We start from the raw sequence: 128,232 nt of genomic DNA, 5'->3' as shown, positions 1-128,232 counted from the left end.
TCATTGGCTGCATCTAGTGACTCAGATTCTTTGTCTGCATCTAGAGCCTCAGATTCCTTGGAAACACATGCATCTGCTAACCCACCTTTCAATCATTCATCACCAAGTCCTAGTTCCAATCACTCATTTCTTCCTGAGATACCAGAAAACACGCCTACACAGCATCCAGTCCATGTGGATCCTGATTTCCAACATGAACAACTTCATGTGGTTTTTCCTATACCCATGAATGTGCATCCTATGATAACAAGATCCAAGAATGGTATTATCAAAATGAGAGCTTTATATGCCAATGTTAGTTCCCAGTCAGTTATCTCAGAGCCTAAAACATTCAAAGTTGCTTCTAAAGCACCAGAGTGGCAAAATGCAATGGAACAAGAGATAGATGCACTGCATTCTCAAAATACATGGGCTATTGTTCCACTTTCAAGTGGTAAAAATCTGGTTGAGTGTAAATGGGTGTAGAAAATTAAAAAGAATGCAGATGGTACTGTGGCAAGGTATAAGGCAAGGCGTGTAGCAAAGGGCTATAGTCAGGAGGAATGTGTAGACTATGGAGAAACATTTAGTCCTATCATTAAGCCTACAACTATTAGACTCATTTTTGCTTTAGCAGCTCAGTTCAAATGGCAACTAAGGCAATTAGATGTGAAAAATGCCTTCTTACATGGCTTTTTATAAGAAGAAGTGTATATGGAGCAACCTCCAGGATTTCAAAGCTCATAACATCCATCAAATTATGTTTGCAAGCTTCAAAAATCGCTCTATGGGCTTAAACAAGCTCCAAGAGCTTGGAATAATAGATTCACTAGTTTTCTACCTGCACTGGGATTCAAGCCTTCACAGGTTGATCCATCTTTATTTGTTCAACATTCTAACCAAGGCATTATAGTATTAATGCTCTATGTTGATGATGTTATCTTAACTGGAAGCTCATCTCAGTTGATTTCTCAAGTCATTAAAGAACTTACTACAGAGTTTGAGATGAAGGATTTAGGTAATCTGCATTATTTTCTGGGACTGCAGATTAGTCACACAGATGAAGGCTTATTTGTTTCCCAGTCTAAATATATCAGTGAATTGGTTGACAAAGTAGATTTGCAGGATTGCAAACCCTGTGCTACTCCATGTATGCCATATCACAGACTTCTAAAAAACGATTGAAAGTCATATCATAGCCCTAATCAATACAGAAGTGTGGTTGAAGCCCTTCAATATCTCACATTTACAAGGCCGAATATAGCATTCTCTGTTAATCAAGCATGCCAGTTCATGCATAATCCTATGGAGTCCCATGTAATTGCAGTCAAAAGAATTCTCATGTATCTTAAGGGTACATCAAATTATGGAATTCGCTTTACACCAGGGCCAATACATGTTCAATCTTATAGTGATGCAGACTGGGTTGGGGATCCAAATGATAGAAGATCTACCTTAGGGTTTATGATCTTTCTAGTGTCCAATCCTATATCTTGGGCATCAAAGAAGCAGCACATTATGTCGAGGTCATCAACAAAAGCTGAGTATCGGGCTCTAGTTATCACAGCAGCTGAACTAGCTTGGATAAGACAATTATTTTGTGACTTACACATTCCTCTTTATCAAGCACCAATGATTTATTGTGACAACATCTCAGCTATATCTCTATCAACCAATCCTATGTTTCATGCAAAGTCTAAACATATTGAGATTGACTATCACCTTGTTTGTGAAAGAGTAACGAGAGTAGATCTTCAAGTGCAACATGTTTCATATGCAGAACAATTTGTTGATATACTTACAATAGGTTTATCTGCACCCTTATTCCAACAGCATTGTAGCAATCTCATGCTTAGTTCACTCAAGCATGAGATTGAGGAGGGATGTAAGAGTGTAAACAAACACAAAGATGAGAATCCAAGTGAAGGGAATTTAAGGGTCTAGATGATGACAAGTGTCACAAGATCCAAGGGAAGTTATAAGGTTATTAGAATCTGTTGTTAGAATACTAGCTTATGCATTAAGCAATGTAATCATATAAATACATATAGCAAAGGTGTAAGGAATGTAACTTGACACTCAAGAAATACAAGAAAGCTTTTCTTTCTCTCTCGCTCTCTCTCTTCTTCTCTGTATCTACAAGTCTGCTTTTCTTAATTGTCTCCATTAAGGCTACTGCTTCAATCTTTACAAAAGACAGGTAGTGCTTGCCTTGGGAAGGAAATACTATTTTCTAAGTCTGTTAGGTTTTGCTTCAATGTTACATATCATCCAATGATACGTAAAATGAATGGTTATAATTGAAAATAAATAGAATTAGGAGCCAATTTATGCAATGCATTGGTCATCTGTTAGGAGTCAATTTAAGAGGATTTTTAACGGATATATGATATTAAAATAAAATACTACGTAAATGTAAGAGATTTAAATGTTTCAAAGATGTTATATGAGATTGCAATTGAACACAATTCTGAAAGAGTAACATATAATTTACACTTCCCTTTTTATTGGCTTAGTCCAAATCGCTTTTTATCTGCTTTGTTTGCGGAGCTATTGTCTTGTCTTGTACCTCAAGCAGAAATACGAGGAGGCCGCCTTTGACAAGAAAAGGAATAAAAAAAAAGAGAAGAAAGAGAAAGCTACCGATCTTCAGCAATCATGTTGGAGGAGTATGCTCGGATAGTTCCATGTCTTGTCCTCAAGCAGAAATACGAGGAGGCCGCCTTTGACAAGAAAAGGAAAAACAAAGGAAAGAGGAGGCCACCGATCTTCAGCAATCGTATTGGAAGAGTATGCGCGGAAAGTTCCATGTGAATGTCTGAATGGAACACTGAACAGGGACTTGAAGCTCAAATATTCAAGTTCGGATGCCTTTACTTATTATGCTACAGACAAATGATGGGAAATATAGTCCAACTTCATTCTCTACTTAGGTTATGTCATTTCCTAGAAACTTAGTTTGATTAATTAAAGCTTGTGTGAAACTGATGGGAATGGGTCTGATTCATTGATTTGCTCCTGCCGGATGAGTCAAGCTTGTTCAACAAGTTTGTTTTACTTTTTTCTTTTTTTCTAATGCTTTTGGACGCTCCGCTTGAAAGAAAATGAAAAGTCTCTAGGTCTACAAATAAAAGATACAAATAACTTTCTCTAAAGGGGAATATAATATATAGAAGATTTCATTACTAAAGCAAAATGCTCATAAAGTACAAATAGGCATGTCGGTATGGGGCGGCTCTGAGAAAACGTTGCCCGAGTAAAACCTCGTACGAACGCTGTGTCTCAAATGAAATTACATTTGGACAAGACAAAAGACAATGGTACTTAAAGTTGGGATAATATCAATGACCAAAAAACAAAAAATGTTGGGATAATATATAGTATTTGATGTCCTATTTTCCCCCAACAACTTGAGATTTCAAAATTAATATTATGCTAGTTGTAATGAAAAATAAATTTAAAATAAATATCCAGAAGGTTAGTACGCCAGCATATAGCAACTAGGAATCCAATCAATCGATGACGAAACAAAGACCTCAGGCGGTGACGTGAAATAAATTATGATGAACCAAAACTAAAAGTAAACAAAAAATAAGATAGCCTGATGAAAAATGTTAAAGAGATTCTCTCAAAGTATGATTTTCTATAGAATTGACTTTTCGATACTTTACACTTTAAATAAATTTATGTGCTAACACTATAGAACATTGTATCAAAACATGAGGTGGCAGATAGTCTCACTTTTGAGAGAGTCTCCTTATTATTTTTCTGGATCATATAATAAATCTTGATAATAACATGTCACTTACTATTAACGATGGTGATCATGATTTTGGATCAGGTTATCATGATTTAGGGTCTCTTGAATTGAATAAGCAAGACATAGCATATGAAATGTACTACCTCACGACATTACAAGAAAAGTTAACAATAGCCACTACAATGGTTTATACAAAATGAGGTGGTTAAACCCTTAACAGTGACTAAGAGCAGTTTCAGTGTATAAAGGCTTCCCATGGCAATGGGCAATTGAATCCCCTCAAGTGAATAGTAACCATTTTTAATGAACAGTAATTGTCTTTTGTATCTTCACCCCTAAACTGAATAGTTATGGCAATAGGCAATAAAATATTAGTATTTTTATAAAATAAAATAAAAATTTGTAAATTTCAAATACGATTTTAACCAATCTCGTCACACCACATGTAATTATCCGAAAGTACAATTTTTATAGATATATTACAATAAGATTTTTAACCAATTTCATAGCGCGACTTGTCCTTAACTGTTTAGAATCGCTGAAAATAATGAAATGTGGTGTAAAGTGGGAGAAAATGATAAGGTATTTATAGAAAAAAAAATTATAAAATTTTAATTTTTCGGATCAATAATATGTTTTTCAAAAAAATTATTAACTTAATTAATTTGGACCGTTAGATTACAAAAAAATTTGAAATCCAACAGTCGAGAATGTGACAAGTGACCCACTGTAACATTTCTAGTTTTTTCCTTTTTTTTCTTTTTTTTTTTTAATTTTTAAAGCATAAAAAGCTGGACTGTTGATCTGGAAATCAACGATCCAGATTCAAATGTGACTGAGTGGGGCTGACATGCGAGTCCCAGAGTCTGAAAATGTGTTGGAGGCGCGCCCCCACGCTCACTTGTTAACCACACACATGAAGCAAAATATTTTACATTGTGGCTGACGTCAGCCTTGCATCACTCTCCCATAAGACGCTTAGGCCTTGGGTTTATGCATGAGCTCTCCCTCAAACTCCCCCTCAGCCCAATAGCCCGAATGGGTTGGAACCACTTTGGCAGGCAATTGGGTTGCTAGAGCAACCTGTCCACAAGGCTAAAAGGCACGCTGAAGCTGCTCTAAGGAGGTGGGTAAAGGCTTATCCACCCCCGTAAGGCTTTAGCTATCTCATTATGTACAATTAATGTTGGTGAGTATTGTCAACTTGGTCATCAACAATAAAAAAAAATTATTGAAACCTTACAAAAAAACTTCATTGAAACCTTAAAAAAACTAGTGTTCCTTGCCAATTACAAAGCACCACACCATTTACTTTAACAATTACTGCTAATTAACAAATATGATTACTGTTGAAACAAATTCTGTACAGGTTGTCAGATGGGATCTGCAAGTACAAAAACAAGAGAATGTCGTGAAACCAAGTGTCCATAAAGATGGTTTCCAGCGTAGGTGCTCCGACGATCAAATCAAAAATATGAGGAGTCAAAAGGCTTATTTATAGGCGTTTTGAAGTCAGCTTCTGAGTACTCTGTCGATTGTCTTGGTCGTCAGAGCAATTAAGTAAGAGATAAGGCTCAGTGTGGTCTACTACGAATCTGGATCCATTTTGTGAGGATTCCAAAGATTCGTCAATCTTATCCGTTCATCGTACATCAAGCGGTCAGAAATTATTTTAAATATTTTTATTTAAAATTAAACACAAACAGTACTTGACAAAAAATAAATGCATGATGTACGATAAACGAACATAATTCACGAATTTCTAGAATCTTCACTAAAAAGATCAGGAAAGGATACTGTTGGGTCTGCTGCATCAACAATATATGTTGTATCAACTTGTTGCAAGTTTGCAGGCGCAGCATGGGTCAGGTACCATCAACCTGTCCAGTCAAATCAGTCGTTGGAATTTGGCAGTTGAGATTTGACTGGGGAATGATGGAATTTGAGTGGAGGAATTGTTGGACGATGCACGAGGGGCCTAAGCACATGCATTCCGGTCGGGGAGTCTATGAGGTGGCTGATCACATAGGCCTCGTTTGGCAGCTCGGATTGTACTGACTATTTATGTCGGATAGGATAAATAGCCACCGGATAGTACTGATTAAATTAGTCGGGCGTTTGGTGCAGTATCGGACTAATGATCGTATTATTTATATTGTGGTTTGGTATAGAAGGAATTTAAAGTATTATTATTTTAAGATAAACTGTAGAGATCAGTTTTAACCATAAAGTATTATCATGTCTCCCTGGGTGGTCCATTCTTAGCGGCCATAACAGATGCTTTCTCTGCTTCTATGTCACCAACAATGGCATTAATTTCAGCTTCTTCAAGTTGTTTCAGACCATGATCCTTTGTCATCACAGCAACTTCTATGTGTTTTCCTTCACTCTCGACAACCTCAAGCAAAGCCCGGATTGCAAGCTTTACAGTTTCTTGCCCATATCTCTCTGCCGCACCCCCCAAACTCCCTCCCTCTCTCTCCTTTCTTCTTCTTCCCCGACTGTTTGCAAGATCCAGTTGTAAAAGAAGCCCAGAGCCTTCGACGCGCGACGGCCAGACCTCGGGGATCTTATAGCAAAGGAAGACATGGAGGCCGTAGGCGTTGACAGTGCCGGTAAGAATGACGACGGGGAGAACGACGTTGGCGAGAGGGACGACGGCGAGAGGAGATGTCGTGGAAACGAAGTGCGAGAGAGAGGGAAGTGAGCCGGACTAATAATCCACTCATTTTGGAAGGGTTTATTAAGCAGGTGTATACCCGACTAAATAGGCAGACTGATTAAACTAATTCGGCGACTATTTTATACGGGAAGGCACCAAACAACCGGCTTCGTATAATTAGTCCTATCCGATGCTCTATACGGTGTGCCAAACAAGGCCATAATGCCATAAAACTCTGCCTGCAGAGTTGACTCAGGATTCCCCTCTGTAACCAACCACCCCGTGTTGTTATTTTGCTATAGTATTATCCGGAATGCCTCTTTCATTCCGAAACAGGTCGACAAAATGAACAGGACCCTATTGGCAGTGGGATTCCGACCCTTGCGTTGTTCACTATTCCGGAGATGTGCAAAATATGGTCTCACAATAACCATATCCATTAATCTACCAATGTTTTATAATGAAACCCATTGGTTGCAATTTAGTTCCAACAAAAGCCAAAAACTAATATAATCCCTAAACCATTCAAGAACATGGCATCCTACATTCGACGCTTAAAATTCGAAAACCACCGCATTTCATGATTCATGATATTATCTGCATATCAGATTCAACCCATTATTCTTTCCACATCAAAATTTGCTACCATTTCTAGCTACAAATTCCCACAAAAATCCAAACATGTATGTGTTGACCTTAAAAACTACCAAGCCTATGTGGCACACAGGCCAAGTAATCAATAAGCTAATTACGTCTTGCGGTTGTGTGTGGGGCATGCCAACTCGTCGGCCGAGCTCGGTCAGGGAGTAAAATGTGTTGATGTCGCGTTAGGCGCACTGCTGACTTCTTGATCTTGCGACTGCAGCTGAGGAATGAACACATCTCGGCCTTCGAGTTCTAGAGCCTGAAGATAAGGCTACTAGTTCTGCGAAGTTCAAATATCAAATTTGGCTTTCAATGTGCGGAATGTAGTAACATGGTAACACATTACTTCGCCGAGAAGGCTGATGAGATGACCTCTACCAACAAGGACTCGAAAACCCTTGTCGACCAAGACTTGGATAGGTAATCAGTTGGCCGAGAAGCAGTGTTGTTTATGCAAACTAAAAGTGCTCATTGATCGACTGATTCTACGGCTCCAGTGTTATTTATCCAAACTGAGGATGTCGCCAGTTGTCTTCACAGTGCTGTTTATCTAAACTGAAGATGTGTCGGCGAGAAAATAAAATAAAAATCTCAAGGTTGTTGAGAGGCTTCGCGTAGAGCGAGAGTTTGCGCAGGGCAATTTGTGTGTTAAATTAGATATGCCTTTAATGTTGCATGCGACTCTGTATTTATAGTGGCTGTAAACCCATTGGATGACGTGTTTTTTCCAACCAAAACTCCGTCTCCAGAGTTGTATGCACAGACGCATCCATGCAATTTCATAAAGAATTGCAATCCAATTACAATTCCTCCTTCAACCCATCATCTGGTTGTTCATCTCCTTCAACGCACGCATAATATTTCATGATGAGGCCACGTGCTTGCTTGATGAGATGTATTCTATCTCAAATGGAACTCTATGTTGATAACAAGAAGCCACGTGGGTTTGTCTCTGCCTTAGATGTTGCATGGATGCCTATCTCCATGTAATCTTCATTAATTCAAATGGAAAATCACAAACCAACTCAATTTGATTGTGAATCAATCCAATCATCATGTGCTGCATGCTTCTCAAATCAGATATGATTAGTTCAATCCCTTATCCAAGCAAAAAAGGCATGACTTTGTAGACTTTCACAACTCACGCACCATGTTAATCCCATTTAATCCATCTGGATCTCCTCAAACTCAAAAGATCTCTCTCAAGATAATTACCATGATTAAAATTAATAGTAATATCAAGAAAAATCTGTTTAGTTTTGGAGTCATATAATGGTTTCAATGCAATGGGACGATAGTGTAAAATCAGATTCAAACAGTATGCCTGAATTGTTTGTACAAAATTATGTTGTACCATATATTGGGCCTCGATATTTGGGCGTATATTTGGGCTTCATCACTAAGCCCACGATTTATGTAAGAGGGGAGGGAACCCTTACTCTATAAAAGGGATCCTCCTCACCTTCACTTGGGGGGGAGAAGAAGAGAGGAAACAAATAGAGAGGCAGAAAATAATACAGAGAGCAAATACTAAGCCTCTATAGCCTCCATGCATATTGTAACCTTCATCAACATTTAACGACATCAGTGTGGACGTAGCCCAACTTGAGGTGAACCAAGATATATCTTTGTGTTCTTGTGCGTTTGTGTGATTCACGGTTGAATTTACGTTAGTCCAAGATCCGTCGGATTTTATGCATCAACATTTGGCGCCATCTGTGGGAATCGACACGAAAAGCTATGTCGGTTCTATTTCATTTTTTTCATTTCACCACCGTGAATCTGCAATCCTTTCTCTCGAATCTTCTCATCGTCACCAGGATGGGAAGCAACCAAGCTGCCATGTCCTTCCTCACCAACCTCGTGAGCGCGGCCTTCGACCTCGGCGCAGGGGCCACAATCCTCAACTCTTCACTCTACACCGTTGACGGCGGCCAGCGCGCCGTCCTCTTCGATCTTTTCTGCGAAGTCATCAACGACCCTATCGGCGGAGGCACCCACTTCCTAATCTCATGGCTCCAGAAGCCCTACATCTTCGACATCTACACCCGGCCCCACACCTTCTCCTCCGTCTCCGGCACCAAGGATCTCTAGATGGTGAATCTCACCCTCCGTGTACTCTCGCGCCCCGAGTTCACTCAACTCCCTTAGATCTTGAAAACCTTAGGGCTCGAATAGGACGAGAAGGTATTTCCCTCCATCGGCAATGAGGTCCTGAATGCCGTTTTTGCGCAATTCAACACCGATTAGCTTCTCACCGAGCGCCCTCACGTGTTAGCGCTCGTGCGCGAGAGCTTGATTCGCCACGCCATGGATTTCAACATTGTTCTGGATGACATGGCCATCATGCACTTGTCGTACGGGCTGAAGTTCTCGCGCGCCGTGGAGGCGAAATAGGTGGCTCAGCAAGAGGCGGAGCGGTCCAAGTTTGTGGTGGCCAAGACTGAGCAGGAAAGGCCGGCTGCAATTATCCGGGCACAGGGTGAGAGCGAGGCTGGGAAGCTCATCTCTGATGAGACTGCATGGGCGGGTATAAGACTGATCGAGCTGAGGAGGATCGAGGCATCCAGAGAGGTTGCTAACACGCTTGCCAGGTTCTTGTTTCTACATGAACTGGTCGGAACACCCGGACGAGTTCGAAAGAAGTCTGTTGGTAACCAATGAAAATGATCAGTTTCTAGAACTGAAGGATGTCGTTGCCAGAAAACAGACGTTGGCTTTTCAGTTGAAGCCCAAGGTCATACAGGGAATCGCACTATTGGCAACAGGTACGGCCCGCAAGGTCAGCTACGACAGCCGGTCTCTGATTATCGACGGCCAGCGGAAACTCCTCATTTCTGCTGTCATTCACTACCCTCGTAGTGCTCTTGTATCTCTCTCTCGCTCATGAAGACAAGCGGTATTGCCATGACCTCCAAATCGCAATAGCTCAAGCAACTGGCATCCCTGACCTCCAAGCCACTACTCACCCATGTTGTAACCTGCAACTGTCAACCATGCCCAACCCACGGGAGAACATGCAAAAGATAAGAACTTTATCTTTTTTATTTAATATGTTATTGATACATGTTATGATCATCCACAATCCCATTGAAAAACCCACGGGAGAACATGCAAAAGATGATAACTTTATTTTTTTAATATGTTATTGATGTTGGTTATGATAATTGTTACAAGTGTCGACCACTTTCTTTTAAAATAAACATAACTTTAATCATTTCTGAATACTTTATTCATTATTTAAATGTTAGGATGAAACTTTAATCATACGTGAGTATAATATGTACCCATTATCTCACTGTTTGAAAAAAAAAACACACGAGGAAGATAAGAGCATATTTATATCCCTTTACAACTCATTGTTTATTATTTTAATATTATGTTAACAAAAAACATATCACATCACACATATTTTATTATTTTAATCCATTAGACACATGGGAAGGCTGATCACATTCACCTAAAAACCCTCTTTAATTCGTACACCCACTTACATCATTTTGAGTATTATTGTATTATTGCAATGATAATTTACTAGATGTACACCCACTACATCGCTTATTATGCCGGGTCACGACGCATACACATCATTACTACTATCATTATTTTACTGTTATATAAATGGCATTACTGCCTAAACGAACGGGGTGACATGTTATAATAATATGTTTTACATTATTATTAATGGTTTATCATACGACTATTTTCCATAACATGTGGCAAGTCTGACCAAATTACACCTTTTATTATTTAAATTTTAGGGTGACATAACTTTGGTGGTTCATGGCGCGGACTTAGTTGATCAACATTGTTACGAATGAAGTTATGGATCACTGAGCCACATGCTCATGGTGACAAAGATTTAGTCTGAACGGTGATCTCTTGTCTGACCAGACACCCACTTGCTCGGACACTCGCTTATTTGGACACCTATGTGCCTGGACTCCCTTGAGCTCGAACCTCGACTCACAGACCCAACTCAAAGACCCTACAGATGGCCCCGACTCGATGACCCCATGCATGGCCCCGACTCAAAGACCTGACTTGTGGACCCGATCCGCGGATCCGACACATAGACCCAATATGCGAACCCGACAAGCAGACCCGAGTCATGTCAAGAATCAACTCATAATGAGCGCACGCTGACGTCAAGTGCATACTCATAATAAAGAACGCCACAAGTCGAGCCGCCTCGCAACGAACACCGCCTCCAGCCTCGCAACCACCTTGCCGAGAGCATTACCTCTAGCCGAGCAACCTCGCAACGTGTGCTACCTTTAGCTAAGTATTGCTTGACGTTAAGCACTGTCTCATGTCGAGTACTAGTTCTGGACGGCATCTAGTCATTTCGACCCACACATGGATTGAATTTGAAGTCTCCAGCCAAAAGACTCTCTTGACTGAAAACTTGGGGGACTCCTGTTGTACCATATATTGGGCCTCGATATTTGGGCGTATATTTAGGCTTCATCACTAAGCCCACGATTTATGTAAGAGGGGAGGGAACCCTTACTCTATAAAAGGGATCCTTCTCACCTTCACTTGGGGGGAGAAGAAGAAAGGAAACAGATAGAGAGGCAGAGAATAATACAGAGAGCAAATACTAAGCCTCTATAGCCTCCATGCATATTGTAGCCTTCATCAACATTTAACGACATCAGTGTGGACGTAGCCCAACTTGAGGTGAACCACGATATATCTTTGTGTTCTTGTGCGTTTGTGTTATCACGGTCAGATTTACGTTGGTCCAAGATCCGCCGGATTTTGTGCATCAACAAATTCGAATGCTTGATTCAAATATTATGGAAATCAGTTATACTCGGAAATAGAAAATGGGTAAAGCTTAATCTAGTATAATTTTGCACGAATTTATTGAAATTGGACCTCGCTAGAAGGGATTAGGGTTTCATAGTAGTGGGAAAATAAACGAGAAATTACCTCTTAATATGGCTTCCCTCCTCTTTGGTATCTCCTATGAACTTTGAACAAGGGCCAACAACTTTCTCCTTTAGTTTGGAATCCTACCTTTGAGGTTTGGATGTCATAGATCCACCGCGACGACTGTGTTGATGTGCTTGTGGTGGTTATGGAATGAAGGGTCTTAAGCCATCTCTAATGGATAAGGCCATGTTTTATCCCCAATTAAGACAAAACCCAACTCCAATGCAAGGCTGGCAAAAAAACTGGACCCACCAGACCTTTTCTCATCCCTTTGGTCATTGGGCTAGGCATCCTTAGCCAGTTAACCAACCCGTTTGAGGGGCCCAGTTTATCAATAGCAACGGTCACATGACGCCAGCCTGACGTCATGTAGCCGTTGGATTTTGAATTTTTCTTTTTTTAAGACAAAATTTAAATTAAAAAAAAATTAAGTTCTTTTTTTTTTCTATAACTTAAAAGTGTAAGTCGTCTTTTCTACTCTATTTTGATGATTTTGTCATTTGGGTTTCTTACAAAGCTCACATCTCGGTTAAAATTTTTACTAGAGTTTTGATTTTTTTTATTTGTATTTTTGGAAAATTGCATACATATCGCATTCAGATTTGGCTCTTTAAGCAGGACTTAAGATTGAATGCTAAATTATTGTAAGTTTGTTTTCTTTTTCTTTTGTTTTCGCAAAACAAAATTTGAATTACAATCCATTATGATTTTCACTGTTCTAAAAATTACCGCCTAATGCCGCCTAGGCCCCGCCTAATGCTGCCTAGGCCCCGCCTAGGTGCTAGCCAGCTGGTTACCATCCCGATTAATGCCTAGGCATTTGAAAATTAAGAAATGAGCTCGCCAAGACCCGCCTAGGTTGCGACTCACTTAGACAGAAAATGGATAACTTTCATTTTGCATTCTATTCTTTTCAATAAATTGTAAGAGATTTGTTGAATACTTAAATGAACACATATTATATGCTTGTTTCCTATGTTTTCATTATGTTCCAATAGCTCATAATATATATGTTATTCTATTTTGTAGATTATGAAATTATATATATTTTAAGTATAAATAGACACTTATTTACACAAAATATAATAGATTTAATTAAATCCACCTAGTTCGCCTATACGCCCGCCTAGACCCTGCCTAACCGCCTAAGCGCTAGGCCCCAACCCGTCGCCCAACTAACACTTAACGTCTTTTAGAACCTTAATGATTTTATAGTTATTTTGATGATGCTGCTGTTGGAAATGTGCCCTAAAGCCAATCATGTGATGATACTTTACGGACATTTCACATGTTAAACTAATCTAGTTTTACATATAAAGGGCATACATTATTGTTTGAGCCGTCTCATATAAATGTTATATGCTTAAACGATAAAGTCCAAGGAATATGTGATTGGGAGAATGTAATCTAATGAAGTTAGATTCATGAGACCATTCTTTCGTAGACACATCCTAAACGTTCCTGATCATAGGATTGTCAATTGGGCGTTGACAGTCCGTTAAGATCAGTACGTACTATGTCTTCTCTCAGTGAGAGTGATTAGTCTCGAGTCATTGGTGTGTGTGACATCAAGACAAGTACGTAGGTGCTCAATAGAGAATGAGTTCACTGAACGTGATCAACGAAGAGTTCTTATATTCCATGTCACATGAGAACTCATGGTTGGGATAATGCAAAGTAGTCCTTTGACCTGAGGCATCACAGTTGTCTTGTGGTTAAGTCCTTGATCTTTGATTATGTCAAAGTCACCCCCTCGGGGTGTCCACGGCATCGTTGGGGTTAAGCCACTTAGCTATGGAGACAAGTGAATGCGCAACAAGGGATCTCTAACCTTCAAACAGTTGAGGGAGAATACTCTATGATATGATTTGGAATCTCTGGCCAGAGTATGAATGAGATTAGGGAATGCGTTCCAAATCACATTCAAGGAAATCATATAAGCACACGAATCACATTGGATAGTAGACATGAATAAATAAACTATCATACCAAACAATGTGGTCAAGAGTATTAGATTAGAGAAGGACCGTATTGCATTTGTAATCCCAAACTGAATAGGTTCTCTATCCTCTTCTGATTAGCTTGGGTAACCATGATATGCTGCTAGGTGTCACTCATGGTTTGTGGAAGCCCTAAACGTGTGTAATCACTAAAGGGAGAATTGAAAATAGTTTCAATTCACAATCGATGTAAAATGGTTTTAATCGCCCACTACCTCGCTAAAAGGAACCTAATGGATCGCACACCATAAAAGGTGGAGATTGAAGATTAAACGGAAATGAGTAAGAATGATTAAATGGTTTAATCATTTATTTATGGCAAGGATTAATTAATATGTTAATTAATCAAACGAATAAGTTCGTTAAAGACTTCGGGATAGTTTTGGACCTTAAGGCCCAATGGGCTTCGAACGTCAAGCCCATTAACTTAAGTTGTATGACAATTTAATGAATGAAGATTCATTAAAGCCCAAAAGCCCAAAATCCCCTAAATGGCCGGCCATAGTGTGATGAATTAGGGTTTTGGTTATTTAGGTCACTTAAAGAAGTGACTATATAAATGACTTTATAACTAAATATTCATTAAGTGATAAAAGGGTTTATTTTTGGGGAAAATTGGTGAGAATTGTCTCTCCATTTTCTCTCTAAAAAGGCCAACACCTTGGAGGGTACATCTAGCAATCCTACTACTCCAAGGTCACTCATTTCTTCTACAATCTAACCTTGGTGAAGAGACTTAGAGGTTCTCAATTTTGGGAACTTGGAGAACCTATTCTTCCATCCAAATCCATGGATCTAAGAAGCAAGGAATGAAGGCCCTATCTCTTTGGGTGATTAGCCTTTGCTTATGCAAAGAGGAATCTACAAAGGTATTAATTTCAACTCACTTTGTTTTGAGTTGATTATTGGTTCACCAATCTACTAGGCTTTGAATTTCATGGTAATGTTTTGTTTTTGAGTGCATACAAGCATGATTCCGCCTTTAATTGTTAATTGCATGCTATATAATGTTGCTCAAATGAACATGTTTTACAAAATAATTCCTTCAAGTGGTATCAGAGCCTAGGTCTAGTAGTTGGTGAATCCTTTTGGGTTTTGTAGTTCATAAGTTTATGATTTAAAAGTTGTAATTGTTACAAGCTTTATTCTTGCTTCTTTGAATGTAAATTTTGTTTGAAAATTTGCCATCTCAAATGTTGTAGATGTAGTTCATATGAGCATGAATATTGGAGCTAAAATTTGGTGCCATGATTTTGGGGATTTTCGGCCAAATCCAAAGGGTGATTTTTTGGGTTCATGTTTGTCTTGTTAAAATGGTTTTAAGGTGACTTTTGGAACCCCTAAGTACCCTAGGATGTTAGCCTCATTTTGAATGATAAAAATTTGAGTTTTATTGCATGAAAACATTCATGGAGCTCTTATGGGTTTTCATGGATGTTCTTCATATGTTCTTGATGTTCTTGCCAAGAACACAAAGGTTTGTGTTTTGATTCAAAGTTTTGATTTATTTCATAAAGTTTATGATATATGTTTTTCAAATGATTTATCATGTATTTAAAGTGTTAAATATTTGTATAAATGATGATAGAAACATCAATCATCAAAACATATATTATTTTTATGAAAGTATTTAAAGTGTTAAATATTTGTATAAATGATGAAAGAAATATCAATCATCAAAACATATATTATTTTTATGAAAGGTGAAAGCACTACTTGATTGTTTTTGACAAAACTAATAAATCAAAACACCCACCACTCCTTTTTATCCCTAAAAACCGGCCACCCTAATAAAATAGGGTATTTTTGGGGCTTTTATGCAATTACATAAAGTTTTGATACTTTTGTGTATTTGTATTTTGACCCGAAAGTTTACGTTTTGACATTAAGGCCTAAAAACGCTAAAGGACAAATTGTTTTGCTCCTTTAATGAAGTTTTTGAATTTATTTAAATTTTGGGTTCTAGTTGTATTTACATGAAGTAGTGACTTTTGTGTTTTTACAAAGTGACCCCAAAAGTTTATGTTTTCGCAATATGGCCCAAAAAGTTGTGGTTATTGCATGATGGCCCAAATAGGATGAGAACAAAATTGTTTTGTCTCTTTAAATGAGAATTGGATTTTCATTTTGTTTAGCTCCACTTAAATCAATTTTATGGATACAAAAACCAAATGAAAATGTTGCATTCAATTAATTAGTTAAAGCGTTAATTAATTAAAGGATGATTATGAACCTAAGCCTAATATAATTGAGCTATGTGAAAGGCGTTTCAAATTTGTTTGAACCATGGGAATGTGTAGATTAGATTTTGGTTGTAATTTGATTTGATCAAATGTTGTAAAAGGGCATAAGTCCTTCTTTACTTTAAGGTAATTTGTTTTATGCAAATGTTGTAATGAGCATAAGCTCATCCTTTACTTTGAAGTATTTCTTTCTTGCTTTATATGATATGCATGAAAATGAAGTAATTGGGTCCAACGCCCCTAAGACAACACGCCTTAATGTGATTAAACGCGTAACTAAAATCAATCTCCATCCCTAGACCGAGATTCAACACAAGGCTCGTGTTGAATCTAAACAAAGGTTCATAGTCATCCTAAGGCCCTAAGGCAACTATATAGTCCATCAAATGAATGCAAACCTTATGTTAGTAGTAACATATACTCTTGCTTTAAAAACCGTTTTAAAAGCATAGTGGGAGTATTATGTACAACTAAAACAATCATATGGACCAATAGTTGTAATAGGACCAAAATTATTTTAATAGAGATTAAAATGTATATTGATATGTGATGAGATCTAAAACCCTCAACCAAACCAATATTAAGTTGATAAGCGGAGAGTGCTTAGAACACTCTTTCGTGGCCTTCCACCGTGGTAGGCTCCGATCGTTTGTGACTCGTACACCGGCTTCACCCTATAATGGGGGAGTACAAAGTGCGTGCTTACACTCAGGAGGAGTTCTATATACATACATGATGAAGTGAGGTAGGCAACGAGTTTAGCCAACATGATATAATTCTGAGGCTATGCTTGAACACCTACACGAACTAGGCATGGTGGAAATGACTTAACTAAGTACAATGACGCCAACATGATATAATTCTGAGGCATCATTTTCTAGAGGCCAAACTAGATGGGTACTTGCAAGAGGTTGTTGCAAATGAGTAAGCGTACTCTCTCATTATTATTAACGCTAGCCAACATGATATAATTCTGAGGTGGGCTTGGTAGTAGTGAGTCTCCCATAACCTACTAAGAGTTTCATCCAAAACTCTCGAATTCCAATGAGGGATATGGAATTTGCCAAAAATAGTGGGTGGTGCTATTTTGATTTAAAGACCCGAATCAAATGGCTTAAAATCAATCAATCTATATTCGTTATGTATTTGTTTACCAATATATTTGCAAACGCTATCCAACACTTGACAAATAAAAGCCGAACGTTTAGTTTACGGACTTGGTACTACAAAACCATAGATTGTCTTTAATGGCTTGTAAATGTACCTAAGTAGTCTCATCCTCACAATCTTCCTATTGATAATGTATCATTAGAAGAATATGTTAGAAAAGGTCTATCATAGAGAGGACAACACTTTTAATGTCATAATTCTTCAATTACAAATTGTTGTATGAAGAAATAAGAGTTGCTTTGAACAACCCTTAGTCAATACAAACACTTAGTGCTTATTTCTTTGTTAATTGAACAAAGAACTTGAGAAGTAAGCACAAGGGCATGGACACTTTATGTGCCATGATTCTTCACTTACAAATTGTTGTATGAAGAAATGAGAGTTGCCTTGTACAACTCTTGAAAGTTTGTAATTATGTTTAGAACATAATGGTTGGTTGACAAAAATAGTCCATTAACATGGACTTATGATGATTTTGAATCATTAAGTGTTGAAGTGTTAAACCACTTAACGAGACGGAAACTAGGCAAGGACTTCACCTTTGTTTCCCTATCCTAATGGTTCACTAAGTTTATGGTAAACTATGTAATGAACAATAACCACATACTCTCCAAATTGTTTGATGTGTATAACACAATTGAAAAAAGGTTTCAAGAGAGATAGTGGGAGTTTAGGGACCATGACTAATGTAGTCAAAGGTGAAAGTCAAATAAAGAAGATAAATAACTCCAAGGGAACAAACTTTCTTTATGAAAGGATGGACATTGGAAGGGGTATTTGCAAGAAATGTCTTGCAAGTGTCAAGAACACACCTTTCGAAGGTGTTGTAAAATGTTCTTGAATAGTTCAAAACAGTTGGTTCTTCTACTTGAATGTATGATTCCGTATTAGTAACTATATTTTACAAATCGTTGTAAAAGTGTGACTAATAAGAAGTAGAAGATATATGAGAGAAGAAAAGGTGCTTCACATACGGAACGTGAATAAGATATAGATCTCTGCGAAAGCAGATAGTACTTACTTCCTCATATGAACTACCAAAGAAATTGGATTATAGTAATCTAATTGATTGTCTCTATAGTAGAGATGATATGGTAGTGTTAACTGTTTAGAATATAATGATGCTTAAAACCCAAAAGGTTGCAAGGTAGTGACTAATCCCAACTAAATTGTGATACCTCTAAAACATAAGTTACGAGTTGGTGAAACAAGGATGTTTTGGATCGTTAGATCCGGATCCAATACCTTCTTGTTAAAATTGTATAGAGGCGAAATGTTCGAATCTTTATTCTTTTGGAAAGAAGAAAGAATCACAAAGTTGTTGAGGTTAATTCACTTACATGTTAGTGGCACTTGTCCACAACATAATACTACTCATGTTATATGACATTCACCGAAGATCACTCTCGGTTGGACTATAGTTTATTTTGAATAAACACAAGTCCGAATACTTTGCAAAAGGTTTCAAAGAATTCAAGAAATGTAAATAGATGAGTAAGATATCTAAAGTATTTACCTCCTTAGATTTGATCCAAGGAAAGGTAACACTTTAGATGAGTTTCCTTGAAAGATATCAAGGAAAATAGCATCATAAGATAATGTATTTCTCCATTAGGAGAAGAACGAACTTGAATAAGATTTAGTTCGTTAAATGTTATCTATTACCCATATATAGGATATATACTTCTAAAACAATATGATTGTCGATGAGAAGATCTTCCAATATTTTCATGACTCCATAAGATGTAGTTGGAAAAGAAAGACAAATCTTAAGCATGTTAAAGATTTGGGGTTGTGTGCTAATAAGCAATATTTGTTTGATAACAATCTTGTAGGATATCCTTAAAATAACTTTTGGATATCGCTTCTATAAACCAACTAACAAATGTTGTTTTGTTGGGTAGTTCATTGTAATTCTACAATGTGATTTGCCTAAAAGCAAATGAACGAGAGATAGAACTCAAAGAATGGGTTCTTTGAGAGACAAGATAGTAATCAAACAAATATAACAACCTAGTTCCTATACCACAAGCTCCAAGGTAGTCGATAAGAATGAAAATCTTTATGACTACATTGAGTGCATATACGATATATACTCAAGGAAATGGTAAAGTACCATTTGACTCGAAATAATGAAACCTTCATAGCTAATTGGGAGCTTAAGGTAACTACAATCAAAGAGAATGGTTGACTTTGAAGAAACCATCTTTGAGATAGGCTTGGTTTCAATTAATTCGAAGATTGCTAGCTACAACTAAAATGGTGATTCAATGTTTTGACATAATATGGGTTTCCGAAACCATTATTAAGATAGTCTTGATAATATATGTCCAAAACTATAAATCACAAGACATGTAAGTTGTAGAGATCCATCCATCATGGATCTTAGCAAGTTAGTGGGAGCTATTTGCATTTTATGAGGAAAAAGGATCAAATCGTTTGATTTCTCATCAAGATGTAAATGAATCTTTTGTTTACGAGTTTTACAAAAGATTAGTGGGAGTTAATCATGTTCCTAAAATTTAAGTATATATGATATATTAATTTTGGAAATGAAAAGAATACTTCTTCGTTAAAGTTATGACTTTAATACATTATATGAAGATAGAATGTATATGGGAGATATAGTCTATATACATGGGATGGAAATCTATAATGATATATTTCATGATATAATTGGATTATATCAATCCCTAATAATAGACAATGGATGCTAGGAAGTTTCTCATATGATGATAAACTTCAATAAGAAGGACGATTCTAGTGAGACTAGCAAGTTGCCCTTCTCAAAGGGAACGTACCCTTTGACTCCCATAGAAAAAATGCGTAAATTGAATCCTTTATGCATAAGCAGAAAGGTGATTTATGTATTTCATATTGTATGAAAAACATTGATATGAGTTGTACCTAGAACGGTACAAGACGATATCAGGGCAAGCCCAGGATCAGAACCGTGGCAACTGTCAAGTGAGTCCTTAAGTATTTAAGAAATACTTAAGGATAGATTCCTCAAAGAATGAGGAAGAATTAGAGTAACGTAATGGAAGCGTAAATGTATTAGATTATGAATCTGATCCATCATTGGATGTTTCTTCATTATGAATGAAGAGATAAACAAATATCTCTTTATTATGACTAAAGAGATATTTGGATGGAAACATTAAAGTAATGACTTTAGTGTGTTCCATTATGAATGCAAGATATATTGCCATATAGAAGTTTACAACAATGTTGTTTGGATGGGAAAGTTCATTTATGAACTCTCTATTCGATTCCAACCAGAAAGTGTATGACACTAATGGGGCGATAGCTCAAGCCTGGGAATCAAGGTCTCATCAAGATCCGAACACAAATGAGAGACTGAACCACATGATTGAGAATCATGTATAATGGTGACGTCGTTATTCTCAAGGTTGCTTCTGTGGATAACACATATAGATATCCACTGTCTAGGCCTACTATTCAGCCATTTATGAAATGACTACAGAAGAGGTATCATCAAGATGACCTAGCTGATTGGCTCTAGTGCAAGTGGGAGATTGTTGGAAATGTGCCCTAAAGCCAATCATGTGATGATACTTTACGGACATTTCACATGTTAAACTAATCTAGTTTTACATATAAAGGGCATACATTATTGTTTGAGCCGTCTCATATAAATGTTATATGCTTAAACGATAAAGTCCAAGGAATATGTGATTGGGAGAATGTAATCTAATGAAGTTAGATTCATGAGACCATTCTTTCGTAGACACATCCTAAACGTTCCTGATCATAGGATTGTCAATTGGGCGTTGACAGTCCGTTAAGATCAGTACGTACTATGTCTTCTCTCAGTGAGAGTGATTAGTCTCGAGTCATTGGTGTGTGTGACATCAAGACAAGTACGTAGGTGCTCAATAGAGAATGAGTTCACTGAACGTGATCAACGAAGAGTTCTTATATTCCATGTCACATGAGAACTCATGGTTGGGATAATGCAAAGTAGTCCTTTGACCTGAGGCATCACAGTTGTCTTGTGGTTAAGTCCTTGATCTTTGATTATGTCAAAGTCACCCCCTCGGGGTGTCCACGGCATCGTTGGGGTTAAGCCACTTAGCTATGGAGACAAGTGAATGCGCAACAAGGGATCTCTAACCTTCAAACAGTTGAGGGAGAATACTCTATGATATGATTTGGAATCTCTGGCCAGAGTATGAATGAGATTAGGGAATGCGTTCCAAATCACATTCAAGGAAATCATATAAGCACACGAATCACATTGGATAGTAGACATGAATAAATAAACTATCATACCAAACAATGTGGTCAAGAGTATTAGATTAGAGAAGGACCGTATTGCATTTGTAATCCCAAACTGAATAGGTTCTCTATCCTCTTCTGATTAGCTTGGGTAACCATGATATGCTGCTAGGTGTCACTCATGGTTTGTGGAAGCCCTAAACGTGTGTAATCACTAAAGGGAGAATTGAAAATAGTTTCAATTCACAATCGATGTAAAATGGTTTTAATCGCCCACTACCTCGCTAAAAGGAACCTAATGGATCGCACACCATAAAAGGTGGAGATTGAAGATTAAACGGAAATGAGTAAGAATGATTAAATGGTTTAATCATTTATTTATGGCAAGGATTAATTAATATGTTAATTAATCAAACGAATAAGTTCGTTAAAGACTTCGGGATAGTTTTGGACCTTAAGGCCCAATGGGCTTCGAACGTCAAGCCCATTAACTTAAGTTGTATGACAATTTAATGAATGAAGATTCATTAAAGCCCAAAAGCCCAAAATCCCCTAAATGGCCGGCCATAGTGTGATGAATTAGGGTTTTGGTTATTTAGGTCACTTAAAGAAGTGACTATATAAATGACTTTATAACTAAATATTCATTAAGTGATAAAAGGGTTTATTTTTGGGGAAAATTGGTGAGAATTGTCTCTCCATTTTCTCTCTAAAAAGGCCAACACCTTGGAGGGTACATCTAGCAATCCTACTACTCCAAGGTCACTCATTTCTTCTACAATCTAACCTTGGTGAAGAGACTTAGAGGTTCTCAATTTTGGGAACTTGGAGAACCTATTCTTCCATCCAAATCCATGGATCTAAGAAGCAAGGAATGAAGGCCCTATCTCTTTGGGTGATTAGCCTTTGCTTATGCAAAGAGGAATCTACAAAGGTATTAATTTCAACTCACTTTGTTTTGAGTTGATTATTGGTTCACCAATCTACTAGGCTTTGAATTTCATGGTAATGTTTTGTTTTTGAGTGCATACAAGCATGATTCCGCCTTTAATTGTTAATTGCATGCTATATAATGTTGCTCAAATGAACATGTTTTACAAAATAATTCCTTCAGCTGCTACACTCATATTACCGTAAAATGAGCTTTTATCTTGGTTTGTTTGGTAAATGGATAATTTCGTGTAAGAAAGAGAAATAAGTATATGGACACGTTCAGGCCATCTCCAACCAAGGGTTGGCCAAAGGGCTAGTTTTAGCCCTCTGGCCCTCCAAGATATTAATATTTTAATGAACAATACAAGGCCATATTTGCCTCCATCTCCAATCGAGAGCCAAAGGGCCATATGGCTCGTTTTAGCCCTGTCACAAAAAAATCGTCTCCAACCGAGGGCTAAACATAATTTATTATTTAAATCTAAAAACTACAACAACTTAAATTTAAAAACAACAACTTAAATTTAAAAACTACAACTTATATTTAAAAACTACAACTTAAATTTAAAAACGACAAATTAAATTTAAAAACTACAACAACTTAAATTTAAAATCCATAATCAACATCATTTTCATCATCCGCCATTGTAGGAGTATAGTCAGAGGTAAACAACTGCCGCCGAGACATAATTTCCTTTTTTTTTCCTATCAAAATAGGCCTTACTCATTGGAGTGTAATTCAAAGTGTTCCTTTCCATATTCTTATCATCCATCTCTTCTTGTATTTGTTTGGCCCGTTCTTCATGCCTACACTTCCTTTCTTCCGCCTCAAGGACATTTTACTCCGCCATTAATCGCAATGAGGCCGCCACTTCATGTTGAGCGGCGTAATCAACATTTGCCTTGCCTTTTTCCTTCAACCTTCGCGCCTTGTTTCATCCCATAGCCCTAGGTATGGAACCTTCACCCGAAGACGGATTTTCTACCCTTGTTTGTTGAATGGTAGAAGATCCATCTTCATCCATATCTGCAGCTGAGGATGCAGTTCTGAACACCGGTGTAGGAGCTCTATGTTGAGGTGGATCTTCAAATAACACCCACCCTTTACAAATTTCCCAACAACCGTGAAACTGAAAGGGTTTTGAGCTGCCCTCCATATACAATTCCACCGCTTGGCGTACCTAGAAAATATAATTACAAAAATTAAAGGAAATTAATTCATGAAATTAAATGTAATATAATTAAATATAATTACAAAAATTAAAGGAAATTAATTTATGAAATTAAATGTAATATAATTAAACATTTAAAATAAACTGTGAAAACACTAACTTCATCGTAGTAATTCGCGCCGATTTCATGTCTACTTGCGGCTGCTAATAGTGCTTGATGCCATTTATTTAAACTTGGATGAAGATGTTTCTTCCACCTTGAAGAACAACTCTCGTGGTTTCGGGTATTCGGTGGAATGGTGCCTTCATAGAACTCTAAGTATTTTTTGGACACACGACTCCAAACACCTTCACTTGTTTGAGAAATCCCCCTCACACTATCTTCCGAGACCTATCTGTAAGCCATGCAAAGAGCTTCATCTTATTTTCGGGTCCAAGCCCTACCTTTCATTGCAGATGAGACCATTTTTACTAAAAAAATTGAAGGAAATATTGAAGGAAATTATTGAAAAAATATTGAAGGAAATTATTGAAAAATTGAAATAAAATATTGTAGATGAAGGAAATATTGAAAAATTGAAGGAAATTATTGAAAATTTGAAAGAAATATTGCAGATGAAGTGAAGAATTGAAAGAGCTTCACCATATTTATAGAAGAAAAAAAAGGTTTAAATTCAAAAAAAAAAAAATTGAATAAAACGGCTAGCTGCAGTTAGCTAGCTGTTGTATTCAAATTTTTTCATACTATTCGTGTCGGTTATAACCAACACTATTGCAATTTAAATTACTATTCGTGTAGGTTATAACCGACACAAATAGTAATTAATCAAAAATATTCCTGTCTAGTCGTAATATTTAAATCATTATTCGTGTCGGTTATAATTGACACTATTGAAATAATCTAAATTATTCATGTCGGTTATAACCGACAGGAAATCCGACACATTTAAAAAAATTCTGGCCAGCCCGGGGCTGGCTGGCTGGAAGGGGCCAGCCCTCTAGCCCTTTGGCACTTTCAGATTCCGTGGGGCCCACGAGGCCTCTGGCCTAGCTCTCGATTGGAGACAGTTTTCGGGCTATTTTTGGCCCTCTGGCCCTCTGGAGCCTTCGGTTGGAGATGGCTTCAGATAAAAACTAACTCCAGTCGTCATCATTTCTTCGAACCTTCATTTTTTTCTTCTGCCACATTCAGTTACAAATCATACGGGCAGAGGTTTCCTGGGTTGGTAAAATGATTTTACTAAGTCTTCATCCTTACAGGTAATAGGTCATCTATTATTTTTATTTGATCTGATTTCAATGAGTTGCACGAATATAATTTGGATTGGTTTTCCCTGCTTCAAAGACAACTTTTGAAATTGTTTTTCTATTTCGCTCCTAATTAAGTCGAGTACCCGACTGAGAAGGCTAAGGAATGAGATTTGGCTCCGAATAATGGCTGCTCTTTTGCTTGAAATGGTCAGTGCTTTAAATTCTTCTTCATTTTCTTTTCTTTTTGGGAAGCTGGGTGTTGACTTAAAAAGTTGAAGTTTAAGAAGCCCTTCACATCACCAGATATGAGATGTAGAACTAATTTAAGAGAGATTAACCTATTATATGTACATGCCTTAGATTTATAAGTTGTTTCTGCCAAATCAGACTTTTGATTTTCAATGTTACTAATTTAAAAACATAAATGATTTCTCATTTGATAACTCAATTATTTGTTATTCTGATCATAACTCAGTTATTTGTTAGCTTCAAATAATCTAAATTTTCAGTCTTAAAATTTAGGCTAAAGATTATGAGTACTTAATTTACGCAATCAATAATAGAAATAATGATGGTATATATTCATTTTACACAATGCATTTCATGGGCTAAGCAAATCATCTTAATTACACAATTGAACCAAAAGTTTGCTTGCTTTTATTTTTAAAAGTAATGGCTTACTCAGACTAGTGAAGGAAGAATTTCCTAAATAGGCCAGGACGAATTACAATAGTAATCTGCCTAATAGTCTAAATTCTTCAGAATTTTTTTATGAATGCCAATCGAAGTCCCCCAACTCCGATCATATAGTCTGATATAGAGGAAATCAAACACAATATGTAGCATGCTACATATTTTGTAAAGGAACAAAGGTAGATCATATAGCTAATTAAGGAATATTGTATTTATTTTCATGCTATATATTTCGTTCAAATTTAAATGCTTATGTGAAAAGGATTTGTCCATTTCTGCCACAAGATTGAAACGATATTTGTTGTAATTTGCATGCTTAAGTGATTGATAAAATTAACTGAAGAATTATGTTGTTCATTTCATTTAGCTACTCTATATCACGATTTTGAATTGTTTGAGTCCATAATATTCTAGGATGCGTGGGAAAATGTATCTCAATCTGAAATTATACATTTGTGTTGAAATTAAGCTTATGTTTGATATTGGTAAATTTACTACTTAATGTTAGGTAAATTCTGATTACATACACCTTATGTGTCTTTGACTATTTGTTTCAAGCATATAATATTTGGTTAGGTACCAATATCATTTTATTAACTAACTACTCTTTTTTACATGTTTGTAGATCTGGAACCATGACTACTTAAGGTCTATCAGTGAACTTCTAGAACCATGACTGCTTAAGTCGTCAATCGACGAACCAGGTGGTGGGGGAAAGCCATTCAGGGAACTTCTAGACCTAATTAATAGAGACTCTGGTTGTTTTGAGAGATCGATTGACGACTGAAAGTCAGTTTCAATTACACAATTTGGTTCTGACAGGGCGAAATAGGTCGATTGTTTGCAGATTTCGTAAGGTTTCCAATAGGACTATCTACAAAAACTTTTGTATGTAAATAGTATGTACATACACATCAAGTATTATATATCCTTTGTCTGTAAATAGTACTATATACAAAAAAAAAAAAAAAACTTGTACAATTTTCAATCGCGGGGCATTCCTTGCTAGTAACAACTAAAGCCTAAATGTGAGTTTGTATAAATTTCTAAACAAATTAGCAGACATGTATTGGAATGATCTCTTGCATTGATCAACTTCTGTCATTATATAACACACACCATTTCTTCCAATATTAATAGGTCAAGTGGCATTCAACAACTCGTCTCTTCGCATTCACATGATTAAGTTATTATAACTTGATTCCATTTTCGTGTGATTTTTATCGATCTCCTGTTAACTTTTATGACTTTTGGGTTACGTCTTGGCGCTGAACGCATTCCTCCAATTCCAATAAAATATATCCAATGATAATGTATCTTTACTACAACTAGGCAATAAACTAGATTCATTAGCTTCCCTTTTCCTTCTATCCCCGAGTAATATTGCAATAAACTAAGTTTAATTTTTATAAAGTGAAGGAAGAAAACTTTAGTGACATGGATGTAATGCGCCCCCGGCTCCCTCTATACTAATGGATGTGGGTACTAATCGATATTTGGAATTACTTTTAAAACAATTAAAAATATTTATAGAGAAAAGTGTTTTTCCAGAATTTGTTACTTGTTTTTTGTTGTGCCTTGGCCCGTTCATCAGTGCGGAAACGAGATTCAGATTACAACCTCACCAAAATCACACTCAGTTGAACATAATAAAATACAAGAAATAAAGACACCGAGAAATTTACGAGGTTCGGCAAAAACCTGCCTACGTCCCCGGAAAGATATTGCTCTTCACTATGAGAATAACAGTACAAGTACACATGAGTTAAATCAACATAACCCAATCCCGAATCCCTTGCACACCCACTCATAGAATTTTCCCAAGAGCCTCACTCTACCCCAAGAGTTCTTTCACTAGAATATTTTTCACTCTAGTTCTCTTGATTTTCTCTCAACCTTGCCCATGCTTTCCCATGGGAGAGCCGAATGCTCTCCCCCTTTGGATGCTCTCTGATGCTTTCCTCATGGAGAGAGCCAAATGCTCACTCTATTTTGTGTATGAAAAATGCCTTCACTTATAGACATGCACCATCAATTATGCTTCCACAAAACATGCTTCCACAAAACATGCTTCCAAAGTCCACAAAGTTGAGAGGAAATGGTTGCCAACTCATAATTATATGAGCCAAACACAACATTTTTTTACTAAGAATTAGTTCCTAAAACATTTTAACCAAAAGTATTTTCAGTCATTTTAAAGTAATTTTAGATGAGTCTTTTATATATATAATTAATACACCATACTGTCATATGTATACTACTATAGATTAGTGACATGACTATATGCATGTTACCAATCTCTTCCTGAATAAGTTGCCAAAAGAAGAAAACTTAAAATTACGTGAGAACACGTAAGTTGTTTTGCCCCAGCTCTGGTACTATACAAATGACATGCATACAGTAGAGGCTAGCTGGTACTGTAGCTATTATTATTATTATTATTATTATTATTCTTTTTATAAAAAAAATACTAGGGCGTGTTTATTTTGGCTTCATTAAATTTTATTGGACTGGACTGGCTTACTAGTCTGTATTTGGTGTGAAGAGAGACTGACTTTAATGGGACTAAGTTGGACTTGTATTCACAAAACAAAATCCTTCGCTAGGTGGTCTTAGCGAGAACCACCCCCCCACGCGGAAAGGAGCGGATTGCTAATCTCGTCTCCAATCCCTGCTTTGCTTCGCCTCAGACTCATCCAGGCTGCTTCGCATCGTCCTTGTAGTCGATGGTCGCCGTCAAAACCTAAATCCCCGCTGATGGTCTTCGTCTCCAAACCTGAGTCGTTTTCAAGCCTACATAGCGTCGTCTACAACAACTCCCAACTAGAGCGGGCAACGACCAACGAAGCCTCTACAAATTGAAAAAATAAAAAAAAACAATTTGGGATTTTCTAAGTTTTATTTTAAGATAAATTATGGGTTTATTTGAAGAGAAAGCAAATGAAAATAAGAGAAATTATTGGTCGGATTTTTTCTGGGTTTGATTTTTACTACGATCAATTGTGGACGGTGCGAAGAAGAGACATCAAATGAAAAGAAGAGAAGAAATGAAAGGTAGAGAGAGGGAAGAGAGAGTGAGTCAAATATAAAAAAATAAAATAATAAAATAATAAAAAAAAGATTAATAATAATAAAAATTAATGAAATGAATTAGAAAATAACAAAAAAATATTTGAATTCCAAAAATAAGTTAGTTCGTAGTCCTTCAAATTAGTCAAGCTCGAGATAATCTAGTAAAATAAACGCACTCTTAAATTCTTTGTTACTCCAATGAAGCAAATGGGACACAAGATATACTTCTTTTTTGACTTGTTTAGATCGATGCCTTACCTCCCCAAATCTAGAAGAGATTTTTCAGTGTGATCGTCACACAGAGTGTTACATCACGTGTCGCTATATAAATGGTGGGATATGAGTGTTAAAAAGTTAATAACTTAAAAAATAAAATTTCCCACCACTTACATAAAAACACGTAGTGTACCACCCGTGTTCCCGTTACAACTAAAAGTTTCTCCAAACCTAGGGATATATAATACAATAATAGCACTCGAGTTTGATACAATAACCTCTCTCTACACCCAATTTAAACTTTAAATGTGAATTATCTTTTTTACCCTATTGCATAATTATCATTAAGTAAAGATAAAACTAACAATAAAATTAAAATTTATCAATAAACCCACTTAATAATCAAACCCTCTCATCACATCAAACTCTACCATCACACAATCTTTATTCCACATTCATTCTAACTAACATACTAAGACACTCTCATACAATAAAACAAGCTCTTTTTTACCAATGGTGGTGATTTTAAAGTTTTGAATCCTCCAACCAAAGGATGAATTGATATAATCTCAACAAAATCCTCTACGAAGGAGTTGGGCAATTTATACCTAGCTCTAATTAAAATTATGCTTGAACTTGACAAATGCAGGAGCAAGGATCGAATATGAGCAACATAATTATTTAAACTCGACTCAATTGTACATCAGAGTGACGAGTACTACATCATATCCAGTATCCACCAGGTCCTTGACTTTGTATATCAGAGTGACAAATGTCATAGATTGGATTCTGGTGGGAAAGACCGAATAACATGAGAAAATTCATGCTTCCTTTTGATTCAAGCATCTGATTCTGAGGTTAATTATCGATTCAACAAATTTGGGATTAAGGTTAGAACTAATTTTGTATAAACAATGTGTCATAGGTTCACTTTGATTATTGGGTTTTAATTCTTATTTGGGTTTCTTTTGCAGGTGGTGATTTCTAGGTGTGGCTATGAGGTAATTGCAGTGTACTCTTTCTGTAATTAAGATTGTTTTTGCAACAGGATACGATGAGTTTGATTAAGTTATTAAGTTACTCCCTTTGCAATTAAGATTGTTTTTGCAAGTAGAAGATAACAGAAGACTTAACAATGTTAAGTTGGGTTAAGAAATTAGAAAAGCCACAGAGGGGTTGCAATCCTTATGAGTGCAAAAGATTTGAACTCCACTGAGCACAAGACAAATATGTGAGAGATGTTGCTCTATGTACGCCTTGAATAAGTTGTAGAACATTAATTTTGAGTTTTTATTTTTGAATGGGTGTAAAGAGAGATCTATATATTGAATTGGGTCTCCAAGGGTAATTTAAGTAGTAAATTTAGGTTTAAAGAGATATTGATAGTTTAATTAAAAATAATATGGGTGTAGAGAGTAAGTTGGGTATAAAAAGAGGTTATATGAGTTCAAAGAAAATTCATCTTTGAAGTATATGAATCGCGACAGTAGTTTAGAAGAAGCCAATGATGTGTCTCCACGCGTTGAGACTGGAATGGACGGACTCGATACCCTAGAACAAGGACGTTGGAGTTGTAAACTACCATCTTAGTGTCGTCTTATTAACAACCCCAATGCCACTCTCTTTGCCATTTATAACTAAAATCTCAACTCAAAGGCTCCACGAGCACAATTCTAAAGGATGCAATCGTAATTTGCCCAACTGGGAAGAGAGTAATATTCAGAATTAGGATAAGATAATACCATAATATAGATGGCCAAACAACTAGTGATTTTTTTATAAGAAAACTAATAAAAATAGGTTGAAAATTTTGAATTTTAACGATAATGACAAAATAAAGGGTAAAGTGAATAGTACCATAATTGACATTTTAGTGTAAAATGTGATTTTTCATTAAAATGAACCGTACCAGTAGCTTTTCGTTAAAGTTCATTTTTTTTATTGTTGGTTTGCTAATATTATAAAAATTAAAAATTAAAAACAAAGTAAATAAGTAAATGTTGACAAAGCCAAGTAGGAACCAGTGGCTGACGACACTAGAGTTACCCTCATGCAATGACGTCGTAAAAGATGCCGTACGATAACAACAAGTGTAGAACAAGCGCGTGTGGAGCAATCAACCAAATATAGCATTATGTGGAGTCTCATCCAGCCCTTGGTTGTAAAAAATAGACCTGAATCGCGTGGTGGTATCGTATTGAGAATCTTGGACTTTCGTTTCTCCTTCTTCCTTCAACCTGAGGAGAAATTTCTCAGGTAATTATGGTAGGAAGACTAAATTTGTAAACAAAATTTTAAAAATTAAAAAACATAAAAGTTGATGATTAGTTTATTACTTAAACATTGATAAACGTATTATTGGTGACACATCATTTAGTTTACAAATTTTGTATCCAAATTTAATCTCTCTAGCATTACTCTTTCTAATTTTGTCCGAAATACGGATGGTGCAACATGTCTCATTAAAAGAGGAGATGAAAGTTTTATTTAACACAAGTATCTGATCACTTATATAGTAGTACGTGATGTATCATAGCATATCCCAAGCGCATGAAAATTCATTCCAACCTGAAGAGCTTTTTAGACGGCTATAAAATACCTCCCATCCATCACTTTGGCCACAGCTATGCAAACCACAAACCCTCACAGAAACACAGAGAGATTAATTAATTTTTAATTGTCATATTAGTTAGTTGTTAATCAGGAGATTAGGATTTATGGAGTCGTCGTGGCCGGAGAGTCTGCTCTCAAATAGGGAGAGGGTGATGGAGGAGTTGATCCAAGGGCGTGAGCTGGCAAATCAACTTAGTAGGGCTTTTGATACTAGGTTACTTGTCGCTAATGGTCATGATGGGAGATCGGCTGAAGGTATTGTTAATAAGATTTTGGGGTCATTTGTGAATACCCTTTTGATTTTAAATGGGAAGGAGTCTGATCAAGAGTTTGTTTGCAATCAGATTCAAGGAAATAGTAGAGGTGTTGGTGGTGGTGGTAGTGGTGTTAGTGACGGTGGTAGTAGTGGTGGTGGTGGTGGTGCATATTCGTCATCTTGGGGTGCTAATCATGGTCATGCAGCTGCTATTAAGCCTGAAGACTATACTGAGGAGAACAGTTGTAGAAGCACTTCAACCTTCAAGGATCGAAGAGGTTCTTACAAGAGAAGGTAATTAGTTATATTTCTCTAATTAATTAATACGTAGGTAATATTCATTAACATCTGCATTAACATACTGTTCACAATGATTTTTCTTCCAGTTAAAGACTCTTTCCATGTGTGATTGATTGTTCAATCTCAAACATTTGTGTATGAAACGAATACTAAAGAGTCTTTTACTTAGACAATTACACTGTGTATGAATGAAAAAAATTTAAGATTACTAAAAAATTTCAAGATGACAGAGATACAAATGACATAATTTTATTTTCTAGAATTTGTAAATTTTCTTATTTGGTTCAACTAAAAATACAATGGAATTTGAACACATAATTTTTTTATTTTCAAACTCTCACTCATAGAAATTTGGAAATAACATCTTTACATAAAATTTAAACTCGGGAACCGGAGGTCCCAAATTTCAAGTTTTTCTTCACGTCATGAAAATCCTAAATTTCTATGCTTATGAATCCAAATGAGAGAATTGTTGTATGTCTATTTATAAAATTTGGCTTTTGTCAAAATGTCATGTTCCCTACATAATGTTAATCATCCACATGTGCGTGATAAGAAAAGGAGTAATTAATTTAATCATAGTAGTTGTTAGATTTATATGGATGTGTGAACAACTGTAACTATAATTAATTTACTCACAACAGCTATAGATTCAATGAATGAAAAATATTATTATATTTAATAATGCATAGAATTTCTAATAAGACAAAAGAGTAAGGACTGCCCCTTGCTCTCATATGTTCATGTCATGCCATATATTTACAAAATTTGGATGCTTCTCTTTTTCCTTCTCACTCCTATCCTTCTTAGAGTGGTAGCATTATCACTTAAATTGTTGGATTTATATATAATTTAAAAGTTCTAACAAAGAGTTGCAACTTGTTGATTCCTTGCAGAAAGACTTCACACTCTGGGACTAGAGACACTCCTGCTTTGATTGATGACGGTCATGCATGGAGAAAGTATGGACAAAAAAATATCCACAATGCCAAGCATCCAAGGTACATACATATGCAATTTACCTTGTAAAATTGTAACAAATTTTAATAATTAAACTAGTAACAATTCAAGAAATGAAGATTCCCATAGTTATGTTGTGTATATATATATGTTCAGGAACTACTTTAGGTGCACTCACAAACACGATCAATCGTGCAAAGCAACCAAGCACGTTCAACAAGTTCAAGATCATCCACCAGTGGTTCGAACCACATATTATGGCACCCACACGTGCAGAGACTACCTCAAAACTTCTGAACTGGTCTTGGATTGCACAAGTCCTAGAGATTCTTCAAAGTTCATTAGTTTTGAGAACGCCAACTGGTTGACAAACAAACAAGAGCATCCCTTTTTCGCAACCTTCGCTTCATCATCAGTTAAAGAAGAAGTGTTCGTTAAAGAAGATATTGCAACAACTGATCACATAGTGACAAGCGACCACAACCATTCCGTACGGCGTGATCATCTTGTGTCGCATGATCTGACGGCGTTCGAGTCCTCTGGGCCCATGGGTGGGTTTTCATCAAACATCGATCAGTATGAAGATGACGACATGTTTTGGAAGACTATCGAGTCTTTACTTTGATGAATGAAGTTTTGAAATACGGATATTTGAATTTTGAGTTTTGATGAGTACTACATACTTAGTAGCTGCTAGCTAGCGTACGATCCTTGTGGTAAATTGAACTTTAGGAAAATCGAATGTGTGTTCAGTTTCTTTGAAAAAAATTGTTGCTTTCTTGGTTTATAAAATATGTAAACACAGTTAATTATCCCAAAACAAAATATACAAGAAGCAATGTTTACTATTTCTTCTCGTTAAGTGATTAATGGAAGCTTAATTATGCTTAACAGCCTTTTCATATACAATGCATGACAATTCTTAATTAATAAAATCAATTCTTTTCTCCAATATGTGGAGATCTGATAAAATTCGATTTACTATCTATTAAAAGAAACGAAAGAATTATGAAGATCTTACTACATACAAGGAAAATTCCTGGCTATTTTAGTTGTTTTAATTTGAATTTATTTAATAAGTTGGATAGAATTTAAAATATGGCAATCGGATAGAATTTGTTAAATTGGTTGGATAGAAACAAATGACTATGGTGGATATAAGAATTATATCACGTTGTTCTCATTAAAAAATTGAAGGAAATTTGAAACCAATTAATTGCTCACTTTAAATTTAAGCGGAACTTTAAACAAAAACAATGCAAGTAATTAGTTCATGAAAATTTCTAAATATCCAGTGTTGTTGGTGTCAAAATTGGAAGGAGCCTGCATGTTGGGTTCAACACGTGTTCAAAGTGTTGTTTTTGGTCTCAGTGCCACGGGATGACTCGAGAGAAAGAGAGAATAAGCATGTCACTGTTAGAGGCTGCCAACATGAATGTTTGTGTTCGAATGTGTGTGAAAGTTGCTCGTAGATCTGACTTGTTAACCAAATGATTATGCACCTAGTGGAACGCTGATTCGATTAACTTCTTATATGTGCCTCAAGTGAACAAGGACGTAAATAAGCGAGAAATGAAAACTAAAGAAAAAAACATAATGTAATCATTTTCAAGATGAAGTCAAGACTACAAACATTTATAAAAGTAAAATCTAGGGCGATAGGCTGAGCTACATGACTTGAAATATAATTAACTGGAAAGGCAAAGAAAAGTAGTAAAAGTCTAGCCAAATTCAGGCCATGGATGCCGATATAATACTAAAGGAGTCCACCGATATCGCTTGTATATGATTGGACTTAGTACAAAACAAATGCCTTTGATAGGAAATCAGAGTGGTTGGAATTGCACGTCAACTGAATCATACCATGGGGTGGCAGAATTGTAAAAGTTTTAGATCTCAGGATCGTAGGTAGTATTTGCCTCGAAGGACGACTTTGAGCTTGTGGTTGAAGAGTTAAGGGGTTTTACTGAAGGGCAAATGGGTTTGTGATGAAAATCAGTTGGAAGTCACTTTAGGTTTTGTTTAATTGTAGAAATTCCTTTGAGCTTGTGGTTGAAGAGTTAAGGGGTTTTACTGAAGGGCAAATGGGTTTGTGATGAAAATCAGTTGGAAGTCACTTTAGGTTTTGTTTAATTGTAGAAATTGAATTTGATGAAGGTTCTGAACTTGAAGTCTTCTGACTCTATTTATAAGTAGTGGAGAAAGAACAACCTCAATTAGATCTTATCTAGTGCTGTCAATGACTGTAATTTCTGCTAGGTGGCCTTCAGATGTATCTTAATGCGGTTCGCACGATCTAGAGGTGGCGTGGGCATGTAGGATAATGGGCACATCTACATTAAAGGAGGTGAGTACTTCTAGCGACTTAAGAGGCCTTATTTTTATTTAATTTTGGCCTAAACAAATATGTATGCAATAGTACTTCTCGCAGAAATCTCTTTTGGTATTAGAATTTAGACATATATATATATATATATATATATATATGAAAAGATTGTCTGTGTAAAAGGACATGGGACACTAGGCATATAGTAGCTGGGACTGCACATGAGCAATTTGAAATTTCATATCGTTGCGCGATTCAAAAAGACAGGTACAAAGTGCTTGGGAAGGAAAGATTGTGATTAAAAATAAAAGATTTAACAATTTCTGAAATCAAATCTAATGGTTAAAACATGTGTCATTGAAATCAAACCCAGGTTTGTTTATAAGAATTGTTTATCCTTGGCATCAAATCCTTAAACAAATAATTCTTAGAAATTCTAGTCTAAGGGAAATAAAATTGTTTTCACATTGATAATGTGTCCATTAGAAATTAGGACTCAAGTCTCAAGAAGGCTTTGTTAAGAGTATGAATCACACATCAAGGAGTGAAGGAACCCTATTCTTTTTTATTCGCTTAGTTCAAATCTATTTTTATCTGCTTTGTTTGCTTAGCTATTGTCTTGTGCCTCAAGTTGAAGAAAATTTTCAGAGTACCAAAAACACAGAACAGTATACCAAGTGTCATAATATAATTTATTGGATTTTTTTTTTTTAATTTGCAACCATGTGTAAGAGGAAAGAGAAGAAATCGGAAACATACTTGGTGTACCAAGCCGTGTTTCCGATCCATTGAATCGCACAATGATAGCTAAGAAGAGACTAAAATGCATATGTGAGTCTTCTCGATCCCGAAAAGGTAGACTGTCGAGCCACCAACTTGTCCCATTTTCAAAAAGAAAAAAAAAGAGGAGAAGAAAAAGGAAAGAGAAGCCCACCAATCTCCAGCAATCATATTGGAAGCATGTGAATGTATGAATAGAACACTGACAGGGACTAGATGATCAAGTAATCAAGTTGGGAAGTTTAGGTGGACTCCTTCATTTATCATGCTACAGACAAAATGATGGGAGAGATAGTCCAAGTTCATTTTCTACATAATTACAAAGGTTATGTATTTTCCAAGTTTTGGGCTTAGAAAATTTGATTAATTAAGCTTCTGTGAAACTGATGGGAATTGGTTTTATTCATTGATTTGCTCCTGCCAGATGAGTCAAGCTTGTTGAACAAGTTTGTTCAACTTTTTTCTTTGAGAACTTTAACGAAAAACTCTCGTACTGTTCATTTTAACGAAAAATCACATTTTTACACTAAAAAGTCAAACATAGTATTATTCACTTTACCCTTTATTTTGTCCTTATCGTTAAAACTCAAAGTTTTCAAGTCATTTTTATTAGTTTTCCTTTTTTCTTTTTCTAATGCTTTATGGACTCTCCGCTATAAAGAAAATGAAAAGTTTTTAGGTTACCAACTAACAAGATACAAATAACTTTATGCAAAGGGTTTAGTGAGAGATGTTGCTTAGCCGGTTGATTAGAATAATGTTCATGTCAATAAATATTATTTTTCCAAAAAAAAGAGAAAAGATTATAATGTTTGAGAAGTTTTATCCTAACCCTAATGTTTTCTGATTTCTTCATTCCAAAATCACTTCTATCAAAAATAACAAAAATGAAAAACTGTAATGGCTTATCATATTTTTAAAAGTGTGAGCCAGTAATTGTTCTAACCATTAGTAGTTTTGCGATAATTTTGATGATTAACTATGTTGGATTTTTCCAGAAAGATAAAAGAGGGCTAAAAGCCTGATAAAGAGCTGTCTTAGTAAAAATTGGAAAGAGTTTTGCACTCTCTCATTCCCCAAAATTAGCAAGAACAGATTATACTAATTAATTACCCCATAGAAAAATACTTGCTAAGCGTTTAGCCACCTCATTGTGTACAACGAATGTTAGTGATTATTGTCAACTTTTCTTGTAATGCAAAATGCAGCAATGAGCAAACTTGATACCTGCTGCAGAAGATTACACCATCAAATTGCAACTTATTCTAATCAATATCTAATCTAATTCTGGATGTGATTGAGCAAAGGAAATTACACCACCAAACTGCAACCTATTCACTTCCTTTCTTCTTCAAGTTTATTGGTGCTATGGCGTCTTAGGGTTCGTTGATCAAATTGTCTGGCTCTCTTAGCTAATTATTAGGGTTCAACATGATCAACCCCATAATTAGCTAAGAAATCAGTAACATGATTGCCCTCTCGATAAGTAAGTTGGGCTACTTTCATAATGTCAATTAATTTTATGGTGAAACCTCAATTTTCTTCAACAACATATATATTTAAAATAAAAGAATTAAAATGAGGAAGTGAGAAGTGGTTGAGAGGGATGGAGGCAGGAAGATTTGAAGCAATTTGTAACAACATATATATAAATTGTTGATAATAGAGAACTTGTTGACGGGCACGGAAGCAGGAATTGTTGACAAACGGAGCATGTTATTCAAGCTTTTTTTTTTTTTTTCCTTTTTGATAATTCAAGCTACTTCTAATTTAGGGTTTTTGACTCTTTTACTTCTATCTTGCTTCATATATGTTCATCATGCTTGATGTATTGCAGCAGAGAAGAGAAACAGATGATGAAGGAAAGGGAGGTGCCCCTCTCGCAATTTGAGCTTTATATGAATGAATTTCCATGAAACTAGCAGGAAATTTTTTTTTTTTTTTTTATTTGTAGAGGGTCGATGACGATTGACGACACATGAGAGAGAACTATGAGAATGTGAAAGTAAAAGACTTCTATGTTGGTGAAAGAAAAACCTTGCAAGGCTTATAAGAGATTCAGCTACTTCCCATATGGCCAATTAGTTTTATGGTAGAACTCCAACTTTCTTCATGGTATCAGAACAGCTTGGCCCACGTGTGAAGCCCAAAGGCCATACGTGCTCCACGTCACCCAATTCGTGTTGTCCACGTGTTTAGCTTGAAAAAATCATCAAACGTGAATGAACGTGCACATTACGACTGTGTTCTATTTTTGTAAATCATTTGAATATTTCTTTGGTCTAAATCAAAACAAATTGGTCATTATGGTTTTGTATCAATCAGTTTGGTCAGATTGGTGCGCACCGAGGAACCAGCGTTCCACTCGTTGACAGCTAGCAGTGGTACGCTCTCCACACACCCCTTTCTCTCAAGCCTTCTAATGGGGTTGAGAGGAAATAAGTACTTGGGAAAAACAAGTTATCAAGGTGGCGTAAACAAAACTATTCTGGACGCAGTTGCCCCTAACCTACATCTGTATAGAATTGTTGTTCAAATGTTAGCAACTCCAAGTCCAAAAACAGGGAAGATGATCCTCTCCGGATTCACTTGGTGGGGATCCTAGGAATCTCCACATCCTAGCCGTTCATCGTATATCGTACGGTCAATTTTTGTCAAGTACTATTTGTGTTTAATTTTAAATATAAAAAATTAAATAATTTTTTACTGCACAATGCACGATGAATGGCTAAGATGTGAGGATCCCTAAGATCCCCACAATTTGGATCCGGATGGGATTCAAATCCCAAAAACAGCACATCTAGAGGGCGTTTGTTTGCCCTCATTAAAGTTCACTGAATTGGACAAAATTAAGGGTTAGTCCAGTCCCATGCTTGTTCCCAGCAAGGATTAGCTTTAGTGAGACTAGCTCTCACTCGCCTCGACTAAAGGCAGGACTATCCGGTCTTAGCGTGTACCCCCAAGAACCAAGGGACTAGCTAAGACCATCATCTCTCTCATCCTTGTCTTGCTCGACCACTCTTTGTGACCTTCGACCACACACTGCCGTTAACTTTCCGATTTGACTATCTCTTTCAAATACGTTTCACAACCAATTTTCACATAAAAAATATACCAAACTGAAGCTGGGAGTGAAGGGATTCCGTTTGAGGTCAAAAGGTGGTCGGTGGTGGCCGGAAATAGGCTCGGAAGTCTCAGCATGTTTGGGTTTCTTCGAATCCATGACAGATTCAACATGCAAAGTTTTGATTTGTGTCCAGGGATGGAGAGCAGTTTGTTGGTGGTGCTAACCTCATCCAATTCGACGAGGTTTGGCCGGAAAAGATGATGGAAAACCTGCAACTCGTCGGAAAAAATGGAGATGTGAGGTTTCATCGAATAACACAGAGCTGGAGCGAGGGAGAGAGGAGAGAGAAAGATTATAATCGAGAGGGTGTTGGACATAAAAAAGAGAGAGATAGAGACTGGAATTAAGATGTCTAATCTGGGAGAAGGAAGGGTGGGACGGAGAAATGAGAAAAAAAAGGAGAGAAAGAGGGAGACAGGCAACTATGGAGGTTTTCATGGTGGCCATGGTTTTGGGGAGAGAAACGAGGATGGGGAAGCTATCTTGGATTTTGCAATGGAATATGATCTCTTCTTAGCCAACACCTTCTTTAAGAAGAGAGAAGAACATGTGATCACCTACAAGAGTGGGTCGTCAAAAACACAAATAGATTTTCTTCTAATGAGGAAAGGGGATCGTATAACTTGTAAGGATTGCAAAGTTATACCAGGAGAGAGCGTGGCTAATCAACATCGCATGTTGGTGATGGATGTACATATCAAAAGAGTGAGAAAAAAGAACAAGACTTGGAAGTGCCCAAGGACTAGATGGTGGAATCTAAAAGAAGAAAAACAAGCCATTTTCAAAGAGAAAGTAATCACCCAGTGTGTGTGGGATAGAGAGGGGGAAGCTAACCAAATGTGGGATTCCATAGCTAGTTGTATCCGAAAAGTAGCAAAAGAGGTATTAGGAAAGTCCAAGGGCTTTGCCCCACACCAAAAGGAATCTTGGTGGTGGAATGAGGAGGTACAAGCAAAGGTGAAGGCTAAGAAGGAATGTTGTAAAGCCTTATACAAGGATAGGACCGATGAAAATGGTGAAAGGTATAGAAAAGTGAAGCAAGAGGCGAAGAAAGCTGTGAGAGAATCTAAGTTAGCGGCTTATGACGATATGTATAAGCGACTAGATACCAAAGAAGGAGAGTTGGATATCTATAAACTAGCTAGAGCAAGGGAAAAGAAGACAAGAGACCTAAACCAAGTGAGGTGCATCAAGGATGAGGATGGAAAGGTTTTTGCTACAGAGAACGCGGTTAAAGACAGATGGAAAGGTTATTTTCATAATCTTTTCAATGAAGGACATGAAATGAGTGCTTCTTTAGGGGAGTTGAGTAACTCAGAAGAGTGTAGAAACTACTCTTTTTATCGTAGAATCCGGAAGGAATAAGTGGTTGTAGCTTTGAAGAAGATGAAGCATAGAAAAGCAGTAGGCCCAGACGATATACCAATCGAAGTGTGGAAAGTTTTGGGAGAGACAGGTATAACATGGCTCACTGACCTTTTCAATAGGATTTTGAAAACGAAGAAGATGCCGAATGAGTGGCGAATGAGCACTTTGGTGCCTATCTACAAGAATAAGGGCGATGTACAAAATTGCATAAACTATAGGGGTATTAAGCTAATGAGTCATACAATGAAGCTCTGGGAGAGAGTCATTGAGCATAGATTGAGGCAAGAGACACGGGTTTCGGACAACCAATTCAGGTTCATGCCAGGGCGCTCAACCATGAAGGCAATCTATCTCTTACGAAGATGGATGGAAAGATATAGAGATGGGAAAAATGATTTACACATGGTCTTTATAGATTTGGAAAAAGCGTATGATAGGGTCCCAAGAGACATTCTTTGGAGGATTTTAGAGAAGAAAGGAGTACGAGTAGCATATATCCAAGCTATACAGGATATGTATGAAGGAGCAAAGACTGCCGTAAGAACTCATGAAGGACAAACCGAAAGCTTTCCCATAACTGTAGGATTACATCAAGGCTCATCCTTAAGTCCTTACCTTTTTGCGTTGGTAATGGATGAGTTAACAGGACATATTCAAGGTGATATTCCTTGGTGTATGCTTTTCGCAGACGATATAGTGTTGATAGATGAAACTTAGGAATGGGTAAATGCAAAACTTAACCTTTGGAGAGAAGTGTTGGAATCTAAATGTCTTTGCCTAAGCCGATCAAAGACAGAATATATAGAGTGCAAGTTCAGTGCAAATGGAGGCCAAAACGAGTTAGGGGTGAGGATCGGAGATCAAGAAATACCAAAGAGCGACCGTTTTCGTTACGTAGGATCTATCTTGCAAAAGAACGGAGAATTAGATGGAGATCTCAACCATAGAATACAAGCTGGATGGATGAAGTGGAAGAGTGCATCCGGCGTGTTGTGTGACCGCCGTATGCCACTGAAGCTCAAGGGAAAATTTTATAGGACGGCAATAAGGCCGGCGATGCTGTATGGCACAGAATGTTGGGCGGTGAAGCATCAACACGTACACAAAATGGGTGTAGCGGAGATGAGGATGCTTCGTTGGATGTGTGGGCACACGAGAAAGGATAAGATTAGGAATGAGGATATCCGGGGTAAAGTATGAGTAGCCGAAATTGAAGGAAAGATGAGAGAAAATCGGTTACGGTGGTTTGGACATGTGCAAAGAAGGCCTACTGACGCTCTGATTAGAAGATGCGACTATGGGACAGAGGTTCAGGGCCGAAGGGGTAGAGGAAGACCTAGGAAAACTTTGGAAGAGACCCTAAGAAAAGACTTAGAGTACTTGGATCTAACGGAGGACATGACACAGGACAGAACACAATGGTGTTCTAAGATTCATATAGCCGATCCCACTCAGTGACTTGGATTTTCCAAGTCTCCAACCGAGAAGTTTTCCTCACTCGGGAAATTAAGGGAACATTACCTCAACCTATATGCTCAACTCACAAAGCTTCAACATACAAGCTTCAACAAAAGAAAATTCAAAGAACTTAGCGAAGAAGGCTTTGGTGTATTTAACACAATACGTTGAAATGAAGGAAAGCTTATTTATTGATATCCCCGATAAGTTACAAATATGTACATATACTTGAGTCAAAATAAACAAACAAGAGGGAGCCTTCACAAAGGTTGCTTAGGAGAAGTCTCAGCAGTCGGTAGAGCCCCAGAAAGAGAAGGCACCGGAGGGGGATCATTCGGAGCCTCAGTACCGGACAAAACCCTAGAAGGAGGAGGCATCAGAGGTTGATCATATGGAGCTTCATTACGCGGTACAGCCCCAGAAGACGAAGGCAATAAATGCCTTTGGAACAAACCCACAAATCTCTGATGATCAAGTAAAACCTGACCATCAGATTCCTTCATCTGGTCAAGCTTCCTCTTCATGTTTGTAGCATAGTCATATGCGAGCCGGTGCAACTGTTTATTCTCATGCTTGAGCCCTCTAATCTCCTGTTTGAGACTCATCACTTCAGCCGCCAATGATTCAACTTGGCGGGTTCATGCAAATAGGCGTTGGGCCATATTAGACACAAAACCTGCACACTGAACACTGAGAGCCAGAGAATCCTTAACAGCCAACTCATCAGACCGTTTGGAAAGTAGTCTGTTATCTTTGGGAGTGAGAAGGTTCCTGGCCACTACCACAGCGGGCATATCATTCTTCGTCACGGAATCCCCAACGGTAAGAGGACCAGTAGGGGAGACGAATGATGGGCGCCATATGTTGTCTGGAGAAGGCGAGGCTGCCTCTTCAACAAGGTTCAAATCAAATCGACGGTCGGAGGGGCCAGACATTTTCAAAGGTGTTGAAGAGAGAAGAGGTCGGACAAATTAAGATCTTAGAAGTGCAAGAATGGAGCTTCTACTGGTGGATATTCAAGTGTGCTTTGGAACTTAATGTCAGCTCCTATAAAAATCTGCACTCGACGAAGCTTCAGAAATCGAAGAGGCGCCTGCTCATAAATCGAAGAGGCGTTTGCTTTCTCAAAAGCTGGGCTGCTCAGAGACCACGAGGGTCGATCTCAGAAATCGAAGAGGCGTTTGCTTTCTCAAAAGCTGGGCTGCTCAAAGACCACGAAGGCCGATCTCAGAAATCGAAGAGGCTTGCTTTCTCAAAAGCTGGGCTGCTCAGAGACCACGAGGGCCGATCTCAGAAATCGAAGAGGCACCTACTTTTCCAGCCTTGTCAGCACCTGTCACACGCACACTCAGCTTTGCGGAAATTATGGGCATTCTGTCGAAGATTTCTGGCGAAGTAGAAAGCACATGAATCGTACTGTTCAATCACCCACTTCCCACACGCAACAGTAGCTCATAGGTACCACAGATAACTTTGCCAAAGTTCTCTGACAAAGTTGAGACACGTGAAGCTTGAAGCTCCCACTACATCGCTCTGACCAAGAAGGGTAAAAGAATTGCAAAGAAACAACACTAACAAAGTTTAGACACATAAATTTTGAAGGTCTAGCTACCATATTATTACCCACAAGGGTAAAGGAACAGTACCATTGCTGGATAATTGGAAAGTTCCGGTGTGTCAACCTCTGTGCTTCGTGGCAAGGTAGACTAGCAAACATGCCCAACCTTTACTCACATTCGAGAAAACACTCCTAACAAGATTGCTTGCTCCAAAATCGAAGAGGCACCGCCCTCCGAATCTCGAGAGCCAGACTCCCAACATGATTACTTTCTCAAAAATCGAAGAGAGGGTAAAGGAACAGTACCACTGCTGGATAATTGGAAAGTCCCTGTGTGTCAACCTTTGTGCTTCGTGGCAAGGTAGACTAGCAAACATGCCCAACCTTTACTCACATTCGAGAAAACACTCCCAACAAGATTGCTTGCTCCAAAATCGAAGAGGCACCGCCCTCCGAATCTCGAGAGCCAGACTCCCAACATGATTACTTTCTCAAAAATCGAAGAGAGGGTAAAGGAACAGTACCACTGCTGGATAATTGGAAAGTCCCTGTGTGTCAACCTTTGTGCTTCGTGGTAAGGTAGACTAGCAAACATGCCCAACCTTTACTCACATTCGAGAAAACACTCCCAACAAGATTGCTTGCTCCAAAATCGAAGAGGCACCGCCCTCCGAATCTCGAGAGCCAGACTCCCAACATGATTACTTTCTCAAAAATCGAAGAGACACCGCTCTCCGAATCTCGAGAGCCAGACCCCCAGCAGGATTGCTTTCTCAAAAATCGAAGATGCATCGTTCTCCGAATCTCGAGAGCCAGATCCCCGACAGGATTGCTTGTTCGAAAACCGAAGAGGCACCACTTTACCAACTTCAAGAGCTGGATCTCCTTGGATAAAGATTGTCTGTAATCTTCACACGCAACATCAGCTTTCCAGATACCACAGACCACTTTTTCAAAGTGCTCTGACAGAGTTAAAACATGTGAAGCTGGCAGCTCCCATTACCGTGCTATGACCAAGCAGGGTAAAGGAATAACATTATTACTTGATGTTAGGGAGACTCCTATATATGTTGACCTCCATCCCTAACGGACAGGCAGACCTGCAAAAATGCTCAACCCTTTCTCTTATCTGAGAGGGCACTCCCAACGAAGCCTTTCGAAATATTCAGCTTTCTTTCCCCCCGAGAATACCTCTGTAAACAAGCTATACTAGAACAAGAATATCTCATATCATCAGGGTTAAAAGCAAGAGTATCCTATATCATGCTTTTTCCTTGTCTTTTCCTTTGGCCTTGTTCTTACCTGCAAAACAAGGAGAAAAAGAGCAATCAGTCAGCACTTGGAATCAAGCTTCCAGCCAGGAACTGACTGCCTGGAACCCTTACCTGATTACTTACCTGGCATTGCTCTCGAGTACTCATCTTCAACATCTTATGCTTCCAGGGAAGATACCGCATCTGCTTGAGGAACAGATAGGACAAGTGAGAAGGATACAAGGAAGCATGTGGAGACAAGCGTAACAGCACACGTGCCTATACATCCACTACTCTGTCAAAAGCAAAAGTATCCCATATCAGCAGGGTCGAACGTACTCTAGATTTGATGGACTTGTTTTGACCCTCAAATTCTTCAGTCGGCCTTATACTCTGGAGGAAACCAGAAAACCCTCCAGCCCAGTTCAAGAATAAGCCTGTGAAAAGTTACTTCTTTAAAAGCAAAAGTATCCCATATCATCTCTTCTAAAGCAGATCCCCTAGCTCGACGACTTGGAGGACTCCTACTACATGGTTTATATCGCGTTTGACCAAGCATGAAACTACAAGTAAGCTTCAAGTGAAATTGATACATTACCTTGTGCATCTCCACCAGTTACAGATACCACCCCTGGATGGAGGAAGAGTACTTCCAGAGAAGATGCCACATCTACCTGTGAGACAGATAAGGCAAGTCAAGACGATACCACACTCCGGTACTTAGAAGTTTCGTGGCTACGAGATCATTCTCCCACAATATTTCCTAATGTCATTTGTACTAAATCATTCACTTGTACTCACTAAAGGAGAGCTTGAACCTAGGGCTGGGCACGGGCCGGGGCGAGCCGGGCCGAACCTAAGTTTGTAGGAACCTGACATTACCCGAAACGGGCCGGGACGGGGCGGGGATTAGATTTTCTTGTATAGGAACCGGACATTACCCGGCCCGGTTAAAACGGGCCGGTTCGGGCCGGGTCCACGGGTACCCTTTTTTTTTTTTTTTTTTAACTGCACTGCACAGATTGCAAACTGCACAGATTGCAATTTGCAACTGCACAATCACAGTGACACTGCATTTATGCAGATTTTGCACAAATTCACCATTATTCACATCTAATCTAAATACAAAGTCTAATATCCAAGTTCATAAATTAAGTTTTAACAATACATCCAAAATAAAAATATTACATCGTCCTCCAACATCTAAAAATGAAATCCACATACACAATATCCGAAAAGTCCAAGACATCCAAATTCCAAAAATCAAATACTCCAAAACAACATAAACATGACATCCGCAAATTAAAACCACATCCAACGCCCAAGTTCCAAAGAATGTACGCCCAAGTTCCAAATCAACCAACTAATCCCAGAATAGTTAGCTCAGTCTTGCTCCTCAAAGAATGTATGCCCGATCTATATAAATCAAAACTGCACATATATAAAAACTGCACATATATAAATCAAAACTGCACATATAAGTAAAACAAAACACACACACACACACACACACACAGAACATACACACACACACACGCACATACACACATACACACACAGAACATACACACACACACACAGAACACACATACATACACAGAACATACACACAGACACACAGACACACACACACACACAGAACATACTAAACAGATTTTCAAAACAGATTTTCCAACACACACACACTCTCCATATTAAACTTTCTTGTTTCAAAACATATTTTCCAATACAAACATAGAAAATTCAATTACAAGAGGTTTGTTATTCAAGCACTAGAACATTTGGAAAACACCTTAAACAGAGACCGTATCATTTACAGAAGAACTCATATAGTACAACCAACCTCCCAGGTTAAGTATTAGCATCATCTATACAAACATTCAAGAATTTCCTGAGATCCCCCTAACGTGGTGCCTAATGCCGTCACCAGAGCTTCTGTGCCGGTAGACCGAAGGAAATCCAGAAAGTAACTAGAAAATTAATAACCCCAAGCCCAAAAATCGTGACGAAAGGCAAATGTGGAAAACATAAACCATTGTAAATATATGAAAAAATTATTAGGCTAAGTATTTGTCCTCAAATACAGTAGGAAACACAAACCATCATGATCAAAATGCCATTCCCAGCAATCAATTACCCAAAATTAAAGAACCCAGATTACCCTCATCACCATAAGAACAAGCTCCCCATGCATACAAAATAATCAAATTCCCAAATGGCAAATACAAACAAACAATGCAATACCAGAAATTAACGTAAATCAATCAGAAAACAGAAAACCCATATCTCAAAAACAATCCCAGATGTAGCGGAAAACGACGATACCTTCCATGGTGTGAGTTTCCGGGGAAACTATCGGTTTGTTAGTTTTTGACTTCTATACGGCTAAAAAGCGTAGTCCATTAGACCTGTTTGGGCAGATTGATTGAAGCAAAGGAGTACACAATTGAGCCTGCATGTTTTTGGTTTGCACCCAATAATTTTTTGAGATAGTTCACACTGAAAAATATAAACTGATTAGAAAATGAATGTATGTATAGCGGCATCAGCACCGAATAATTTTTTGAGATAGTTCACTTTACTTTCACATATAGAATTGAGAGAACATATATGAAGCATTTTATAGGCACTTCATGAAAAAATTTAGGCATAAAAAATCAGGGGAGAACCCCTTAATGAGATGCAATTGTTTGCTTTGAACTCGAATATCCAATCAAAATTGATCTTACCTTCAACGCCTCCCTACAAATGAAGAACAAACAAAGTCGCAGCTGGTGATGCTTTGTGGATGGCGGCTTGTGGCTGGCGCAGATGGTTTACGGCGGCTTATGAAGGTTTAGGGTAGGTGAGATGGGAGACAGAGAGAGAAAGAAAGAATGTGAGAGAGAGAGATCGAGAAGAAGGAGATCGAGAGGGAAGAGATCGAGAGAGAGGAGATCGATAGGGATGAGATCGAGAGAGATCGGGAGAGCGGAGAGATCGAGGGAGGAGGAGACAATAGAGGGTGAGACTGAGAGGGTCGAATTAGGTCTGATTAGGGGTGAGTGAGAGGGTCGAATTCTAATAATAAAAGAGACGGTAATCACAGTAGACCAACGGTCCGGGCCGGGGGCCCGTTTTCTCCAATCTTTAGAACCGGCCCGCCCCGTTATTTATCTGGAACCGGCCCGCCCCGCCCCGTTTTGTATTTGTAATTCTTGGACCCGCCCCGTACCCGCCCCGAACCGCAAAGACCCGCCCCGACCCGCGGGTCCAGGACCCGTTTGCCCACCCCTACTTGAACCTATGTACTTGTGTAAACCCTTCACAATTAATGAGAACTCCTCTATTCCGTGGACGTAGCCAATCTGGGTGAACCACGTACATCTTGTGTTTGCTTTCCTATCTCTATCTATTTATATACTTATCCACACTAATGACCGGAGCAATCTAGCGAAGATCACAAAAAGTGACCGTTTTCGCTACCTAGGATCTATCTTGCAAGAGAACGGAGAATTAGATGGAGATCTCAACCATAGAATACAAGCTGGATGGATGAAGTGTAAGAGTGCATCCGGCGTGTTGTGTGACCGTCGTAGGCCACTGAAGCTCAAGGGAAAATTTTATAGGATGGCAATAAGGCCAGCGATGTATGGCACAAAATGTTGGGCGGTGAAGCATCAACACGTACACAAAATGGGTGTAGCGGAGATGAGGATGCTTCGTGGGATGTATGGGCACACGAGAAAGGATAAGACTGGGAATGAGGATATCCGAGGTAAAGTAAGAGTAGCTAAAATTGAAGGAAATATGAGAGAAAATCGGTTCTGGTGGTTTGGATATGTGCAAAGAAGGTCTACTGACGCTCCGGTTCGAAAATGTGACTACGGGACAGAGGTTCAGGGCCGAAGGGGTAGAGGAAGACCTAGGAAAACTTTGGAAGAGACCCTAAGAAAAGACTTGAGTACTTGGATCTAACGGAGGACATGACACAAAACCGAGCGCAATGGCGTTCTAGGATTCATATAGCCGACCCCACTTAGTGGGAAAAGGCTTTGTTGTTGTTGTTGTTGTAAAGAGGGAGAGAGTGACGGTGAAGGAAGGAAAAAAGGAAGAAAAATATAGGATAACAATAAAATATTTATATTTATTAATTAAATAATATAATATTATTTATCCAGCTTTTTAGTCTTACATTGCACCAAACGCTTCACTAAGCTAGTCCAGTTTAGTCTATTCTAAGCCAGTCCAGCTTAATCCCTCAAGTTAGTCTAGTCCGAGATAGTCCGGTGCAACAAACTCTCCCCTAAGTCATTATTTGTCGTTTTTTTTATTTGTGCGATATTCTAATTAAATCAAAACTATTTGTATAGCCCAAATTACTGAGTCATTTGAGATGTAATATGCGCACATTCGTGATAAAAAGGACAATGAGACACTGGAGCAATTTTATGATTAGTCTACATTAAGCACAACATAAATAGTTGAGACTCTGAGATATTGGGAGCAATTTTATGATTAGTTGACAATTATTCTTATGTGGAGGCATGTTTCCTTAAGATGGGATCAAGAATTTTACTACAATGTGGAGTTTATTTCTATATATAACTAATCTCAAGTTGCGACTATAATTTACGACTTTAAGGAGGTTATTTCTTTATAGAGTATTACTTTAGACAGTTTTTACAGTAGAAATAATATTTTTTTTGTTTTTGTGATCAAATAGAAAAAATTAAAGTTATTCATATTCTCATTCTTCACAATTTGGTCGATCCTTTAGTTGATTCTTACTTGAATATCTCATCATGTGTGATTCCTAAATGCATTGATGCTTCTATTGGGAGACTTGACTGACAACTAATAAACGCCACCTCTGCCCTTTATGCTTCCTACTTTTTGGGCTTCATTAATTTGACAACAAAAGCCCATTATTTTAAAAGTTGACAATGTCTTAGGAAGCCGAAATATTTAACCCATCAAAGGAAAATGAGGCCCAAGACGCCTTTGGACAGCGAAAAGACAGGTGCGGCGTCGTTTTCGTTTGGGTTGTCTTGTTTCTTCCCCACTTCATCTCAAACTGCGCAGAGATTCTCGAGGGGGAAGAAGGTGAGAGAAAAATGGAACAGAGAAGGTTCTGGTGTGAAAAGGGCTCGCTCTTAGGGTTAATTTTGGGGGTTTTTCTCACATGCAATGAGTGCATCATAAGGTCTGATGCTTCAATCCACGAGTACAGAAATGAAGCTTTCAATCCTCAGTCAAACGCCTTCTTCTTCCATGGCGGCAGTGAAGGCCTCTACGCTTCCAAGGTCCACGATTCTACTGATAATTCTTCAGCAGACAATCGCCACCTCAAGGGCAAGTCCTTCATCAAGTAAGTGAAAACTCTGTCCTTTTATCTTCTATGCATAGCAAGTTTTGTTACTTTACTAATTAGTTTACCTGGTAAACTTTAAATTGCTGATACCAATTGATTTAAGATAGCGGGTTATGTTTAATTAGTATGTTAATGTGAATATTAGTTGGTAAGTTGAGAAATTGAGATTGTTTCTCAACTGGGTTATGATCATGGTTTCGAAATCGGTTCAAAATTTGTGATTTTATAAGTTCATGATTTGGATTTGAGTCGGTTGGTAGTGGCGGACTTACTGATGGAATTGCAGGTTTGAGAGTGTCACTTTTGTGAGGACGAAAGAGTCTGCGAATAAGATGAGTGAAATGCAGCAGGACACTGGATTGGTGGAAGCTATCATTCTTGAAGTGAAGGACAGGGCAAGGATTGGAGCTTCTTTCGTCCAATCGGATCAAATATGCTGCACCAAGAATCTATCGAATTCTGGATACTGCACGGCGGGAGAGGTTGTTATCCACAAAAATCTGGACAACCCGGAGTGGCCTGTGCGCATCAAAACATTCTTTAATGGAAACGATGAAGAGGCGAAGATGGAAATTAAGACGGTTGATATCAACAGTTCCGGAATGTACTACCTTTATTTCATGTACTGTGATCCGCAACTCAAGGGTACGCTGATTAAAGGAACGACCATCTGGAGAAACCCAGATGGTTATTTGCCTGGGAAGATGACTCCTTTGATGACATTCTATGGCTTTATGTCTTTAGCTTACCTTGTGCTTGGACTTGCCTGGTTTCTGAGATTTGTTCAGTTTTGGAAGGATATTATACAATTGCACTACCATATCACAGCGGTGATTGCTCTTGGAATGTGCGAAATGGCTGTGTGGTACTTTGAGTATGCCAATTTTAATTCAACTGGGATCAGACCTATGGGCATTACATTGTGGGCTGTAACTTTTAGTGCTGTCAAGAAGACTCTTTCCCGCCTTCTTCTTTTGGTCGTTTCCATGGGTTTTGGTGTAGTGAAGCCTACACTTGGTGGTATAACTCTGAAAGTATTTCTTCTTGGTCTGGTATATTTCGTGGCATCAGAAGCACTTGAGCTTGTTGAACATTTGGGGAACATCAATGATTTTTCAGGAAAAACAAAGTTATTTTTGGTTCTACCTGTTGCCTTCTTAGATTCGTGGTTTATTCTATGGATTTTCTCATCGTTATCAAAAACTTTAGAGAAACTTCAGGTAATCTTTCTGTTTTGAATTTCTCTCTGCAGCTTCAGCATTTTGCATGCTTAAATTTAGTATCTTCTTTTTCACGCAACAAGCATGCGGCATTGGATGTGGCTTCCACCTAAATATGCACGAATACCATGCAATTTGAAGCTTTTCTTGTGCTAAGCGACAATGTAATCTGTGATTTTGCTGGAAGAATGCTTAATGATGTTATTATATATGTACAGCTTAGGATAACGTTACGCCCTTGAACGATGAAATATGATGATGTTATACTAATGACCAATTTTTCACCATCTTTCTTTGTTTCTTTTGGATGCAGATCAGGAGAAACTTGGCTAAATTGGAGCTATACCGAAAATTTACCAACTCGCTTGCAATATTTGTGCTTCTTTCGGTTGCTTGGATTGGGTTTGAGGTATTATTCATTGCAAAGTTGTATTTTGCGAATTAACAATTCCCATGCGGTGCAGTGGAGTGTCTTTATTCATATTGTTTTCTCCAGTAGGAACTAATAATTTAACTCCTTTGCATGTTGTTGACTCAGCTATACTTCAACGCAACAGATCCCCTGAGTGAGTTTTGGCAAATTGCTTGGATTATTCCAGCATTCTGGAGTATTCTTGCCTATGCTCTCTTGGCAATAATATGCATCCTTTGGGCCCCTTCACGTAACCCAACTAGGTATTTTGTTTTTGACATTGCATCTATAAAGTTTCCTGGTGTCTTATATCATTTTTGCGTACTTATTATAAAAATCTATACATTTGTCCTTAAAGAATGTTTTGTTTGTTAGACTTGAATGCCATAAGATTTATTATAAATGATTTGCTTGCTATTGTTGTCGAAATTTTGTGGAAATTGTGTGTCGGATGTGCTATAGAAACAAGGAAACTGGGACTTTCTTCTGTGGGGGTTTGTTTCCCATTTTTATTCCTCTTTTTGGTGGGTTGAATCCAAAATGCAAATGGCGAAGGCAATTATGGAGTTGTGTTATCTTGTGTTTGCAAAAACCAATCACATTGGTGCTTTACATGTAGATATGCATACATGGAGGAAGCAGGAGATGATTTTGATGAGGAGGGCATCTCGTTAACCAGTGGAGCGTTGAAGGTCAGTGGAGATGTGGCAATCAAGCGAGAATACGAGAATGCGCATGCAGATGATATGGAGGAGGATAAGCGAGAGTAGATGCTTCCCTTCCCTGTATAAAAGTGATTACCATGACGAAGCTTCATTTTCTTGATCTTACAATTCCGGAGTTCTGTGAATCGTTGATACAGAATCCAAGTATTATGTATTATGCAGAGAGAATAGGTGGAAAAGTAGTTACGGTAGAAAATATGTGAAGAAAGAAATACAGGTGAACTTTGGTGCTGTACCGTAATTTTCTGACCGCTTTCAGTTCCGGCAGCGGAACGAAGATAATCTAATTCTTGACGAGCTATGTCCATTCTCTGAATCTCTGCTTTTGGATATGGTTCTCATTTTCTAGCAAATTTTTATGATGTGTAAAATTCTGATATAGACCCATTGTAGGGGTAAAAAATCATTTCACTAGTAGTTAGTGACAATTTTTCCATCATACTCATGAGTAAGAAGTAAATGAAGAAAGCAAATGAAATTTAAATGACTCTTTGGGGGCGTTAGAGAGGGTCGGTTTGGATAAGATGAAAAAATGATTTTTTTTTTCTGTCGACGCTGATTCACTTTTAAAAATAAAAATAAAATAAAATAAATAAAACGCAACTTTTGTGTACAGTTGCGAGTTTTACAATGCTCATTGACTTAAAATAAATTCACAACAACTCAAATTTAACATACTCAACTATATCCCCTTAAGTTTTTAGCAATTCATTCAATCTATGTATCTTGTTTTTATGACAAATTTAACCTTGGGTTAGTGAAATTCGAAATTATAATAAAAAAATAATGACTTGTGTGGCTGCTGGGATTCGAGCCCAGGTCTCCACGGCCACAACGTGGAATTCTTACCACTAAACTACAGCCACAAGATGTTGTTAACTGGTCAATGAAACAACTTATAGTATGTGAGTTCCTAGGGCTTCCCTTGAAGTCCTAGAAAGAAACTACTGGTTTGATAGTGTTCGAGGTATTGCCGAGCCAGTTGATAGATCATAGAATGGTCCTGGTTTCCATCAACGCTCATAGTTCTTTTTCATCGTGCAGACAGAGAGAGTGATAGACTAAAACCCTAATTAGGATGGTCTTTTATGCTTGCACAGTCGCACCAAAACATATTGAGTTGAACCAAACATATTAAGGTGTAGTAACATTTTGTTGACGAGTGTGTCCAATGGGGTACTTATTGTGTTCGCTATTTGCCATCAGTTGATCAACCAGTCGGCTTTTCGGGTTGTCCAAACGTGTCTTTCCGATGTCTCCAAGTTTGAAGGGGTATGGTGGACTAAAACCCTAATTAGGATTCCTTGTTGTCAACTATGTTGTATATATATTTATTTGTATTTCAGATTTCCTACTTAGGAATCCTATTCCTTGTAGCCCAATACTTGTAGGAATCCTAGTCCTTATAGCCCAAGAATTGTGATGCATATATAAAGGGATTTACTCTATGAATGAATTTAATCATCCCATTCTACAACAACAAAGTTATCTTTCATTCAGGTAATATTACAGTGAAAGCTGCTTCCACTGGTTTTTTATTGTTGGGTTCTTTCTGATATTGTCTAATAGTTGGGGGAAGACGAAGAACATGGGTCAATATCATCGCCACCACGGGCGGCCACGGCAGAGACAGCCCTTATTATGATCTCTTGTTGTGGGGTTGTTGGTGTCCTTGTTATTTAGTCTCTTCGTTTTTCGGAAGAATTCGGAGATGCATGGCTAGTTTCCCTGTTCTGCAGCGTTTTGGATTGGATAACTGCAGACACCACCACCATCACCAAAAACACATTCTCACTAACCTTCTAAAAGTTGTATCCCCTTCTGAATAGCTTTTGGTATTTTTAGCCAATTATTCTTTGTAACAGAACATGTTCTACGAATTTGTGTCTGCAAGTGTAAACGGAGAGGTTTTCCCTTGAAACAATGCACAGTCCTAGCGACGTCATTGGTCCATTGCATATTTGTCACATGTTTAAAATTACTTTAAACTATTCAATAAATGTTTGTCATGTAACGTCACTGATTATATAAGAGTAAATCTCATACAGATGGTATAGCCCACCCGACCAACAAAGCTCATGCGCCCACATGAAAAACACTAACTCCTAGCAGCTAGAATAGGTTATCGTTGGGCCTTACCGTGGTTGCACCAATTTGCGAGATCTTAAGAAAATTATTATGTTATGCTCCTTCATGCAACTTTATTTTTCTCAACAATAGTGAAGGTTGTGAAGGTTTAGACGAACAAAAATACACATCAAGATCTGTCGTCAGAGAACTACAATTGCATGCCCTCCTTTTTCACATAAAGCAAAAAACAAGAGACCTAACCCTCAATAGAATGCCTTATAAGAACTTTAAAACCACAAACAAATCAATTAAAATCCCAACTGTCCCATGTAATACTTCTTGCATTCCCGGTATTGTGTATGCTTTTTTATTCTCTACATTGATTATTTGGTTATTCACCTAATCACAATTAGAGTGTTGTAAATATTATTAAAATATATACCATCAATGAGCAAATGATCAATGTGTTTTTTCTTATCAAAACAATACTTTTGCAAATTATATATCCATCCTTTCATTTTTGTTGAATAAAAGTACATACATATGGCTCGTTTGAAAGTATTTTTAAAATTACTAAAAGCTTTTTTTGGTGAAATTGATTTTGAGTTCTAAAAGCACTTTAAGTAGTTTTTGGAAGAAGCACCACATATCTACTTCTTGCAAGAAGCACTTAAAACATTGTTTCAAGATCCTTTAAATTTTTACTAAAAATGTTTTCAGTTATTTTAAAAACACTTTCAAATGGCCTTAATCATTTATAAACTCATGTTTTGTTTGGCCAAATAAAGTAAAAGCTAGCCTTCATGCATGCGCTCACGCGCGTGCATAAGACATTTTTTAAATCACGTCGTGCTACATGCGACTTACTCGTTTTAAATGTATTTATATGCATACATTGACAAAAGGAAAGTCAAATATTTGAAGTACATGAATATTCTTAGATCATGCTAGAAGAAACCCCTCATAAACCAATTAAAGTAGCTGAATTCACATAATAAAATCGGTCTCTATAGAATTTATATTAAGAATAGAGAAAATAATATTTAATAAACAATTGATTGAATCACATTATTACTAGCCTATTGTTAGGCAAAACCCACCCTGATCCCCCATAGTGTAGATAATATTTTTTGTTAAAAAAATAAAACAATAATTTGACAACTAATTTAATCACATTATTATTCGCGTGTGAAAGATCTTTTTTTATAACCGGCATTACTTGCCTCTTAAGATGTTTTGAACGTGTTTAAAAATAGAGAAAATAACATTTAATACACAACTGATTGAATCACATTGTTGCTAGTCCATTGTGAGGCTAAACCCACTGTGACAGCCCGTCCCGAAATATATTTTCGATGGTGTGAAATGTCTATATTGCTCTTGAACGTTGTGTGGTTGTGTTGTGTGGAATGAGCTTAATATTTTGACCAATCCATTTTCTTCCTTAGCTTTTGGACCCAATTAGATTTTTTTAAAGTTTTATTTGTTTTTGTTTGGTTGCCCAAACCTGGACCACACACACACACACACACCAACCCGTGAACCCTCTCTCTCCTTCCCTCTTGGATTTCTTCCATTTTTCGTACAATTGTACGGTCAACTCGTGAACCAACCCTTTCAGGCACGGATCGAGGTCGTATCTTTGGACTCCTTGCAAGCTCGGAAGTCGATCTATACCCTTGGTTGGATGCAAGGACTTGTAGAACGTGAGTTACCCGAGCTCCGGTGAGGGCTGGAAATTCCTCCGATGTGATCGCAAAAGTTTTAGGTTGCTTCGAGACTTAAGAAGGTAATATTTTTACTTTTCTAGCACGTTGGATAGATTTTGGAGTGGTTTTGACGTTAGAACATTCAGGTTTATATAGTTGCAAGGTTTGGTAGGATTCCTCGAATTTTTCCAACAAGTTTTTGTTGGATTTAGGACCTAAAAGTGATAAGGAAGTGTTCCTCTAGTCCTAAGCTTCAATTTGGTACAAATTTCATGAAATTTAGATGAAAAATGAGAAAGATATTGAAGTTTAAAGTTTTTCCCAGTTTCCGGTGACACAGACGGCAACGACGACAGAATCCGGTGACTCGCCGGAGAAGAAGGCGAATATTCCGTCAACTTTAATAGAATATTCTAACGGTGTTAGGTATCTTTAAAGGAATATGCTTTTATTTAAACGAATATTCCCTAACGTTGTTAGGGAATCCGTCAGTGTGCAAGGCACGTGCTTACGCATGGGCGGTATGTCTGGCCGTGCCTTGGCCGACGCGTGGGACGTCGGAAAATTTTTCTAAAAATATGGGGATGTTCTTGGGGTTGAGTAGATCACGTTGTTATATTCAAACACCCCAATTGAGTAATGTATGAGAAGTTATTACCTAGTTTTGGTTATGTGCTTTAAATAACGTTTATATAGTTGTTTCGCATATAGGTGAGACCTATCCTGAGGACGAGCACAGTCAAGGAAGGCTCGGGGGTTACGACCCTTCCACATATCAGTGAGTGGACTTTTAGTTTTCAGTATATACTTATATACTTGATATTTTTCCCAGAAAATGTGTTTAAATGAAATTATCTTTTGAAATGTCATGCCTATTGATTTATACTTAGACTATGAAATTGTATGGTATATACATATGTGATTCGACGCGGTGGACGCTCAGGTAAGTACCAGGTGAGTTGTAGATTGTTATTGTGAATTGATGATCATGTGAGATGTGTTGAGAGCTCATAAACCTGCACCCCAGTGTTAGTGCTCCCGCCCGTGGTTAGGACACAGTCCTTCACATGATGTTCACCTCCCGCACCATACGCTCACCTTGGATCCAAGTTAGGTGATAGTCATGTCGTACAGACCACTATAGGTGGTTCCGACTCGTAGGTGACCCGCGATTATTTGCACAGTCTTCACATGATCATAGCACTTGAGCGTATTTATTTACACCCAATCATGTCATACAGACCACATTAGGTGGTTCTGACTCGTGTGCATGCATACTTGTTGAGCTATAGATTCAGCCATACAGGCCCCTTTAGGTGGATCCAGCTGATATGTTATTTCTCATGAGTTATTTCACCTAAGTTATTTCTGTTGCATTGTGATATTTGGCAGGGCATACTTATGATTATCGCTATTTTGAGTATGGTTTTGATATAAATATGAATATATTCTATTTTCTGGGAAATTATACAAGTTTGACGGTAAAGGGTTAGAACTTTTGATAAATGAAATGGTTTGAAAAGCTTTGTTTTTGCCCACTCACACTTTCTGTTTTGCGCCCCTCTAGGTTTTAGGTAGGAATACTTATTGGTGGCTCAAGAGAAATTCACAGCAGCTTTGACAGATTATCACTAGTGTAGGACCATCTTTGATACTGTATAATTAGTATTCGTCCTGCTGGACTGCACTTAGGCTACTTATGCTCTAGTTATGTATAGTCACACTTATTCCCGTTTTGCACCTTACCTTATCTAGTGCTCTAGTTGGTTTGGTTTTTATTTATTCGCATTTCTTTATATCATTATTGCTTCCGCACTGTGCACATGCCTACATCACCCTCACGTGACGGCTAGCATGCCTCGAATTAGGTCGGGGTGTGTCACCCACCCCCTCCCTCTTAATGTAGATAATATCGTTTGTTAAAAAAAAATAATCATTTGACAAAAAATTAATCACATTATTATCTGCGTGTGAAAGACTTTTTTTATAACCAACATTATACGCCATCTTAAGATGTTTTGAATGTGTTTCAAAACAGAGAAATTGAATCACATTATTGCTAACTTATTGTGAGGTACTAATTAAAAAAACAGCATAAAAAACTAATTAAAATGACGAAGACATTTTTTGAATCACGGCGTGCTGCGCGCAACTTACATGTTTTAAATATATTTATATGCGTAAATTGACAAAAGGAAAGTCAAATATTTGAAGTAAATGAATAATCTTAGATCATACTAGAAGAAACCCCTTATAAACCAATTAAAGTAGTTGAATTCATATAATAAAATCGATTTTTATAGAATTTACATTAAAAATAGAGAAAATAATATTTAATAAACAATTGGTTGAATCACATTATTGCTAGCCCATTATGAGACTAAGCACACCCCTCCCCTTTAGTGTAGATAATATCGTTTGTTAAAATAAAAAACAATCATTTAACAACTAATTTAATCACATTATTATCTACGTGCGAAAGACATATTTTATAACTGACATTACACGCCTCTTAAAATGTTTTGAACGTGTTTAAAAATCCACGTGCAACAGACCTTTTTTTATAACCAGCATTACACGGCTCTTAAAATGTTTTGAACATGTTTAAAAATAGAGAAAATAATATTTAATAAACAACTGATTGAATCACATTATTGCTAGCCCATTGTGAGGTTAAGCCCACCATCTCCCCCTTAGTGTAGATAATATCGTTTGTTAAAAAAAACAATCATTTGACAACTAATTTAATTACATTATTATCTGCGTGCAAAAGATTTTTTTTTATAACTAGCATTACACGTCTCTTAAGATGTTTTGAACGTGTTTAAAAATAGAGAAAATAATATTTAATAAACAACTGATTGAATCACATTATTGCTAGCTCATTGTGAGGCTAAACCCACCTCTTCCCCTCAGTGTAGATAATATCATTTAAAAAAAAAACAATCATTTGACAACTAATTTAATCACATTATTATTCGCGTGCAAAATACCTTTTTTATAACTGGCATTACACGCTCTTCAGTGGACTCTCAATTGCAATAGCAATTGGATTCAATTGTCTTTGGACCCAACAATGATGCTTCACCGATGGAAAAACCAAGAGGCGATTGGGCAAAAGGCAGTAGTCCTTGCAACAATGGCAAGGACTTGCGACTGCTTGAAGCCTAGCAGACAGGGGGCGCCTTAGAGCAATTCCACCCCTAAGGACTTTGCGCCAGCACTCAGCGCATTTATCCACTCAAATGAACAGTAATAGACTGGAGTGAACAGTAATAGGCCAAGGCATCTCCACCCCTAAAAAAATGCGCTGGTACCCAGCGCATTTATTTGGTGTGTTTTTTTTTTTAAGTTTATTTCGGATAAGATTTTTAACCAATTTCAGATAAAATTTCAAATAAACTTAAAAAAAAATACACACTAAAATAAAATTACATACTCATCAAATAAACTAAAAAAAAAACACACTAAAATGAAATTACATAAACTCATCAAATACACTTTATTCTTCAACCACAAGTTTTTTGGTATTTTTTTTTCACACAAAAAGTATATGAAAGCTTTGGTAGAAAGTGTAGAAAATATTGAAATGTGGTGTAAGGTGGAAGATGAGAGTTAGGTATTTATAGAAAAAATAAATAAATTTTTTTTTAAATTTTATGTATTTTTTAATATTTTTTCTGTATGTTTTAATAAATTTTAATTAGTTAATTAACATGGACCGTTGATCTGTGATCGGACGGTATATTTTAAAAGTAAAATTTAAATTTTTTTTACCGTTGGAAATCCAACGGTCTAGAAAAACTAGCCGTTGGAAATCCAACGGATATAAGAATGCCACGTCGCTGATGGGATCCGGAGCACAAGTGGGCTGACAGCCCTGTCGGCTACTCGCGGCAGCGCCTGCGTGAAGCGCACGCGCCAGGCAAACTGCCCAGCTTCTTGCTCAGTCTGTTTTGGGCTGGGCTCTTGCCCAGCTCGGGCTGGGTACCAGTCAAATTGAGGGGTGGACTTGGTTGACAGGGTGTTGGCCCTGTTTTTCTCCTGGGTCCTGGGCAAATTCCACTCCGGTGGAATTGCTCTTATGTGAAGCCCAGTCTTTTGCAGCGCCACCACGTGGCGCTTTGTGAGCCTTTGGTTTCAAAAGATTGCCCAATTTAACAGCTGGGATTAATTTAACTCCAAAAAATCTTAAAAATTACCAACACAAATATTTAATAATTTCAAAAAACTTACAAAGTTCACACTTTAAAAATCTTATAAAATTATACACTTGCAAATTAAATATTTAGAATTAAACCAAAATCTACATCGATAATATCATGTAAATGTGACAAAGACGCATTAATATTTAATGTGACGTCTTTTACTATGCTGAGAGTATTTTTTTATTATTTTTCCTCATGTGACCACTTTTAATATTTCCATCTTTTTCTTTTCTTTTTTTGTTTGAAAAAAGGTGACAATGACATAATATTATAATAATAAAAACAAGGGGCTTTTAGATCCAGGTCCAAAAACATAGAATATTTTTAGGAGTGACTCCAGTTATCTAATTATATTTTTTTATTTCTTTTATACTCCTTTTATATTTTCTAAAAATATTAAAAATCAATTAAAATCTTTTAATATTATGCATTTTTCAACTCCAAAATATCTAATTAATATCTTATAAACAAAAAAAATATAAATATACTAACATAAATCTATCTGCAAAACATTCTACCCTAACTCAAGTAGCAAAATATATGAATGTATATTATAACTATAAGTGAGATATGAAACCTAACTAAAAGGTAGAAAAAAAACATAATATACCTACAAGCAAGACTTAATCTATGACAGGTTAACTATGAAAAATAATATGTCATATAGGTAGATAAATACAATTAACCTGTGATATAGGTTGATTATAAAAATTTAAAAAAAAATCTATAAATGGGTTAAAACAGGAGGAAGAACAAGAAATAACAAAAAATATATAAAAAGAGATAATTAGGAAGAAATTTGATTTTTACAATTAGTTTTTTCTTTTAAGAGATAATTATTGATAATTAAATAATTAAATTTAAAGAATTTGACTTATTTTAATAAATTGGACCATTCCTACTGTTGGCTCAAAAAATTGAAGTTATATCAAGTTTCTCCTAAAAACAATGATAATGCGACCTTTTAAAGTGAGACTTTCTGTAAACTCTTTAACACTTCATTCTTTTGTCACATTATTTTATAATATTGGCATGAGAATTGATGCTAAACTATGAAATGGCAGAGAGTTCATAGAGTGTCCCACTTTTGAGAGTCTTGTAAGAGTGGGATAAAGAGTTCTAATTGAGAAATGCTAAGAAGACTCTTTCAAAAGTGGGACTCTCTATGAACCATTTATCACCTCATGATTTTGTCACTATGTTTTATAATATTAGCACGAAAATTGCCGTTAAACTGTGAGTTAATAGAGAGTCCATGAAAAGTCTCACTTTGAAAGAGAATCCTCAATATTTCTCATCTCTAAATTTATGAAGCAAGAAAAAATTCTCTGTGTCACTTTAAATTTAATTTTGTAGACTCTTGAAAATGCTCTAAAACAAAAAAGTAACAACCAAATTAATGTTCTCCAAGTTATATTTTCTCCCTAGAAGGACCATATTCTTTTCATCATATTAGCTAATTACATAACATGTTTAATCAATTATTAATTAATAGATCAAGTTTTACATTTATGTTATGCTAAAGTGCTCAAAATATAAAATTCATCTTTTTCAACATCCTCGTAGAGAAGAATATTTTCTGCATTGTACACCAAAGAAATGTTAAGGATATTTTCTGTCACCTCATATTTTTTGTATAATATTTTATAATATTGACATATGATTTGACATTAAAGTATGAGGTGAGTCAGGTGACAAAAAATTCATAAAGGATCTCATTTTTTTAGAGAGATTCCTTAACATTTCTCTCATACATAGTTGGGTAGGAGATTTAGTTTAAAGCCCGAAATAAAGAATTATTTATCTTATGGTGCATTTAATGATGTGTCTATCTCTGTTAATACGTATTAGTAACATACTAAAATAAAAAGACACGTAATTAATATAAAGAAAAAACTTATGTAGAGACACCTTAATTACATTAAATGTATGACAACTCTCATAAAAACGTAAAATTTCCTTTATTTTGTTCACATGCGACTTCACGATAATTTCTAAGTATATAAAAACTGCCGTAACGAGACAACGTTACGTAAACTTTCCTCGATAATAACTAGGAACTTCTCCCAAAAATTACGACAAGCGCTTTGTACAAAGAGACACGTAAATTCCATGCAAAACATAATTCAACATAGTTATCTGCTCCAATGTGGGCCCACCTCTTTTATCCGATAGCTTAAAGGCAAAAATATAATCACAAAGTTACAGTTTACAAGCAATTGGAAAAAGAAAACGAAAGGAACACAAAATCGAACTGTGGAGATTGGAGTTTATATGACCGGGAGAAATTGCTGAAGTGCACAAGAACTAGTTTCTCTTCTTAATTATCAGATTCTGCGATCTGGGTTTTGAGAAGAAAAAAACCATATTTTCTCAGGAAAATCCGTAAAAGTTTTCCTTTTCTTCTTCGTACATTTGTAATATTGGGTTCGATAAACTATCGTCATCTGAGTTTTATGTTGTTGGGTTGTGAATCTTTTGATCTGGGTCCCTCTGTTTCGGCTTCATAAATTGGAGACTGAGTGTTTCAGTGTGTAAAAAAAATGAAGGAAAAGCTTGGATTTTTAGTGTGTGTGTGGTTTCTGCTATGTAGGGTTTGTGTGGGGAGGTTCGTGGTGGAGAAGAACAGGTTGAAAGTGACTTCTCCGAGCTCGATGAAGGGCGATTACGAATGTGCGATTGGGAACTTTGGGGTTCCTCCATACGGAGGAACGTTGGTCGGAACTGTGTACTATCCGAAGACCAATCAGATGGCATGCAAAGGGTTTGAAGATACCGACGAAACCTTCAAACCGAAGCCCCGTGGTCTGCCGACGTTTGTTCTTGTCGATCGAGGAGGTTAGAATCTTCGATTTTTTGATATTTTTCACTAAATTTATGAACTTTTATGGTAATAGTTTGGTATCAGTGTGCAAATTTGTGTAGAAATAATTATGGGGTGTTATGGAATTTGCAATTGATGTATATGGCATTTAGTTTAGTGTGTTTTTTTGTTCTATACTTGTGGTTTGTATCTAATCCCGTTGGCGAAACTCGCAAGTATATTTGAAAAGTTTAGCAGATTTTAATAACTGATAAAAAAGTTGGGTTGTGTTGGCTGGTTATGGTTATGGTTCTTGTGTATTCATAATTCAAGCCCTTACCCTCCTTGACAAGTTTTTTTATGACTCATTTCTGCGAGTCCGTAAGCGGATGGTTTTGATCGGGACATTTCTAAGAACGTGCATGTAAGGCTTTTGTGTCCCTTCACTGATTTGTTTTCGTTATATGACTAATTGACTGTGACGTCCTGGCAGATTGTTACTTCACAACGAAGGCATGGAATGCACAGAAAGCGGGAGCGGCCGCCATTCTTGTTGCAGATGACAGGAATGAACCGTTGATTACCATGGACACTCCTGAAGAAGAAAATGCGGATGCTGCTGATTATCTGCAGAATATCACAATTCCTTCGGCTCTCATTAGCAAAGAGTTGGGAGATAGTATAAAAAAATCTCTATCGGGTGATGAGATGGTCAACATAAATCTAGACTGGACAGAGGCTCTTCCACATCCAGATGAACGTGTTGAGTACGAGTTTTGGACGAATAGCAATGATGTGTGCGGGCCAAAGTGCGACAGCCAGATTGAGTTTGTGAAGAACTTTAAAGGAGCAGCTCAGGTACTTGAGCGGAAGGGGTACACCCAATTTACTCCACACTATATAACATGGTACTGTCCAGAAGCTTTTGTTTCGAGCAAACAGTGCGAGTCTCAGTGTATCAATCATGGGAGGTACTGTGCTCCTGATCCAGAGCAAGATTTCAGTGAAGGTTATGATGGGAAAGATGTTGTGGTCCAAAATCTCCGTCAAGCTTGCTTCTATAAAGTGGCCAATGAAAGTGGAAAGCCATGGCTTTGGTGGGACTATGTCACTGACTTTGCGATACGTTGCCCAATGAAAGAGAAGAAGTACAACCAAGAATGTGCAAATCAAGTTATTGAATCCCTTGGTATGGTAGCAACTTCTCATATGTTGAAAGTTAATATTTGATTAACCAATGCACTACTGTTAGCTGCATTGTACATGTGTTGTTTAGCTTAAGTACAATTTAATATTTTTGCTGATTTGTGTTTTGATTTTGTTGCTAGTTGTTTCTGCTTGCTTTTCGAGTATAAATTCTATAGTATTTTGGGAACTTTATCAATTTGCCAGTTTGAGCTACATTGTCAGTTTGAACTGCCATCTCTTTGATGACTTATTTATTTGCATTTCTATGATTCGCCTGTCTATGTTTTGCAATAATTGAAGTTTCTTGGCTGGTGTTAACTCGTATTCTTCAATATTTAACCGAAGTATGTGAGTATTGTTCATGTGATCAAGTTTTGTTTTTTATCCTGCTATAATTTGCCCGAAAGTTTTAAGCTTGGTCGGTGTATAGAAATTCATGAAATGAAATATCAAAAACTCTGATGTGAGTTGTCTAAATATCTTCCTCTCCTTGGCTGGTTTTTGTGGATTGTTATTTACTCTGCTAAAATCTGAGCACCATAAAGTAACTATTTCCACGTATTTTCTGTAAAAGGTGCTGATCTGAAGAAGATACAGGAATGTATTGGCGACCCTGAAGCTGATGAGGAGAATGCAGTTCTGAAGGCCGAACAGGATGCCCAGGTTGGGCCCATGGGAACTGTTTGACATGTTTTAGCTTTATCCCCTCATCTTTTCATGTTTTGCATGCAGTGTGCAGTGTGCTACTTTGTTCTTATGTTTCTCTTCTCAAATGTTGTTGCAGATTGGCAAGGGCTCCCGTGGAGATGTTACAATATTGCCAACTCTTGTTATAAACCGCGTACAGTACAGAGGTATAATACAAATCTTTTCCATATCCCGTTAGGCATTTATTCACATCACTTTTCTTGTCTCACGTTTGTTTCCTTTGTTTTTTTTAAGGGAAACTGGACAAAGGAGCTGTTCTCAAAGCCATCTGTTCTGGTTTCCTAGAGAACACTGAGCCCGCTGTCTGTTTAAGTGAAGGTCCTCATTTAGCCTTGTTTTTCTATGTTCTTCATTGATATAGTTATGTAGATTGATTCTTGTTATTCCACATGTGAGTTTGTATGATGGTACATGCGAATGTTTGCTACTGCTTACCTGTCTTTACTGTACTTGCCATTATTATAAAGACGGTGATTTCCGCCAACCAAAACAACGATACTTTTGTTCGCAATAAAAAATGACTGTAATATGGTTCACATGGTAAAATGATGATACCCCTTCCAGTAAAAACCTTCCTACTTGAATGTGTGCGTGTGAGCAGGGCTTGCAATAAGTTTTGGAAACGGTAGTACTTTTAGTTTCCAGCCATATCTGGATAGCATATTTTTACCAAGATTATCCAATTGAAGCATCATTTCATTATTTGGCTCGCACTCTATTATCTCTGAGATGGTGTCAATTGCCTGTTTATTTTCAGATGTGCAAACAAATGAGTGTTTGGAAAACAATGGAGGTTGCTGGTATGACAGAGCTGCTAACCTTACGGCTTGCAGGGTATCTATTGTCGTAAACTTTTGTCGGTGTATTCTTTTATGGGGGCTGCTCAGAGTTATTGATATTTAGTTTGTTTGGGATTTCAGTTTTTCTCGTGTGTACTGATTGTTCTTTTGTTTTAGGATACGTTCCGCGGACGAGTGTGTGAATGCCCTATTGTGCAAGGCGTAAAGTTTGTTGGCGATGGGTATACTCACTGTGAAGGTACATTATTTGATTGTTCTTTTATTTTATTTTCTTGTTTTGTTTTACTCTAGTCATTATGTTGCTTGTTTTGATCGAACAGCTACAGGAGCATTACGTTGTGGAATCAACAATGGAGGTTGTTGGAAGGAAACCCGAACCGGCAGTACTTACTCCGCTTGTCGTGTAAGTTTGGATTTGAATCTTCTTAAAGAGTCTATCTCCACCCTAAAGTAAAAAACTGATCATGGTTTCTGATTAATGGATGTTCAGGATGACCTTACAAACGGTTGCAGTTGTCCACCAGGATTCAAGGGTGATGGAGAGAAAACATGTGAAGGTATCCACTATGTCCAGATGTCTCTAATTCATGATCTATGCCACATCTATACCGCAAACTGTTCTATGCCACATTTATACACACCGTTTTATCATCAAGAGAACATTACCTACTTCCTGCGCTTATAAATTTGCAAGGCTACCAAATGAGCACATAATCTAGGGTCCTGAGTTTGAAGGCCACCACTGGTATTATATTTAAGTACTTGTGATTTAATAATTCTTCTTTATTTCATTGCAGAGGTGAATGGTTTGGTTTCCTCGAAAACTTATATGTGCTTTATTTCGTATTGTAACAACTAGATGACATTTATGATCCCTATTCTCTTGTATTGGTGCCAAGTCACCCCACCCGGTTTTCTGCTTTTGTTCATGTTCCAGATGTGGATGAGTGCAAGGAGAAAACGGCTTGCCAATGTGCACACTGCAAATGCAAGAATACTTGGGGCAGTTACGACTGCAGTTGCGGTGGTGGTTTACTGTACATGCGAGGATATGATGCATGCATAGGTGAGTATTCTCGATTCTTTTCTGTTTTTGTCATTTGAATGACATGCTGGTATAGTTTTCTTGCTAAACTAGTCGTCCATTCAACTTCACAATGCGTTAGATCGTGAGTCGTGAGTCATAACATTGGAACTTCCTTTTCAGACAGATTAATCTAGATGATGGAACTCCTGCTGTTTGTTTCCCGCCATTAATTTTGACGCATGATCACTACCTTCTGTGCTTTTGCATCATGTTTATATGGTTTTCTGCGTTAACTATTCTGTCGTACTTTTTTTAAGCAGGTAAAAACGCCAGTGGTTCTGGGTCTAGCCGGGGATTAATATGGATAATCATTCTCTGCTTGGGTGCTGTCGGAGTTGGGGGATACATAGTTTACAAGTATCGAATCAGGGTACGTTTTCTTACTCTGAAATTCTTGTTCAAAAACTAATGCATTACTTACGAGTCCGCTTTCTACAATGTGCCAGCCCTAAGAGCTGAAAGTGGTTTGTTGAATTACTCCTGTGCAGAGATACATGGATTCAGAGATCCGGGCAATCATGGCGCAGTACATGCCGTTGGATAATGAAGGAGCAGTTCCCGGCCACGTCTCCCGCGGGGATATCTGAAGCTGGCGGGGACGTATTCGTAAGATATAAGATGCTGTCCGAGAGAAAAGGGAAGACAGACGACGTCCTGAAATCCTATGTCCTCCTCTAGCCTCTAGGCACTAACAATCGGTTCACTGGCGAGAGTGTAATGTTTTAAATGTGTCTAGCATCGGCGTTACTCCACATGTTTCGCATTATATTTTCTAGTAGAAAACAATTGTCCGTCGTTGTTGTCATAAATGTAAAACACACCACAGAAAACTAGTTACAAGTACTATTCCGGCTTCGAGGCAAACTGTGCTCTAATCGTTCATAATCTTACACCAATTTTCCACTGCCAAGCTTTCTTTTCTTCGAAATCTTATCGAAATTTCCGACACCGCCTCTCTATTGCGGTGGTGGAGAGGGAAGTTTAAAGCACCAGATGGGAAGGATGAAGAGGAGCAAGGCTTGTCAAAAGTCTCCGGAAATCAGAGACGAGTTTTGGGCTGGGAGGGTTTGAAATCAGAGTGTGGAATGTGAGCCTTCACTCTTCAAGTTCACCCGCTGGCACTGGGTTCATTAAGTTACTGGGTTCATTAAGTTCCTGCACACCACGTGGCATAAGAAAAAAAGAGATTCAGAACACAAGCTCGGTACACCGCATTGTCATAAAATAAGTGGAGATAAGGCTATCCGAAATGGCTAAACATAGTTTCCTACATAATTTATAGCTCTGCAAAAAAATTATTTTTAAATGAATAGTTTCAAGCTATATTTATAGACCATTTCCAACCGAATAGGCAAAATATAGAGTAAATTGTACAAATGGTCCCTCAACTTTAATCAAATTGGAGCAATGGTCCCTCAACTTATCAAAATGTGTAGCTATAGTCCTTTTCATCAATTTTGTCAAAATTTTGTCAAAATAAGCTATGTTGGAATGACCATTTTTATAATTAGGGTCTCTCAACTCATCAAAGTGTATAATTATGGTTATTTTCGTCAACTATGTCAAAAAATTTGTCAAAACGAGTTATATTGTAAGGACCATTGCTACAATTGGATTAAAGTTAAAGGACTATTTCTCCACTTGAATTAAAGTTCAGGGACCAATGGTAATGGATTTTTAGTTGAGGGACCATAGCTGCACGTTTTGATAAGTTGAGGGACCAAAGGTAATGGATTTTTAGTTGAGGGACCATTGCTCCAATTGAGTTAAAGTTAAGGGACCATAGCTACAATTTACTCCAAAATATAACTCCGCAATAATTTATTAGTTTTAAATTTATACTTGAATTTAGTGGTTAATTTAATTAAATTACGGTTGAATGTTTTCAAATACAGCTATTGAATTTGTATCACTTATTACAACTGAGGAGCTGAGCCTAAAAAAGGGCTAAGAGGGTTACAATTGGTGGAAATGGATCCTCTTTGGATCCCTTCCACCAAATCCTCCTTATCAACTAATCTGGGCTCTTGAAATTGATTCAACGGCTACAAACAAGGGCACACTTTAAAAGTTGTAATAACTTTAACTGTTGGATCAAATTTCAAGGATCCAGATTAATTGATGAGGAGGATTTGGTGAAAGGGATCCGAAAAATATCCCTTTCCACAATTGGCCAGCCTGATACCCTTTTGCCCAAATAATGGCCAGATACCCTTTTGCCCAAATAATGGCCCGCCATGCTCCATAGAATTGTAACTCAATCATCAGTTAAAGATGAGTGTTTTTTGGTAAATCAAGCTATTTTTGTTTGCTTTTGCATATTTACCTTCTCCTTAAGATGGCCTACGATATATTTTTTAGTGCCCTTTTACTTGTATTGTAACACATCATGTATTGACTTGTATTTCGGATACGCGGAAAAATAAAAACTTCTGGAGAAAAAGAACCTTCAGTCCATGATACCGAGGCCTAACTTTGCTTCTTACTGATTAGGGCTACCTGGCCATTCATCGAGGACGAACTCTCACTCTCAGGTCGAATGTACTACTGGGAGAGTATCAGTTACCAAACAAAGACAATTTGGTTCAAACGCAAGCATTATCGAATAATAGTGCGGAATCCAGAGTACATTGTAAGGACGGCTACAGCCATTACGTTAAGCATTACCGAATTTGCTTATCGAAAAGTATGAATGCTGAAAAGAGGAGCAAGAACACCATATATTATTACACAGTAAAACTCTATTGCCCACTAGATGATGAAAATATAGAGTAAAAAAAGAAACGCCTAAGTTCTGTTGCCTCATTCCCAACGGCATCAAACGCACAAATGTTCTCTCATCGCTGCTGCTTTCCCACAAACACCACTAGCCTGGCACGCGTGGAGACGATTACTGGGCTCTGCAGAAACATGAAACCAAATTATACAAACCAGTTTCAATCAAGTGTTCAATCAGACAAAAGGATTGGTTTCCGCTATTTAGTGATATTGCAATTCATCACTGTTTTGGTATGCTTGCATAAAAGAATCATCGGACCACACCTCATGCAAGAAACAATCTGGAAACTCACCTTGCACTCTTCAACTCTACGTCTCCTTCTCAAAGTTGGAACCCTTTTGATGTTTGCGATTCTGTACAATCCTATAGAAGTAGAAAGCTACAACTGCACCACTGTACAGAAAGAAAAAAAAAGCAAACTATAAGATAATAAACTCTTTTGAGATCTGAATTATAAATATTACAAAACTCATATTATCATGAACAAGCAAACTATAAGGTTTTTGATTAGCTACTAAAAAAGATGGTTTTTATCTTCACTTCAAATAAACAAAGTATACTTATACATTTTTATGCTGGAAAATGTGCATTGTTGCTCAGGTATGTGTATTCAAAGATCTTAGGAGGTAGTCGGCAATCTAGACCATCTAGACAAAAACAACGAAAGAACCATGCAAGGTCCAAAGATTGCAAAATACCACATCAAGATCCACTCAGATCAGCCATACAAGTCTCTTCCACTATTTTCCCTCTCTCAGATTGTTATTTGTAACTAGATGCCATCATTTCCTTCCCAAAACTACAAGTTATTTTTTACCTTCCCAGAACAAGGATTTTGAGAGCAAAATAAACTCTTTTAACGATTATATCATTGTCTCCATATCCTTCAAAGACTAAATATAATTTTCTCTGATTCAAGAAACGCAAGAAAGCAAACAGCATCATAAAAATGAGAAGAAACATGAATAATAATAACCTGACAAGGGTTGTTAAAAAATTCGGAAACGATGATCTCTGCAAATAGGAGAAACAAAAACAGAAACAAGAAATATTAGAAATTTGGAAGACATGTCAACTAGACTAGTAAAGAAACTTATTTGTACTATAAGAAAAGAATGAATTTCTAACCTGAGCCAGAAAGCGTAGCTCCCTCAGAAAAATTATACTGGATATAGCTGCAGGTCCGACAGTACATTAAGAATCATTGAAATTATATTAAAGATCAACTAAATCATGTAATTAAAACTAGATTAGATAAGCTCCAATACGTATAATTATAGAAATAAACCATTCTTTACCTGTCTGCCCTTTCAAGACCAAAGGAGATGATTCTCCTCCTTTGTATGATCTTAAACTTGAAACACTTAGAAACAAAAGAGTGGCACCAAGTATAACCCCGAACCTAATTGCAGAAGTGCTTCCCGTTACCATGAAGGACAGGAATCCACCAACAGAAAGCAAAAGACCTACAAGGCATAGGCATATGCGATTAGGCATATAAGTTTACTAAAAGCTTTAGAAAGAAAAGAACAAACAATAGTATTTTTTCCATAACACATACCATAAGGTATCCCAACATGAAAGTCGCGGACTTGTGAAACATCACTGAGATCATCAGCTGATGAATTATATGTTTCAACAATTTCCTTCACTGGCTCAGGGGAATTCTTTGCAGCTTTGGAGATATATTCTTTACCTTCTTCACTGATTTCTTTTGCTATCTCACTCAAGTCATCCCTTGCCTTATCAGCCTGTATTTTTAACAGCTCCGAAGTTTCTTTCATAATAACCAATGCTTTCTTTGAGTATTGCTCATATGCTTCCTGCGAGATGCTTTGCATCTTCAAGGCTTGTTCTTTGAAAGAAGCCAGAGTCTGTTGCCAAGCTTCTTCTGATTCTTCAGATTCCGATTTAGCATTGTTCTTTTCATTCTCCACCTCAATGTCTGAATGCTGCTATGAACAAAAATTCAATTTAATGTCATGACATCTGAACAAGTTGCGTCCCCAATGAACGATTAATCAAACCCGGCTCATCCATATATCTCCTTCCCATAAAATCTAAGTGGGTATTAAGGGGCACCTCAAATAAACCTGAAACCAACATTTTATAACACTTTTGTCCCAAATTTCTTAATATCACGTAAATGGCCATGATGTCGGGATAGCATAACCAAACATCCAGTCAAAAGAACTGGACGAATGTAAACTAAAACCGCAAAACCCGAATTTCTGAAAATATTCATCCCAATCATACTTTTTTCCCAATTCCCAAATGCCAAAAATCAAAACTTGATATAGTCCCACACAAGCATCCGTATTCTTCAATCAAACACTTGTAATACATTAACCTCAAACTCCCATTTCCCATAAAATCTAAGTGGGTATTAAGAGGCACACCTCAAATAAGCCCGAAACCAACATTTTATAACGCTTAGTCCCAAATTTCTTAGTATTGCGTAAATAATCATGATGTCGGGATAGCATAATCAAACATCCAGTCAAAAGAACTGGACAAATGTAAACTAAAATCGCAAAACCCGAATTTCTAAAAACATTCATCATAACCATACTTTTTTCCCAATTCCCAAATGCCAAAAATCAATACTTGATATAATCCCACACAAGCCTCCGCATTCTTCAATCAAACACTAGTAATACATGAACCTCAAAATCCCATTTCTCAAAAAACCCAAATCAAAACACCATTACCACTAAGCAAACACTCTTAATTCTATCATCAACAAAAAGAAAACTCAAAATTTCAGCTTACAGATTCCTCCTGAGAAGCAGCGGCGGCGACAATCGGCCGAGTCCACAAGCTCCGCCGATGCAGGGAGAGAGAAGCGCCGGAAAGCCCTTTCGGGAGGGCAATAGGCGAGGCTCCATGACCGCGAGCAGCAATCAATTGTCCGAACCGCAGAGAAGAAGACGAAGAAGGTGACTTCTTCAATCCACAGCTGCTAGGGTTAGGGTTTAAGAGCGAGAAGGACTGCAATGTCACACTCATTGTGATTGAATCCTAGAGAGAGAGAGAAAGAGGAGAGAGAGAAAGAGAGGGTTTGAAACTGAGGCGAAGCTGACGAGGAGAGGTAGGTAAAATGCGCCGAGGGGTGCAATTTTTATACTCCAAGCTGGAAATTTTGGTAAAATTCGAAGAATCGTTGCGAATTAGGAGAGTTTACGGACTTTAGGGGGCTCCTGGGCTAAAATGCGCCAGGGGTGAGGTACACGTCACTTACTGCGTGTTTGGTTGCCAGGAAAATAGGGAGAAAAGAATCTGGTTAATGCCTTGGTGACACGTAATTAGCGGGTGGTTGGTTGTCCCGCGCGCTCCCACTCAATCTTCTGTTCAAGTGCCGACGTGGTAGTGCTTGTGATTTGGTAGACGACACTAATATAGGTGTCGTACGAACCCAAGATAATGATTTGCCCCCTATGTGAATATTAATGGTGATTTTACTGCATTGGCCTTGGTAAAACGGGTCGACTTGCTATAATAAGTTTTCATCATTTTTACCGTAATACCGGAGAAGTTTATGCGGTGACATTATAATTTAGTTATTCATTATCATGTATTTAACTTTCTCATATGTCATTGCGTAATTGATTTGAGATGCTGTTATTGTGACATCTTTTTTTACACACGACTGGTTCTACTAAAAAAATAATTTCAACCTTCTTAATCACTTGAATGGATCGATGAAAATGTTAGACCATGATGCAGAGGTGTAGCAAGTGTATGTTTGAATTCTTGGGAAATTCTTTAATTTCTTGCATAACATGAACAAAGCATTGGGAAAGACATATGAGCAAAGAAAGGAATAGATGCAAGCTAGAGGAGAACCATATTTGCAATACTTGGAATCAAAAGGCAAGCAAGGCACCTCCAGCCAGCAGGCTCTCTCTCTTACAACTAACCAAAAGCAGAAAGCTTAAACCATATGGGAAACCACATGCATTTATTAGTGCATAAATCATGTTGCTTGTTGCTTGTCAGTCTCTTCTGTGAGACCATGGGATCGAAGATTTTCGCTTGAAGGCTTGCCGAGCATCGTGATAAGAGCAACTTCACTTCTAAAAAATGAGTTGGTCCAAAATTCATTTAATTCACCTAAATAAATAGTAATTGACTGCAATGAATAGTAATTGATGCATCTCCACCCTTAAAACTAAATAGCCTAGTCAATTTTACTAAAATATTATTAATTTTTATTATAAAATAATAATAATTTTATTTTTAATTTCTAACATTTTATTTATTTATTTTTAAAGTTTTTCGGCCAAAAAATATGGAATGTTGATCAGAAAATCGAACGGTCCAGATTGTGCCACGTCACTAGCCGTTAGGTTTGAATTTCAAATTTTTTTACCCTTGGAAATCCAACGACCGAGGCTTAGCCACGTGGCCCATGTCCCGCGCCCCTTTAGTGCGCTTGCAGCGCGGGCCAGCGTCTGTCACCTTGTCGAGGATGCACGCCCACACGCTTGATGCAAAAAAAATTTGTGTTGCCTAACATCATGCTAGCGTCAGCATGACGCCATATAGGTTAGTTCCTACCTCAACCCATTTTGGGCTAGCCTATTTTTAGGGGTGGAGGGGTTTTTTTGGACGCCAACCTATTTTTTTAGGCTTTGGGCCAGCCTAAAAAATAGGGCTGGAGTTGCTCTAAAGAAGTCAAGGCATTACACGAGGACTTGTCAATTAGTAACATCGTAACAAGGGTTTGCAATTAAAGGGAACAATGTAACACAACGGCAAAGCCACCTTTAAGCTAGGGTGGACTCTAGCCCAGTTAAAAATCTAGGTAAATTGAAATTTTATGTCGACTTCTTATAAAGTTCAACGTTTTAGTAATAACTAGCACACCTCACTCTCGTTCAACTAAAAATTGGTCAACCCCGCCTTAACAAATCTTAAGACCAAATCAGTCACTCCTTCACGCGTAGTAAATGAAAAAATAAAGAAAATAACTTATAACGTACTCGAGAAAATTTCAAGTTTTGATCTTACCGTGACAAATCAAACTTGTCAATCAAGTACACTGTGAGACTTGCTAAAGCCCAACTTTAACTAATGGCCTAATTAGTTTTAGGCCTTAAATTTTATGACATGACTTGGAGATAGCACAATAGAAGAGACCATTTAGGCCTCAATCTCCTAACTAAGACCATTTCCAACCGAATGATCCAAAGGGTCAAAGGGCTCGTGGGCCCCACGGGACAAAAACAGACCAGAGGGCCAACCGGCTGGTCATCTTCAGCCCGCTGGCTAGCCCATTTTGTTTTTTTTTTCTTTTCCACTTGCCTAGCCAAGTTTCTTTTTTTTGTTCTTTCAGCCCATTTTAGGGTTTTCAGGTCACTTTAGGTTTAGGGTTTATGAACTTTTTTGGTCCCAGCCCATTTTTTTATTTTTTTTAACAGCTCACTATTTTATTTTATTTTTTTGGATTTTTTTTAATTTCTAATTTTTTTCCTACACCATTTCTCACATATTTTTTATCATTCCATACTGTTTACTTTATTTTATTTCAATTCTTCACATTTCATACTCTAACCCTTTGGCCCTCGGTTGTATATGGTTTTTTGTGACAGGGCTAAAACGAGTCATCTAACATTTGGTTAGAGATGGAGGTAAATATGATCATGTACTATTTATTAAAATATTAATATCTTAGAGGATCAATTCTCTAATCAACTTTTGGTTGGAGATAGCCTAATAAGTCTTTATGCTTTCTAGAAATCCTCCATGGTTTCCATTTTTTAAAGCAAAGAAGTTTGACAAAGCTATTTGATGAATTATTATAAAATTGAACCATCCCTGACATTTCTGAATCCTCCCAAGAAGCACTTTTAAGACAGCTTTTATTTTAATCACACAAATTACATCGGTAGTAGATAGAGGAACACAAGATACAAAATATATAGGTATATAGGTGTGAAAACTTGAAACTAGTTTGTCAGGAATTTGAACAAAGGTGGCATTTGAAGTTCCAACAGGATGCTCTCCGGATACTTTTGGTGAGGATATTTAGAATTCATAAATAGTGTCCGTTCATCGTATATCATGTGGTCAGGTTTTATCAGGTACTAATGTTGTGTTTAATTTTAAATAAAAATATTTAAAATAATTTATGATCGCACGATGTACGATAAACGAACACGATTCATGGATTCCCGAAATCCTCATAAAGACGATCCAGATTCTGTTAAGTCCATCAGTTGATGCAAGTGAGTGACAAGTGTGAGGGACAAAGCCAAAGCTTGGTGTTTAAGGAAAGGGATGGATCTCTTCTATCAAATCATTCAATCCGGACTTTTAAAATTTGATCTAACGGTTAAAAACTGGAGTTCCTTTAAAAATTATAATAACTTTAGCCGTTTGATCAAATTTCAAATACCCTAATTGAGTAATTGGGTGGATTTGATAGAAGTAATCCATAGAGGATCCCTTTCCACAGTAGTTGGTCGACTAAACGTATGATTAGGACTATATCCGCACGGAATTTTGACTATACTTTATGGTGTAGGACAAAAGGAAAAAAAGGAAGAATGTAAAGATGGAAAAACATGGGCTTGAGTGACATATTACTGCAAGAAAAGACATCAAGCTAGTTAAGGGTAAGTGTGCTTCAAGCAAAAATTATTTAGGCTCGATACAAGTTTTGAATTTTGTTTTTTCGAATTTGAAGTAAGAAGATTTTAGGATATTATTTTCTTCGTACGATGAATTTCTTGTCCTTTAAGTTTGATGAATACTTTAGAATATAGGGAGTGTCTTAGGTCGATTAGGTTTTAGTTTTCTACTTAAGAGAACCTCATAAATTACTTTAACGTAATACCAACACAATTTGAAAATCTTCTCTTATCAAGGATTTCAAAAGCAATATTGAGAGAGATTCATAATTCTCACTATTTCTTTACATTCAGGGACTAATATGCGTTTGTGTATGTCCTATAGATCTAAACGTTGTTGATTGAAAATTGGCAACAATATTTGTTTATATAATGTGAAACACTATGGCACCGCTTTAGGCATCTCTCACAAAACATATGATCTCATATATTTGATTTTATATAATCTTACATGGTCTAACCTAATACAAGAGTTGTTCTAGTTAAAAACAAAAACTTGTGTAGGGTCCAAAAAATATGACTATTTCTACAAGTATTTTCATACACACGACATTATCTACACTAAGAGGGTGAGAAAATGGGCTTAACCTCACAATAGGCTAATAATAACGTGGTTCAAATTCGTCTTTGGCGAGAATTGAACTTAAAACCTCTCACTTACAAGTGAAGAGGAATACTACTAAACCGTAGTACTAAGTGGTGACCGTTTCTATATGTTTGGGAGTTATATTTGCATAGAGTCACGTACTATAGTATAGTAGAACTCGGAAAATATTTGAACACCCAGGTTAGGAAAATGCTAGGGGGAGAAACTTTTTTTTGAGACTATTTTGTGTAAACTAAATGACGTGACGGTTGATAATTGAACTATTTATTTAATAATTTAAAAAGTGAGTCCAATCATCAACCGTCAAATTATTTAGTTCACAAACAATGTTTTAATTATATGATCTCGGGAGAATTACCCCAACTCATTAGAATGCTGTACTCTAATTTCTCAATTAATTAAGCAAAACTAGCGAATGTCTTCTTGCAGTTGCCACGCTGGTTTAAAAAACAGAGAGTCAAAAGCCAAGTGGATCACACCTCGGATTCTAGTTTGACCAAATGCTTAACTCCAAAATGGGAAAAAACTTTTTATGTCACCGCCACACAAAATAATACATCATGTGTTATTATACAAATAAAATTTATGCATTAAAAAGTTAATAATCTCTTATCATTTACATAAAAATAGATGGTATACCGTCCGTGTTGCCGTACAAGCCTTAAATGCCATCGCCGGTACAAGCCTTAAATGCCATCGCCGGTACAAGCTTTAAATGCTTGCCCCTTCCACTCTCGCCAGAACCAGCAGAGCCAGCCACTCTACTCCCCCACCACCATTATTTTCCCTCCACTCTTCTTCTTCTTCCTCCACACCAACCCCCACACTCCCTGACAAGTGACACCCTTTCTTTAATCCCCTCCTTCCCTGAACTTCGGATTCAACTCCTCTCCCGCCCCGTACCCCGCCACCCTCCGCCTCCACCTACCTCGTCCCCAAAACCCTCCGCCCCGTACCCCGTACCCTTAAACCTAAGCCTCCACCTTTAATCATTTTTCTATTTTTTTTTTCACTGGTTTTCTCAAAAAACCCAACAAAAGAAAGAGGAAAAAAGCAAGAGAAAAAGTGGAGGAGTGTTGTGATTGATGTTGGTGGGTTGATCACTTTACCTTTTGCCCTATTTCTTTGCCCTATTTCTTTGCCCATTATTACACATGGCTTTGTTGCATTTCTCTGTTCAATTCAAACACTTCCACCAAAAGTCCTCCTCCTCTGTTTTTCTTCACAACTTTGAAGCGTTTTTCTTCACTACTGTGAAGCTCTCGGACTTCTGAAATTTTCATGGGATTTTATCAGACTTGAAAACAATGGCGTTCGAGCTCTGTTTTCTCCTTCTTCTTGCTCCTCTTCTGGTACTCGCCTTAGACCCCGCCTTTAATGACGACGTTTTGGGGCTGATCGTCTTCAAGGCCGGGCTTTCTGACCCGGAAGCGAAGCTTGCTTCGTGGAGCGAGGACGACGGCAGTCCCTGCAACTGGGCAGGCGTCAAATGCGACCCGACAACCGGCAGAGTCGCCGAGGTTGTTCTCGACGGCTTTTCGCTGTCCGGGCACATCGGCCGCGGCCTTCTGCGGCTGCAGAACCTTAAAAAACTCTCGCTTTCCGACAACAACTTCACTGGGTTCATAAACCCTGATCTCCCACACCTCGGCAGCTTGCAGGTTATCGATTTGAGCCGGAACAGCCTATCTGGGTCGATCCCGGAGGAGTTCTTCAAGCAATGTGGATCCCTTGGGGTGGTTTCTTTCGCCGGAAACAACCTCACGGGGCGGATTCCGGAGTCCCTGAGCTTGTGCCAGACCTTGGTGGAGGTGAACTTTTCATCGAATTGGCTGTCTGGGAAATTGCCTCCTGGGATTTGGTACTTGAGAATGCTTCAATCAATCGACTTGTCGGATAACTTGCTGGAGGGGGAAGTTCCTAAAGGTATGGAGAATTTGTATGATTTGAGAGTGATCAACTTGGGGAAAAACCGGTTTTCAGGACAGCTTCCAGGGAACATTGGAAGCTGTTTGAAGCTGAAGTTGCTTGATTTTAGTGGTAATTTGTTTTCTGGGAGAATCCCGGATTCAATTCGGAGTCTCGATTCATGTACATCTCTGAGTTTACAGGGGAATTTTCTTGCGGGGCAAGTTCCGAATTGGCTTGGTGATTTGAAAAACCTTGTGATGTTAGATGTGTCTGGAAATAATTTATCTGGTGAAATTCCAAGTTCGTTAGGAAATCTAGAGGTGCTCGAAAAGTTGAATTTGTCTAGGAATGGATTTACTGGAAGCTTGCCTGATGCATTGGCAAACTGCATCAATCTGTTAGCTATAGATGTTAGCCATAATCTGTTGGCAGGTAAGCTTCCTTTGTGGATTTTTAAGCTCGGTCTGCGCAGTGTTTTGCTTTCTGGCAACCGATTAGGTGGAAGTGACGAGTACAGTTCACTGGCGTCAATGGCAGCGTCGAATGGAGGCCTGCAGGTCTTGGATTTGTCTTCGAACGCATTTTCTGATGTGCTTCCATCGGACATTGGTGTTCTTAGTAGCTTGCAGTTCTTGAATATGTCCGGGAACCATCTGTTGGGTTGGATTCCGGCAAGTATAGGTGAGTTAAGGGCGGCTTATGTTCTCGACTTGAGTGACAATTGGCTAAATGGAAGCATTCCTGATGAAATCGGAGGGGCAGTCTCTCTCAAGGAACTAAGGCTGCAGAAGAACTTTCTAACCGGGAAAGTTCCAGCCGAAATTGTGAAGTGCTCATCTCTGACAAATCTGTAAGCTCTCTTGTTCTGCTTATCTCTGCTTCTTTAGTTATGTTTCCGCACACATGATTTATAACGAACAGAAAGCAACACCTACTTAATTACATCAGAAAGTGCTTAACCTGAAGCTGTTTTCAGAATGCTTTTCGTTTAGCGTAAAATGCATTTCGTTTTTCCAATGTTTTTTTTTTTTTTTTCAGTTTTCTTTGGCAGCATATATATATATATATATATATATATATAGTAGCATTGCTGTTTTATCTTACTCTACTTACGAGTACAGATGGAGCTTAAATTGGTCTGAATTATTTTTTCTTTTGCGTCTTCGAATTATACAGGATTTTATCTCAGAACAATCTGACTGGCCCTATTCCTACTGCCATTGCTAACCTTACCAATCTTGAATATGTGGACTTGTCTTTGAACAAATTCTCAGGAGGCATACCGAAAGAGCTGACAAATCTTTCCCATCTCCTCTACTTCAATGTCTCCCACAACCACCTAGAGGGTGAACTACCACTAGGGGGATTCTTCAACACTATCCCACCTTCATCTGTCTTGGGCAATCCATCTCTTTGTGGATCTGCTGTTAGCCGTGCCTGCCCTTCCGTCCACCCCAAACCCATTGTCCTCAACCCTAATTCTTCCAATCCCGTCGGTGGTTCTTCCTCTCCAACTCATGGTCACAAGATCGTATTCAGCATATCAGCCCTCATTGCTATAGGCGCAGCTGTATTTATTGCCATTGGTGTCATAGCTGTAACCATCCTCAACATGCATGCACAGTCTTCATTATCACGTTCTGCTGCTCCTCTTGAGTTATCAGGTGGGGAAGATTATAGTTGTTCCCCGACTAATGATCCAAACTACGGCAAGCTTGTCATGTTTTCTGGTGATGCTGACTTTGCTGCTGGGAGACAAGCCTTGCTCAACAAGGACTGTGAACTTGGTCGTGGTGGGTTTGGAGTAGTTTACAAAACAGCCCTTTGTGATGGGCGTTCTGTTGCGATAAAAATGCTATCAGTCTCAGGTTTGATCAAGTCCCAAGAAGATTTCGAGAGGGAAGTTAAGGGACTTGGAAAGATCAGGCACCGTAATCTTGTGGCACTTGAAGGGTATTACTGGACTCCGTCCTTGCAGCTCATCATTTATGAGTACATACCATGCGGGAGTCTATTTAAGAATCTGCATGACGGACCTGGCAAAACCTGTCTCACTTGGCGGCAGAGGTTCCACATAATTCTCGGGATGGCAAAGGGCTTGGCTCATCTGCACCAAATGAACATAATCCACTACAATTTGAAATCAACTAATGTTTTGATAGACAACAATGGTGAGCCTAAGGTGGGAGACATTGGCCTGGCAAGGCTGTTGCCAACACTAGACCGGTGCATCTTAAGCAGCAAAATCCAAAGCGCGCTTGGATACATGGCGCCCGAGTTTGCATGTCAAACGGTTAAGATTACTGAGAAATGTGATGTCTATGGCTTCGGGATCTTGGTTTTGGAGGTGGTTACTGGAAAGAGGCCTGTCGAATATGTGGAGGATGATGTGATAGTACTCTCTGATATGGTGAGGGGAGCGCTGGGGGAAGGCCGGGTGGAGGAATGTCTGGACAAAAACCTCCTTGGCAACTTTCCAGCAGAGGAGGCAATTCCGGTGATCAAGCTGGGTTTGATATGCGCGTCTCAAGTGCCATCAAATCGCCCAGACATGGGTGAAGTGATCAACATTTTAGAACTCATCCAATGCCCTTCAGAAGGCCAGGAGGAATTAGAATAATTTTAGTTTACAGATTGAGAAAGTGAACAGATAATCGCCATGTTCCGGTGAAGATCAATCCAGTTTTGTTTCAAGCAAAAGCAAAAAGAATATAGTGTTGGAGTTCCATCTCCATGTCTTCCATTTGTGTCTGTAATTTTTTCCCCTATTTAATTGTATAGCACTTATATGGTGCCAGATTGCTTCTCACCGGTTTGAAATGGAACAACTTGATTAGGGTTTGGGTTAAAGATCTCTCATTATAAACAACAATTAAGTGTATCTGTCTCTGGACTTGCGTACATTTCTAACACGCCACAAATAGCGTGTTACATACATTTTTTATACGTCATAAATAGTGTATTACATACACTTTCTGTATGCCACAAATAACGTGTTACATACAAATAGCACGATGCCATGTAGGTAACCAAAAGACAAAGTAGAATAATGCTTAAAAATTTCCCAATAAAACACTACTTATGGGCATAAGGATTAAGATTAAAAGCAACATTATCATGTGCATCTTTAGGGGAAACATGTTGCTTTATTTCTACTCTTTTTATTGTTGGCCATGTTGCTTTATTTATACTAAAACTAAGCTTTAATTACATTATCTTTTTGCTTAAGTTAAAGAATTTGTCGCATCTTTAGGTGAAAGCGAAACGTCGTAAAAAAAAAAAACTTTATCATTCAAAATCAATAGATTTTTTAGCCAAAATAGTCATCGAGATTGGCATAACTCATCACTTTAGTCTTTAAGATTTAAAATCTATTGAAATGGTCTCTAAGTTTGTCTACCGTCAATTATTTTAGTTATTTTGTGAAAATCTTCATTAAATGAAAGCCAAGCTAACAAAAATACTCTTTTGTTAAATTATTTTGGCCCAGTGTTTATTAAATTGAGATTTTTGTCATTTTAGTCCTTATTAACAAAGATTTTCACGAAAAGACCAAAATGATTAATGGTATAAAAATTTAGGGTCGATTTCAGATTGTAGAGACCAAAGTGAGGAGTTATGCTGGTCTCATAAACTATTTTAGCTAAAATGCCAAATTAATGTCATCATGTGCATATTTATGCGTACTCCACTGACCCTAATCAAGATTAGTGTGTTCTTTAATCTTTCTCAGACTTTGAAAAGCTTTGTGTCTTCCTGCAAATTTGGTGAATAATAATTAGAGTAACACTTAGATGTGAAGCTTTTGTTTAATCAAATGGTGTTGGACCCAAGAGGGGAACCTAACCAAACAGCCTTTGGACATCATCAAAGCAACCTCACATGGGTTTCTCTCTCTCTCTCTCTCTCTCTCTCTCTCTCTCTCTCTCTCTCTCATCCTCAAACCCACTTAGAAGCGCTTTTCCAAAAGTGATTATTTGTATTTTGTAGCGCATGGCAAATTGGCAATCATGCCATGCCCTCTAAATTACAATAAGAGCTTTTTGATGTGTAGTCACGCAACCACCAAAACTAAAAAAAACCACATTTGTAGTAGAAAAGAAATTTAAGTGCAACTGGTTGTATATTTTTTTGTTTATTGGTGGGCAAAATTTTGAGTACAACCGATTATATATCTTTCTTTTTTTCTCTTTCATCATGTGAGAGAAGAATCATACCATGATCACATAGCACAACGGGTGGCCTCCTCGGATGCCACATGTCAGAAAGACCCATGGTATCAGTCAATTTGCTGACTCTAGCTTATAAACACTAGAGTTTTTTGTCATCAAATTCTTGATTGAAGATCCAATGATTAAAATTTAATGACAAAAAACTCATATAAAATACACAAACATAATAGAATATTGGTAAATTGATTAAGGCCAAGACTAAGAAAAAGAAACCCCACCTTGGAGATGGATGCATTTTTGGAGGAGAAAGTTGTCGCATTTGCTTCTTTACTTTTGTCTGGTGTTTTAATGAACGAGGAACCAAACGAAATGAGTGATAGAACCCACCACGCTTCCGCTAACGACCTAAATACATGAGTGAATCAAAAACTAATGGTCAAGTGATAAATGATGGATTATAAGGCTTCCTTAAAACTAAAAGCTAGAGGTCTCAGGTTTGAAACCCACTGTTGGTGTGGAAGCCAGACTTGTGGCCAAGGGAGGCTGAAATGCCTCTGTAAGTATTTCCGGGCCCTGGAATGAGTGAATAACCGTAGCTTGTCACCAGTTACCTCCCTTTTGAAAAAACTAAATAAATAAAAAAAATGCGTGAGTGAGAGTGTGAGACTATGTTCCAAGTTCGACACTCCTGTCGGGGCAAACAGGGCACAATACTAAGCCACTATGCAAAATCATCATACCTAAGGGTAGTGTATTTTGTTCATGTCCCAACTCCAAGTAGTTTAATCCCTGTTAGGTTTTTTTTAGGGAAATTTTGAAAAATCAACACTTTACGACTCATGATCTTCTTTTTTAAAGATATAGAAATATAGTCACTCGTTGCCATCACCAACAGCTCTCGAGCCATCTCGAGACCCCTTGAGCACTACTCAATCTCAAATCCCCCTCCAGTATCGAGCCCTTGAGTGACTTAATTATAATTGTTTTACTTTCAAACTTTCCCGTTCAAATAGCGAGTGCTTTCTAGATATCACTTTTCACTTTATGCACACCTTCTTTTATACGTATGAGGTTAAAAATAATGTGTAAAAGTCACTTTCATTTCCGAAAGAAACTTACCTACATTCGAAAATGCGTTGTGGCAGTGCACCTGTGCATGGATGACAAGCTGCAGTGAAAGGAAAGTATGTAACGTACAAGTAGAAAAATACAAAATTCTTCGGTGTTCCAGAGTATCGGATACTCCGGGTAAGTTTGGAGATCAGATAGGGACGTGAGTGATGTGATATCAACTTCATGGGGACCTGCTAACAATAAAGGGAAAGTACATAGTACCACATCTAAAATCTGTATTCTCTTCTTTGGTATATTTTCAATTATTGCGATTGAGTGACAGCCGCAAAACCAATTTGCCTTTTGTTTCTCCAGTTGGGTCCCCCCAGCTATCTACTTGGACACGGAAACCAAATGCAAAGACAAAGGCATTTGATAAGAGTTGGGATTTTGGAACTACCTACCTACCTACCTGCTCTTTTGATGCGTCAATACTACGCTGCTCAGCAGTTCCTGTTTTTTGTTGTGTCAATATCACGCTGCTTAGCATGTTTCACGTTTTTAGTCGTTTTTGCGGCTATAATTCTCCATATCCACTTGGGAAATGGTGACTTCTCAATAAAAAATCATTTTATCGGGCTCTTTTGTTTATTTCAGCGGATGATCTGAATTTGCTACTTCGCGTGGTTATGGAGAGCGTGGAGTTGGACCACAAAGCGCTTTCCATACAACTTGTTTTTACTTCTCTGTTACTGTTTATATTTTTGCTTCTAGCAATGGGTTCCTGGAGCTTTGTAGGTTTCGTGGCTTAGCTTGCAAGAAATTGCCCGAGCTGTAGTTGGGGAAACCCGGGAAGAATATCGGCCACTGTTAGTGTCTAAATTAGATAACTCGCTATATTAAAAGTATGAAGAAAACCAACTACTAAATTATGTCGACATGAAAGAAATTACCCAAACAATCAACCTCTGCATGTTTTTCTACCCAAACTTATTTCTTGAACTGGTATAGCTGTATTTGCTTATAGAACGAGTCACGTAAACATTTCAAGGTTGCAGTTACAGTAAAAATGAATCACTTATACAGACCTAATTTCTGGGAACTCACTATTACACGAAAACCGCTTGTTTCAACGACGCAGTTTGTCAATAAACGTTTTACATTCTGTATCTCGATCCTAATTTGTTCTGTGCTCATCGGTCTTACCTTCTTCTTCCATTTTCTTCTTTCTTTTGGGCAAACTCTACTCTGGACACCCTTTTGGCTGTTCTAAACTAACTAATCATTCCACCCATCTTTGTTTGCAGCCCTCGATGTAAGGCCATTCACAGAGATGCTTCCCAGACGATCCCCAGGTGTTTTCACCGCATTTTCTCCATCCCAGTCATCATCCCAACCTTCATCCCAACCTTCAGCCGTTTCCACGGCGGTTGCTGGAACAGATTCCGGCAATCCCATTTCAAGTTCCTGATATGGAACTCCACCTCCAGTACGCTCTTTCCCCTTCCTGATCAAGCAGCAAGCCCACGTTCCTCCAAAAGTTAGCACTGCAACAATCAAGAAGTAGGCACCATTGATTGGGGTCGCTATGGTCTTGAGAGAAGGAAACGCCGGAGGGGGAGGATCTATATGAAGCTTACATTCTCCGGTTCCAGTATTTAATGTTATATTGGTGCTTTTACCCGGATCAATTGATATATTGACCTGCAAAAACAAATTAACAAACGGCACAACTTTGTTTTCAGAATAAAAAAAAATAGGCGAATGTAAGCTTCCAACGTAACAGTGACAGAAAAACACAAAGTATAATTTCCATGGTTCATGCATGACACCAAATCATGAACCAGTCAAAAGCAGGTAAGACATTGTAGTAAGGTCATGCATCCAGGAAAGTCTTTTGCATGGTATTATCAATTCAGCTGGTCATCTAAACACAAACAGGGTTCTTTCAATATTAAGTTTCTAAGGAGAACACTGATAATGCAGAATGTATGTCCATCTCATAAACTTTTCCACCTCCCTTCGACATACAGCCATAATTTATACTGTATTCCCGATTCAGCTGGTCTTCAGCCTATGTTTTTGTTTTCGTCTCTCCCTTCCACGCTCCTTTCCTCTTTAAATTTCTTTCATCGAGAAGAAAAACACGTTACCAAATGGGCTCTTATTGATCATGTTTCATTCCCCTTTTTACACATTCAGGCCAATCCAAAAATATATGCTGATCCCACAGAATTACAAAAGACTGCCATTCTTGTGTTTGGAAACCCCACACAAAGAAGAAAAGGTGCAAGACAGGTAATCCAAATGTGACAACTATGTCATCACATGGCGAATTTCAGATTTTTGCTTTTTTTTAGAAAAGAGAAAGAAAAGCTATATAATCACAACAGAAAAAAAACACTCAACCAGGCAAAACAATAACAAAGTAGCAGAATTAAGACGAGGAATTCTCTTATGTGCATTGACCTTTCACTGTTGGATACAACAGCATTTGTCATCCAATATTGAAGCTTCGATGATTATCCTAAGAACACTGTGGCATAATCCTATGATCTTTACCTTTCTATTTAGGTGTTTCAGAATCTCTAGGACCTTGCTGGCACCATTTGCAGAAAGGGTTGCGTTCAAAGTGCTGTTTCCTACGTTTTGAACCAGAATGGCCACTTCTTTGGACCCTGCAACATGGGAAGATAAAATAAATTTATTGTTTTTCATCTCACTAATAATTATGAGTTCAGATGGTATTGATTGATCTCCACCATCTGATCCACAGCTTTAATAAATAACATACAAAACAGAGTGATGAAGAGTAGATGCAATTTCACATGGCATAAATGAAATTTAACATCTCACTTTACCATGAAAACTTCAAAGAATACCTCTCCATCAGAGAATAGCTTTGTAAAATGTACATAGCTTATGATACATCTTAGACACTAAAATCGGGTCTAATTCTGCTCTTTATATTCATTAAACTCCGTTAGCCATAATTTTTTCCTTTTAAGTCCAAAAGATTTCAATAAACTGCCCAAATCAAGGCCGACCAAGCAAAAACCAAAAAAAAAAGCAACAATGTAAGCCAGAATTTTGGAAAAAGCATTAAATATTTAGAAATGTCAAAGAAACAGTCTGCAAGATTGTGGTAGATGTGACTACTACATCAAACCAAGTCTGATATGCAACTGACACAGGGGGGCGCCTTTAAGCTTTTTAATATCCAACAGAATCCCCAGATAATTTCAAACTAATCTTACAGAAGTAGTGACCTAGAGCCCAGCGGCATTGATCGATAAATCAAAACTGAAATGTGTTAACATTTACAGATTGATGGTTCAGATATCATGTTTATAAACTTCTTAATTAAGAAGAAATGCCTTACTACCAAGCCTATTGTCATAGAGCAAGCCAAGTTTCTATATAATCGTGATAAAGAACATGTACTGAACGGCAATGCCTTTCCACACAAAAAAATGTGTTACATATAGTACTCACAAGAAATGACTTTCGACCATTTGCAGCTGCATAAATAAGAAGCTTTGATTTTCACACAGTAGACACTACAAACCAACCAATAACTAGTTCTACGTTCTAGCAATAGCACAAATGTACTCGACAAGTATTCCTATGTAGTATACTCAAGCAAGCAAAACGATGTCACCAAAATGTTTTCATCTTTGAATTCCATCTCAACATCCTAATTTGTAAAACCATTATAGATAATAATATCCCTTAAACTATACTGCACATTTTCTTGTAAATCAAATAGTGTAGAATGTCAGCGAAATAGTATCAACAGTTATGCACATTACCACTACTGAAGTTCTTAATGCAAGCAACTGCCACATCCTTGACCGCACATGTTTTGATTTTGGTTACCCCAGCGCAGCTCTCCTGCTTCTCCTTCTCCTTCTCCCTTGGATTATCCTTCTCCTTCTCCTTCTCCTTCGGATTATCCTTCTCCTTCTCCTTTGGATTATCCTTCTCCTTCTCCTTCTCCTTCTCCTTTGGATTATCCTTCTCCTTCTCCTTAGGATTATCTTTCAACACCTTGTCAGTGTCCTCCTTTGGATTATATTTGACCTTGTCGGTATCCGGCTTCGGATCATCATTCGATGTCTTGGCAGGCTCTGGATGCTTCTTTTCTGTTTCCACATCCTTCCCTTCACCCTTTTTAGTATCATTATTCAAACCCACCTTGGGGCCCTGATCCACTTTCGGTTTCGGAGTCTTCGCGGGTTGCGAAGACTCCACTTTCTCCTTACTCGGGTCATCAACCGGCTTAGTATCCGACCCATTTCCACCAGAACTTGACACCGTAGGAGGCAGCAGCGGACTAGGCACCGGAGAACCCTCCTTGCCCTAAAGTTTTCGAAAACAAGTAAATTTTCGAAGTTTGAACTAAAAAATAAATAAAAAATTCAGAATCTAGAGAGGGAAAGAGAGTTACTGGTACTGTCGTATTGTCGTTTTGAGGCTCACCAATCAAAATTCTGTGCTTGGAGAGCGCAGCAGCAGCATCGGAAACATCGGCGACGACGAAGACGATGAAAAACACCGCCAGAAAAACGATTCTATCCATTGAATTCGGAATTCTGTGCTCGTTTTCTGATCGGATTCACGTCCTCCGCGCCAAAACCATAGAAATTAATCCGAACCCCGATCCGGACAATCGCATTTTGGGGATAAAGTTGCAGGATTTATGAATTTGTGTTAGGATTTCACTTTGGGGTTTAGAGATTTGGATTGAAATTTAGGGTTTTAGATTGGGGAAACTGTGATTTGCAGAGACTTAACGCTAGGTGCGGCGCAGAAGTCAGCCTCTTCGCAGACGAAAAGAGCTCCAATTGGACCATTTTTTTGACACGTGGCAAACTGCCAAGTGTGCCACCTTTGATACGATGTTGACGTGGTAAAAGGGATCCTCATAATTCTTTGCGGGCAGTATGAGAGCTTTCGGATTCCCGCAAATTTTCTGCGCACGGCTCCAGGAACGCGTTACTAACATACAACGTTGTAATAAACGGGAACCACGCGGTTTGGTTACATCAAAGCTCCAGAGAGGGTTGAGACAGGGAGATCCATTTTTACCCTTTTTGTTTGTCTTAGGCCAAGACCTAAATGTAGTTCTTTTCAGAATTAGAGCAATTCCAGCGTGGGAGCCATCCCCCAGGCTATTCACTATTCAATCCACCCATTGAACAATAATTGCTCTTAATGAACAGTAACCAGTGGCGAAGCCAGGAATAGTCGGAAGGATGGGTGGAATTTAAAACCGTAAAAGGTCCTAAAAAATTGTAGACAATCAAATCCTTTTAGATAGTAGACAATATTAATGTCGTTCATAATTAAGGTTAAGGGTTCTAAAAGACGCTAGGTCTAGGCGAGCGGCGAACTGAAGCCTAGCGCCTAGACAGATTTGAGTAAATTTATTTATATATCATCTAACGCCTAGGCGCAAACCTAGACGTATTTGAGTAAATTTATTATGTATATATCATATACATAAGTGTCTTACACCTTAAAAAATTATACTTGTATTGAAGCTTCTATTTTATATTTAATTAAGCTTATTATTTAACATATAACATTCAAAATTATCAAAATTTTTATTTTAATAATTTAGTGAATATGATAGTATGAGAAAAGTACACTTCTTACAATGAGTTACTATTTTTTATAAAACTCTAAACTCTAGATTAATAAAAGGAGAAATTAGTTCTCATCCTTCTTTTTTGCTATTTCATTGATTAAAACTCCAAACTCTAGATTATTTCAATAATAATTTTTTTTATTTCTTGTCACATCCCGGCCTGGGGCGGACCATTTTCCGGGCCCGCTCCACCACCATAGCACGATATTGTCCGCTTTGGGCCCCGACCACGCCCTCACGGTTTCGTTTCTGGGAACTCACGAGCAACTTCCCAGTGGGTCACCCATCATGGGATTGCTCTCGCGCGCTACTCGCTTAACTTCGGAGTTCCGATGGAACCCGAAGCCAGTGAGCTCCCAAAAGGCCTCGTGCTAGGTAGGGATGTGAATATACATTTAAGGATCACTCCCCTGGACGACGTGGGATGTTACAATCCACCCCCCTTAGGGGCCCGACGTCCTCGTCGGCACACCACGGCCAGGGTTAGGCTCTGATACCAATTTTCACATCCCCGCCCGGGACGGACCACTTCCCGAGCCCACTCCACCACCGTAGCACGATATTGTCCGCTTTGGGCCCCGACCACGCCCTCACGGTTTTGTTTCTGGGAACTCACGAGCAACTTCTCAGTGGGTCACCCATCATGGGATTGCTCTCGCACTCTACTCGCTTAACTTCGGGTCACCCAAAAGGCATCGTGTTAGGTAGGGATGTGAATATACATTTAAGGATCACTCCCCTGGGCGATGTGGGATGTTACATTTCTAAATATATTCATTTATTGTTAAAAATGTTACAATTAATATATTTATATTTATGACTAAATTTTTATCATATATTTTTAGTTTTAGTTTATACCCATTTTTAATTTGTAATTCTTTTTTTTTAACTTGTACCAATTTTCTTTTCAGTTTTAATTTGTATCCATATATTAATTTCTTTTTGTGCCCATATTTTTTAAAGTTTATTTGTATTTGTACCCATATATTTTTTTTATTTGTACTTTTTATTTTGCTTTACCCATGCTAATTATATGTACCCATTCATGTAAAGCTTTTTAATCTTAAAATGTACTCATTCTTAAATATACTAATTTGTTATATGTAAAATGTACCCTTTTTTTAATATAAAATCTATTCAATTTTTTTTCTAATCCATTTTTAAACTTATATGGGTACATTCTTTTTTCTTTGATTTTAAAATGTATCTATGTCAAGTTTAATCGAAGAAATTTACTAATGTTATTAATCCCACAAATTATGTTTATTTATTTATTTAAAATCTCATTTATATAAACAACTAAATTTTCTAATTTTTAATTTAAAAAATATAGTAACGTATATAGAAATAAATTATCACATTAATTTCAGGGACCTCGATCAAAAATTAAAAACCAACAAGGTTTCAATCAAAGAATATTTATAACTAAGGACCGCATCCAAAGTCTCCTTTAATCAAATTAATGCTCTGAAATCTTTTGTTAATATTTAAAAAATAATTATAAAAAAATAAGAAAACAATCAGAAGTGGCTTGTAGCTGTATTTTCATTGGTAGCCACAACAAAAATGAAACTGTGCGTTTCAACTTAAATAGCTGGCCCCCTTCTTCTTCCTCGTGAATCATTTGAATCGCCGCTTCTGCAACGCAACTCCGGCTCGCACCGGAAATGCCCATATTTCGTCTTATTTCTTCGCTATAGGCCAATAGTACTTGGGATTTTTTTTTTAAATGAAGGCCTACGCATACCGGATGATGTACAGCAGCAGAGGAACCACCGGGCGTTTGCAAGTTTTCTGACTAACTAGAGGGACGGCTACTCGCTTCTGGGCTTCTTTTCCGACGAAAAAATGGGCGACCGCCACTCCTTGCTCCTTTGTAGCTTCGCCCATGACAGTAACTGCCTTTCGCATCTTCACCATTGCATTTGAATAGCCTTGACAATAAGTAATAAAATATTAGTATTTTTTTTATTTATAATTAATATTATATTATTTACTTTGTATAAATTAATATTATATTATTATTTATATTAATACTATAATTAATATTATATCTCTCGGGCATCTCATCGTCCCATCTCCACACTCCACAAAATCCGACCCAATGCAGACGATAACGAAGCCAACGACCTGCTGTAGCTGCGGTCCCTGTCGTTGTCGTCGTCGACATGGGACGACGACGACGAGGTTGCATTCGAGGCGTGGGAGAAGATCCTAATCTTCGACGACGCTGTCGACGATGAGTCCACGGCGGTCCCACCTTTTTCGTGGAAGAAGTTGTGGTTGTTCACCAGACCAAGTTTCCTGATGAGCATAGCGTTCCAGGATCTAGGCAATTTAGAAACGGATCTCCAATCGTTGCAGAGGAGATGATGGTTGACGTCGCCCAGACGTTAGCCTTGCATCACATGACCTTCGGGCTCTTGGGCTGGCAATCGCTATCGGGCCTGGCCTGTCCCTTGGGTTCGCATACGCTGGACCTCATCCCCCAGCCTATTCGGCCCTGTTCCACAGCCTGTCCTTTGAGCAGGAGCACCTGTTGGAGCTGCTCTTATAACCCTGAGTGTCATGTTATACTCAAATATCATTTCCAACCGAAAATGCTAAATATAGCTTTCTTAATATTTTATTAATTTTAAGTTTATACTTTAAATTTAGGGAGTTTTAATAAAACCACATTTAACGAAAAACCACATTTTACCTTTCCCTGACACTATTCACCATATCTTTAAAAAGGACTTTTCATTAAAATGGAAGACTTTTCATTAGTTTTTCTTTAAATTTATTGGTTAATTTAGTTATATTAATGTTGGATATTTTCAAATCTAGCAATTGAATTTGAATCAATTATTGCAATTGAGGAACAAGATCTCAAAAAATGGGCTGAGAAGGGTACCATATTTAGCCATTCTGATGTCCTTTTGGCCAAATAGTGATCTAGTGGGCTTCATAAAATATTTTTGAGAATGTACATCACAATCTTCTTCATCGAATTCATGGATGGGAAGAACAACGTTTTTTTTTTTAGGGGGGGGAGAAGTATTACTAAAAGCTGTGGCAATGGCTCTTCCGAACTATGTCATGTCTTGCTTCTTTAAACTACCTATCAAATATATGCAATGAGTTTGGACAGCTTAATGGCTAAATTTTGGTGGGGAAGGAAGGAAGGAAGTAGGATTCTTTTCCCTCTTGTTTCCCCTTCTATTTGAATGGTCACGGTTAAATCACGTCAACATCTTATATTAATTTTTTTATAGAAAGAGAAAGACTAAATAGAGAATGTGAGAGGAGATGATGGAAGGAGATGAAGAGAGGAGGAGAGAAAATCTTAATCCGGAAGGAAGAGAGGGGGCAGTTTGTGCTGGGTCTCGTGGAAAAAATGAAAACAAAAAAGAGTGGGGGTTTAGGTTTTCGGGAATTAAAGTGCTTCAATCTTGCTAGCGAAAGTGGGGGGACGTTGATAGGTACGGTGTGGGCAGCGAGGTACAATGCTGGATGGTTTCAAATGGGAGGACGACGTGCGGATTGATGGCAGTCGAGCCTCGGCATGGAAGTTGAAGCTGTATGAGATGCTTTATGTGCTCTAATATCCATGCTAAAAGGTTAAACAGACCTTGATATTTGAGAGTTGCTTCCCGAATGGTTTCCATTGAGTTTGCCTTTGCGCCCCGAGTTTGTAATAGGGCAGCTCGTTTGGTGGCTTCGTATGTTAACCACAAGTAGGCTGTCATAGATGGGGACTATTGTTTTATAACATTGTTCTAAAAATTCTCGTCTAGCGCCGTCTAGGTGGCTGGTCATTGTAGACATCGAAATTTCGGTAAATAAATGTTGACCGATAAATCAAAGTGTCAACGCTCATGTATTACATAAATTTTACACGTAGCGTGTGACTCAACGAAAATTGAAATGAGTTGGAAAAGTCATCAAACAGGACACGTGTCAACACCTGGCAAAAACGACTTATTTCATCTGAAATATTATATTCAAAATTACGCCTTGGAAATTTCTATAAATAGAAGGCTAATTCATTCATTTGAAGAAAAAGAAGAGGAACTAAAATCATTATGCAAAATTCTTGAAGCTCTGAAGCTCTGAAACTCCGAAGCTCTGAAGCTCTGAAGCTCTGAAACTCCGAAGCTCTGAAGCTCTGAAACTCTGAAGCCCTCAAGCATCTAGGTTCCCGAAGAATCAAGAAAGTGTTCTTCGTTCTTCGTTCATCGTTCTTCCAAGATCAAGCCCCAACGGCCCTTTGGATCAACAATTATCCACCAATTCAAGATCAAGCCCCGACGGCCTTTGAAGAAAGTGTTCATTCGTTCATCATCCCGCTGATCCTAAGATCAAGCCCTAACGACCCTTTGGATCAGCAAACGTCGACAAAGCCATACATCTAAACTGTTCTTCAAGATCAAGCCCAAAAGCCCCTTGAAGATCCGTTCATCACTGTTCTTCAAGATCAAGCCCAAAAGCCCTCGAAGATCCGTTCATCACCGTTATTCAAGATCAAGCCTTAACGACCCTTGAAGAAACACTCATCCTCAACATCAAGCCCCAACGGCTCCTTGAAGATCCGCTCAAATCCACCTTCAAAGATCAAGCCCACCGCCCCTTGAAGAAACTTCCAACAGTTCATCCAAGATCAAGCCTCGACGGCCCTTGGATCAACGAAACATCCACAAATCAACACCTTACGGAGATCGAATCAGAGGATCAAAATTGAGAGAGATTGGAACCCAAAACCATCAAATACAAATATTTGTTTGCCAACGTCGTTCTTGTCTCTTTCGTTTCAGGAATTTTCCATGTTTACAGTCATCTTTCAGATTAATGTCTAGGCATTTGAAAATTATGAAATGACTCCTAAACCTGCTGAGGTGTCTACCTATACCTCTTAGGCACCCACCTAACCCGCTCAGACCCGCCTAGGCACCCACTTAAGTTGTCACTCACTTAAATGAACACATATTATATGTTTGTTCCCTATATGTTTTCATTATATTCCAATACTTTATAATATACATATCATTCTATTTTGTAGTTTATGATGAAATATATATATATATATATATATATATATATATATATTCAGTATAAACAAACACTCATTTACAAGAAATATAAAAGCTTTACTTAAATCTGCTTAATCTGCCTAACTGCCTAGGCATTAGTCCCCAGCCCGCGCGCCCGACTAGTGCCTGGGGACTAAGAGCAATTCCACCGGGAAAAAAATGTCTCAGCCCTCAGTCCAAAAAACAAGCTGGCCCTCAGTCCATTTGCTCCAGCCCGTGGAGTTGCCTGGCACCCAGCCCATGCCAGGCAACAGCCCAGCACGTTTTGGACTGACCAAGAAGCTGGCCTGTTTCTCAGGCGCGTGCAACACAAGCGCGCAAGGCGCAAGTGGGTTTCAGGCTTTCCTGAAAATGTGTCAGCCCACTTGGGCTCAGCGACATGGCGTTATGATAGCCGTTGGATTTCCAAAGGCTAGTTTTTCTAGACCGTTGGATTTCCAACAGTAAAAAAATTTAAAATTTACTTTTAAACTGGACCGTCCGATCAAAGATCAACGGTCCAGATTAATTAACTTAATTAAAATTTATTAAAAAATACAAAAAAATTATTAAAAAATACAGAAAATTTAAAAAAAATTATTTTTTTCTTTCTATAGTTTATCTGATGAGTTTATGTAATTTTATTTTAGTGTGTTTTTTTTAAGTTTATTTGATGAGTATGTAATTTTATTTCAGTGTGTTTTTTTTAAGTTTATTTGAAATTTTATCCAAAATTGGTTAAAAATCATATCCGAAATAAACTTAAAAAAAAAAAACACACCAAATAAATGCGCTGGGTGCCAGTGCATTTTTTTAGGGATGGAGATGCTTTGGTCTGTTACTGTTCACTGGGGTCTATTACTGTTCACTTGAGTGGATAAATGCGCTGGGTGCTGGCACAAAGTCCTTAGGGGTGGACTTGCTCTAATGCCTAGCGTCTTTTAGAACCTTAGCGTCTTTTAGAACCTTATTTTTAAACTTTTATTCAATATTCTTGCTAAGAATGTAAACATTGCTATTTGAATTGATTAATAAAATCTATTGTTTTGAAAAGAAAAGAGATGTAGTAACATTAAGAAAAACGAAAACTATGATATGAATGATTATGGGGCTTTTTGTATGGAATCGTACGGGCCTAGCCTTTAGGGCATTGGTTGGACCGTGGAAAAACTGGGCATCCCAAAAGAGGTCCATACTAGATTTGCAAAATTGTTTGAAAAACTTGGGCATAGGTTTTGGATTTACCAGATATAAGTAGTGAGCTTGATACTAAATTATAACTGACATGTTATAAATACATCGTTGGTTATAGCTAAGGGACGTCTGCTTCATAATTGAATTATTGAAATACATAAATTTTTGTGTAGGATGTTGGTTTTTTTTTAGGGAGACTTTGGATGCGATTTCTAACTACTAATGTTCTTTGACTGAAACCTTGGTGGTTTTCAGTTTTTTATCAAAGTCTCTGACATTAATGTAATAATGTATTTCTATTTAGATTATTATATTTTTAAATTAAAAACAGAAATTTGTGGTTGTTTTATATTAATGAGATTTTAAATTAAAATTCATAATGTATGGGATTAAAAATATTAAAGAATAAATTATACTCTCTAATATAATGTGTGTGTGTGTGTATATATGTATAAACATGGGTACATTCATCAAAACTAACCAAAAAATTATTGTACCAAAACATGAGTACATTTTTCAGAAACACAAAAAAAAAAAAATTGTTAGGATTAATAACATTATTAAATTTCTTCCATTAAACTTGACATGGATATATTCTTTAATCAATAAAATAGAAAGTATCCATATAAGTTCAATAAAAGGATTAGAAAGAAAAAAATGAATGGATTTTATATAAAAATGGGTACATTTTATATTAAAAATAGTACATTTTACATATAAGAAATTGGTGTATTTAAGAATGGGTACATCTAAGATTAAAAATTTGAAAATCATTTTATAAAAAATTAATGGGTACAAACTTATCCTTTTTTATATATTTTTTATTTTGTAAGTGTTTTGAATTGAAAATTAATTAGGAGTTTAATAAGGGTGTGAGTATTAAAATCCTAAATCAATTACTAATTTTTATTTTAAAAATTTATATAATTGACATATAAATTAATTAATACATTAATGTTAGGGAATTTGATTAAAATCTAAAAACTAATAAGATCTCAGTCAATGAACATTAGTAACTAGGGACTGGATACTAATTTTTCCTTTGTTTACAAAGAAAGAACGCACATCAATATTTTTGAAATGCAAGAATAGCATGTTTGTACATTTTTTTGGTGATCATAAGCACATTACCGAAAACTATCGACATTTGCTCTTTATTAAAGTACGAACATCTGCTTCATCGTCGGACCATATTGAAATAAGAAGTGATTGTTGCACACTAATTTTGTATGCATTCTTGTTTATTTTACCCTTCGAACTAAATAAATAAATAATATATTAAGAGACATAAATAAGTAGGAGTGTTCAAAGAAGAAAAGAAGTGTGTATATAAGTATCTATCTTGACTAGAAAGATTAATAAAACAGAAAAGACATAAAGAAAAAAACCAAAAACCAGAAAAAGCAATTGTAAATGAATCTTGATTACTTTTGTGCTGCATAAGCCTTCAACAGTGAAAAGAGTTTAGCTTTGATAAGCATGGAGTAAAAACACATCTTAAATTGTAATTGATCATGGTACATGATTTTTCTGCAATAGACAAGTGTATAGGACGAATTCGTGTTTCAACCGCTAGATTATGACTCCGGACTAGGATTCTCTCTCTTCCTCTTTTTATTTCGTTCTATCTTATCTTCTCACACTTTCTATTTTGTTTTTCTCTTTTTATAAAAAAATTAATATAAGATATTGACGTGACTTAACCATGACTGTTTAAATAGGAGGGGAGGGAAGAGAAGGAAAAAAAAAAGAGGGAGAAAATCCTTCTCCTCAAAATTCAGTAGTATAATGCACTGGTGCACTGTAGAACTTTTGTCTAGTGCAATACTTACCGTACAAGTTCCCTAGATTAATGTGGTACATATTAATGGAAATGGATCCACTTGGGATTCATTTCAACCAAATTCATCTAGTTCGTGATCTGGGCTGTTGGGTTTTGATCCAACGATTATAGTTATTATAACTTTTAAAGAAATTTGCTATTTGTAGTCATTGGATTAAATTTCAACAACCCGAATACCAAACTAGGTAGATTTGGTAGAAGGGGATCATGAGAGGATCCTTTCCCATATTAATGTTCTCTACATTTACCTCTCTTTTGTTTTTGTTTTTTTTGTTTTTTTGTTTTTTTTGGAAACTTTACCTTTCTTTTGTTTGGAGCACTTATATTTGGACAGCCGCACCCAACTGCATAAAATTTGAACCTTTTCAGATTCCATGTTGGTGATATTCCTTGCTTCGTTGCACACTTCAAATGAATCCGAGTCCTTATTTTTTGGCTTTTTATTTAAAATGATATATGGGATTATCATAATTCTTTACTTTAGTCTTTGAGCTTTAAACTCAATAGAAGTGATCAATGAGATTGTTCACGGTCAATAATTTAGATCATTTTGTGAAAAAATCTCTGTTAAACTGAATGAACTATTAGTTCAAGTGGAGGGACAACTATTAGTTGATTTAACAAAAATACCCTTAATTTATCGAAAATTTTTCACATAATGATCAAAATGATTGACGATGGACAATAGCAAGGACAACTTATACTGATTTTAAATCTCAAATATCAAAGTGACGAATTATGACAATTTTATAGACCATTTTAGTTATAAAAAAAAACTTTAATTTTTTACACATAAAAAAAAGAAAGTAAACCATACTATTTAGTACACTCTCACTGCCACTGCCCCAATCAATGTGCAAAAATGGAGGAGGCAAAGAAGGCAATAAAGGAAGTAGTTGAAGCAAAAAATCAAGTGCAAATGTGGAAGTTTGGGGACGACAAGAGCTCTCTGCTCGACCAATTCGAGAGGCTCTCCGTAGACTTACAACTCAACCAGGCAATGCTGCGTCGGAGTCTCTCCGAGCCGATGTACATTCGGTCTGAGTTTCCTCTTTTACTCACTCAAGGTCCACCAGAACCGTCGCGACCACCACCACCACCACCACCATCACCGCCACATTTGGTTGCGAAGAAGAGACGTGGCTCGGGGTTTAACAAGGTTCTGAAGAAGATGATCAAACCCATTCTGAGAAGAATGAGTGGCAAAAAGAAGGACTTCCCAATCCCAGAGGCCAAAGACCCCAGGTTTTGGAAGACATTTAGTAGATCTGTACGCCTTTGAAAGTTGCAACATTTGAGAATTAGTAACTCTATATATTGTCTGAACTTCCAACATTTGTATTAACTTTTGGGGTTTCATTCCATGTTTTTAATTCCTCTTGTAAGTGTCAGTTCTATGCACATTTTTACATGATATACATACATGAAATGTTGCAAACTTCTAGTGATTGGTGGGGATTCAAACGCTAATCACAACGGAATGTGACTATAGCATAATCTCGATTCTTAAGTAATTCACAAACTCTAAAGAAAAAACCAAAACATATGACAATTTGTAAGTAATTTGAATACTAATGTAAGAAAGTAACTTTCTCGATATAGATTAGTTTCTTTCGTACCATGTTCTGCATTAATAAACGATAAAATTCTTATGTCCACCTAGAGAACCACGTCATTCGTATATCCACTCACACAACTACACTGTTCGAAGAAATTATAACGAAAGAGTCACTTTCACCAACTCTCGAAGTGTACTTCATTCAGTGTGAGCGTATGAATGACATGGTTATCCAAATGGGGACAATTTTCTCCACAAATGACATGGTATTTGATATCGTTTTTTCCCAATTCTAATCAAAATTAGCAATTTTCCCCAAAATTAGATATTTTTTACGTTGTTCCAATGTTAGCTCAGAAAGAACTCCAGAGAATTATCCATGGACCTCTCTATGATGCCTTCTTCATTCCCAACCCCTGCACAGTTTTCCACTCTCCCTCTCCACCTCCACCTCCACCTCCACCTCCACCTCCATCTCCATTCTCCAGAACCCAATACAGCGGTAAGCTGCTTTTCCTCGCAGCACCTTCATCCTCAGCTACAAATCCCACTACAACCCACCAGAAACCCTCAAAAGATTACATCTTACAGTCCGAATTCGAAAACCCAAATCTGGGGTTTGACGACACAGCCAGCAGATTGCAGGTGCAGAATTTCATTGACGGAATCAAAGCTCTGCCCTTAAAAAAAAAGGAGTGAAATTCTTGGTGTTTTAGAAAAGATGGTTGTTTTCAAACCGTATCTGAATTCAACTCTCTGCTGATGGCTTTAGTCATAGCAGAAGAACCTGACATTGCATTGAGCTTGTTTGTTGAAATTTCATCAGCTCATTGGTTGGTGCCAGATTCTGTGACGTTTTCCTTCCTGTTAAGGTGTTACTGCGGTGAATACGATCTGGATGGGGCTAGAGGGGGTTTAATCCACATGGTGGAAAATGGGTTCTACCCAGATCCTGCAACTTTTACTGTCCTGGTGAATTCGTTGTGCAAGAGGGGTAAATTGCGAGGGCTATGGAGGTTTTGGAGGTGGTGGGTAGGGTTGGATTGAAGCCAACAATTCAGATTTACAATTGCTTGCTGAAGGGGTTATGCTATGTGGGAAGAGTTGAGGTTGCATATGATATACTGATGAGGATAAAAAAAAAAAATGAAGTAAAACCTGATATTTACACTTTCAGTGCTGTTATGGATGGATTTTGCAAAGTGGGTCGATCGGATGAGGTGATGGAATTGCTCGACGAGGCGATGGAGATCGGATTGATTCCGGATGTGGTGAGCTTCAATGCTCTGTTTCATGGGTACTGCAAGGAAGGGAGGCCAATGGAGGGGCTCAATGTGTCGAAGAAGATGAAGGAGATGAACTGCATTCCAGATACAGCAGTTTGCTGCATGGATTGTTGAAATGGCGGAAAATTCGGAATGCGATTAGGGTTTATGAGGAGATGGTGGAAAATGGTTTTGAAGTGGAGGAGAGATTGATGAACAATCTCGTTAGAGGGTTGTGTAGGAGATCATGGAAGGAAAAAACATCCTGGAAGATGCACACCAATTGTTTAAGAGAATGAGGAGCGGGCATTCGGGTATCGATGCGAGTACCTATGGCCTCATGATCCAGAGTCTTTGTATGGGAAAGAAGGTGGATGAAGCTCTGGTCAGTTTGCAGGGGATGGTTCGAACAGGGTATTCGCCGTGGATTGTCACCCTTAACAATGTGATTCAAGGCCTGTGTGTTGAGGGAAAGGTATTCGACGCATTGTTAGTTTTGAGCATCATGTATGAAGGTGGTAGAGCAACCAGTAGAGTATCGCACAACCCTGTAATTCATGAGTTAAATCGACGAGGGACTTTCCTCGGCGCTTGTAGCGTTTACAGCGCTGCGTTGAAGAGAGGTGTAATTCCTAATAAAATACCTAAACAATGAGAAAAATTTTCTCTTGCTCATTTCTTTCTTCAAATAAGCCAATCAATTACAGCAGGAGTTTTAAGGGTTTACAAAACATGCCACTAACTTGATGTACGGACATAACATTTCTAGGCTCTATCATAAAATGCAGTAAAGTCTCTGCATAGTAAACAAAAATACAATACAAAAATTTTCCGGCCAACGCTGTCAAATCTCTGAGGCATAAATTTACTAATTTTTCTCAGCTCGGGTCATGTATTGCCCGGTTCTGGTATCCACCAGTATTTCATCACCTACATTAACGAACAGCGGGACAAAGACAACAGCATCGGTCTCAAGAGTTGCAGGCTTTGTTCCACCTCCTGCGCAGAGTTAATGTAGAAGATATGTGAATTTATGAAGCGGAAAACGGAAATGGACCTTCAAAAACGTAAATGAGTGGCCCCTTCTTTGATTGCTGGTAATGAAAAACTGCAAACACAATATGGATATTCCATAAAAAGGAGATATTCCCTTCTCCAAACTTTTAGTCTGAGAGAAGGTGCAATAGCGAGTTCTAAGTATTTCTAAAACCCGATAAATCAATTAGGCAAATAATCTACTCGGCCTAACCCTGTAACCGCATTTTTGTCCGGTGACATTTTACCAGCCTTCATGTCCCTAAACAAGACATGAACTGATGGGTATTTACACCAATTGCATGCTAAATTTGGTCCTTTGGAATTTGCAAGAGGAAATAAATTGCATTACCTTGAGCTGTGTCACCTTTAAGTCCGGGATCAACATCAACCACCTTCAGCTGCACTGTGATGGGGATATCAACGTCGATAAGCTGCAAGCACACAAAAAAAGTGCAGACTGCTTTTCAAAGACCACAATTATGATACAAACAATAACGATTCGGCTCAGCATGAATATAAGTTGTATAATCACAAACTATACATAAATGAATTTAAATACATTGCTTGAGACTGCTGCTCAAAGTTCATTAGGTAGTGCCCAAGAGCTGCATCTCGGAAAAAAATAACTGTCTTGGCACAATCTATCTAGTGCATAATGAACTTTGTGGAAAAAACTGGAAATTTAATAGCTTGAAAGGCAATGGATTGCTAAAAGAGAATAAGGAAAGTACTTTATCATTCCAAAGAAGCAAATTGCAGTCCATGCCCTCTTTCAGCCACTTTGTTTTGTCCCCAATACTTGATTCATTTACACGAGTTTCTTCATAGGTAGTCTGAGACAAGTGAACGAAAAAAAATGTTTAAGATAGAAAAATAAAGATATTTATGAATATTGTGTAAAGATAATAGAATCAGCTAGCTTCCTTGATAACAGGAATAGATGCTATGCGTCTTAAACACTAAAGTGAGGAGCATTGTTTTGTCCCAAATACTCGATTTGTAAGGACTCCACAATAGTCATCATGCACTCTTCCTTCCCTTTTTCTATCATTTGGTTAGAGTGCATGACGACTGTTTTGGAGTGCCAATAACGGCTCTTTAATTTTGTAAATTAGAAACTCTGACAAAGAATACCAGGTCCATGAAGACAAACTGGGGACCGTCTTTGTATACGAATTGCTTTGTTTCCTTGTATATATTTGCCTCATTAATCTGCAAAAACAATCAAACATGGGAATGTATATATGTCATTGTATAGACATCTACCATACTCACTTTTACGCGCTCCATGCTTGAAATGAAAACTTTCTTTCTTTAACAACAAAATGATATCAAATATAACCTGAAAGTTGAACAATGTCATATGTTTGAAGACAACTAAACTTAAGTATGCCACGCGATCAGTTAAGATGAATATACAAACTTGGTTCTGAGATTAAATTGCTTGCAAAAAATACAAAAATAGACCATGTCAAACGCTACATATTAAGCTGACTTTATTATACGTGTTAGCAAAAAAATACTATATTAAACTTCAAATACATTTGAACACAGAAATAATGATTGATCAATAAACATTACCGTGCTGCCAGCTCGAAATGTTTTCTCAACAGTGTTTCCTGATACATAATTGCGCATTTTGGTCCTTACAAATGCGGCCCCTTTCCCAGGTTTCACGTGAAGAAACTCTACATAAGGCAACAGGCAGCAAACCAGTAAGCTTCAACTGAAAAATGAATCATGGAAATAGTTGTTTCCCTGAAGATAAGAAAAACCTCCTCATTAGGAATATTAGACAGACAAAAACAGACACCGCAGTTATAGAGGCAAATGGCAATTGAGTACACCTATATTCAACCGGAACTTCACAAGCAACACTTGACGTACCAATATCCCCCTACCCGAAGCAAAAGACATGATTCGAAAGCATGACGCAGAGAAAGAAAAAGGTTTTCATATCAGCTTAGCATCATGGTATTCAAAACGCTTTCGATTTTTTCCTATTTCGCATACCCATCATAAAACCATGAGAAACCAACATGTACATTGTGATCCTCATAAACCAACTAAAAGATACAAGCTCCCTAAAGTATGTCTATCGTAAAATTTACCCAAAAGACAAACACAAATGCCATGAGATTAGTACTAAAATTGGTAATTATCAAACAAAAAGAAACATAATAAAATTGAATTACAGCCTTAAAACTCAATATGTTAACATACCCAATAAGAACAAAGTCCAAATTTTTCGACTTTAAGTCTTTAACTAAAAAAATTCAAAAAAAAAAAAAGTATTAGAAGAGGAAGATAATATAATTACCTATAACTCGCCAAGGAGCCCCATCAACTTCAATGTTGGAACCCACTTTTATATCGTTGCTGGAAAAAGCCATTATCCCTGAAATTTTCACAATTCAAGCATCATTTCACTGACCCAGAACCAAAATTACATGAATTTAACTCAGCAAAAAGTAAAATCGAAGATTAAGAGAGTAAAAGGAGTTTACTGGGAAATCCGAGACGCAGGGGGGTTCGGGAAGAACTCCGCATGGCAAGAAAGAACGGCTTGGACGAGAACGAAAGCGACGAAAGCTGCGACGGACGGCTGAGGATGGAGGAGGCGGAGGAGACGTTGAAGGAGGTAGCCATTCCCGCCATGGCTGTGGATTGTTTGAGAAGCAAAGGTGTGTGATTTTCTCTGTAAATTGCGCCGGAAATTTAGATAAGGCCTACGGTATCGGAGTCATTTGCTTCGAGCCTTGCGTTGGGCTTGGGCCTGGATTCCTCCACTTCTCTCACTTTCGGTGGTCCATAAAAGGCCCATTGGGCCTCAAATATTTTTGGATTTTGGCATGAGTGATTTCAAATAATTAAGAGACAGATTCGAACTCAGATGGTCTTATATTGTGAGGAAGACGGAAAAGACTTGTAGCTCAGATATTTTACAGCATATACCTTTACACTTGAGGTCATAAGTTTGTTCTTCCCTCTCCATTACCGCTTTTATAAAAAGAATTGAAGAAAAGAAATACCACGAGACTATAACTTTGTTTGCAGTTGTAATCGGACATATAACATCCCATCGAAGTTTCTCTTCAACCCATCCCTAACTCCTAATACACATTCCTTCTTAGCATTCAACGTAAGAAATACGTACAAGGCTAGCTCGACTAAACTGAATTTTCTAGCTCAGCTCAATTCAAGTTAGTCTATTTTATTAGCTTAGTTGGTTATGATCGTTTCATCTAGTAATTGTAATATGCATGTACCACAATCCTATTACAACCCATATACAGCGTTTGAGGTGGAGAAAACCATATCTTATTTGAGTTGTTACGTCCTCCATCTGTAAAATATTCAATGATAACCTCACTCAACTAATTCATATTAATTGTCGTCGTTGTTGTTGATTAGTCTCCTGATTAACATGTTAATCATTCATGGTTTCAATCATTAGCCAATATAATTAGTCAACACCGTCCCACTCGTTTTTCTTAGTCTAAAAACCGACATCCCTTACACGTGCTGCATGTTCGGTTCACGGGCGTGACTCCTCGGTCCACAGCGCGTGCGTTGTCCTTTCCCTATCAGCACTTTGGTAGGGCCCACATATCCGGTTCACATACCGTCACCACCTACTATTATGGCGTCATAAATACAAAATCAAGTCAACGGCGGCTATTCGCTTAATCATTCCATCGCGAAACTCCACAGGGTTTGATGGTGCGGAGACTCTGAAAACTAAAGGACGCAAAGCCACTGGCCTAAAAGTATTATTTTTCATTTGTAAATAAGAAGTTTTAAATTCGATTATCGTTAAAAACGAATTTGAATTACATTATTGTTAATCCATTGTGAGGCTAAGCTCGTCTTCCTCCCCTTTAATATAAAAAAGATCGTTTGTTAAAAAAAAAAAAAAAAAAACTGATCCAAACTTGAGGCAACACACAATCTAGGCCATCAAACAAATGAATAGAAATACCGTTAAATTGTAGTAAAAGTGGTCATAGTTAGTTTTTTATTGCATTTTCTGGTACTACTAATTTTTTATTGCATTTTCTGGTACTACTTCTGCTGCCGTTTGTATAATAGATAAGAGAAATGCTGAGGAGATTATTTTAAAAATTGGACTCTATGGATTTCTGTCAACTCATGTTTTTGACACATGTTTTATAATGTTGGCACATAATTAACGTTAAACTGTGAAGTAGTAGAGTTCATAAAGAATAACTTGGTTACGTCTTCGTTTATTTTGGCAATATTTTTGTCACATCCCGACCTAGGGTCTACCATATTCCGGGCTTGACTCTGCCTTAGCACGATATTGTCCGCTTTAGGCCACAACCATGCCCTCATGGTTTTGTTTCTGAGAACTCACACTAGAACTTCCTAGTGGGTCACCCATCTTGGGATTGCTCTCGCTGCGATCTCGCTTAACTTCGAAGTTCCTACAAAACTCAAAGTCAGTGAGCTCCCAAAAGGCCTCATGCTATATGGAGATGAGTATGTACATTTAAGGAATAGAGGATTCACTCCCCTGGGAGATGTGAGATTTAACAATCCACCCCCTTTAAAGGCTTGATGTCCTAGTCGACACATTTCAGGTCAGGGTTGGCTCTAATACCAAATTATCACATCCTGACCTGGGATCCACCACATCCCAAGCTCGACTTCGCCGTAGCACGATATTGTCCACTTTGGGCCCCGACCACGCCCTCACTGTTTTGTTTCTGGGAACTCACACGATAACTTCCCAGTGGGTCACCCATCATGAGACTGCTCTTGCTGCGATCTCGCTTAACTTCGAAGTTCCTATGAAACCCGAAGCCAGTGAGCTCCCAAAAGGCTTCGTGTTATATAGAGGTGGGTATGTACATTTAAGGCATAAAGGATCCACTCCCCTGAGCGATGTGGGATCTAACATTTTAATTAGTCGGAATTTACATTACAACTGCAACACATTTCTCTCGCTTCATCAGCTCACTTTTGTAAAATAAATCAAATTTAATGTTCTCTTCGAATCACATTGTTAGCCATGTGGCATGTAAGTTTTTGTCACTTAGAGCTTTGAGAACTCAATTTCTCAGAAAGTGGATCTGTCCAGTGTAAATAAAAATTTATCGCTTCATCGATTAACTCTCACAAAGTGAATCTGTATAGTTCAAAATTTGAAGACTTTCTTCAGCTCATGAGGGAATTTATGTGATAGGTAAGGTTTTCTCACTTGGTGAACTAAGTTTGATAGAGCATATCTACCTAAATTTCTCTTGATTCTTCGGCTGTATCTCACAAAGCTAATGTATTTAATTCAAAATGTTGCAATCAAGGTGGAAGCTCGATAGGTAAATTTTCTCGCTTTTCCAGTTTCACAAAATAGATCTACTAGTTACTGGTAAGTTTCTCTCGCTTCTTTAGCTAGTTTATCTCACAAAACAAATCTATTTAATTCATGGTTTTGTCAAGGTACGATGTCATCTCAACTGCATGTAAGTCTATTTTCCAGTTGCATGTAAGTTTCTCTTGCTTCGACATCTCAATCTCGGACAATAAATCTATTTAAGTCAATATTTTCTCTTTTCTTTTTGGTTTAAATTTCAAGCAAAAATGGTTAGTAACACTGCGTTTGGATGAATAATTTAAGATTATTAAGAAATTCCAACATGATGATTATGTGGTGGTGGTGATTATGGTTGCGGGTGGTGAAGGTGGTGGGTGGCTTGGATGAATAAATTTTCATATTTATAAAAGAAAATTAATGAAAATGACTTGAAAACTTTGAGTTTTAATCAAAATGACAAAAATGTGTTGTAAGTGAATGATATCAGGAGTGAATTTTTAGAGTAAAAATATTATTTTTATTAAAAGCGAAGTTGAAAGTGTTTCGTTAAGACTCTCTATTTATAAATCTAAATAAAAAAATTGATGCATGTGGATTTATGAATTTCAACTTTTGTCGAAATTCCAAACTTATTTTCCACGTCCAAACACAGTGAAAGTGAAAAAGAGAGAAGGTGGGCGAGTTGGCCGAGTCTTGAAGCATAATCATCATCGTGCATGCATTTTGTGCATTTGTCTTTCAATTTTCAACTCTGCATGCACACGCTCCCCTTCTCCCTACCCAACAACCGCCGATCCAACTCTCAGCTCGCCAGAATCCAATTTCAACTCCAAGTCTTCGACCATTCCGCCGTTTCCTTCCCGGCAAAATCGCCGATCCAACACCAATCCCCCCGCCGCCGAAAAACCAGAGTGGTAGCAGACTCGCCCCCGCCGCCTTCCACTCCTATCTGCTCAAATGAAGCAGTTCTGATTCTGTTCAGCTGAAAGGTGCAAGCTTGAGGTTGATTTCTTCTCCGTTGTGCTTCTCTGTTCGTAGCTTTGCTGTTTGATTGGTCAATTTTCGGTTTTTTGCTTTCTCTGAAATCGTGACGATTAGATTTGGGGATTTTGTTGGATTAATTTCTGGGCGGATCGATTTTTTTTTTAAATTTTACAGAATTTAAGTGCGGAAATGGAGCGGCGGACTTGCATGAACGCTGCTTGCGGGACCTCGACGTCGATCGAGTGGAAGAGAGGTTGGGCTTTGCGATCTGGCGGATTCGCCAATCTCTGTCTCAAGTGCTGGTAATTAGTTCATCAGATTTTGCTTAAATTATTCAACTTTATGAATTTTACACTTCTGGATTTGGATTTTTTTTATTTATTTTTAAATTCATGTACTTATTGGATTTTTATTTTTTACGGCCACATGATAAATGGTAGCTGTTGTTTGGATTTTTATTTTTATTTTTCCACGATTTTGCTCGTTTATTTTGGCATTTTATTTGTTATTTGTTGTATCTCTTACATCCGTATTTATTCAAACTGTATGAATAATACAATTTAACCCGTAATATTCGATTTGATGTAATTATAAACGTTGATTATTAAAATCTAAGATACATTTAATTCTTCAGTACCACTAAATTATGTAAAGCTATGGTAACACCTATTCCGACGGAGAGAATGTAGAATTCTATTGTATTTTAGAACTTTAGAAGCTATGATAACACGTATTCTAAATGTTTTCGCGTGGATCACTTATGGTTGTTTGTTTCTAACTTACTAGCTGCTATCGTTCTATATATAAATTTGAAATAGCAATATGACATGAGAGATTTATGACTGGTATTGTGATATGAAATTGGCGTCGACACTAGGTCTGCGTATGAGCAATCAATTTATTGTGAGGTTTTCCACTCAAATGAATCCGGTTGGAGGGAGTGCGGAGTATGCGGCAAGGTGAGTGTATACCCAACAAAGAAATAACTTCGTGTTTGGTTTCTTGACTTCTTCCCCTTACTTTGGCTCTTCCATTCAACCATTTGCACTCAATAAATTTGTTTACTGCAGCGTCTACATTGCGGATGCATTGCTTCCACGTTACTTCTTGATCTTCTTGACTGTGGTGGTGTGAAGTGCATAAAATGTGCAAAAGATTCGGGACCTCACCCTGTAAGATCAATTTCTATAATCATGTCAACCTTAACATACAGTTATGGTGGTGGATTTTGTGATATTTATAGTGATCCTTGGGGTGTGACAGTCCTAGCCTCAAAAAGGATTCATATGTCTTTCTTGGTATGGAAGACAAAGTGTCCCATGGTCTGATTTTCGTTAACAACACCAAAGTCTTGTGATGTTCTCCACCGTCACAAAACTTCGGTTATTTCCTGCATTTAGGACTATAGCGGTATCATGCTGCATGCTTAAGTGTACTCATATAGCTTAGTACTCTATGATGATTTTTGAAATGCATTCACACAGATTTCAAGTGATGAAAAGCCTGATGTTCTTGGCACGCCCAAAATGAGTGAGCCGCAGTCAAATATTACAAACAATCAATTGGATGGACATAGTGTTGAAAAGTTGAAGCTTGTGCAGTTGGGAAATAATAAAGATTGTAATGGACTTATGAACTTGCTTCAACTTCGGAACAATGACACAAAAGGGTTAATGCTCAAATGGAAACATGATGAGGTTCCACCTCTTGGGGGTGAAATTGGAGGCACATGTTTTTCAAATTTCAATCAGGCATCCAATGGATCAGCTGAAGCTTCCACAGCAGAAGCTTTCAAGGCAAACTTGGGGATAAATAATTTATATGAATCACTTCCACGTACGAATTTGAGTATGACCCTCGGTTCACCTTTGGGAAAAGAAAATCCTTTTCCTAGTGCCATTGTTGATGAAAGGGAACACAGCATGACATCCTCTCCACTCCCACCAGGAGCTAGGTCTCGACATCTTTTTCCAAAGGCCCCCAAATTGGCCCTTTCCACAGGTTTGGAGGAAAATTCTACAATGGTTTCACATGCACGTGTGGCAAGGCCACCTACCGAAGGACGGGGACGGAATCAGCTACTTCCCCGCTATTGGCCCAGGATTACAGACCAGGAATTACAGCAAATATCTGGAGAGTATCCATATTTCATTTCTTGCTTTATTTATAAGTTAATTACTACCTCATCAAAACCATAAATAAAATAAGGAAAATTTTCATGATTGTCCCTCTAACTCAGCCTATGACTTCCTTAACTTCGATCAAGTTCAAATTCTACAATTGTTCCTTTGTTTGAAAAAATGCTAAGTGCCAGTGATGCTGGTCGAATTGGTCGTTTGGTGCTCCCTAAAGCTTGTGCTGAAGTAAGTTTTCTAGTTTATAATCCCCAACATTTCTCTGATATTTGTGGTCATACCCGTCATCTTTATTGTTTCATTACCATATTTTTCTCTACAAGCTCTTGTTACAGTCAAGTATAAACCACTCTGCAGGCATATTTTCCTCCCATCTCTCAACCCGAGGGCCTTCCTTTAAGGATTCAAGATGTGAAGGGAAAAGAATGGGTGTTTCAATTCAGATTCTGGCCGAATAACAACAGTAGGATGTATGTTTTGGAGGGTGTAACGCCCTGCATACAGTCCATGCAGTTGCAGGCTGGAGATACTGGTAATTCTCAGTGACTGCATTTGTTTATGTTTTTGCAAGTGCGTGTGTGTGTTTTTAGATTTGGGATTTTCTTTTACTCCACTAGAAGGCCTCTTGGGACCTTGGACCTTTGATTATGGTGCATTCTGGAAAAAGAAAAAAAGTTTGTTTGTCAGACCCTATTGTCTTTCTAAATGATTTTCCAGGGTAATTAGTGAAAACCACTTTCGGTGGAGAAATGTTTTACACTACTTATGCGATATTTTTTTATTAATTTTTGTACAGTGACTTTCAGTCGTATGGATCCTGAAGGAAAACTAATTATGGGGTTTCGAAAAGCATCAAATACTGTTTCCATGCAGGTAAAAGCCTCTTTCATTTGTCACATTAACAAAATGGATAATATATTATTGATATGCAAGTTATTAAAATAAACAGGATACCCATCTTACTGCCATTCAGAATGGCCCTCACTCAAGTGAAACTTTGTTTACGGGTGTTTTTGAGAACCTTCCTGTAATAAGTGGTTACCCTGGCCTTCTTCAGTCACTTAAGGGAAGCATGGATCCCCATCTAAATGCACTGTCGAAACACTTGACTACAGCTAGTGGTGATATTAGCTGGAATAAAACCGAGAAGCAGGAAGGGTGGACAAGGGAAGGATTGCTGATGCCATCATTAATTCCTGAGAGGAAAAGAACTAGAAATATAGGATCCAAGAGTAAGAGGATGCTCATTGATAGCCAAGATGCTCTAGAGCTGAAGCTTACTTGGGAAGAGGCTCAGGATTTGCTTCGTCCACCTCCAGCTTCCAAGCCAAGCACTGTCGTGATTGAGGATCTGGAGTTCGAAGAATATGAAGTAAGTGCTGTCATTGAGATTTTCCAGGTCACTAGAGAACATACTGTTGATATATGTACGCAGTTATTTCTAATGATAGATACTACTTTGATGGTCATAGATCGCATGGCTATTAATAACTATAAATTTGTGTTATTTAGGAACCTCCAGTGTTTGGAAAGAGGAGTATTTTCACAGTCCGGTCAACTGGGTAAGAACGTACAAAGAGAAAATTCTCCTCTGTCATTAGACTCATTACACAATTTGTCCTGTACCAATTCAATTGAAAATTTCTGATTCTTTAGGGAACAAGAGCAATGGGTGCAGTGTGATAGTTGCTCTAAATGGCGAAGATTGCCAGCTGATGCACTACTTTCATCTAAGTGGATATGCGCAGACAATGCTTGGGATCGAAGCAGGTTAGCAATTTTTTCTTTTATTCTACAAAATTTCTTGCAGTAACAGAAGTGCTTAACATGTCTCTAACTTTGTCTCGTCAGGTCTTTGTGCTCTATACCAGATGAATTGAGCCCAAGGGAACTGGAAAATTTTCTCAGAATATGTAAGGGTATGATGCCATCTTAATTCTCTCTCTTAATTTTTAAGGATCAGATATCATCCGTTTACTTTTACATTTATGGTCCCGAGTCTCCCAAATCTTGTAGAATTACACTCTTCATGCGAAAATTAAAAGTTCAAATTTCTCATCAAATTATATCTAGAAAATGTTTGAATTAATGTATTGTTTTACAGAATCCAAGAAAAGGAGAATAGCGGCAGACCCTAGGCCAACCCCGGAGCACGAAGCTTCTGGCCTTGATGCTTTGGCCAATGCTGCAATACTCGGAGGCAGTGTGGCCAATCCAGAAGCTGCATCAGTTGCTACGACAACAAAACATCCCAGGCATCGTCCTGGCTGCTCATGCATTGTGTGCATCCAGCCCCCAAGTGGAAAGGGCAAACATAAGCCTACATGCACATGCAACGTGTGCTTGACCGTCAAACGCCGTTTCAAAACCATGATGATCAACAAGAAGAAACGCCAATCAGAGCGGGAAGCAGAGATTGCGTACAGAAGCCAGCACACATGGACCCCTAGGGATGAAGCAGAAGTAGACAGCACTTCTAGGCTTGTATCATCACACGTTGATCCTTCAGACAATGAGGCCAAGTCTGCAAATGAATCAGAAACCAAGAGCCAAAGCAAACTGGCTGAAACCGGGAAGGGAATACTAGACCTGAATTCCCATCCAGGCCGAGAAGGAGACTTACAAGCAGGGCCAGACCATGTGAGTATGATATCTCTTGTACAAGTAGCAACTCTTCCTCTTGAGACATATATGAAACACAATGGTATTACCAGCTTGATATCTGACCAACGGGAAAGTTCGACATCACATGTTCCCCCACAAGCCGCTAATGAGACCGAGGAACAACTCGATGAGAATCGCTGTCCAGAGCAGGAAAGCGGGGGTGAAAAAAGGCAGGATAAAAGCCTAGATGACCCTCTATGATGATTTCCAGGTTTTTTTCTTTTCGACTTGTTTCTTGTATAATTACAGATATTTTGTGCCTGTTTTATTTTGTTTGCTAAATGTTTTTAGCTGAGTGTGAATGTACGTTACATTAAAATTAACTTGTAAATTAATGTGACAAAAATAAGTCTCAAATTCAACTTCTCGTCTCTATATTTCATATTTTATATCTATACATATTGGACGTACATAAATGCATCCTGAATTCAAATCCTTCCCATTCAATTTGTCACCTAGTTTAAATTAAAGTAACAATATCGCTTGTATTAAACAAAATACGCGTACTTAAAACTTAAAACGATGAGACGGCTTGAAAAACAGGAACTGAATTGATTGGAATTCGAGTAGACGAGAGGGAAACTAGATATTTACTAGTACCAACCAGTGATGCATTGTATCTACAAGAGGAGGACATCCTCGCTGTTTCGTCGTCTGCAAGACGAGACGACAGTAAGGTGGAATCACATCTTTTATCTTCTATATATTGTGTTGAATCACGACGAACAAATGAAAAAATAAAATGAAAAAAAGGCACATTATAAACAATCAAAATCCCTCAACACTAGCCCTAGGAACAGTCGATGATGATGATTTTTGGCTTTCCTGCCGGTCTAGCCCCTCAAAGGTGAGAGTGGAGGAGCAAGCACGTGGAGGTAGAGCCGTAAGTGGGGCGGGTCGTCTTGTAGGTGAAATGGATGGACGGGCGGCTGATGGTGGTGAAGGAGAGAAACTTAACCGAGGCGCAGGGGTAAGAATTCCGTTAAGGCTGGGTGATCTTGACATGTGTTTTCCGGCAAATGCTGGCTCTTGCAACGGAAACCTGCACGAGTGCTTCATGTCTTGTATGATCTTGAGATGCTGAACTACGGTTCTCATGGTAGGTCTTTCTGATGGGTCCTTCTGAAGGCATTTCTGTGCAATGTCTGACACCCTTCTGGCTGCTTGGGATGGGAAGCGACCTTTCAGCTGAGGATCCATGATTAGTGAAAGTCGGCAGTCATCGGCTAAGAAAGGCCGGCTCCACTTAACTAAATTCCTCTCTTCCTTGGGGTGACGGCTGTCTAGATTCCTCCGGCCAGTGAGTAGTTCCAGAAGAACAATTCCGAAACTCCAGACGTTGCTTTTTGGAGTAAGCATTCCTCTCTCGAGTGTCTCCACTGATAGATTTGCCACTGCCTGGATAATGATAAGAAGAAAGGTTACTCATTTTAGAGATGTATCAGATCATGTTGAAATTGTAAGTTTGTGTGGGAAATTAGTGCCTACAGACAAGGTTTGAAGACTAATAGGTAATAACTACTCTGAAGTGTAAACAGAATCAACGAACTTACAACGGAACTATTGGAGATCTCTGCCTCGGGAATTTGGCCGACACAACCATATCCTGAAAGCTTTGCACTAAAATCTTTATCAATCTGTATGTTGGCGGTTGAAAATTCATTGTACATTGCCTGCAGATATGTGAGGTAATTCAGTCATCACAGAGATGTAGGGATACATGCGATGACATTATCTTTTACAAGACAGTTACTTAAAATATCTAAACACTACGATCAACTAGCAATATCAGCTACATAATGCATTGTACATGCTTCATTTATTTCAACTGTCTTTGAAAAACAGATTCAAGCAAACGTTCTAATTACCTGGAAAGGCCCTTCTTCATGCAAGAAAGTAAGACCTTGTGCAGCACATAAAGCAATTTTCATTCTTGTATTCCAGTCTATCGGAGGCTTCTCTGACCTTCCATACAAAAGCCGGTCTAAACTTCCATGATAGAGCCTCTCATACACCAGCATTTTCTGTTCCGAACCCTCACGTGCATGGAAGCCAAGCAATTTACAGAGGTTTGGATGTTGCAAAGTTGCAAGGGTGTTTATCTCATTTATGAACTCCTTTAAACCCTAAAAAGAAGAAAAAAGAAAGCGGGATTATTTCGCAAACAATCTCAAGTACACGAGCAGAAGCAATTCCTAAACACATGATTGGAACATTGTTCCATAGCACAAGGCATTTAATTAACTATGCGCTTGGATATCGAAGAAGATAAATGTGAAAACGTGTTTTGAGATGAGGAATGCAGAACTTGGGCCCGAAACACTTCATCGTGTAAACTGTAAAAAACATGAGATGCTACTTATATTCTCAATTACCTCCTATATTATGGCAAACATAATTTATTTCTTGGAACACTTTCATGCTAATGGGTCCATTTGTTAATCCCTAAATAAATAGATAAAACTCTAAAAATTCACCCACAAGTAGAAGTAATTCTCCAAGATTCAATTATCAACCTTCAGAGTTTGTCTAAAATTCAACCAGAGGCCAAAAAACATGAGAAATCTGCAATCTTCATCATAATCAACTGAATATTTTATATGCTACCTGAGTGGATGGGTGAAGGCGAGTTACAGTAGCTTCAAACTTTTTTGAACTCGATGAGTCATCTCCAAAGGAAGCCTTATATATAATAGAAGAAAGGCCTTCCGACATGCATCGGTCTGAAGAAAAGTTGTGGCAAGCTGATGCTATTTCTTCATATAAAAAGTTCCGTAGTGTTCCAGTAGGTATTGTTCCGGTAGGTAGTGCTGCCGTAGGAGGGAGTGGCAATGGTCCAGAAGCATAGAGAGGGCCGCTATTAGTCACTGACTTAAAACTTCCTGTAGTTCTCAGTGCAGCGGCAACCTGGGGCGATGGGAGAGGAAGAGGTTGGGGAACCGGTGACAATTGTTCTTTCACTGTTCCAGGCCGGTACTTTGAGTCTTCTGGTTCTTCGTATTCAGAGAGGTCGTCTTGGTCTGCTGCATCAAGGGTCGACGGAGCTGATAATGCTCGTGCTCTATTGCTGATGACTCTATTAACTGGTTGAATAGGTTTCACTCTGTTCCTAAAACTCGGGGGTGCAGACTGTAGTGATCGTGTCTGGATTTGGGGTTCAGGCAATGCAGCTGGTTTTTGCTCCTTCGGGACACGCTTATTATAAATAGTCTGCTCAGACTTCTTCTTTTTGCACTTCAAACCTGTGAAGCACCCCATATTATGTTCGAAACTTTTTTCTGCGTGTAGACGGCCTTAACTTTCTGCGACAGAGAAACAAAGTGGACATGATGTTAGCTTATGTGCTCGAAAACGAAACCAACGAACCAATCGGAACTCTACGAAAAGAACATAAAAAAATTATGTCCAGGAATAATGTTAAACTGGATAATCAGATGACGAATTCGAAACAAAAGAAGCCGATTTAATTGACTGATAGATGGAATATGCATCTTCTCCAAAAAATGATAAAAACAACAGTAATTGAGGGCATCCAATTAAACAGTAAGGTTCTGAAACAGATGCATTCTACTGCAGAAATCTGGAAAACGAAGATCATGAGTGGAAATCCAAATCACATCACTTAAATACCTAAATCTCCCTAATGCCAACTTGCAAATTACATAATATTCTCCACCAGTGAACAATTTTTCTACTAAATTTCAAGGAATCAAACTATGAACCCATTAATCGATTCTTGCTCCTTTCAAAAATTGAAAAATTACCAGTCAATCAGCATCCATTCAACTTCACAAACATTCCCAGCCCAGATCCATAAAACCCCAAAATTCTATCCCAAAAATTAGACAAAAACCTATAAATCACAATTGGATAATCACCAAGGAGCTGAAATAAAATTACCCATTTGTACAATATAATCGAATCGGCAGCATACCCAAAAAAAAGTGACAGACAGATGAATCCCACAACACGCGTGCCCATAATTTTCTCGAGAAAATCTCGGCCAGGAAGAAAAAAAGGAGGCAAAAATTCACCTTTACAAGCTTTCAAAGAGCAAAACAGAACAGTGAAATGAAAATACATAAAGCAATTAAATAATACAATTCAACAGACAAAAAGAAGAAAAAATTACCAGCTTTCATGCAGCTTCAAATGGATTGAGAGAAATGGTGCAAAAATTGGAATATATGGGGTTATATTTTGGAGGAGAAAGAACCGGAAACAAGTCAAAGAAAGCAGATTGGGAAAGGTGAGGGAACTGGAAAGATTTTAGAGAGGGAGAGAAAAGCAGACAATAGATGATTTGGGAATATTGGAATTGGGAGAGAGAGAGAGAGAGAGAGAGAGAGAGAGAGAGAGGAGCCTCAAAGAGGAAGGGAGCCCAATGAGCAATGGTCAAACCTACCAAAAACCATTATTTAATTAACATTAAAAAGTACCATTATTATTATTATTATCCTAAAACAACAGAATTTGCTTTCTCATTTTTGACGATTTTGCCCTTGAAGCAATGAAAAAATAAAAACTAGTGAATATGATTTGAAAATTATGAGTTTTAACGATAAAGATAAAATAAAGGGTAAAATGAATAGTACCATGAATGATTTTTTAGTGTAAAAATATGGTTTTTCATTAAAGTGAACAGTATCGAGAGGTTTTCGATAAAGTTCCCATGAAAATAATCTTATATTGGTGAGATTTTTCAATGTACCGGAAACATTCTCGGTACATCAAATATAGTAATATAATAAATTGAAACCTTGAAAGAAATTTTTTAATAAATTGTATTACCACACTTAGTGTATTAGACGTATTTCTTTTACACTAAAAATTTTTCTCTTTATATATGGAGATTGAACCTAGAAGATCATTTAGGCTGACCATAAACTTTTGTGCTCATATTTGAGTAAATACAAGCTTTGAGGAAAAATGAGTTTTATTTGTATCAATAAACTTGTCTTCTATTGCATGATTGTGTATTGGAGGTGTAAGAAATGCTAACAATAATGAATCATCATCATCAAAGTGGGATTCTTTACGAACTTTCTGTCATTTTACTGTTTAACGTTAATTTATCTACATATATTGTGAAATATTGTGTCAAAAGCATAAGGCGGCAGATAGTTCATAGAAAGTCCCATTATTGTCTCTCTTATTGTTATACGTTTTGAACAAATTATTCTTGGTTTTTGAAGTCTCCATTTTCACACCAAAGAAACTAATTATTTCATATTTGTGGTACAATTAAAGCTCAATTTGTCTTAGATTCGACTCATGCTCATATCAATGAAGACTTACTACAAATTCTTGACTGATTTTTAATGTTTACGTAGGAATATTAATACAAGGGTTGAAGTTGCTTTTTGCTAATAAAAATACTTCTGATAATATCCTAACATCGAAACTTAGAAATATTTTTAGGTCATAGAAGTAGTTTCAGCAAAATCAACTAATACTAAAAAGCATTTGTACTTTAATTAAAATTGCAAAATAAGTCTAATAAAATTAGTTTAATTTAAACGCTTATGATCATAAGTGTTTTTAAACAAAAACAGTTTGAAACGAGCTTACTTCTATGAATAGTAAAATCTCTTAAATTATTGATTTTCAAGCCTTAGTTCGTCTAATGGCGATGAAAGTGACCGACCATGATTTTTAAAGCATCGCTTAGAAATGCTTGAATTGTACAAGGGTAGTGATATTGCATGTTCGTTTTTTGTCTCTCACACATTTTAATTAGTTTTTGTCGATTAATTTTTTCATTTCATTCAATCCGACTGTTAAAAATTAAGAGAATAAGTTAAAATGAATTAACTATAATAATTTAGTTTAAATTTGTAAAATCAAACTTAAAATTTCTCACGTAAAAAAAATACTACTAGACAGTTATATAAGTGGCAATTGACTAGTGTCTTGCAGCCACAAGATATGGGGGAGAGAGAGAGGACCAAATGGTAAATTCAATCATTGAGCACGATTTTCAACGAAGAGCGCCTCGATTGAAGTGATATCCCAGTCAAAGTTTTAGAAATTTTAATTTGTATTTAAAAGGGCATGTGTCCAGTGTGGTCAAAGAAACCTATCGGTATAGGTCTTTGACTCCCGACCTCCCCCGTCCGATGTGCGAGTGCCGGCAGATCGACGGCCAACATGTGGCCTACAGAAAAGGGAACCTGGGTCCCACTGACATCAACTCACTTTCTTATAGTTTGTCGTTTTAATAAGCAAAGGGGAGTATTTTGTATTACGCATGGAGGACTAATTTCTAAAAAACTTTAGACGCTAGTTTAGCGGCGAGTTGGTGCCTACGCGATCTAGAATGATTTAGGTAAATTTTTTATATATCTTGTAAATAAGTGCATATTAATACTTACAAAAAATTATACTTGTATGAAATCCATGGATAAGATAATAAAAAAAATGATAAAATACAAAAAAAATATCCAACAAGTCCAAAATTTAAAAATACATTAAGCATATATGTCATATAATCATATTGAGGAGTATTGTAAGATAGCACATGTACAACAAGTTCACAATTTTAAACCACTTAGACTTAGATAGGGTTTTTTATTTTATTTTTTAATTTCATTAAAAAAAAATTATTTTATTTTTTAATTTCATTAAAAAAAAAAAAAAAACCATCTAGGTCGCCTAGCGCACCTAGAGCCCATCTGATTTTTCCAACTGGTTTACAAGAAAACACTTCGGCTCACCACCGCCTAGCCTAGGCCGTTTTTAGAACATTGCTAATTCCTTATCATCAAACCCATTCGTGGTCCGTGTGCACCCTCGTTCGACCATTTCCCAATTTACACTTTTCTTGATGATTTCAGTTACAATAACTGAAATTGATATGATTAGATAAAATGTAACGTAAAGTATCTGACTTGAATACGATGAATCTTTGAATCGACAGTTTATGATTAGTCGTAACAAATTAGCTTCTGATATTTGAATCTTTATTAAAGGAGGCAGAAATCAAAGGAAGAGCGCTAGTGACTATTTTTTTTTCTTTCTATATTCGCTTCATTCTCTAATTAATACATTTGCGAAAAGAAATTAACACATTGCAACAAGACACATAGGTACAATATGGAGAGATTAAATCTTCTGCATCCAAAATGGTGCAACCTCTTATCTGTGGCCCTAATTAATGACTGACACATGTTAACTTTCTAACAACAAAATTAACAAAAGTTAAATTTATAAACACGTGTCAAAGATTGAGGTTATAGAGAGACCACATCCATTTTGGACGCGGAAAATTTGATCTCCAAAATGGAGGATTAGTAGAATTTTATTGACCAAAGAAAAAAGTAAACCCAAGAAATTTCTCTTGTACGTGTAGTGATGAAATTCATGAGAGCTTTTGAAAAGTTCTTTTGTGACTTGGAAGCTGAATCTAGGTTTGTTTTCGAATGGCACAAGCTAAACTCAAAATCCAATGTGGGCTTGGACTAAAAGAAAGATCCAATGTGGGCTGATTTAAGTGAGTCCAATGATTACTCACATGGGCCTATTAAGATAGCTCATTTACTTGGGGTTCAGTCTTATTGACCTAAGAGTATGCATGCCTCTGATAATGTTACCCTAAGCAAATGACGTGTTTATTAATTCGTAATTCGAATTGAAATAAAATGTTAGATTTCAATTATAGAGTATCCATGTGTTTACCAAATATTCAGAATAAGAAAGAAGATGGAGCCCAAACGAATTTAAAAACCCAACTTCTCATTTTAGAGAAATTGGACTAATTTTTAGAGATGAGAGGTATTTTAATCATGAGAGATGTCGAGAGTTAGGAGAGCGATATTTTAGCCATTATGCTCTCACTTTTGTTTCAAGACTACCTTTTGTTTTAGGACAATATGTTAAGTCAGTTGATTAGAAGTTAGAACATAGTGTTTGTCTCTTTACACTTTTCGTATTAAAACAGTATGTTAAGTCAGTTAATTATGCTCTCGAGATACAAGATACCAAATCACATCTCACCAATAAACACCAAGATCTAAGCACTCAAAACTAATACAAATTAAACCCCAAAATCCTCATAACATCTTGTTATACAACAAGCGAATCAAATTAAGAACTTCGACCATCCATAAGTGGCATAGTTCCAAGCCACTAGAAGCAGCAAGACGATGACCAAACTACACACAGTTACTCCTTTTCTAGGTCTGCTGGTAATTGATTCAAGTAGAAATGCGACAGCTCTAGTCATCAAAGTACCCGCAGAAATGATTTCCTGCCCAAATTTTTTTTTTAATTTGAAACTTGAACAAAAATATTGGATCTTTATAGACCACAGCAACACTGTTTTTACTGTTTCCTGCAATAATAGTTTGAGATTTGACATACGTGCAAAAGTAACTCATGAACATGCAAAACAATAAATAAAAAATAATGCGTACGCGTCAAACTGTGATTCACATATACCTCATAAGCAAACTGTTTCAATTGATTTAGAGAGGATTCAGCTTCTGGGTACCGAGGTTTCTTACTGCGCCAAATGCGTAGTTTATTGATGATTTTAAGGAATCTGGATTTCAGGTGTTGCTTCCGCTGCTGCGGATGCCGCCTAGATACTAAATCTGTTGATTCTGAATTCTGTTTTGTTCTTTGATGAACTGTGGATTCTGAATTCACTCTCAGGAAAAAATTGCTAAGCTTGAGGGAAATCGAGAGACGTTGGAGCTTCCAAGCGGGCATGATTGTGTCGATTTGAATTTGAAATCGAAGTTCTTGGCTTTGGCTTGAACGTTGATTTTGCATTCTTGCTGCTGGTCCGCTTGCATGATGATGAAATACGAGCGGCGCTGAAGAGGTGGATCTGCTCGACGACATCTTGTGGATTTTACTAGCCGTTGTCCCATCATTTGAATTCTTCAAAAAGCCACTATTTTAGACGAAGAAATTGTTTTGGTTCGGGCCAAGTGTTGTGGGTTTCATAAACCTGGTCCTTCAGAAAGCGCTAGGGTTTGTCTTGTCTACTTCTTTTCTTGGTTAACAAATACTACGTTTTGGAACACAATTTCGTTCTGGAGCATAGTTTGAAATTCATTTGAGACGAGAAAATTTTCGTTGGTAATGATGAAATGACGATCACAACTCCAGAAGGCTATTTTTAGTGATCCGAAATCACTAAGGAAACCCTAAGAATTCATTGTTTCTCCTAAAACTTGTTTAACAAAAAACAAATTGTATAAGAGTGATAGTATTTAACGAATTTTTCGTCGTAAAATTACAATATGTGGTTTTATTCTCAGTCATAAATATATAACGAATATTTCTTTGATATAATTAATTTTGCCATTTTTAATGTGTGGATATGTATTTGATATTATTAATATTGGTGATACTTCAACCTCATAATTAAAGATATGCGGTTAAAAAGTTACTGCACTTTTAAGCAAATGAGGTTAATCGTAAAAAAACTATATATTTTATTGTGGATCATATTTTACTCATATTTATTGTGATCCGTAAGAATCTACTAACTTTTTTCTGCTCACACTGTTTACATCCACCCCAAAACAAGAAGAAGTGAATAAATCGTCCATTTCTTCCCCTTTGGCCCCGACTTTTCACATCAGATCCATAGCCATGCACCTGTCCAATTGATGAAAGGTTTCCCTTCAATTCAATGCAAGTACCTGCTAACTGCAAACAAGTGGTACTCGGCCAAGAGGCACAAATAGTGGGTGGTCCATGGTTCACTTATTGTTGATACAACGACAATTAGAAAATGTCGACATTTCTCTCACTTGGTCTTTGGCATAACTTGCAATCATAGAGGACTAGGCTCCACTGTTTTACAGCAGTAACTGAATCATGCATGCAACTTTCTGAAGTGCATGGACCGTTGATTCACGGCTCAAATAAATCCGCATGCGATTAGAGGATTAAGGTCACAAAACCCTAGGTTCTATGAGGGTGATGATTGATCTGTGAAACTGTGACTTTGGCGTTCTAGTTGAGAAGATATTCGAAGTCTATAACACTCTTATTTGTGTTGGTTTTACTCACATATTATAGCCAGTGTTTAAAATATCGATATATGGTGGAGATATCGATATGTAAATTTAGAGAAATATCTTTGATGGAAATTTGCAATGGAGTGGAAATATCAACTCATTCAGATTTAGTCGAAATTAAAGAAATTTTTCTCAAAAAAATGTAAAAGTTCAAAATCTGCAATGGATTTCGGCAAAATTTCTGTAGTTAATTGGTAAATATCGTTGATGTTCATTGATTTTCCTATTTATCATCGATATAGGGTGAAGTTTGCATTTCACCTTCCCTTTCCATATCGATCTTTGATTTTTTGGATATTTCAGAAATATCGATCATTTCATGGATATTTCACTTTAGCGATTTAGTTGCGTGTAAGTTATTCTCAAGTAGAAGATAAAGATCCAGAATAGAGGACAAAACCTCGTAAAACCCTAATTTGGGGAGTGATGCCAAATTGGAATGATATTCTATGCTCATAATACTTCTTCATGTGTTTTAACATATTCATATGACAACACACGATTAGTTTGAAATATTATCACCCTGCATTCCAGTTGCATGTAAGATTTTCTTAAAATAATATAAAGATCCTAATTAGCCAAAAAATAAAAAAAATGAGGCGTCGGTCTTAAATCTTCTCTCTTCATCAATGAGAAACAAGAAATTTAATTCAAATTTGAAATCTCTTCCAACATCGAGAAGAAACATAGCGGTAGCGATCTTATATTCTTAATCCATCACTTATTATTGCCAAGGTGTAAGAGATTAGATCGAAAGAAAAAAATTTCTAGGGAATGAATTCTCTACTTGTCTTGATATTTTTCGTACGGATAGAAGTTTTGGTTTAAGTAAAAAGATGGAGGATCGATTGGCTTTGAGGTAGGCAGTGATGGGAATAAAGTCCGTTCCAACTCACCGTCCCATAGCTGTATAATTGGACCATTTATGTTGATGGGATATGGTCTCTAATACAAGAGAACCAGGTAACGGTGTCTTACGTACCGCGGGAGGCAAATACTGTGGCTCACCGATTCGCCCAGTATAGTTTACAATGTCGGAATTTATCGTTTTGGGTTGAGTCAGGACCACCTCGGCTTATGCAGTGTATTCTGACTTAGTCCGCAGATGAGGTTTAATTGTAGGGAATTTTAACGAAAAATTTCCAATAATGTTCATTTTAACGAAAAATCACATTTTTACATTAAAAAGTCAATCATTTTACTATTCACTTGACCCTTTATTTTGTCCTTATCATTAAAACTCAAAGTTTTCAAGTGATTTTTATTAGTTTTCCTTTAATTGTAATGTGCATGTATGGTCCCTTTTTCCTTAATTGGGGTTTTCCCACTGGATTTTACTCGGTTAAATTTTTTTTAGAGACCTTCCCATTTACATGTTGTTGATGTAATTGTTGTATTGAATGAAATTCATTTTACTCGCAGAAAAAAAAATTGGACCATTTAACCAAAACTTAAACTTCATTTGTCCACAAAGATTAAAAAATATTTGAACTAAACCTAATTAGTTCAAAATAATTTCAAAAAAGGAAAATAATGTTTACATACTTTTTTTAGTGCAGAGTTTTACTTTTTAACATTTGTATCGGATAAAATAAATGAGAATTAAAAAGCATAAATAAACAAGAGTATGTCCAAAAAAAAAAAAAAGGCGCACCATAATAATTTCCTTTGTATAAAGAAAGTGTCACAGATTTTTCATCAAGAAGAGAATTGCATGACACTAAATAATAATCATATAATATAGTGTCATTTCGTTATTTGTTCAATGTTCCTCCAATTCAAGAAAAAGTTGACATAAAGACACTTCAATCACGTCATCTTTAAATCAATCACAAAGGAATGTGAACCTCGTATATTTTAATCTCATAGACTTCATAATTAATGGTTCACATGCCCCTGTAATTTGGTCTCACCAGACCATGTGCTGGTGGCCCGAGTATGAAAACTGCGCTACCTATCGAAGTTTCTCTCTACAAACTTTGATTAAAAATTCAGAGCCAATACATATTTTTCAAAATTTTGGATGGCTGTGAATTTGCAAATCTTAGTAGACATTGGTTTTCATTTGATTTTTTTTATTATCTACTGAAATATACATCTGACCGGAGAAGTACACCAGAAGACATTGTTCATCGTAGTGATCTGATCTCATATTGCTCTATATAATATATAATCTACAAAATAAATAAAAGTAAAAACTCCCACCATTCCCTAATTGCTAATTGGCCTCCACAAAATTAGATCAATAATTTCAAAAAACAATAAAATTTTGTGACTTTTGGCCAATTGGCAAAATTAACTCCCCTGCTCGACCACTACCACTACTCTGCCACCTTGCTGGCTGGACTCATTGGCCGCTGCCGGTGACTCCTCCTCCGCCGCCGCAGCTTCTCCACTTGAATCTGCAGCAACGGCAGCTGCCGTTGAACTCGTACTCAGCAGCGAGTGCCGACAATTCGGACACGAGGAGTGCGACAGAAACCACGTGTCTATGCACCTCACATGGAATCCGTGATTGCATTTTGGCAAGACTCGAACTTTTTCTCCGTCTTCGAACTCCGTAAGACAGATTGGGCATTCGGTGGCCGGAATATTCACGCCGGAGCCGTACACCGCAATTGGGATTTGCCTCAAATGGCTCTTCTTCAAGCCGGTGGCGGCCAACCGCGCTGCCGCCTGCTCCGGCGTCTCGAGAACGAACCTATGGCTGCAGCGGAGGGCGCAGCGGACGATCGAGTTGAGACCAAGCGCGCATATCAGAGCACACAGCAAGGCCGCCAATATGATCACCATGTTGGTGTCGAAGTTGGCCTCGTTAATGAACGAATCGGCGGTTCTGTTCCCATTGGACGACGGCGCCGCCGTGTTCAGCGCTGTTCCGAGGAGATGTCGATGCATGGTTGAAGAAATGGAAGAAAGTAAAAAGACCAGAGGAAGTGGAGGGATTTTTGGGAAGAACAGGAAAGGGTTTTTGTTGTTGTTTAAGTCACAGAACTGTTGTGAAGATTCCAGCTAGAAAAGGACATGGAAAGAGCATATTTTTATTTTGTTTATGTGAGTGGATGTTATCCGAATCAGAGAACCCTTTTTTAGCTGGTCCTGGCTGAGTGGATCGAAGAACAGCTCGACGGACTTACGGATTCGTCACTAAAACTCATACTTGTCAAGAGCCCAGAGAAGAGGAAAAAAGGACCAGAATTCTTCTCTCAATTACGCACATAAGAAAGGTGACACACCCAGCTCAAAGTACAGGAACGGAAGCAATCATACCAACTCACCGGATCCCATTAAAACTATGAAGTTAAGCGACTTTGAGCGACAATTGTACAAAGATGGGCGACCTGGGAAACTGGGGTTTGCATTCCCTTCTTTATGTATGGAAAAAAGAGGGTATGGGTATGGGGATGTGCAAAATGCATATCCAGTAGTTTGTAGGGTTTCAAGGGGGTCAAGTCAAGTGGTGTATAGAGATGTGCGTTTAATACTAATGGAAGGGTATAAAGTTGGGGAAAAGTGAGGAACTTTATCACATCTTTGGCTACGTAATCATGATTAAGGATTTAATAAACCCTGGATTACTTTACTAAATCATATCTTAATCACATGTTGTGCAGCTGTAAATAGAGCCAAGTAATTCCTATGTGGTTTCAGCCAATGACAAACTGTTGGATGCATGATCTTGTTCTTAGATGCAGATTCAGGCATGGTGGAAAATTTTGTTGCTAAAATCCCATTCGGTTTTACGTTACTTTTGACATCATAGGGTACAGATGGATAAGTACTGATACATATTTATAGAAAAAAAGGGAAGAAAAAAGGAAAGAAAATCATAAAAAAAAATATCTGTCTGCCTTTTATTTCCCTCCTTTTCTGCCTGCAAAAGATACTTCTGGTAACGCATTTTGAACTGATGTTGTTATCGTTTTGGATGGGTATATGAACCACTGTTCGTTTCAGCCTATTTTTCAAAGGTTAATTTAACCTAAAAGATGGTGATCTACTTTCATCTCCTAGTTTCTGCAAATATCTCTTGGAATTTCCACCATCACCTAGATATGTATGCTTGAAATGTTATCATATATAATTCTTTTGGACACAAACATATCCTCTTAGGTCCATGGTATTAGATTCTCTGCTTCTCTTTTCTAACTTGTTTTTCTTTTTAAAGAAAAAAATAACCACAGCCAAAAGCAACCAGTACACAAGAATTTCATTAATTAGTAAAATAGGCACAATTTTTTTTGTTTGGCTAAACAAAGGGGCTAATAGCTTGACAACAAAAAAGCTACCAATAATGTTGCAAGGGCGAGAGATTTCAAAAATATCAAATAAGCATAACTGCTTATAAGAAGATGAAGTTTGTTCAAAATACGAGAGAGGCTCAGGTTGGCCAACTCATTAGTACAAAATTTGTTTCACAATAAATATGTCAAATTCCTAGTCACAATGTAAGATCTCACGACAAAATTCGTTAGACATCAATTGTGGAATCAGACTCCAACAAAGACGCTCAGCCCCAAATTTCAGCGTTGAGAATTTCTCCACGCCAATATTAATACAAAACCCAACATGCCACTCAAAATAAGTTCCTAATAACACCACATGCTCTAATAAATTTAAGAGGGCCTTTTCTTATACCATCCACAAAGAGTTTAAACGACCCTTTTGGAGATAGTTCTTTATGAATAAAAGCAAGGGCCATGGATGTCTTATTGTAACATCTCACATCATCTAGAGGAGTGAATCCTCTATGCTTTATATGTATATTCCCATCTTTATTTAGCATGAGACTTTTTGGGAGTTCACTGGCTTTGGGTTCCATCAGAACTTCGAAGTTAAGTGAGTTTGTGCGAGAGCAATCCCATGATAGGTGACCCACTGGGAAGTTCTCGTGTGAGTTCCCAAAAACAAAACCGTGAGGGCATGGTCAGGGCCCAAAGCGGACAATATCGTGCTACGGCGGAGTTGAGCCCGTGATGTGGTGGGGGTCCAGGTCGGGATGTGACACTTATGAGAGGTAATAATATATATATATATATATATATATATATATA

General features: G+C 37.6%; 10 protein-coding genes, 1 long non-coding RNA gene, 1 other non-coding gene and 1 pseudogene across 19 annotated transcripts; 6 read left to right on the top strand and 7 right to left on the bottom strand.

Moving 5' to 3' along the window:
- Positions 1-8,867: 8,867 nt before the first annotated feature.
- On the top strand, positions 8,868-9,936 carry LOC103451239 (prohibitin-3, mitochondrial-like; annotated as a pseudogene).
- Positions 9,937-31,606: 21,670 nt separating this feature from the next.
- Positions 31,607-33,956, top strand: LOC103450758 (WRKY DNA-binding transcription factor 70-like). The gene is made up of 3 exons (XM_008390138.4): positions 31,607-32,142; positions 33,045-33,149; positions 33,265-33,956. Exons 1-3 carry the CDS (start codon positions 31,697-31,699, stop codon positions 33,731-33,733), a joined length of 1,020 nt encoding a protein of 339 aa, XP_008388360.2. The 5' UTR covers positions 31,607-31,696; the 3' UTR covers positions 33,734-33,956.
- A 12,165-nt stretch (positions 33,957-46,121) lies between these two features.
- On the bottom strand, positions 46,122-48,042 carry LOC103413917 (uncharacterized). Of its 2 annotated transcripts, none has more exons than XR_525989.4 (3): positions 47,708-48,042; positions 47,304-47,477; positions 46,122-46,409 (listed from the first exon to the last, which is right to left on the bottom strand). It is a non-coding gene; the product is annotated as an uncharacterized lncRNA (long non-coding RNA). The 2 variants fall into 2 exon arrangements; XR_003767314.2 differs by having other exon boundaries at positions 47,304-47,430.
- A 1,916-nt stretch (positions 48,043-49,958) lies between these two features.
- LOC103450757 (uncharacterized) lies at positions 49,959-53,004 on the top strand. The gene is made up of 5 exons (XM_008390136.4): positions 49,959-50,328; positions 50,618-51,551; positions 51,865-51,960; positions 52,090-52,226; positions 52,583-53,004. Exons 1-5 carry the CDS (start codon positions 50,075-50,077, stop codon positions 52,731-52,733), a joined length of 1,572 nt encoding a protein of 523 aa, XP_008388358.2. The 5' UTR covers positions 49,959-50,074; the 3' UTR covers positions 52,734-53,004.
- Positions 53,005-53,482: 478 nt separating this feature from the next.
- On the bottom strand, positions 53,483-53,554 carry TRNAH-GUG (transfer RNA histidin (anticodon GUG)). Its single transcript has one exon. It is a non-coding gene; the product is annotated as a tRNA-His (tRNA).
- A 9,327-nt stretch (positions 53,555-62,881) lies between these two features.
- Positions 62,882-68,125, top strand: LOC103450756 (vacuolar-sorting receptor 1-like). The gene is made up of 12 exons (XM_070810193.1): positions 62,882-63,513; positions 63,972-64,667; positions 65,241-65,329; positions 65,451-65,520; positions 65,609-65,692; positions 66,132-66,208; positions 66,331-66,412; positions 66,495-66,577; positions 66,665-66,731; positions 67,112-67,240; positions 67,522-67,631; positions 67,750-68,125. Exons 1-12 carry the CDS (start codon positions 63,219-63,221, stop codon positions 67,846-67,848), a joined length of 1,881 nt encoding a protein of 626 aa, XP_070666294.1. The 5' UTR covers positions 62,882-63,218; the 3' UTR covers positions 67,849-68,125.
- A 1,715-nt stretch (positions 68,126-69,840) lies between these two features.
- On the bottom strand, positions 69,841-73,367 carry LOC103450754 (protein FATTY ACID EXPORT 3, chloroplastic). Of its 4 annotated transcripts, none has more exons than XM_008390134.4 (7): positions 72,813-73,367; positions 71,602-71,992; positions 71,339-71,506; positions 71,169-71,215; positions 71,017-71,054; positions 70,333-70,433; positions 69,841-70,161 (listed from the first exon to the last, which is right to left on the bottom strand). In XM_008390134.4, exons 1-6 carry the CDS (start codon positions 73,047-73,049, stop codon positions 70,349-70,351), a joined length of 966 nt encoding a protein of 321 aa, XP_008388356.1. In that variant the 5' UTR covers positions 73,050-73,367; the 3' UTR covers positions 69,841-70,161; positions 70,333-70,348. The 4 variants fall into 4 exon arrangements, 2 of the variants coding, with proteins under 2 accessions (XP_008388356.1, XP_008388355.1); XM_008390133.4 differs by having other exon boundaries at positions 71,602-71,995; positions 72,813-73,311; XR_011574323.1 differs by lacking the exon at positions 71,017-71,054 and having other exon boundaries at positions 70,333-70,459; positions 71,144-71,215; positions 71,602-71,995; positions 72,813-73,297.
- Positions 73,368-78,073: 4,706 nt separating this feature from the next.
- LOC103423634 (leucine-rich repeat receptor-like protein kinase PXC2) lies at positions 78,074-82,043 on the top strand. The gene is made up of 2 exons (XM_029089722.2): positions 78,074-80,043; positions 80,370-82,043. The coding sequence occupies exons 1-2, from the start codon at positions 78,590-78,592 to the stop codon at positions 81,811-81,813; spliced, it is 2,898 nt and encodes a 965-aa protein (XP_028945555.2). The 5' UTR covers positions 78,074-78,589; the 3' UTR covers positions 81,814-82,043.
- Positions 82,044-85,408: 3,365 nt separating this feature from the next.
- On the bottom strand, positions 85,409-89,407 carry LOC103423512 (uncharacterized). Its single transcript, XM_008361599.4, has 4 exons — positions 88,869-89,407; positions 88,231-88,780; positions 86,981-87,096; positions 85,409-86,122 (listed from the first exon to the last, which is right to left on the bottom strand). Exons 1-4 carry the CDS (start codon positions 88,998-89,000, stop codon positions 85,697-85,699), a joined length of 1,224 nt encoding a protein of 407 aa, XP_008359821.2. The 5' UTR covers positions 89,001-89,407; the 3' UTR covers positions 85,409-85,696.
- A 12,227-nt stretch (positions 89,408-101,634) lies between these two features.
- On the bottom strand, positions 101,635-104,892 carry LOC103450751 (uncharacterized). The gene is made up of 7 exons (XM_008390128.4): positions 104,528-104,892; positions 104,341-104,418; positions 103,602-103,708; positions 103,155-103,232; positions 102,752-102,853; positions 102,370-102,451; positions 101,635-101,981 (listed from the first exon to the last, which is right to left on the bottom strand). The coding sequence occupies exons 1-7, from the start codon at positions 104,676-104,678 to the stop codon at positions 101,851-101,853; spliced, it is 729 nt and encodes a 242-aa protein (XP_008388350.1). The 5' UTR covers positions 104,679-104,892; the 3' UTR covers positions 101,635-101,850.
- A 2,455-nt stretch (positions 104,893-107,347) lies between these two features.
- LOC103450752 (B3 domain-containing transcription repressor VAL2-like) lies at positions 107,348-113,503 on the top strand. 3 transcript variants are annotated; one of them, XM_008390130.4, is made up of 13 exons: positions 107,348-108,360; positions 108,517-108,644; positions 109,220-109,301; positions 109,413-109,514; positions 109,827-110,479; positions 110,609-110,705; positions 110,835-111,009; positions 111,274-111,350; positions 111,535-111,849; positions 111,990-112,039; positions 112,134-112,247; positions 112,329-112,396; positions 112,582-113,503. In XM_008390130.4, the coding sequence occupies exons 2-13, from the start codon at positions 108,532-108,534 to the stop codon at positions 113,340-113,342; spliced, it is 2,607 nt and encodes an 868-aa protein (XP_008388352.2). In that variant the 5' UTR covers positions 107,348-108,360; positions 108,517-108,531; the 3' UTR covers positions 113,343-113,503. The 3 variants fall into 3 exon arrangements, with proteins under 3 accessions (XP_008388352.2, XP_017191953.2, XP_008388351.2); XM_017336464.3 differs by having other exon boundaries at positions 108,018-108,360; positions 111,451-111,849; XM_008390129.4 differs by having other exon boundaries at positions 108,018-108,360; positions 111,427-111,849.
- Positions 113,504-113,708: 205 nt separating this feature from the next.
- On the bottom strand, positions 113,709-117,548 carry LOC103450753 (probable serine/threonine-protein kinase PBL1). Of its 2 annotated transcripts, XM_017336465.3 has the most exons (6): positions 117,274-117,432; positions 117,076-117,184; positions 115,749-116,443; positions 115,010-115,267; positions 114,695-114,814; positions 113,709-114,539 (listed from the first exon to the last, which is right to left on the bottom strand). In XM_017336465.3, exons 3-6 carry the CDS (start codon positions 116,397-116,399, stop codon positions 113,910-113,912), a joined length of 1,659 nt encoding a protein of 552 aa, XP_017191954.2. In that variant the 5' UTR covers positions 116,400-116,443; positions 117,076-117,184; positions 117,274-117,432; the 3' UTR covers positions 113,709-113,909. The 2 variants fall into 2 exon arrangements, with proteins under 2 accessions (XP_017191954.2, XP_008388353.2); XM_008390131.4 differs by lacking the exon at positions 117,076-117,184 and having other exon boundaries at positions 117,274-117,548.
- A 7,688-nt stretch (positions 117,549-125,236) lies between these two features.
- On the bottom strand, positions 125,237-126,939 carry LOC103450749 (RING-H2 finger protein ATL74-like). The gene has a single exon (XM_008390124.4). It carries the CDS (start codon positions 126,074-126,076, stop codon positions 125,474-125,476), a length of 603 nt encoding a protein of 200 aa, XP_008388346.2. The 5' UTR covers positions 126,077-126,939; the 3' UTR covers positions 125,237-125,473.
- Positions 126,940-128,232: the final 1,293 nt, after the last annotated feature.

This window comes from Malus domestica, chromosome 12 (genome assembly GCF_042453785.1).
Source record: "Malus domestica chromosome 12, GDT2T_hap1".
NCBI classification, from domain to species: Eukaryota; Viridiplantae; Streptophyta; class Magnoliopsida; order Rosales; family Rosaceae; genus Malus; species Malus domestica.
This window is presented reverse-complemented; position numbering and strand designations above follow the sequence as displayed.

Coding starts and splice junctions, on each gene's coding strand:
- LOC103450758 (XM_008390138.4), top strand. CDS start 31,697: ATGGAGTCGTCGTGGCCGGAGAGTCTGCTCTCAAATAGGGAGAGGGTG. Junction 32,143..33,044: donor AGAGGTTCTTACAAGAGAAG/GTAATTAGTTAT, acceptor GATTCCTTGCAG/AAAGACTTCACACTCTGGGA. Junction 33,150..33,264: donor CACAATGCCAAGCATCCAAG/GTACATACATAT, acceptor ATATATGTTCAG/GAACTACTTTAGGTGCACTC.
- LOC103450754 (XM_008390133.4), bottom strand. CDS start 73,049: ATGAGTGTGACATTGCAGTCCTTCTCGCTCTTAAACCCTAACCCTAGC. Junction 71,507..71,601: donor TCATGTTGGGATACCTTATG/GTATGTGTTATG, acceptor TATGCCTTGTAG/GTCTTTTGCTTTCTGTTGGT. Junction 71,055..71,168: donor AGCTACGCTTTCTGGCTCAG/GTTAGAAATTCA, acceptor TCCTATTTGCAG/AGATCATCGTTTCCGAATTT.
- LOC103450757 (XM_008390136.4), top strand. CDS start 50,075: ATGGAACAGAGAAGGTTCTGGTGTGAAAAGGGCTCGCTCTTAGGGTTA. Junction 51,552..51,864: donor AAACTTTAGAGAAACTTCAG/GTAATCTTTCTG, acceptor TTTTGGATGCAG/ATCAGGAGAAACTTGGCTAA. Junction 51,961..52,089: donor TTGCTTGGATTGGGTTTGAG/GTATTATTCATT, acceptor TTGTTGACTCAG/CTATACTTCAACGCAACAGA.
- LOC103450756 (XM_070810193.1), top strand. CDS start 63,219: ATGAAGGAAAAGCTTGGATTTTTAGTGTGTGTGTGGTTTCTGCTATGT. Junction 66,209..66,330: donor CTAACCTTACGGCTTGCAGG/GTATCTATTGTC, acceptor CTTTTGTTTTAG/GATACGTTCCGCGGACGAGT. Junction 67,241..67,521: donor AGGATATGATGCATGCATAG/GTGAGTATTCTC, acceptor TTTTTTAAGCAG/GTAAAAACGCCAGTGGTTCT.
- LOC103450749 (XM_008390124.4), bottom strand. CDS start 126,076: ATGCATCGACATCTCCTCGGAACAGCGCTGAACACGGCGGCGCCGTCG.
- LOC103450752 (XM_008390129.4), top strand. CDS start 108,532: ATGGAGCGGCGGACTTGCATGAACGCTGCTTGCGGGACCTCGACGTCG. Junction 109,302..109,412: donor AGTGCGGAGTATGCGGCAAG/GTGAGTGTATAC, acceptor TGTTTACTGCAG/CGTCTACATTGCGGATGCAT. Junction 112,248..112,328: donor AATGCTTGGGATCGAAGCAG/GTTAGCAATTTT, acceptor TTGTCTCGTCAG/GTCTTTGTGCTCTATACCAG.
- LOC103423512 (XM_008361599.4), bottom strand. CDS start 89,000: ATGGATAGAATCGTTTTTCTGGCGGTGTTTTTCATCGTCTTCGTCGTC. Junction 88,781..88,868: donor ACGACAATACGACAGTACCA/GTAACTCTCTTT, acceptor CGAAAACTTTAG/GGCAAGGAGGGTTCTCCGGT. Junction 87,097..88,230: donor CATTAAGAACTTCAGTAGTG/GTAATGTGCATA, acceptor CCCATGTTGCAG/GGTCCAAAGAAGTGGCCATT.
- LOC103450753 (XM_008390131.4), bottom strand. CDS start 116,399: ATGGGGTGCTTCACAGGTTTGAAGTGCAAAAAGAAGAAGTCTGAGCAG. Junction 115,268..115,748: donor GCCTTCACCCATCCACTCAG/GTAGCATATAAA, acceptor TCTTCTTTTTAG/GGTTTAAAGGAGTTCATAAA. Junction 114,540..114,694: donor AGATCTCCAATAGTTCCGTT/GTAAGTTCGTTG, acceptor ATCATTATCCAG/GCAGTGGCAAATCTATCAGT.
- LOC103423634 (XM_029089722.2), top strand. CDS start 78,590: ATGGCGTTCGAGCTCTGTTTTCTCCTTCTTCTTGCTCCTCTTCTGGTA. Junction 80,044..80,369: donor TGCTCATCTCTGACAAATCT/GTAAGCTCTCTT, acceptor CGAATTATACAG/GATTTTATCTCAGAACAATC.
- LOC103450751 (XM_008390128.4), bottom strand. CDS start 104,678: ATGGCGGGAATGGCTACCTCCTTCAACGTCTCCTCCGCCTCCTCCATC. Junction 103,233..103,601: donor CATTTCGAGCTGGCAGCACG/GTAATGTTTATT, acceptor TTGTTTTTGCAG/ATTAATGAGGCAAATATATA. Junction 102,854..103,154: donor AGTTTGTCTTCATGGACCTG/GTATTCTTTGTC, acceptor CACTTGTCTCAG/ACTACCTATGAAGAAACTCG.